The 144,179-nt window shown below is 46.6% G+C and overlaps 3 protein-coding genes across 3 annotated transcripts; 1 reads left to right on the top strand and 2 right to left on the bottom strand.

The window, feature by feature from the left end:
• The first annotated feature begins 20,114 nt into the window (after positions 1-20,114).
• On the top strand, positions 20,115-53,503 carry Dntt (DNA nucleotidylexotransferase). The gene is made up of 11 exons (XM_051199769.1): positions 20,115-20,317; positions 32,022-32,196; positions 33,290-33,418; positions 34,208-34,378; positions 35,262-35,333; positions 37,095-37,218; positions 39,916-40,048; positions 41,198-41,306; positions 46,894-47,139; positions 50,319-50,402; positions 53,063-53,503. Exons 1-11 carry the CDS (start codon positions 20,115-20,117, stop codon positions 53,147-53,149), a joined length of 1,533 nt encoding a protein of 510 aa, XP_051055726.1. The 3' UTR covers positions 53,150-53,503.
• Positions 53,504-56,641: 3,138 nt separating this feature from the next.
• Positions 56,642-67,074, bottom strand: Opalin (oligodendrocytic myelin paranodal and inner loop protein). The gene is made up of 6 exons (XM_051200038.1): positions 67,068-67,074; positions 63,702-63,748; positions 63,021-63,056; positions 60,957-61,076; positions 58,761-58,820; positions 56,642-57,191 (listed from the first exon to the last, which is right to left on the bottom strand). The coding sequence occupies exons 1-6, from the start codon at positions 67,072-67,074 to the stop codon at positions 57,015-57,017; spliced, it is 447 nt and encodes a 148-aa protein (XP_051055995.1). The 3' UTR covers positions 56,642-57,014.
• A 9,771-nt stretch (positions 67,075-76,845) lies between these two features.
• Positions 76,846-142,910, bottom strand: Tll2 (tolloid like 2). The gene is made up of 21 exons (XM_051200037.1): positions 142,894-142,910; positions 141,275-141,415; positions 141,091-141,188; positions 126,278-126,433; positions 123,147-123,264; positions 120,049-120,227; positions 118,552-118,657; positions 111,392-111,516; positions 108,582-108,697; positions 104,381-104,483; positions 97,456-97,572; positions 96,455-96,600; positions 95,094-95,289; positions 89,404-89,529; positions 88,563-88,723; positions 87,011-87,191; positions 84,787-84,912; positions 83,186-83,313; positions 80,740-80,953; positions 78,411-78,661; positions 76,846-77,075 (listed from the first exon to the last, which is right to left on the bottom strand). Exons 1-21 carry the CDS (start codon positions 142,908-142,910, stop codon positions 76,941-76,943), a joined length of 2,940 nt encoding a protein of 979 aa, XP_051055994.1. The 3' UTR covers positions 76,846-76,940.
• Positions 142,911-144,179: the final 1,269 nt, after the last annotated feature.

Below are 144,179 nucleotides of genomic sequence, written 5' to 3'. Positions count from 1 at the left end.
CACTGGAATAGAATTAATGAAAAACTCAAATTGAAAATAAAATAGTATGGACCCCCTCCAACAAAATGTGTAAACACCCTATCATGGTTTTTAATTCACTCCCCGAGGGCTCACTTATTGTTGATAACCGGCGCAGAGAAAATGTCGTTTGTCACAGCACCTGGACCAACTGCCTGCTGGAGCGTTTTGGGCGACCAGTTTTCAAAGTTTTAGAACTTAATAAAATACACTAACATGTGCTAACCATGGAAGAATGTTGATGTCAATGTCTCCTGGGGCCGGAGGGGTTCTGTGCTTTTAGAGCCGTGACCGACATTAGCCATAAAGTAACTCACTGGTGGCTGCATTGATGGGAAAACAGATAAAGCCTGTTCACAGCTGAGGGAAGTCCAAAGAACAGGTTTCTCAGGTTCATCGCTGTGCATTGTTCTTCATCAACTGCCCTCCCTGTATGTTTCTCTTTGTCCTGGTCCTAGTGACCTCTTGCTTAAGCCCTCGTCCAGTGTGCTGTCTGAATTGAGTCCTCCTGGACACTGGGCCTTCCCCTTGAGATAATAGAGGTCTTCTCTGTCTAAGTAGACCAGATCTTAGTAGCATTTTCCTGCTGGTCCCATGGGGCTGGGAAAGAGCAATGTCCCATTCTACCTGCATGTCCCCAGCAGGATGGACTACAGGCACAGGACACTGTGTTCCCTGGGGCAAGCATGAGCTGTCAGGAACCCCCTGTGAAGACTTGCTGAGCACAGGGATGTTATCTTCATAATCCCCGTGGAGAAAGGAGGTTAAGTGAGTGCTGAGGGGTGAGGGAACATGATCCGACCACCACACTGCCTGGCTCTCACCACTGCTCAGCATTGCCAACAAAACTGCTATGAATCAGAGAAGAGAACGTTTTTTATAAAAAAAAGTCCTGGAAGCTGAGTGGTACTAACACACACCTGTAATCCCAGCACTTAGACCGCAGAGACAGATCCCCATGAGTTCGAGGCCAGCCTGATCTACAGAGTGAGTTCCAGAATAGCCAGCACTAACAGAGAACCCCTGTCTCAGAAAACCACAAATAAATAATTCACGATGCCATGGACTTCACTCTAATTCTTACCCCTCTTCTAGGCAGATGACACTGAACTTCCCTGTCATTCCTCCTCTTCTTAGTATCTCCCTGACCTGATACTGTCTAAAAGGATAGAGAAAAAAACAAAAAACAAAAAACAAACAAACAAACAAACAAAAAAAAACACAGACCCAGGATTCTTTCCAGCAAGGTAAAAGAAGCAGACCAGCTCTAAAGAAATCATAAAGATTGAACATTTAAACATTTAAATATTCAGAAATCTAGGTTGTATTACCTACATAAACTAGCAGTGCTAGGCCAGCCTTGCAAATGCTCAAACAACAACCAGCCTCCCCGTTTATCCAGCCCCCCCTCCCCCGTTTATCCAGCCCCCCTGTTTATCCAGCCCCCCTCCCCCTGTTTATCCAGCCCCCCTGTTTATCCAGCCCCCCTCCCCCGTTTATCCAGCCCCCCTGTTTATCCAGCCCCCCTGTTTTTCCAGCCTCCCTCCCCCGTCCCCCGTTTATCCTGTCCCACCCCCCCGGGGGGGGGTTATAAAGCTCTTCCGCAGCCACTGATGCACTCGGACACCAAACACATTATGGCACTGTGGCTAACATTTCTTTGCAGAGGAAAACCCAGGCTCAGGGCAGCTGGGTTGGTGCTCACTATTGGTGAAGAGCGGAAACACGGGGAGGGCTTGTGACTTAGGGGCTGTGTTCTCTCCACTCTCCCACACAGCTACTTATTGAAGGTAGCTTCAGCTCCGTGCACGCTTATTTCTTCTTTTTCCAAATGACGAGAGGCACCTCTGGTGCTGCGAGCCTAGTCTGACATTCTGTACCGTACAGAACTTTCTGGTGCCAGATTTAGAAGTCATTGACCTATGCAGACTCTCTCAGCATCAAAGGAGCTTTCAGACTGGGAAGAAAATACAGATTTTTTTTTGATGAAAGAGTCTAGAACAAGGAAGAAGCTCTTGAGAGGAAGGGGAACTTGGGTCCAATATCATACTTGGTTCGTAAAAATAGATTCCAGGAGGTTGACCATTTAAATATGAAAGTAAAACCATGAAGAAGAAGAAGAAGAAGAAGAAGAAGAAGAAGAAGAAGAAGAAGAAGAAGAAGAAGAAGAAGAAGAAGAAGAAGAAGAAGAAGAAGAAGAAGAAGAAGAAGAAGAAGAAGAAGAAGAAGAAGAAGAAGAAGAAGAAGAAGAAGAAGAAGAAGAAGAAGAAGAAGAAGAAGAAGAAGAAGAAGAAGAAGAAGAAGAGGAAAGCCAAGAAGAGAATATAAGATTCTCCCTCCTGTTTATAAAGTTTACTCGTGATGCGATGCAAAGCTAGGCAGTATAAAATGTTTACAAAGTACCACTGCTAACCAAGTTAAAACTCAAAGAAGGGTGGGAAGGTGGCTCAGGGGTTAAAGTGCTTACCTCGAAAGCCTGAGGACCTTAGTTCAGATCCCCAGAACTCAAAAAAAAAAAAAAAAAAAAAAAAAAAGTCAAGTGTGCACCTGTAACCCCAGCACTGGTCCAGGGAAAGAAACAGGAAAAACTTACATGGAGGTACAGAGGTGTGTGCCCTGTCCCCCCCCCCCCCCCGTGTGTGTGTGTGTGTGTGTGTGTGTGTGTGTGTGTGTGTGTGTGAATTTCTTTGAGGCAGAGAACAATGTTAGCAACCAAACCACAGGAAGAAAGCTAAATTTGTTCCTGTCAGGTGTAAAGGAAACTCAATTCCCCAAACTCCAAAAGGCAGTCCTAATATTCAGAAATGAGCTCACACTGGACTACAGGAGGACTTCTGGTGCTTAGATAAAAGCCAGCATTCCTCAGGAACTTGTGAAACAGGTTCCCATCTACAAAGGGAGTCATTTCCCTTACTCCTGGCAGAAGAGACATATGGCTAACTGCTGCCTAGCCACTACCATATCAAAGCTCAGGCTGGCCTCCAGGCTCCCTCAGCATCCATCACAAGCACCTGTTACACTTTACAAAGTCCAAGCGAGCATCCTAGCCCTTCGGGTCTCCTCCCTACCCTGAACTCCCTCCAGCTCAGGGGCTTCTGTCCCCTCAGCTACTCACTCTCCTTACAGCCCTGCTGTTCTCACTGTGTTCTCTCCCGTCTCTGCTCCTGTTTCTCTACCCATGTTTTCTCTGTTCTCTGTCCCCTGCTGTCCTCTCCTCTCTGCAGACAGCCCTGGCCATGTATCATCTGCTGGCCATGTCTACTTCTTTCTCTACTTTTTTAGACTCTTCCAGATGCCTCTGGCTGTCCTCTCCCTTAACTGCACCAAGGAGTGGTCAATTTGTCAGTTTATACTCTTATCTCTAAATAAGCTCCATAAAACAAGAAAAACATGGCACATCCAACAGAAAAGTATGCTTGACAAACACAAAAAGTGATACAATCCTGCTGCTCACACCTTTAATTCCAGCACTAGGGAGGCAGAGGTAGGGGGATCTCTGTGAGTTCAAGGCCAGCCTGGTCTAGAGAGCCAGTTCAAGGACATCCAGGGCTACACAGAGAAACCCTGTCTCAGAAAAAGAAAAAGAAAAAGAAAAAGAAAAAAGAAGAGATGCAGTCCCTACACATACATATACACATGCGCACATGCATGTGCACACACACACTCATACACACACGTGCACACACACGTGCACACACACATGCACACATTTGTGCACACACACTCATACACACACATGTGAACACACATTGTGCTCGCACACACATACGCACGTGTACACACATGCACGCACACACACATACCACACAAACATACACATGCACTCACCCATGCATGCACACATGCATACATGCACAAAATCTCCACTAAGGTATCTTTTTCTACCTGTCACATATGCAAAAATCCCAATATTTGCTAACCATGGAAGGAAATGGGACCCATTACCTCTCTGGTGTATAATCTGAGTGTCAACTGATATTCTCTTAAAGAGCAATTTGCAGATTGGCAATATTTATAAAAACTAGATGGGCACCCAGAGAAGATTTAAGGAAATTTCCTGTCACCAAAATGTCAGGAAAAATGCCAGAGTCCAGATTTGACTTTAACCAAGTGCTCTTTGTACAACCCAGAGATAGGGATCGGGAATTCAGAGTACTCTCTATCTACGCCTTATACAAGCCTTCAGTTAGGGTTCATGTGCATCATCAACATGTAAACACTTAAAGAGCATTGTGAGGATTTATAGCAAAATCAAGAGAGAGGAAAGGAGACACTGTGCATCTATCAAGACATATAGCCTTGCCCATCACCAGCAGCCCGCATCACAGCCGTGTAATTGCTGAGTGGGTGAACCAGCAGATCTACCCTGCAAATTTCCCTGTTTACTTTAGGGTCACTCAGTAACACATATATGTTGTTCCATAGATTTGAACAAAGGTTTGATGACCATTCTACCTATTTAATCACTCAGCACCTTTCCTTTTCAAAATTAGGTAGAAAGGAAGCATTTGCTATGCATGTTGTAAATAGGAGGATTATCAGCTGTAAGAGAGTTAAAATGTCTTATCCAGGGTTGCCCAGTTGCCAAATGGCAAAATAAGGCTGAATGCTAACATGGGCTTTTTTTCATATGGAATGGGCACACCCAAGCCTTATTTGGCACCCAGAATTCCCAAAGCTCTGTAGGAGGTGACTCCTGTGTCACGTTAGGGCCTTGGGAAACAGCTTAGTTGGTGGTCTTGAAAGCAGGGAGACCTGAATTGGGGTCTTGAAGCCCATATACAATGTGCTCCTGATCCCAGTATTGGATGAAGGTACAGAGGAAGCCAGCCTACTTGACTTGGCAAGCTCTCTGCAAGAGAGATCAAATCTGAAAGCTGTCCTATAGCTTCCACACACAAGCATGCACATGGACACACACACACACACACACACACACACACACACACACACACACACACACTTACTCTCTCACACACAACTTGTTGTCCAGAAGAATGAGTGGATGGTGGATGGAAACAACTAAAATTCATTATACACACATATGAAACTGTCATTTAATATCTCCTAAATGGAATGAATGGTCAAATCTGGTGTCGGCCTTTGCAAGTAAAATGGATGCTTACTGCACACAGGAAAACGCAGACAGACTCAAAGCAGGAAATGAAAACAAAAGAGGATGCTTGTACTCCCTGAAGTCATTTAGCTGCTGTATGATTCATATTTTTTTCTTCAGGGACTTGGCTCACAATCCCGAAACCTTCTAAGATGGAAACACTGACCCCAAGTGGTGACAAAGAGAACTTCCCCGCCAGAGAAAAACTGTCCAGTTCAGGAAGCTAGCTGCTCTGCTACTTTGTAGGTAAAAACATACTGTTGGCATCACTGATGTGTTCATTTTGTAGCATTTCTCGTGGGTCTAAGTCAGAATTTGTTCTCAGGGGATGATATTACTGCTAAATGCAACAATCTGAGACCAGACTGGTGCTGCTAACATTTGTGTTGGTTGCCTTGTATGTGCCCCTATGTCCTTGCCTGAGTATTTCTGTGTGTAGAGGCGTGTGGATGGATGTATAGGAATACTCACACACTTGCCTGTGTATGTGTGCACGCATGTGTATGTACTTCTGTGTGTGTGTCCTTGCCTGTGTGTTTCTGTGTGTGGAGACATGTGGATTGAGGCACATGAGGACTCACAAGCTCATGTGTCAGAGATAGCAAAGTCACTAACCTTACCTGAGGTATACAGAGAAAAAGTGAGCTTCCGTCTTCTGTCCATAGAGGGCGCTGCTTTTCTTTTTTCCTGTGGAGACAGCTAAAGTTCATTCCCACATTGTCATTTCAACCCCTTGCAACCAATCCAGGGACTCCCCTTTGTCGTTTGAATGACTCCAGGAGATGTGACATCCTTCAGATTTCTACCCCAGTGTGGTACCTGGACACAAAAGAAGAGTTACCTGTCCTTGTGACACTGTCTCATACAGGACAGGTGGCCGTGGGCCACCTGGTGAGACCTTGGTGCGAATTTAAGTCACCCAGAGTAGTGGTAAAAATGGCCCAGAAGTTAAGAATGGTTTCTCCGTTAGCAAGTCCAAGTGCAAGGGAGTAGAGGAGGGTCTGGCTTTCCCTCTTTTCAAAATTCTATAAAGGCAGTTTATACAGGAGAGATTTTCATCTTAGCCACGCTCAACAAAGACTCTACACCACTGTCTTCTCATCCTTGGGTCAAGATTGGATAGCCACGAGCTTCTGAGATACACACATCCTCTCTCTCTCTCTCTCTCTCTCTCTGACACACACCACTCATGCTCCACCTTCAGATTTAATTCCTCTAGTCTGCATCTGGGACTGGCCACCGTTAGAAGCTTGGGTACATTTATTATGCAGCCAGGATTATGAACCAAATGTCTGCACAAGAAGCCCATGTTTAATGTGATGATGTATGAATTGAACAAGCAAACAGTGTGTGTGTGTGTGTGTGTGTGTGTGTGTGTGTGTGTGTGTGTGTGTTTCCTATCTGTTGCTATGGGCCGTGTGGTTGAGAGGCCTTGACCAGAGTCGCACACAGTAAAGCTCTAATACACAGTGTGAAGGCCCTTGGGGATGGCACTAGTGTCCTTAATAGAAAAGACAAAGTGGGATTGGTTGACATGGGTCATGTGTTCAATCCCTGGAACCAATGTAGAGGTGAAATGAGAACCCTGGCTCAATGTTCTATGCCTTGCACATGTGCCGTTACATGCACATGTACACACACACACACACACACACACAAAAGAAAGAGAGAGAGACAGAGATAGAGACACAGAGGAAGAGAGAGGTAATCTCTCTCATGAGGAATCTCCAAGGCAGACCTAGTGGGAAGGGGCATCTGAAAACAAAGAGCTGGCCCCGCCCCCAGGGATAATCTACTGGCCCCTAGCTCTGGGACTTGCCAGCCTCTACATAGTTGCCTAAATTTAGGAGATGGCCTGGGCCTGGAGACTGCAGCCAATGCAGTTCACCTCATTGTCCAATCAAAGCTGTGGGGGTTCCCTTCTCCCTCCCCCAGCTTCCCAAGCTAAATGAGGCAAACTTCTTCCCTCAGTGGAAGTTATTGTTCTGGATTCCCTGTCTTTAAAAATACTATGTTGCTAATACTTTGGCATGGTTATTGTGTCCATTGTGTATGTGTGAGTTCTTGTGCCCCTGTGTGCACATGCAGAGGCTGGAGGAGGGGCTCTAGTACGTTGCCCTATCATGCTCTACTTTGCTCACTTGAGGCAGGGTCTCTCACTGAACCTGGATCTCATTTGTCTAGACTGGCTGGCCAGCACACCACAGCAGTCATTGTGTCTGCACACCTCACCCCCCCCACACACACACATGCTGGGGTTACAGGTTTGAATAGCCACACCTGGCTCTTTACAAGGGCACTGGGTACCAGAACTCAGGTCCTCAGGCTCTTAAGCCATATTCTCAGTTCCTCTTCTACCTTTTCTTCAGCTGGCCAGCAGGATGCAGCTCACTTCTGCCATGAAGCAACCCGTTGCCTCAGAATGGGTTTGAAAGGGGCTGAGTCCCTTGCACCACAGCAGCATGGAGTTAGTCTGTGTATATATAAAAAATATCAGTTAATTGTAGACATGAGATTTGGCACATGATGTGAGCTGAACTATTGTCTCCAAAACTTTCTAACATTGAATTTTACTTTTATTTAAATTTTAGAAAGGAAAGGCTTATCGAGAGTCTGTATTTTGAAAATGGCTATTGCATCTAAAATGATTTTCCATGTCACCACCCCACCCCATCCCATGAATTTCTCTTTTTGTGAAACATTTAAACATTTAAAAAAATGTTTAAAATAAAATGTAAGGACCAAGCTTAGTGTCACATATGCAGACCATGTCTACAGGGCGGTTGAACTCCCTTTTCCTCCCAGGTGTTCATAAAAGACTTGCATTTCCTGGAGAGGAATGAGGAGGGGTGTGGCTGCATCACCAGCAAAAACAGCCTTAGAGACCTGGCTTGGCCTTCTGCACCTGTGTCAGGAGCTGATGAAGTTGCTGTGGGTCTCTGTGGACAGAAACAGAAATGGCCTCCTTAGGTGTGTAGTTAAGGACTCATGTATGTGTAGGATGCCCAACCCTCCAAAGCGTATGAAGGCTACTCTCTAATGGAGAGATAAACTACACTGCTCTGTTTATAGAATGGGAGGGAGGGAGGGACAGAGGCAATTCAGACACATATTAAAGGTATGCTCTTCGAGGAAGTCTGTAGCACTTGAGGTGAGGGATGTCTATAGGACCAAGGGCAGTGGGAGAAGATGGGTCAGGAGGAACTACGACAGACACAACACAAGCAACGGACATGTGTTGTATAGCTCGGTGATGGTGATGATTCAGAGCTGTCACCCATGGCAACAACTTTCCCTGACCATTGACCAGTAATTGATGTGCATTTCCCCCAAGGAAAGTCCTGATTTGAGGTATGGAGGCTTTCTCTCAGAGCTACCAGCCTCCTGCCTGAGGAGCTGGGCAGCCTTTGTCAGCATGCTCTAGAGAGGGTGAGTGGTTTGCTTATCACTGCCTGTGCCGGAGAGAGGAAGATCCCTGGCTAAGGGGCTAGGCCTGATCAGGGGATCTGTAGTTTATCAACAGTTTCTGTTTGCTAGCCATTACACGCCTACCTAAGATGGCTTAAGCCTTAAAGCACAATTGCTCCCATAGCCTTAGGTCCACATAAATCCCAGGAAAGAATAACCAAGCTGTTTAATAGATCTCTTTAAACCATGAAGGTCAAGTGCATACCGAGTTTAGTCTAATTCTACACATTGGTTAACAATTCTATTCTGTCTTTCAATTAACTGTCTAGAGATCACAAAAATCATGTTTGAAATTGCACCTTGAAATGCTGACTTCTTGGCCCAGAGGATTGCCCTCTAGGGCCCATTCATTCCTATGATTCTTTGTTTCTCAAACCCTTGCTTAAACAACACCTTCTCAGTAAAGCCTGGGTCCCCCTTACTCCTTCCCATAGTTCTTACACCAGCCAACTCTAGTTGATTTAATACCTTTACATATTATCTGTTTTCATCTAATGGCCTCTAAGCTCCAAGAGGTCAGGGAACGGCCATGTTCTTCAGTCTGCATGTCTAGAGCCTGGAAGAACTCTAGGACCCTGGAAGGCACCCAGTAGTAAGTTGATTGAATTTCTGGCTGGACTCTTAGCTTCCATGGCTCTCTTGTGCCCATTGACAATAGTGTCTAGCTGGAGTCACAGGTCTGGGTCTCCATTCCACGAAGATCCTGCCAGCCAGCATGCACTCCAGGGATATCCGAAGCTCAGGACAAATGCTGAAGTGTTGCGAGAGTGGACCATGCCTACAGGTATCCATAATCCTAGTCCTTCATTGTATCAACAGCTTTTCAGCTAAAGAGTACATGCCCTGGAAGTTGGAACCAGAACTGAGCAGAATTTTCTGGGTAGTGGCATGGGCTGAGTTGTCTCCATGTGTAGGAGCTACCTGAGGACAGCCACCGAGCACCAACAGCTGAGGGTTCAAGAGCTTAGTGAGCCATTGTATTGCTCGCCTGCCATATCTTCTGCCACTCTGACTCTGTGCTCATGTCTTAACTGCTATCCAGAGGGACAGGATGTGTAGATGGTTGCCTCAGGAGTTTACTGAGTAAGGCAGAGGATGGAAAAGATTGGGACAGCATGTGGAGTATTGATGAATAACTCTGTCTTAGGATTTTATAAAGGTTTGTAAGTGGAATGTAATAGTCCTGAAACTCAAGACAAGGAGATCCAAGCCAGGCACTGGGGCTCATGTTTATAATTCTAGCACTCAAGAGGCAGAAGTGGAAAGAGGAGGAATCCAAAGGCATCCCTGGCCACATAGTGAGTTTGGGGCCATGTAGCTTGACTATATGAAACTCTGCCTCAAAAAGAAAAGCAAGCCAGGTGGTGGTGCATGCTTTAATTCCAGCACTCAGGAGGCAGAGACAGGCAGATCTCTGTGAGTTCGAGGCCAGCCTAGTCTACAAAATAAGACTATGCAGAGAAACACTGTCTTGGGGGGTGGGTGGGTGGAGGGACCAACAGGGTGAAAGAAAGAAAAAAAGAAAGGAAAAACAGAGAGGAGAATGGGCTGGAGATACAATGTGAAAGAAACCAGGTACGGCAGGGCTAGAGGCTAGAGGACTCTCCAGGCACCCAGGGGCCATCACTGACCAACAACCTCTCCTTCCAGCCCGAGACTAACAATCAGCTCAGCCTGTAGTCTGGGGCTGTCATTCCACTTGAGACTCTGTTCCCATTTCCTTGGCCCAGTCCTAGTTCACATCTCATGACTGTTATCTCTTAGTTGCCTCCCGCTCTCTTCCCTGGTTCATCCCTGCCTGAACGGTTTTCATGAGGCACCATATTTCTCAGTCAGCCTCTGCTCTGACACATTCAACAGCTCCAAAGTCTTTGCAAACAAAACCCCAACTCGCCTATTTAGACTTCCTCTGTAGGCAAATACCTGTTTCTCCTCACATCCATGGGGGATGCTCAGGCTGTAGCCCGCTCATTTTGTGTTCCTCTGAAGTTCAACAAATGTGGTTAAATGAAAATTAGGAGGGCCCTTGAGTGTTGGCTTAGTGGCTAAGAACACTTGTTGTCCTTTCAAAGGACTTGGATTGGATTCCCAGCACCCACAAAGCTCACCAATTCCATAGGCAATACGCATGCACGAGGTGAACAGACAAACATTTAGGCAAAGCACTGATACACACAAAATAAAAGAAATCTAAAAAAAAATTAATAAAGAAAAAAATTAGAAGCCACCACACTGCTCTGTGGTTGCCAATTCCCTTATTCTGTCATTTCTCACTTAGTGGGTAAGGATGAAATACAAAGCTAAAATGCAGATTTTTTTTGTATTTAGGCACTTAGAAAATATGTATTGGTGCTGATGGCTTCTCAATGACAAGAAGCAAGCTTCCTGAGATTTTTGTCCTTTGAGAAGCTCTACAGCTTTTCCCAGTGGGGCAGCTCTGCTCTCCAGAAGACACCTGCTCTGAGGAGCCAGAAGCAGCTGTTCAGGCCACAGAGGAAGCTGGCACTCGCTCAGCAAAGAACCAAACCAAAACCAGACCTGCCTGCAATTGGATGGCAAAGTTCCCAGATGGGCAGCTTGAAATAAAGAGGAGATGTGAGGCGTTCGATATAAAAGAAAATAAAACTGCCGGAAACAGACGTCTCCTCTCTTAAACTGACTCCTTCGGTGTGTACATAGAGCAACTGGACTCAGAGTAAAAATAGTGTTTGTTGATGAGGGGAGATGTGCTCGTCCGTCCAGAGAAGCTGCAGCTTGCCAAGCTCTTTCCTGCCTCAGTAGAGGGCTCTAAGAACGGTCATGGGGGGTCACCAGGGAGAGGAGGGTAGACTGGAGTTACAGTCGTGGGGGTCAATAGTAAATCTGGAAGAGAAGCAACTGCATGGATGGTGGCCAGTGGGCAGATGCGCCCTTTGTTTCCTCATACCTGGCATGTCATATCCAAGCAGGATCACCAGTTATGCCAGCTAGCACCTTGGAGTGGCAGGGTGGGAAGGCAGGAAGAACAGTAAATGGTATCCACATGGGCCAGGCAGCAGCAGAAGTTTTTATCTTATGAGGCTATTAAGGTCGGCACCCCGATTGTCATTTTCCAAGTTGGAAGCTGAGAATTCCACCAGTGATAGAAACTGCACGGGTACACACACCTGCCCAGGGTCACTGGTACTCCTGGTTATGTCCAATAGATTGTCTAAGTATCCTGCAAGACAGCAAACAGAATAGGAGCCAGTTGGGCATGCTCCAAACTCAACAAACCAACCAGGTTTCTTTACTGCAGGGCTTCATGGGGTGTTTGATGTTCTAATAGACACCACATAGAGCTAGTCCATCTATCCCAACTCAACTCAGTACAGACGTATCATCAGCACCAATCATCAACAGAGTCTCACTGTATAACCCAGGGTGGCCTCAAACTCCTGACCCTGCTGCATCTATTTCCTAGTTGCTGGGATTACATACCCAGTGCAGAAGAGTGTTTTGTTTGGCTTGGGACATCCACTGAATCCCACCCCAGGGTCCTTGCAGACCTCTCCACCCTCACTAAGATCCTGTGTCTACCTTGAGTGACTTCAATTCCACTTTTGGAAAGACCTACTGTACAGAAAGCACCATGAGCACTGGCAGAAATGTAGGTGGTATGTGGGGACACAGGGAACTGAAGAGAGGGACGAAGAGAAGTCACGGCCTTTTAGCTAACAGCACTATTGTGAGCAAGCATTACTTGGCAATACTTTAGTCTTTATTTAGTCTTCATACACACTCATAAAGCAGAAACTACTAGAACTCCATTGTGCAGATCGGGGAAGTGAGGCACAGAAAAGTCTGGTAACACACAAATGAGCATACAGCTCTCATTGTTGGGTGTTGCGTTTGAGTGGCCTGGTTCTTTAAGCCTCTTGATCATAAAAGACACTTAGTTGTGCTTGTAGCAGGTACAGAAGGGCAGCTGTGACAGAAGATTGACAGCTGCTCAGTGTGAAAGCTTCATTACCTCAACTTATGTTCGGAATCGAAGCTGTTCTGTGAACAGCTGGTGGCTCCTGCCTTGCCAACCACTGTGCTAAGTGCTGAGGATTCAGCTAAGAGCACACAGGACTTACAACCCGATGAAAAATGCATGAATAATTAGACCATGGCACCACAAGGTATCAGAAAAGGGCCTGAGGTTCTAATAAACAAACAAACAAACAAACAATGTCCACATACTGCAAAGGTTTTGGGCAAGGCAAAAAGTTTTACTTCTGCAGAAGGGTGACAGCCCCTCTAAATCCAGCAAGCAAACACACTCAGTGGGAGCCCTGCTTCTTAATGCAAAGGGGTCCTGTACCTCATTCTGAGTGCCCAGAGCTTGTCCTCACATCCTTGCACAGCTGGCAGACAGTGGTGCAGCTGACAGGCAAAGGGTCACGATTGTAGATCAGGATGCCACCCCGTGCACATATTTTACCTCAGAAAATGCTGGGGTGGGGTAGTTTTGACAGATGATGTCTTTACTAATTTCTCTTAAGGCGGATCACTCTTTGTCTCATTTTATTCTTTGACAGAAAGGGCAGTCCATCTCGTTTACATTTTGTACATACAGGACTGTTATAATCAAGGAAACAGAGATGATGGGATCAGGAAATGCCCCTGGCCAAGCCCAGTACAGCCCTTTATCACTCTGTTCATGAGGCTCCCTCCAGATCATGTCTGGAAGTTGGTGTGTATGTAGTTCTGGGAGACCAGGCCTTGTTGTTTGTCCATATTAGCAACTTCAGACCCTAGCATGAGAGTGGCTAGATCACAGCAGAGGGTTGCTCCCCTGTGGTGGGAGGAGTATGGGCCCTCCCTATTCTCTACCCTGGCTTGGAGTACATTCACTATCATCCCCTTGACATCAGCCAGGGCATGATCCTGACATGTCAGGATCATGTGTTTCCCCCATCCCACATGCTCTCCTGTATTTTCTGCTCCTGCTGTAGAGAGGTGGAATCATGGGTGATGAGTAACAGCCATGTGCATCACTTCTGAGACAAAGCATTTGAGTGTGGGAACGAGGCAACCCCACCTTTTCCAGCTGCAGCAGTGGCTGAGATGGTCCAGATGTTGCAGGCATGAACATGTCAAACCTCCATTAGCCCAAGTCTAGAGCATGAAGGGAAAACAGACTTTGATTTGTTTGGCCAACACAAAGGATTTGGAAGTTATTAACCAATTGACTGGACCAAGGAGCCACTTACACCTGATGCCATTAGGTGGCATAGACGGAAGAAATTAACTCCTGACATTAAAAGCCTGCCAACAGGGATAGCAAAACAATTGGCTTGTGTGTAGTGTTTTTATTCTCTCTCTCTCTCTCTCTCTCTCTCTCTCTGTATGTGTGTGTGTGTAGATGTGCACATGAGTACATGTATGTATGTATGTATGTATGTAAAGGTTAGGGGACAACCTAGAATGCCATCCACCTTGTTTGTGAGACAGTGTCTCTTTGTGACCTGGGGCTCCCCAATTAGATGAGGCTGGCTGGTTGACAAGCCCAAGTCAACCGCCTGTCTCTGCTTCCCTAACACTGAGATTACAAGACCATGCCATTACATCCAATTTTTATTATGAGTTCCATGGATCAAGCCATGTCTTCAAGCTTGGGTGGCAGCCCTTTACTGACTGAGTTATCTCCCAAGATCCATATTTCACAATTCTCTAGGCACTTCATGATCAGAGTTTAATTAATTCCCAAAATGGCCACCATGTTTCCAGTTCCCCAGGCCCATTTTAGAGTGTTTCTGAGAAGCTCTCCACCTCTCTCCATTAAGCTATGACTGTGTATCCATCTTCAGTTGTTTCAGGAAACTGTCTGAAGCTGGGTAATTTATAAGAAATGGGGTTTGTCTTGGCTAATGGTTCTGAAGACTGGGATGGCAAGGAGCATGGGACTGGGCTTCATTCTTCTTCTCAAGGGGGGAAAACAGAAAAGCCAGTAGGGGCCCGTGGCAAGGTGAATTGTGAAGAGTGGCTTCACTTAAAAAAAAGGGGGGGGTTATTTATTTTGTGTGTCTGGGTGTTTTGTCTGCATTTTTGTCTGTGCATCACACACATACAGTGTCCCATGGTGGCCAGAAAAGGACATTGGATCCCCAGAACCTGGAGTTATAGACTTCTGAGCCTCCATGTGGTGCTGGGACTGGAACCCAGGTCCTTTGCAAGAGAAACAAGTGCTCTTAACCATGAGTCATCTCTCTAGCCCCATGAGTGGCTTCACTTTTTAACAACCCACACCATCATGTTAACCCCATCCAACCAATGACAAGAGCACCAATCCCTCCCGATGCCTCGTCACTCCTTCACAGACCACCTCTCAACAATCCTCCCGACAGTGGCGATCAGGTTTCCATATAAGTCTGAGGGTACAAACCATCTACAGTGTATAATACAAAGGCTTCAGACCACACGATGCCATTGTGAAGGACAGAAAAATGGAGTCAGAGTCCTCATATTTCACCCCCAGAGTTGGTCAGGTGACATTCCTAAACAATTCTAACTCTAACCCCTGCCTTCTTCAGCATAAGAAGCCCGGTGAGTAGAATGTCCCTTGACACTCAGGTAGGACTTCACATGAAATGTAAGTGCCATGTCCTGCCCACCCTCACTTGTAATCATCTCCTTGCCTCCGAGTCTCCGAGCAAACGTGGTGTAAATGTGAATTAATTTTTAAAAAGTATGTGTTGTTGTGGTTAAAACACAATTCCTGTTTATTGGAGGAATCTATCTGTTAAACAACAGCCAGGCAGTCACTCCCAGTTGGGTGGGCTGGGAAGGGCCCTGTGAGCTGCTGAGTTAGACCAGCCTGGTCTATCTCAAAGGCAAAAATAAAGAAGGGAAGGAAGGGGGAGGAGGGGAAAGAAGGGATACAGAGAAATGCACCAAGACAAAGCTAGAACTCCTTCCTAAACTCCATGAGCTGTGGGGTTCACTGTTCCTGTGTGAGGCTTGTCCTGTGCCTTCCCACCCTTCTCTGCTAGAATTGGTCACACACTGTGAGCTGGCTTTATAATTGTTAGATTGTGGACATTCACCGGTGCTGCTTACTAGCAAATGGCATGACCTAGGTGACTGACAGTGCCCTGTCACTCTTTATCCACCAGTCCTCTAATAAACACTCTTGTAGCACAATAAATAAAAGACCCAGAGACAGATATTGGGGTTCAAGCTTCAAGCTGGAGATCAGAGAAGCGAAGCAGCCAGCTGGTAGATCTTACCTCTACCCAGCTGAAATGGCAATCCTGTCTCCCTGAATACTTAGAGGCAAAAGTTCTGAGTTCCTGTCTCCTCCTCCTCTTTTTATTCCTTCTCTGCACAGCCATATACTCCTGTCTCCATCTCCCTAGTGCTGGGATTAAAGGTGTGTTGAGATCACCTTGATGAGAGCTGTTTCTTTTAGGACTGGGTCAATTTCATGTAATCTGTGTAACCTTGGACTAACCGAGATCCATCTACTTAACCCTGAGTCCTAGGATTAAAAATGTGTGCCTAGCTTCCGTGGCTAACTAGTGTGGCTGCTTTGCTCTTTTGATCTCCAGTGGCTTTAGTAAGTCCTGAAGAGTAGATCACCACACAATCTTGCTACTTCTAAGCCTACTTGCTCAGATCAGGCCATGATGAACTGCCTGGTACACATATCCTTCAGAGTGCCTCTTCAGGTGGAGGATGTCTCCCAGTATGGATAATGCCCCTCTGCACTTCTGCTCTCATTGGACATTGTGCTAAAGATTCAGTTAAGTGTTTCATACAGTGCGCATGTCAGAGGAGAGGCGTAGGCATGGAGGATTGGTGTAATGGGCACTGGAGAGCTTGGGGATTGGGAATCAGAAAAAGGACCCTGATATAGCTCAGAGTAACTGCAACACATCCCACTCTGGGGTGGGACAATACTTAATATTGGTCAAGATGATACATTGACAATTTAATGATTTCATAAAATATAGACCTGATTTTAGATTGAGCTGGGATGACTCTGAACAAAGCAGAAGTTACTACTGGCTCTTACGTAAGGTTCTCCTCTGGGTCAGGCCTTTTGTAAGGGGGTGGGATAGGCTATCTCATTCTTAGTTTACAGATGTAGAAATCAGAACTGCTCAAGTTCGCAGCTTCCCAGCCTTGCAGATGGGATCTTATGCATCTCTGGCTGCATTCTTGTGCGATTGCCCATCCCTGCGGCTACTTCTGCGGTACTCTTTTCTTATAGGGATGATACCACCCCATTCCTGGCTAGAGTCCTGATGCGTTTAGAGCCAATAATTCCATCATGTGACAGACGGCCAAAGGGGACATTTGTTTCCACTTATTGCTCTCTATGAAACAAACCTAGCACCAGTCTCGGAGCTGCATGAAAGGCCCCTCCTGATGATATGTCCCTTCTGTGATGTTTCAGTGAACAGTTGCTTAGCACCGGCTTGAATACTGTCATGGTCTCTACTACACCACCACACAAAGACCTCACTCTGTACTTTTGACAAGTTGTAGTTACTCAAAAGCTTTTACTTTCGGGGAGCTGAAATCTGTTACACTATAGCTGTCATTTCCAATTTCACCTTCCTGAGAAAAACAGTTTTGCAGATGCTCAATGTCAATCACGCTCCTTCAGCTGTCCTGAGGTGTTCATGTGTTCATATGCCCCTGTAAGCAGCCAGAGTTCCAAATGTAGCTGGACAGTGTAGTGCACACCTTAATCCCATCACTCAGGGAGGCAGAGGCGGAGGATCTCTGTGAGTGTGAGGCCAACCTGGTCTACAGAGTGAGTTCCAGGACAACCTCCAAAGCAATAGAGAGAAACCCTGTCTCAAAAAACCAAAAAAAAAAAAAAAAAAAAAAAAAAAAAAAAAAAAAAGAATATTTCAGGGGATGGAGAGATGGCAGTTAAGGGCACACACTACTGTGCCGATGTCCAATGCTCCTGTTACCATCGAAAGAGGAGCAGACAACCAAGATCAAGGGCCAAGTTAGTATCTCAGGGCTGTACTGCTGCTGGGGGCAGTGATAGCATCCACACCTAGCTGCTACTGAGGACATGTTGAGGTCCATGGTCCTATGCAGCTGGTGATTTGACCTGAAATCTGGGTTCTGCATTGCCACCAATGGTCACATAGAGACCCAGGGTTGGGGCCACAACCTGAGGCTTTGGTGGTGTCTGGCAGCCACCCAGATCCTTCCACCCAGAGCCAGGATGTTGTCTGGACCTAAGCTGCTGCCCAGGGTTATGTTTGGGTCCATGATCCAGCAGCAGCTGGGGTCTGTGTTGACATCTGGGGCCGGTGTCACTTCAGGAGGCCTTAGGAATCATGCAAGATGAAATCAGAGGGTCATAATGATCCTGTCCCACCATTCACTGCTCTAGGAAAGCTGGCCTTGCCTGCCCCTTGCTGGCCACTATAGCAAGAGAACTGGCCCCTGCACTGGGGAGAGAGGGCTCCCACCCCTCACTACAGGTGAGGATGAACCTACCCTGAGGGCATGCATGTAGGGGATCTGACTGCCTTGACACCAGAGAAGGGGTAGCCCCAGTGGCTCCATCTGGCCTGCCCAGCTAACACCCAGGCCCACAACTGGGCCTTTGGTTGACCACTCTAGCATCTACCACATCTGGTCCTGCTGGAGCTCCTGAAGGCACTGTATCCAAGGTAAGATACCGGAAAGATCTCCAAGACACAGGGTACCCCAAGAGCTCCGGTGAGGATCCAGTGAGAATGGTGTAACAAGAACCAGAGGCCTTGAACCAGACCAATGACTCATTGCAATGGACAGTTGCCAGTCAAGCTGATGGGACAAAGGGGATACTGTATGACACACTGAAGCTTCTAATGCCATCAGAACAACAACAGTTGTTGTTGTTAATTTTGCTTTTGTTTGTTTGCTCCCTTAGATTGTTTTCTTTTGTGGGGGTGTAACAGGGATAGGGGGTACAGGGACCAGGAGGTAAACAGAATTGGGATGCATGATGTGAAACCCCTAAAGAGTCAATAAGAGAGAGAGAGAGAGAGAGAGAGAGAGAGAGAGAGAGAGCACACTATTCTTGTAAAGGACCTGAGTTCAGTTCCCAGGATCCACATAGGGTAACTTACTGCTACTGCTTCTAACTCCAGTTCCAGGAAAAGCAGATGCTTCTGACCTCTGTGGGAACGTGTGTGTGTGTGTGTGTGTGTGTGTGTGTGTGTGTGTGTGTGTTTATCAATGGACAACTTGTGACAGTCAGTTTCACTTTTTATTGAGTTGGTTGCTGAAGGGGAACTTGAGTTTTCAGGAAGGGAGGCAAGTGTTTTTACTCACTGAGCCATCTCACGCCCCAAGAGTATATAGAATTTGACAAACCTGACTTCAAGTCCTGACTCAGCCATTTCTTAGTTGTGGCTGGTTATTGGTTCTGTGGCCAAGGCTCTTCTCTGCTGTATTGTGTGGGTGTCTAGCTGACAGTGGTGTCGTTCAGCAAAGGGTTGGAAGTGCTTGCCTTGCCTAGGTCCCACAGTAGGTATTCAAGAAGTGAGACCTAGGAAATATGTCAGCTAAAGATGCAAATTTCACTTTCCATGGAGAGCTACGAAAATGACTCTGACTTCATGACAGTCACTTTTATCCAAATGTCATCTTATCTTGGAGATCTATATCAGTTATACAATGGATCACTCCCTGGAAAACCTTGGTGCATGAAAAACAAAGCAACAAAACTAAGATGTGTCCCATTTGAAGCCAGAAGAACTGCCTACAGATCTCCTTTGCCCCTTATTCTGTGATAGGCAGTGTCTGGGCCTTGGCTTCCTTTACTCATAAATGTACTCACAACCTGTGGTCCTGTGCCCTCCACAAAGTGACAGTGACAAAAGCAGCAGAGTAGATCAGAGGTCTGGACATCATAGTTACAAGATTAAAAAAAAAAAAAAAAGTGACCACCAAGGGAGAAATGCAGTTGCCATTCGTGTAAAACCAAAACAGTCACTTGCATCATGACACGTGTGCAAAATATAGACATCCAATGTAATGTCCAAGAGGAGCGAACGAAGTGGGGTAAAAGAGGGATCAATAAATACGGTCAGCAGTGGCCACAAGATAGTTCAGTGGGTAGCAGGAATCTTCATCGAGTTTGACCCCTGGACCCACACAATGGAAGGAGAAAAATGACTCTGACTTCCCGCGTGTGCCATGGCTCGCATACACATACCCCCTTGCTGAGTAAGTAAATGTAATAGTTTTCATAGCTTTAAAAATGCAACATAAAGGGCTCGAACACATTTAGAAATAAGAAATAGTACTCGGCCAGGTTATTCTGAGATGCTGCAGAGATCAAGCATGTGAAAACAAAAGTTCGACTTACTCTTTTTTGTCAAGAGCACCGTGTTGGGCAAAGGAACTGGTCAGCAATTCCTTCATCAGGAAGCTGTCACCAGGGTGGCACCCATGAGCTTCTTTCCCCTGGTGAGATGACATCACAGCCCTCACGCAGGAGACACCACTTGATGGCATAGGCAGAGCCAGGCAGTCTGCTTCCATGGATCCACTGCAAGCAGTCCACATGGGCCCTCGGAAGAAGAGGCCCAGGCAGACAGGCACCTCAGAGGCTGCCACGACCCATGACATCAGATTTCGAGACTTGGTCCTCTTCATTTTGGAGAAGAGAATGGGAACGACTCGAAGAGCCTTCCTCATGGAGCTGGCCCGAAGGAAAGGGTTCAGGGTGGAAAGTGAGCTCAGGTAGGATGGCGCTGGCCACTTGGCAGGCATGCAGGGGCCTTGAGGACATCTCCATGGGACCCAAGGAGCCAGTCAGCTAAGGGAGGCAAGATGAGTGGAGGCTTAAATGAGATTAATAGAAACCAATTGGCTCCAAAAGATAAGATTTTTAAAAATCTGGCTTCTCATGACCAACTCTTGAGATCATTAGTCAGAAAACTTCTTGTTGAAACCACTCAGGCCCATTCTTTACCAAACGGAGACCATACCAGCGGGTTCAGGTTTTTAGATTGCTGTGTTGGAGCAGGGAGGATCATTTGATGATTTGGCTCTGACTTACACACACCTGGCTGTGCTAAGGGCTTATGGTGGGCTAGGCTGAGATGGTTTACCACAGGTGCCTAAGTGGCCTTGGTGATGGCTTTCCAAGGAGTGGTCCAAGTAGGCTTCAGGATGAGATGCTGGTTAAAGATGTTTGTCTAGGAATGACAGATGCCACCATAGAGTGCTGTGGTGAGAGGCAGGGAGGTAGTCAAAGCTACAGTTTAGACCAGAGTCACTGCCAGTAAGCAGCGGTTACCATTGTCTTTCTGACCATTCTATACATTCACTGTCTTGAATCAATGAGGAGACTCAAGGTGATTCAGAAGGCCCCGGTAAAGGCCCTGGCACACATGGCAGCTGCAGATGGACCTGGGGTTTCGGTGGGGAGTGTGGGAGATCCACTCAGTTCCCTGTGTGTGATTGTGCAAGGGTGTGTGGAGAAGAATGTCATGTCAGAGAGGATATGACTTTTATGTGGTATTTTGAATTTTAAGTCTTTGAATTTAACAAGAAAATTGCCAAACATGTATTGCTGGTGAAATGCGGGCTTTGAAACACTGCAGAGCATTTCCGAGGTCAGTAACCAGGCATGCCAAACTCCACACACCAAACTGAGGGGACAATTCGTTCTTTTGCTAAAATGTCCCCAGTCAGAGTTCCCTGAGTGTCCGGGGTTCTCTGTTTTCTGAGCTCTTGTCACATGGTCTCCTGTTTTGCTTTGTTTTAAGTCATCACAGCCACTCTCAAGTTTGTTCCCTAACATCCTTTTCAGCAAGCCTAATTTAATCTCATTTTTAACTATAACTAATCTATGAGACTTACAGTGTTAGCACTGAAAGGGGGGGGGAGTAGATAGATCAAGGAGGGGGGCAAAAAACAGAAACAAAAATTAAAGAGCAATTTAAAAACAGAAAGGAACAGCTTCAGCAGATGTGAAGCTGCTTTTCATGGTAAAGAAACTGAGCATGAACCAGCAAGGAGGGCAGGGTGAGAGCGGTCCTTCTGAGTACCACTTACTGAGAAAGCTCTCTGGAAAAGTCCAAGCTTCAGGCGAGGCCCGCTGGCTGAGCAACAAAGTGACCGAGGCAAGTGTTCAGGGTGACGGTCAGGAAGCAGGGCACTTTATCGGCAAAGCGAATCAAGGGGCAGACGGTGCCCCAGCTGCCCGCTGCCAGGACTATGCCAGCTGCTCTGGAGACAGCGTGTCTACTAGAGGAAAATGAACCACAGGAAACAGAAGCCCCGGTGCTAACAGACTTTCTGTGCCAAGATTTCTGTAGGGAGAAACTTCTAGACTTCGCCTCGTGGCTCTGACCCTTTCCAGACCTGCAGTTCTGGACAGTCGCTTTTTTCTCCCTAACCTTGGCATTCAGATCAGTGTTCTGTCTGATGCGATGCTGAGATGAGAGAAAGGACGTCAGTATCCTTTGACAAAGTCCACGGTGGTATAAGTAAAAAGTGCGATTAATTTCTTGTTCATTCATTAGATCCTGTACAGCCATACATAAAGGATAAGATTGTTTCTCCACACTATAAACTAGGTCAGAGTAAAGGCCGGAAGGCAGCCCATGAAAACACTATAAGCAGTCATCTGATGTGGGAAGGTGTATGTTCATATTTCTGTGTCTCCCAATTTTTCCTTTTTATAATAGACATACTTTTTTTTTTTTTTTTTTTTTTTTTTTTTTTTTGGTTTGTTGAGACAGGGTCTCTCCAGATGCTCTGGCTGTCCTGAAATTCACTCACTCTGTAGATCAGGCTGGCCTCAATCTCACAGAGATCCTCCTGCCTCTGTCTCCCAAGTGCTGGGATTGAAGGTGTGTACCTTCACACCTGGCCTTAGACATGCACTTTTAAAAATGGTGATAGAGCACACAAAATTGCTTCGTGGGTAAGTGTGTTTACTGACAACCTGAGTTCAATCCCTGGTAAGCACATGGTAAAGAAAAGAAGCAATTCCTATAAGTCAGCCTCTGACTTCTATACCCACACAATAAATAAATGCTTTAAAACTCTTTTAATTTGTGGCTGCAGAAATGGCCCAGTGATTAAGAGAGCCAATCACTCCTCCAGAGGACCCAGGCTGCTTCCCAGCACCCACAGGGTAGGTCTCCACCATCTTTAACTCCAGTTCCAGGAGATCTGATACCTCTGTGTGCACCAGTCACCCGAATGGTGCACAGACATGCAGGCAAAGTTTATACACGTTAAAAAATAAATTTTAGGGATGGAGAGATGGCTCAGTGGTTAAGAGCACTGGCTTCTCTTCCAGAGGACCCAGGTTCAATTCCTAGCACCCACATAGCAGCTAACAACTGTCTGCAACTCCAAGATCTGACTCTCTCAAACAGACATACATGCAGGCAAAACACCAATTAAAATTAAAAAAAAATAAATTTTAAAAATGTAATAAAAAATTAAAACTAAAAATGAAGATAACAGAAATGTTGTTTTGGTTTTTCTAAGGCAGGCAAAATAGCTCAGCAGATGAAATTACTTGTACAAGCCAGACAACCTAAGTTCAACTCTTAGAACCCAGGCAAAGGAGGAAGGAAAGCAACTCTACAGAGGTGATTTCTGACCTCCATATGTGCACCATGTCACATGTTAACATGTATGCACAGATACAATAATATTAATGATTCATAATACAAGTTAGTTAAAACGAAAAAAGGCAAGGACACTGATTGGCTACACTTCTTTCTTGGTTTGTAAAACTCAAAGCCCAAGGCAAAAAGCATGCTGTGCCCTGGAACAGGCTGCAGTGTCCACAGCCCCTGTGTACTTTCAGAAGCCAAGAGGGCCAGTCTTGCTCCTACCTTATCTGAGATCCTCAATGTATTGAACTCTCTGGAGAGACTCTATTCCCTCCAACATGAACCTTCTATTTTGAGTGGAATGCTCAGCCACTCTATGTGCCACTTAGGTCCCTAAAATGTGAATGAGAAGAGATACCTAGTCCCTTGATGTCGTTTTAAACATCAGAGAAAAGGATGCTGAATTTACCCTGCAACCAGCATCCTAGACTTTAGAACACATTGCTAACTTCAACTCACCTAATGCAGGCTCAAAAAATGGACCCACATCTCCTCCTGTTTTCTATATCCTGACTGCATCCTGAGTTCCCAAATAGGGTGAGCTACTTGGAAGCTTTCATCTGGCATCTACCTTTCTCTATAAATACATTTGTTACATTCCCCTATGTCTTGAAACAAAATCATCGTAGTTGAGGCAGCAGGAGCTGTGACCAAAAAAGGATTGAGTCCCATCTTTCTATTCGTCTAGAAGCTTTATGCTTGCCAATGTTGCTCCAGCTGCTGCAAATGCACCAGGGGACAGCATCATCCAGCCAAGTCCTTCGCATCTTCCTATAATGGAGGACTCTAGCGGAGGATGTTGTCTTTGCTGAAAGCAAGAAGCATCCTCACACCATCACTAAAGACTGCTCTGTACAGTGCCTGCTGTGTATAATATTTGTAGAGCTAAGGTAAAACAAAATAGAAGACATGAATCTAGTCAGCAAAGAGTTTACAATGGGAAAGGGAGTCAGAAATTATATATTGATTGCCATTATCTTAGTTTCTTTTCTAAAAAAGATTTTTAATTTGTATCTTCATGTGTATCAGTCAATGTTTTGCCTACATATATGTGCACCACAGAAGAGGGTGCTGGATGCTCTGGGACTGGGTTTCCAGATAGTTGTAAGTCATGTGACATGTCAGCTCTGGAACCGAACCTGGAACTCTGCAAGAGCAGCAAGAGCTCTAACCACTGAGAAAACCCTCCAACCCCTTGGTTTCTTTCCTGTTGTTGTGACAAAGTACCCTGTCAATAGCAACTTGAGAAAGAAAGGGTTTAGAGACCACACTCCACAAGGAAGTCACAGCAGCAGGAGCTTGAGGAAGCTGGTCTCCTCACACACAACCAGGTACAGAGAGCAGTGAATGTCTTGCGAGCTATCATTGTTCTCTTGTGACTGCAGACACAATGTGACTGAAAACTGGCTTTAGCTCCACAGCTCATTCCTTCAAGACAGCTTGTGCTGGGGGTAGCTTTTCCAACCTGTCTGCCTTTACTCTCCACCTGTTCACCATTTGACCTTTGTAATGATAACCCCCCTCTACACACACACACACACACACACACACACACACACACACACACACACACACACACACGCACAATCTCAGAGCTATTGTCTTCAGAGCCTATGGGGGATCTCATTGTAATAAAACCTCACATCAAATTTCACCAGGCAAGGAAGCACATCTTCTTTAGCCTTCTGTGAGGATTAACAAACATTACCTTCCTTCCCTTGTAGGAACGACCCTGTGTGCTTAACATTCCAGGTTTTCGCAGTGCAATGCTTATCTGTGAACACAAAGACCTCTGTGCCTCCCACAACACACTAGCCACTTTCCCCGGGAGGATCCCCTTTATAATATTTGCCTGAGAAAGCTCATGGCAGCAAGGAGGCTTTACTGCTCTAGCCAAACCCTGTAATTAAATACCTTTTTCCTTCAGTCTATGGTTTCTACTTTTGTCATCAGCAACCTAATAAAAACTTTATTTTTTATAAATTCAAGAGCAAAATTAGAAAATTTATTCTTGTTCTGATCCAAACTACTTTCTGTTTCAAAAATCGTGAGCTTCGGTTTAATGAGAAATTTCTAAATGCCTGGCCAGGGCTGGAAGAGAAGGCTGTCTCTATTGAGTCTCTATTGATGCATCTGGGTGTGGATTAAAACTCAACCTCAGCTGATTTACTTTCAAAGCTTCTAAACACATTGGTTGCCAAGAGAACTGGCTGATCTGTTGTGGGGGTGGGTTAAGCCATCTTCTCTAAGCAGCTCAGTTTAACTATAAATACTGCTAAAGTCCTTGTTTACAAAATACCTTACATGACTTCTCCCAGGCAACAAAGACAATCATGGAAGTGGATGACCATCCATGAGCACTTAGAAAGCCACCCTGGAAGGGGTAGAGGTAACAATGGCTGCCTCCCTTCTTTATGTAAAGCTTCTCTAATAATATGGCACAAGGCTGTGCCAGCTAGGGAGGGGAGACAAGAACCAGCAGATTGTTATGTGAGAAAAGTACTTAGAGCTAAGCTGTGTAAGCTAATTCCATAACAAATAAATAAATAAGAGCAAATTGGAGAGTATCTAAAGCAGACACTTTAAATTGTCCTCTATCTTCAACATATGTATGCACACACACACACACACACGTACACACACACACACACACACACACACATATACACATTCATACAACAAACAAACATAGACACACTTCCTCATACATGCAAAGAAATACAGATGTTGGGGGCTGAAGAGACAGCTCAGTGGGTAAGAGCATTGGCTGCTCTTCCAGAAGACCCAGGTTCAATTCCCAGCACCTACATGGCAACTGTCTGTAACTCCAGTTCTAGGAGATTTCACACTAATGCACATAAATATTTGTTTGTTTTTTAAGAGCCAATAATGACATTTAAAAAAATATTTTTTTTTGGATTTTACATGTCAGGGTTTCTCTGTGTGGCTATATAGATCAGGCTGGCTTTGAACTCACAGCGATCCGGCTGTTTCTGCCTCCCCAGTGCTGGGATTAAAGGTGTGCATCACCACCACCCAATCAGTAACAACATTTTTAATAAGAAAAGAAAAAAGAAATACAGATTGCATAAAATGTGCATAGCTTTTCATGCTCAGGCTTATAGTCCCTAAAATGACCCCAAAAGGAATGAGTAGCAGGTTTGGAAACACACTATCAATGACCTAGTCTAGGCTAGTGTTGCCCTAGTCCACAGCCATGTTTCCCAAAGTGTAGATCTGGGCTATGCAGTGGTTCATAGTATGAATGTTGTGGAATAATCCTTCTCCACACTGTGTGAATACATGTCACTATGACTGGTTTAATAAGCAAGCTGACTGGCCAATAGCTGAACAGGATATAGTTAGGTGGGAAAGCCAAATTGAGAATGGTGAAATGAGGGAGGGCAGGGTCAGAGGAGTCTCCAGCCAGATGGAGAATGAGTTGGACACACAAAATGAGAGAAGTAAAAGTTATAAGCCTTGGGGCGGGACATAGATTAATAGGAATAGGTTAAGTTGTAAGAACTAGTTAGTAATAGGCCTGAGCTATTGGCCAAGCATTTATAATTAATATAAGCCTCAGTGTGTGCATTTGAGAGTGACTGCAGGACAAGAGAACTCCACCTACAATATGGTTGCTTCCATGAAGCAATAGAACCAGCTTTTCCTTTCCTTGAATCCTGGAGGGCTGGTAACTACTTCAACCAAGTAGAAATGGCACTGTGTGACTTTTGAGACTTGATGATGCAAGGCCATGAGGATCCCACCTGGAGCAATCAGTCAGGGACAAGAGAGACTCATGTAAGACGTTGTCTACCCTCTTAGATAATGTGCTTGGGGTCACAATTGCAACTTACTTCAGCCTTGTGGCCATCTTTGTTGTGTTAATCTGTTTTCCATTGCTATAACAAAATGCCTGGTGTTGACTAATTTATAAAGAAAAGAGGTATATTTTTATCTCAAAGTTCTGGAGGTCCAAGAGCATGGTACCAGCTGCTCAGGTCTGGTAGGGCCTCATGACTAGTGCCATCCCAGAGGGAAGATGACTAAGGATGGCTGAGAAGGCCAGAAAGCAGGAAAAAGCCAGCCTTCTTCTTTCCTAACAATCACTCTTGGGAGAACTAACTGTATCCTGTGAGAATGAACCGGATTCCCATGAGAAATAACCGGATCCTGGAAGAACTACATTAATTCCTTCACAGAGCAGTGCCCCAATTACTAATTACTTCCCACTAGGCTTCACTTCTTAGAGGTTTTATACCATCTACATTGTCACACTGGAGACGGAGATTCTGAACATGAACCCTCAGGGGACACACTGAAACCATATTCAAACCAAGCATTTGCCAGTTGAAACAAGATAGACCATGAACACGTCCTGGGCACCACACACATCCAGAGAGCTGAATGCTAGTTCCTTAGTTCCTTTGGTGGAACTTAGGGACAGAGAAGTATTATTTTAGAACTCTTGGTGATTTCATTAATTCAACAAATAACTATTGATGATGACTATGAATCTGGCCTTGAGCTGGACACCAGGCATGGTTGTACCCCAAATGAGACCACTGTCCCTGACTTGTGGGGCAAGGACTAACATGAATGAGGAGTGCATGATGGGTAGTTACCATTGAAGGAGATTGAATATCAAACAAGATAGAAACGGAGCATCAGCACTTGAGGTTGTTTTCTGATACAACTCCCTACTCCTACCCCCCCCCCCCACACACACACACTGCCACTACCATGTGTGCAACCATAGGCTCCAGCCTGCAGCCTCTTCCGTCCTGGGTGGGCCCAGAGTTCTCTGTTCTGCAGAGGAGCAAATGCTGTCACAGAAGAAACACAATCAATGAAAACCTTGTCAACCTTAGTCCAAGATGCTAGTTATTTGACATGTCCAAGAAACTGGGTAAAAGCTGAGCTCTGAAATCTTAGCAACTCCTGGGGGCATTTGAAATAGATTAGAGACAGTTGGCTGAGGACTTCCTGTCACCGCTTACTACAACTGCAAAGCCCAGGCATCCCTGGTAGGTAAGGTAGTGCCTACCTCAGCCTTATTGCTTTTACCTATGGCATCTATATTTCACTCATCAGTAGAAAAAATATGGTAGATAGTTCATGACAGAAATAAGGAAGTGTAGAGAAGTGTCTTGACCAAATAAATGGAACCTCCCTCAGAGAATGGAACCTCCCTCGGAGATCTAACTGCAGAATATTAAGTTACTGGCGTCCAGCACAGCAGGGTTGAATCCTGGCTTCATGTAATCTCACCAAGCCTTAATTTCCTCATCTGAAGTTATGTTGTCCACCTTACATGGCTGTTGTGTAGACTGAGTTACACACACACACACACACCAGATTTGGATTGTGTCATTTTTGCAACTAGTGTAGCGTCTTTACAGCATTTTTTCATGCACCCATTTTTGTTGTTGTTTGTTGTTTCAGAGCAGCTCCTCTGCCCCCCAGAAACTCCCAAAGCCCACTACAGAGGCAGGGCTTCATCCAGAGGCAGACTAGGCAAAGAGAAGCCAGGTGGTGAGAGAGGTCAGTGGCTGTTTACAAGATGGACTCCGGTCTTCTGCACTCAGATGGCTCCCTCGGAGATTTAGGCAAAACCCAGAGATCCCAGAGCAGTCATGGCCCCCTGTAGACACTCCACCTCGGTGTGCAACTACAACAGTTATTTCAGATTTCTTGGGACAGCTCTAACCTCCTGTAGTCTTGTAGTCCAGACACTGGACCTAAGACAAGAAGACGTAAGTTGTATATAAGGGCTTCTTAGGCAGATGTGAGGCAGTCTCCATTCATATCTCTGCCCCCTGAAGGAACTGTTTGCTTTTCAACATGGCACCAATTCAGCCATTCCTTCTCTTTCTTATTGGCATGGCATCCATTCAAACAATCTTCCGTGAAGAGGATGGAAGGAACTGATCATGGAAGTCCTCTGTTCTGGAACAAGCACCAAGTCACAGAGGGCAATCTGGCGGCTACTTAAGTTCAGAGGCTTTGAGTTAAAACAGACCTAGGATCAAATTCCCAACCCTGCAGTTATTAGCAGGGTACAGTTTTTAATGTCTCCCAAGGCCACAACCCAAAGAAACAATGCCAGCTCAGACTAGACTTCAGGGAGCACAAGAGGATGGACAGAAACTCTAAATTCACATTTCTTGAATTATTTGTGGCAAAGGACCAGTTTACAAAAACAAAGCAAAACGAACAAAAAAACAAAGATCATTTACATCAGTGCTTTAATTTAAACATAAATAATAAAGCTGGTTTGGTAATGTCTAAATATTGACTTAGCTTCTGCTTCTTTCCTGGCTCACACCCAGTGGTGCATGCTGAACCCAGCATGTCTCTTCAGGCATCGCTCTAAGAATGCATCCATACTTGATTGTGACCATGATTTTCTTGCTTCTCTTGCTCGCTTTAGTGGAGGGCATGCTCCTAGCTGTTTGATGCAGCCCCTACTCCAGAACACCTCATTTTGAGACTTAATCTCAATTCTTCCAGGAAAAATTCACGGGGTTTGAAATCTGCCAATATCCTTCTAGCTTGAGTTGCCAATCAAGACTTTACCCCACAACTCCACTGTGACTAGAAAGAGTGCATGTTTCTCACATCACAGACTTTATGCACTGTTACCATTTCAATGTGTCACCCATAGGCTCATGTTTGAATATCTGGTCCCCAGCTGGTGGCATTGCCTGTAATGGCATGGAACCTTTAAGAGGTATAATCTTACTGTGGAAGTGAGTCATATGGGTCCTTGAGGAATTGTTGTTGTTTTCATCCCCCACTCCTCTCCCTATCCTGGTGAAACCTCCTTTCGAATACGTCATTCTCTTACTCTCAAGTCTGTTCTTTATGTGGGACTGACTGCTGGCTTCTACTTCCTGTTCATTCTCTGCTTCCGGACTGTGACCATCTCATGTTCTTCATTTGATTTTTTGTTGTTGTTTCTAATGCACAGTGTCAATTTTGTTTTGCTAGTTGTATGAACAGGAACTGGAAGTTTCAATCCCAGCCTTCCATCACCCACAAAGCTGGTTAGAGATCTAAGAGGGGTGTGTGGTTCCCATACACAGTGTGAGCTGGGACCGGCCTGCAGGGTCCCAGGAAAAGAGTACTGGGGATGGTAGGAGGAGGCTTGGAGATTGAGCTTCAGGACTCTCAGCATGCCAGTCTCTCTGAGCGCAAACAGAATTCCATTACTATAAGAAATAAGCATTAGTGTTTATTCAAAAATATTGTAACGAACACTGATATGTAACAGGTATTATAATATTAAATGTAGCTATATTTATATATATACGTATATATTATGAAAAACTGTTTCCCTCTGAAGGGTAGAGATATGGATAGACTAAGGCTTCCTATATGAACTGACTAATCCTTATGTTGTTGCCTTAAAGTTTTGATGCTAAGATTCTTTCAAGGAATGTATTACAAATAATTTTTAGTATTACATGGACCTTAGCTAGGGATGGAGTTACCTGTTTTGCCTTGGCCCCTACAAAATGTCGTCTGACCTCAACTTGCTTCGGTCACCCAAATGGCCTCAGTGCCAACCTCCAGCCTGTCTTGTGATGCCAGCCTGAAGCTAGCCTGTCAATCAGGTATTTTCATTTTGATCTGCATCCACCATCTGCAGCATACCAGAAACAGCTCCAATTCCTTGCCTCCACCTCCCCGCCAAAGAGGCGGGGCTTCTGTTCCACCAGCAGTGAGGTCACTTCACTGAGATTCCTGTGTGGGAATCTCCACCTTTCCCGGGGCGATCTTGCTAGGCGCCCACGGCTTCTCCTTTGCCTCCTCTTCGGGTGTACCAGGAATTCGTTTGCTGTGCCCTACATATTCCCACCCTAACTCTCTCCCTTCCAAAGTGTTATATGGATCGGGTTGGCTTTAAAAATGACACGCTAACACTGCAGGTGTTCTGCTTACACGAGTCTTCATTGGCTTGAAATCCCCAGATAAGAAGAACCAAGCTCCTGAACAGGCACTTAAGATCCTTGCCACTCCTGGCTCCTCCATTTCTCCAGTTAACACACCTTCCCCCTTCTGTCCTCTGCTGTCCCCTGACTGCGGCAGCGGCACCCATTGCCCTCTCTCGGCTCACCCAAGCTCTGCTCCTTCTCTAAACCTCACCCACACCTCACCCAGCCCTCTGTGGGTTAGGAATGCACGTCATTAGCCAAATGTCTCCTGTAGGCTGCTAAGAGGCAGAAATGTCCCCCTTTTTTCTGTGCCTTTTTTTTTTTTTTTTGTCAAGAGTGAGCCCTCCTTGGCTTCGAATTTCTCGCACCCAGGGCCTCACGTAAGGCATTCTGCCCCATCGCCGCCACCTGATGGGGATACACAGGCAAATGCACATTTACACCTATTTCTCTTTGAACTTTGGGTTCTCATAAAAATTTTAACTCAGGTTTCATCAGACAAATTTGAAAACTGCTGGGTTAGAGTCTTCCATGAACAGAAATGAAGAAGTAGAGTGAAAACTCCTGCAGCCTTCCAGGGGCTACATTCAAGGACAGCAGCATCTTCCATCTTCCCTTCATTTCTGTTTTACATGACTGTGCTAATATTGTGTGTGTGTGTGTGTGTGTGTGTGTGCAACCTGGCATGTAGTCCACTGCTGCTTCGCTAATTTAAAGAGAGGTAGGTGAAGATCCCTAGTCAGGGCCAGTGTGTGCCGTGTGCCTTGTCTCTAACCAGCTAGGAGACTCTGAACCCTCAGGGAGGGAGAAGAGTGTCTCGTTTTGGAAGCTTCCTTTGCTGATAACGTTGGCTTCCATTTCTAGTCATTCTGTCACGCACATTGTGGCAGAGAACAACTCAGGATCAGATGTCCTGGAATGGCTCCAGCTACAGAACATCAAAGCCAGCTCCGAGCTCGAACTCCTTGACGTCTCCTGGCTGATTGAATGCATGGGAGCAGGAAAACCAGTGGAGATGACAGGGAAACACCAGCTTGTGGTAAGCGTCTCCTTTGCTGGATGGCCACTGACATGGGCTTCAGAATCCACAGACGTGGGCTTCAGAATCCACAGATGTGGGTTGATTCCAGAGTCCTTTCTCATGAGTCCACGTAGTTCTGTTGGGTTCCGATTGCTCCTCTATCATGTAACAACCACGACCACTTCTTTTGATGGGTGGGAATTGAAGTGACACACACATATCATGCAGTGTTGATATGTTACAATCAAACAGATGGGAACTACTTTTTTGTATAGAGTGTTCTTTCCACACCAGATCTCACTACAGATGGTTGTGAGCCACCATGTGGTTGCTGGGAATTGAACTCAGGACCTCTGGAAGAGCAGCCAGTGCTCTCTAGCCCCATGAGAGAACTTTATTTATTTATTTGTTTGTTTATTTATTTATTTGAGACAGAATTTCTTTGTATAACAGCCCTAGCTGGAACTCTCTCTGTAGACCAGGCTGGACTGGAACTCACAGAGGTCCACCTGCCTCTCTGTCTCCAGAGTGCTGAGATTAAAGCCCTGCGCCACCACCCCCCCAGCTTATGAGAAGTGTTATTATGAGCACATTCAGGAACAGATTTTTTCAAAATAGTTTAGCCCTGATATTCTGGAAGTAAAAAAAAAAAAAGTAAGAAGTTCCTATTTTTCTCACTCTGACAACTCATGAAAACAAATTAAAGAATATGAGTTCTTACATCCAAATCCTTGGCCAATAATGCTAGAGCCTCTGAGAAAGGGGTTTGGACCATCTGGAATAAATTCACACCATAAAGGAAATGATAATTGCTGCTTCTTTCTCATTTTTGTGATTTCAAAAATACATATATTGTACATTTATGAGATGGCAAAATGAAATTCGCTACCTGGTGTAATTACTAAAAAGGACAATCGTACACGGTTATGATAGGCCACTAGAGATGTATGTGACACATTTTTAATCCTCTGTGAATTTACCCTCTTCCAGGGACAATTGCCATAAATTGTCTTCAATTAAGTGTTTTCTTTATATTTGAGTAAATATTTATAGTTATATACACTTATTATTGGCACTGTCATTCAAAATGGATGTTTATGCTTTTGTGTAGGTGAGAGAAAATTCTTCCTCGAGTCATGAGCCAGGCTCCCAGAACATTCCACCATCTACTGTAAAAAACATCTCCCAGTATGCTTGTCAGAGAAAGACCACGCTAAGCAACTGTAACCGGGTGTTCACGGTAACGAGGCCTTCTCAACACCCAGGGCAAAGGGGGAGAAAAGTAGGCCTTGAGGCTTCTTTCCATGAGTCTACAAGTTAAATTATTACTTTTCTGGAAATCATAGAATGCTTCTGCATGCCTCCCTGCCTAGCCTGACCTCTGGTTCTTTGTCAAGTGGGCCTCCTTTTTCATGGCCACGGGAAAACATATTCAGTTTATTCTATAGCTGCTCAGGGGTCAGGGTTTGCCAGGGTAACACATTTAGTAGAGTATCAAGCACAGGGCTTCTCATCTCTAACTTTCAAGCACATCTGTGAGGAAGAACAGGAAATGGGTGGCAGCCACCAGGCCCACTGAGCCACAGCTGCACTCTCTGCTAGTAAAGAAAACACATGTCACCTTAAATAACCCCGGCTCTGGGTCGGTGTGATGAACACACATTTCATTCCACAAGCATTGGCTGTTTTGTACATAAAACAAAGAGAACCAGATGTCTGGGGATCATGACGAACCCTGGCTACCAATTGGTAAGGAAGACGGCAAAGTGTTATACCCGGTCACAACTGCTGGGACACCATGAACACCAGGTCACAGCTTGGTTAAGCTGTTTCTAGATGTCTAATGATGCTGAACTCAGTCGTCTCTTAACTCACCAGACAACGGTCTAGTTAAATGACAGAGTCCCACAGGGGAGGATGCAAAGGTGCAGCAGGCTGACCCTCACTTCAAAGGTACTCCATTAGTAGAAGGGACAGGAGAGACATGGAGTGACTCTAACAGACCAGCTCACCTGGTTTTGGTTTTTAGGATGCCTTTGATATCCTGGCTGAAAATTATGAGTTTAGAGAGAATGAAGGCTCTTGTGTGGCATTCATGAGAGCATCTGCCGTACTGAAATCTCTGCCATTCCCCATTATCAGCATGAAAGACACAGAGGGGATCCCCTGTCTAGGGGACAAGGTGAAATGCATCATAGAGGTAAGGGAGACGTGGCATTTGCTGTACCTCCAAATAGATATGGGAGAGACTAAAGAGATTACATAGTTATGGACTCTCTCTACCTACTTAGTATAGATAGACCAACATGGCACAGAAAGAGAAAGGTATAGATGTGTAGAACCCATAATCCAGCATGATCCCAGTAGGACTATGTGGACCGAGCTAGTATGGACAAGACCCAAGCCTTGGAGCTCAGAGAAGCAGAGTGCTCTGGCTTCCAAGCCTGGCTGGGCAAGAGGCTCAGTATCACTCAGAGCTCTTCCTGCCCAGAACAGTGATGTTCAGTAGGCTGATTCTGCAACTATAGTGTTCTGGTAAGAGACTGGCCAGTAGCTGCATATTTAACAACATTTAAGGATTTCCCAGCAAGACAAGTTTGCCAACCAGTAGTAAGTTTCAGTCCAATCAAAAGCAAGGAACATTATTCTAGGAAAAAATATCCCAGCTCAGACAACATAGGCACTAGGCTAGACCTCATGAGGCCTTGATAATGACTGGCTTTTCGGTGGGCCAACAATTAATCTAATGGATTGAAAAGTCCTCTTACTTCAGTAAGATGAATCCATTGATAAGAAAATTATCAGGACTATTTGAACAATACATGTCTGTGAATATTTTGTCTTAGCTTCTATGGATTCAGACTCTCATCCCTCTGTGTCCATGTCCAAGATTGTAAAGGGTCTTTGCATCAGTGGTCAATTAAGGGTTTTCAGGAATACAGGGAAATCCTTGCTTTCTCCAGATCAGCCAGGGAAACTTCTCAAGTCTCATGAGAAACCAGCAGGGGGGTGGGGTGGGTTTGAGACTGACATGGCGATTATGTAAGGACGTAACTCAAAATCTTTTGTCACTCTCCATGCAGGGAATTATTGAAGATGGAGAAAGTTCTGAAGTGAAAGCCGTGTTAAACGATGAACGATATAAATCCTTCAAAGTAAGAGACTTTACATGTGATGACTGGGGAGTGGTTTTCTATTTACTCGCTGAGGATGGTTATATTAACCCGGGCTGCCATACCAACGTGCTTCAGACTGAGTGGCTTAAATGGAAATGTATTCTCTGCTGTTCTGGAAGCAGAAAGCTGAGGCTTGCAGTGGCCTATCGTGGTAAATAAGGATCAGGATAAACAAATAGGCCGAATAGATGTTTATTTAGGGAGAAATAACTTACAACCTAGACAGATGAACACCAGGAAATTTAACCCGATTTTATCCTGTTCGAGACGCCAGAAAGAGAGCGCCTTTCCTGGCCTCCTCCGACCTCCTTCCACTGGTCACTCTGCCCATGGCTCCACCCCCCAATGGGCGTGGTCAGTGCCACAAAACTATCTCACTACAGTGGCCCACTACTTTCTTGCTGTTACCCTCACATGACAAGACAGAGGTGAACAAATGCCTTGGTCCCAGTTTGATTGCTCTCAGCTAACTTTCTTCACTCCTACACTATTACAGTAAGCATGACTCCATGTTTAGGGAATAGCACCTCCCACATCAATCGACAGCCAAGCCGCCATGCCTGCAGGCCAATGTAGTATAGACAATTCCTCATTAAGATCCCCAGGTGATTCTCAATTGTGTCCAGTTGACAGTTAAAACTAGTTAGCACACCTCCCAAAGACCCCATGTACAAAGAACATCATATTGAGGATTAGGGCTTCAACAAGGGTGCCCAACTTATTCCATAGCAGAGTCCTAAGATGGAGAAATTACCTACCAATAATCTGTCTTTCATGGTTGCAACTGTCAAAGGGACATAAGGATTGGAATAGAGCAAACCTGATCCAGAAACACAAACTCATGTCCTCATTGCATCTTCATTTCTGGGACTCAGGGTTGATCACCTCCCAGTTTTTTTTTTTTTTTTTTTTACCTTAGAGTTTCTGGTACTTTGGCCAGATATTTTAGTTTATAAGTGATACAAGACCTAGTGTACGGCCAAAGCAGGAGCCCAGGCTCTGAGTACAGTTTAAGCCTGTACTCTGCAATTACCCACTTGTAGACCGGGTGAATATGCTGTGCCTCCATGAGCATCCTCCCATCAAAGGTGTGGTACATGACTGTGTGGAAGAGACTGAGCACCCCAGAGGCAGCTGGAGAGACGGCTTCACAGAACAGGCAGTCTGTCACCTAGGTTATACCGGTCTCGAACAGATGTTGGTCTGCCTCTCACCTGTTTTATTTTGTGACACTATGGCTGTGAAAGGATTCTCCAGAAACAAACAAAAAAAAAAAAAAAAAAACAACCAACCAACCAAACAAACAAACAAAAAAAAAACCTTTAAAAGTTACCATCCCTAGGCTCAAGAGAGCTCAGTGAAGTGCTGAGAACCTGAACAACAGCCTCAGAACTGATATACAAAGCCAGGTGTGGTGACATGCACCAAATCTCAGCACCAAGGAGGCAGAGACAGGCTGAGCTGAAGCTCATTGGCCAACTGTCCTGGCCTTAGGTTGACTTCCATTCCCCACATGCACAGTTATATATGCTCACACACATTGTGCAAATGCACACACACACACACACACACACACACACACACACACACACACACCATTCTCTCGCTGTTTTTCAAGAGTAACTGAGATAAAGTTTTGCGTGTATTTCTTGTCCATAGCCTGAGACTTTGGAAAGTGCCACTCCGTTGTCATAGTGATGATTTTTGGGAATTGACAGCCTGCCTTTCCCTCCCTTTCAGCTCTTTACATCTGTGTTTGGAGTGGGGCTGAAGACTGCTGAGAAATGGTTCAGGATGGGTTTCAGAACTCTCAGTAAAATCAAGTCAGACAAAAGCCTGCAATTTACACGAATGCAGAAAGCAGGTAATGGAATCGGGAAAAGCGGTGTTGCTCTGGATTTGTCAGGGTGGAGTAGTATGGAAGCCGCTTTTACTTGGACTCCAGTCTTGGGGAATCAGGTATATCTGGACTCTAGCACTTGTCACTGAGTCATCTGCTTAAAACCTTGAGTCTTCATTACCTCATTGATGGACCTAAGATGACTTGGGAACACATCAGCTCACACACACAAAGCCCTGAGCCTGGCCTAGAACAAGGCCACTTCCTAGGCTGTTGTGGTTACCTTTATCCAGATGTCATACCAGGATGGGCACTGTCCTGCTTCCTATAGCCTCCTCTAGACACTTGGGTCTGGCTGTCTCCCTCCGTAAGAAACACGCAATGAAGACTCGAGGACAGATGGAGAAGCTTACAGGCAGGAAGGAGAGAAAGGAGTACCTGAGCAAACTACACTCGCACCAGTTGGTTCACACTGTGAATGTATGCTAGGGTCTGGAAGACAGAAAAGGAGGCAATCTAGACATAGCCTTGATCTGTTTGACCAGAGCCCCACAGCCTAGGAAGAGATGGTAGTACAGCGTGGAGATCTGAAAGTCCAGCCCCCCAGCTCCTCCCTGGGGGCAGGTCACTTCCTTCCATGGACTATGCTGGTGCCTTTTCCAGAAATGAAGGAATGTATTCATAACCTCCCAAATGTGTAGGATTTGTTTGCTTTTAATGTGCAGTAAAAATAGAGAAATTTGTCTTCAAGAGGGAGTTACAGCCATAATTCCAAGCACTGTGACTTCTGGAGTTATGGAGAATAGTGAAGTTATCACATTTTAAAATATGGAAGCTAATGTAGTCTTCTAGCAGAGGATACTGGGTATGTGGGGGTAGTCAACAGCTAGCTTCTGTTTAAGTGATAACAACAGGCAGACAGGCAGACCAAAGACCATGAAATCACAAGAAGCAATAAAGGAGGTGAATCACATCTTGGGGTTCCACTAGTGGACACTATAGAAGACCCTTACTCATTTGCAACCCTGTTAATTTCTGTTTTCAAAGATTTTTGTTTATTTTTAGCTTATGTTATGGATGTTTTGTCTGTATACATGTCTGTGCACCACATGTGCACAGTGCCCATGGAGGTCAGAAGATACCATCAGATCCCCGGGAACGGAAGTTACAGATGGTTGTGAGCTATCACGTGGGTACCAGGAATCAAACCCTGGTCCTCTGGAGAAGCAGCACTGAGTCATCTCTCAGATTTTCTGATTTCTGAGTGATTGCTAATAAGCTTTATACAATGCCACACAGAAAATAAAAAACTCTCAGAAAAAAAGATCTAGTGTTTCTACTCTGGACCCAGAAAGCACACACTTAGTAAGTATGTTTTACACCACCTCTAGAGATACCTTTAAGAAGAAATGTATGTAATCATCAAACGTAAGTGGCAAGGAGATGGATCAGAGTGATAGCAAGGACTGATACCACACAGGGAGGTAGTGGGGAGCAGCAGCATATTTCACTCAGATAGCCTTGAACTTGTGATCATTCCACTTCAGCAGCTTGACTACTGGGAACACAGGTGTGAGGTGCTAGCTGACACTGACAGCTGCGCATTCTTTAAAAAGTCATAACTTCATGCTCATGTGCATCAATGAGTGAGTGAGCATAGGTAATTCCAGGAACCAACTGAGGCCGGCGATGATGGCGATGTCTCTACTAAAGCCTAGTGGATGGAGTGTTGCTCTTTAGAACAGACTACACTCTCACAACACACACAAAAGCTAGGTCCCAATATACAGGTGACTATTAGCAACAGAGCTTGAAAAGACATCAGTATTCATATGAAGACAGTAGTTCCTAAATCATCTAGCTTGGTATGGTAGGGACAGGTGATGAGGGTATTAGCAGGAACATCTTTTCTTGGTCCTGTCAACACGTTTCTGCAACTGTCCCATTTAGAGATCCCAGATAGCTTTGAACCTGGGAACTTTGTTTACAGTATGCTCAAGCCAAATGGCTTCTTGGTCACCTGTCATCCTGGGGTGAGAAACAAGGAGCAACAGGTTTTCTCTGTCTCCTTTTGCCAATCAGCAGCCTCCAGAGGACTATGTCTCCCGTTTGTCCAGTAGCATTTGGGTGGTCCTTTTAAGTGTGTTATATAGAAGCAAGAGTAACTAACTGTCAGCAGACTGACTGTCCCACATACACCCAGCTGCCCTCCAGGACCCACTCCAAACCTTGGAGTTAAGTGTCTTTCCCTCTCTGCCTGCCTCCACCTAGCAGGGCACAGCTTATTGGTCAAGAAGGCTGGATACCATGCTGCACACATGTAATCTCAGCACTTGGGAGACAGAGGCAGAAGAATTAGGAGTTCAGGGACAGCTGGACCTTGCTTAAAATAGAGGAGGGAAAGGAGAGGAGGAGGAGAAGGAGGAGGAAGAGGACCGGGGAGTGCTGTTTCTTTGTTATGACATCAGATAGGAAGAGTTTAGGTTACAGAAGGATTTGAATACTTTTCCTTTACTAAGGACATTGTAGACCTCTGCATGAGAATTCAAAGTTCTATTGTAACCATGAAGAGCCCACAAGCAAATGGACAAGGTCGCAGATTACTGTGTTCTGTGTAGAGTCTGCCCATGCCTAGGAGCACTGGTTGAGACAGCACTCTCTCACATTAACGCTGGGTCATCTTATGTGTGCCTTTCTCTCCACTGTCAAATGTCCTCTCAGGATTCCTCTACTACGAAGACCTGGTTAGCTGTGTGAACAGGGCGGAAGCAGAGGCCATCAGCGTGCTAGTTAAAGAGGCAGTTGTGACATTTCTTCCAGACGCCTTGGTCACCATGACTGGGGGCTTCCGCAGGTAAATGATGTAATTGCTTTAGCACCCTCTTCTTCCTGCCTCTGAAATGGTGCAAAGGGCCCGCTCTGGTCCGGTGCCAGCCTCTCTCTGATGTTCTGACTCCTGTCCACTGTGGTTCATTTTTGGGAGCTCCAAATGGTGTGGCACAGCTCTTGCCTCTGTGACTTTGGCCAGGGGAAATTTTCTCTACAGTTTTGAAAAACTGGCACCCATCTATCTTCTCATTCCTTAAGACTCAATCTAGATGATGCTTCAGAGAACCCTCCCTGACTCACTTTTGCTCTTTGCTGGGTTAGGGACTTTCTTCCATGTCCTCAGATGCCTTTTACACCATGTGTGCTTTCTCTGTGGAGCTAGTTTAGTTCCCACTGGGACCAGGGTGTGAGCCTGATCACAAAGCAGATCAGTAAGTAACTAAGTGAACAAGTCCTCAGAAATGCATGAAGTTAGTTGGACAGATTTAGCCTCTGTATCATCCCGCCTGCCCCCCCTCCCGCCCCCACCGCATCCTGAGACCTTACCTGGTCACTGGTCACTTGGATCTGAGAGAATTTCCCTGGGCTGGGGCTGTCTGTCAGTTGGTGGAGTGCCTGCTTAGCCTGAAGGAAGTCCTGCTTTGGCTCCCCAGCATCCAGTACAGCAGGTGTGGGGGTGGACACCTCTCACTCACCCCAGCACTGTGAGTGGCACAGGAAAGTAAGAATATAGGGCAATCATTAGCTCCATCGTGAGTTCAAAGCCAGTCTGCACCACAGGAGACCCTGCCTTTAAAAAAGAAGAAAAAAAAAATCCCTTAATCCATACCACAATTCCAAGAAGGCTAACTTCTGGAAGCATACCTGTTGGTTGGCTACTTATTGTCATACACGTTTCTCTGTGTGTGTACTGGGTATAGAAGTCATCTTTGTTACTTTCTTCCCATCCATATACAACAATATACATAGCACACATGGCTTTTTCTGCCATAAGTTTGTTGTGTAAGATGTAGAGTTGTACAAACAAGAATACCTGGTCTGAAAGTATTGTGAGCATTTTGCATAACAAACCTCACACTTGGGACACAGAAACAAGGAGGGTTTTTTGTTTTGTTTTGTTTTAAATGAAGAGCTAAAATTCAAACTGATTTCCATTTTGTGGTTTTTGAATTAGGGGAAAGATGACGGGGCATGACGTAGACTTTCTAATCACCAGTCCAGGAGCCACAGAGGAAGAGGAACAGCAACTCTTGCACAAAGTGACAGACTTGTGGGGACAACAGGTAAGGAGGCCAGGGCAGACGCTTGCCACCCAAGACCCTCTGAGCAGTGCTTTTCATTTGTTTCTGTGTGTGTGTGTGTGTGTGTGTGTGTGTGTGTGGTCTATTTGTGTGTGTCTAGTGTTGTATATGAGTGTGTGTGTGATGTATGTATGCATGTCCAACATGTATGTATGTATATGTGTGTGTGTGTGTGTGTGTGTGTGTGGTATGTGTGCGTGTGTCTGTCTGTCTGTGTATTTGTGTGTGGTATGGATGAATGTGTGTATATATGGTGTGTGTGTGTATGTGTGTGGTGTGTATGTGGTGTATTGGTGTGTGTCTAGTGTTGTATATTAGTGTGTGTGTGATGTATGTATGCATGTCCAACATGTATGTATGTATATATATATATATGTATGTGTGTGTGTGTGTGTGTGTGGTGGTGTGTGTGTGCGTGTGTCTGTCTATCTGTGTATTTGTGTGTGGTGTGGATGAATGTGTGTATATATGGTGTGTGTGTGTATGTGTGTGGTGTGTATGTGGTATATTTGTGTGTGTCTAGTGTTGTATATGAGTGTGTGTGTGATGTCCAATATGTTTGTGTATATATGTGTGTGGTGTGAGAGTGTGTGTGTGTGTGTGTGTGTGTGCATGTAGTGTTGTATATGTGTGTGTATGGTGAGAGGGTGTATGAGATCACATGCCTTTAATCCCACACTAGGGAGGTGGAGACAGGAGTGATATGGGTGGATGCAGAGAGGAATGTAAGGCAGGAGGAGGGAGCTCAAGGCAGTCTGAGGTTTCCTGGAGACGTCATTCAGTCTGAGGATTCGTAGGGACAGGATCGCCCCTTTGGTCTGAGGTCAGTAGAGGTAAGAGGTCTCTCTTATGACTGGCTCCTCTGCTTCTCTGACCATTCAGCATTTATCCTGCCATCTGACTCTGGGTTTTTATTATTAAGATCTATTAGAATTTGTGCTACAGTGTGCGTGTATGGGTGCATGCAGAGCCAGAGGTTGATGATGGGAGTCATCTTCCATCACTCCTCCACTTTATTCACTGAGGCAGGGTCTTTCAGTCAAACCCAGAGCTTGTCGATGTGGGTAGTCGTACTAGCTAGCTTGCTCTGGTGACGCCTTCTGTCCACTTTCCCAGGCTGGACTTTTGTGTCTACCAAGCACTTCTGTGGCTTCTGGGGATGGGAAACTCGGGTCCTCATGCTTACATGCCAGAGCTTTAACCACGGGCATCTCCCTAGTCCCAAGCATTGTTAATTTTATGTGTTCTGTGGTCACTGTGCAGTGACTACGGAGTCAATTCTCAATTGCTTGTAGCACTTCATCGCGACACCACACAGCTGGCACAAGACTGACCAGCTTCGGGTCCTAGGCTGCACGTCCCTTGTTTGAAGAAGGAAGCTAATGAGTGTACGCTGCTCCCTGTAGAGGTCATGACCAATAGCTGCCACTCAGTATGAAATCAGACCTGCCACAGGACCACTGAGTTAAGCTAATCCCACAGCCAAAGCCATCTGACTTCTGGCCCTTTGTCAATTGCCCTTCCTAGAGAGATAAAGGGCTCTCCCATGGGGACCTGAAAGCCTGACTGGAGGAGGCTGGGCCTGAGTTTCCCTAGTGCAGCTTCCCCCTTCCTGGGCCAAACTCACTGATGAGCCAGAGAGAGGACACCAGATAAAGTGAAAACTTGAAATAGCCAGCCCCAGAGCCATGAGTACTGTAAATGAAAACTAGATTTCAGAATCGGCTCTGAGTTCATCTGTGAGACCAGGCTGTGATCCCTGCTCATGTCAGGAGAATGATCTTTCAGGAGGTGACCAGAGCCCCTGAGAGCCAGAAGTCACTACAAAGAAGAGCCAGGACACTTGCCCAGTGCTCTGCTTTGGGGAGCCGGAGGAGATGAAAGGCTCCCACTGGTAGATCAAAGACAACCTCTGCCCCCAGGCCTGTTGCCAAGGTTGGAAACCCACTGATGTTTGTTGTTGTGCCCTTGTCTCATGCTGAGACTATCTGTGACTGCTGGAGTGGAGAGGTGGCCATTTCAAGGTATCCCTGCTGTGGTCCCTAGGCAGAGACAGGCATCATAATCCCAGGCCCTGCAGTGGGGCCAAGGTAAAACATGCGTGATCTGAGACCTCAGAAGTACACTTACCAGTGCTGCAACCCAGGATGGCAGATACCTGACAAATGGTGGCTGTGATGACCACTGGCAGAACTGTCTATTGAACTCTGTGTGAGAGCCAGGCACTGGGCTGCCCCTCCCCTTTCCTCACAGATGAGCTGCCAGGTGAGTTGGTATCCCTGCCCTGGACACACCCCCAGTGCCTCAGCTGTGAAATCAGCAGAGTTCTTCAAACTTGGCTTCTACCTGGACTTCACGCCCCTTCCCTGCCATCCTTGCACTGAGCTCCACTTTACAGATGGCTGAAAGCACAACTTATACAGTGCACACATGTGTACCCACAGAAACATACATGCATGCATACGTGTAGTATACTCACAGCTTACACAGTACACACATGTGTGTTCACAGAACATGCACAGCTTACACAGTGCACACACGTGCTCGCAGAACATATATGCATGCTCACATGTAATATACTCCCAGCTTACACAGTGCACACATGTGTGCTCACAGAACATGCACAGCTTACACAATGAACATGTGTGCTCACAGAACATACATGCATACACACTTATATTCACAGCTTGCACAGTGCACACATGTGCTCACAGAATATGCACAGCATACCCATAAGTGTGTTGAACAGCTCAGGAGCCTCAGTGTACTCTCCCATCAGGTGACCCATTTAGGAGTGTCCTTTGGAGAAAACCCCTGAGTTAGAGGTAGGAGAAAGGGAGTTGAAGAACTTGAAAATACTGATCTCGGGGAGGTCAGAATTCCCGAGACAGTTATTCTGCCTGAATTTCAATTGTGGCTGCTGGCAGTTCACCACAAAAGAAGGGGACTACATGACTCAGGTGTGGGTTCATGTGCAGTGAGTGGGACTTGGATACAAGGACCCTAACTGCTTCATGGAGTTCATGGAACTTCTGGGAAATTCAAAATGTTGAGAACTAGGCATGGTGGCCCACACTTGTCATCTCAGTGATTCAGGGGCCAAGACAGAAGGGTGACCATGAGTTCCCTTCCAGGATACCCAGAGCCAAAAGGAGTTCAAAGTCAGTGCTCTGTGACCATGACCTAGGGTTCTTAACACATAGATTCAACCAATCTCAGATAGGAAAAGGTACTAAAAACAAACACCCATGCTAAGCATAGCCATCCCCAATCTCAAAACAATACAGTATGACAACAATGTGTGCATTTGCATAGTATTAGGCAATTAATCTAGAAGTGAGTAAAAGTCTACAGGGAGACGTGTGGTTCATATACAAACACTCTACTACTGTGCATGAAGGACTGAGCATTTGTGAATTTTGCTACCAGGATGACTGAGGGATGACTGAGGATGACTGAGGGATGGCTGAGGATGACTGAGGGATGACTGAGGATGACTGAGAATGACTGAGGGATGACCGAGGATGGCTGTGGATGACTAATGATGACTGATGCTGACTAAGGATGACTGATGATGACAGAGGATGACTAAGAGATGACTGAGGATGACTGAGAATGGCTGTGGATGACTGAGAATGACTGATGTTGACTAAGGATGACTGATGATGACTGAGGGATGACTGAGTATGACTGATGATAACTGAGGATGATGGAGGGATGACTGAGGATGACTGATGATGAATGAGGATGGCTGTGGATGACTGAGGGATGACTGATGTTGACTAAGGATGACTGAGGGATGACAGAGGATTACTAAGAGATGACTGAGGATGACTGAGAATGGCTGTGGATGACTGATGATGACTGATGTTGACTGAGGATGACTGAGGGATGACTGAGGATGACTGATGTTGACTAAGGATGACTGATGTTGACTAAGGATGACTGATGATGACTGAGGGATGACTGAGGTTGACTGAGGATGACTGAGGGATGACTGAGGTTGACTGAGGATGACTGAGGGATGACTGAGGATGACTGAGGGATGGCTGAGGATGACTGAGAATGACTGAGGGATGACCAAGGATGGCTGTGGATGACTAATGATGACTGATGTTGACTAAGGATGACTGATGATGACAGAGGATGACTAAGAGATGACTGAGGATGACTGAGAATGGCTGTAGATGACTGAGGATGACTGATGTTGACTAAGGATGACTGATGATGACTGAGGGATGACTGATGTTGACTAAGGATGGCTGAGGATGACTGAGGATGACTGATGATGACTGAGGGATGACTGAGGATGACTGCCCTCATTTTGGAAAACTGACTTGAGTTTGAGTAGCAGACATTGGTTCTCTAAGGAGGAGATGGGAAGGACTGAAAGCAAAGGGCAAGAAGGGATGTTGGCTGGAGGACTCTTCATTCAGCCTCTAAGAAACCTTTCTGCTCTTACACCATTGGCTTGGTGTAGCCTGTGGTTAATTGGTCCACTAAGTTGGAGGATGTATAGCTTCCTTCTTGTGAAGCAAAACTAAACTACCCTAAGCCTTAACTCCTCCAAAATCCATATCCTGGGACTAGAGGGAAGGAGCAGTAGGGAAATGCAGTCTTCCTATCTAGGACAGTAACTCAATTTCTACTAGGAAGACAAGCATGGGCACCTATGGCAAAGCCTGAGACCATCCTCAAAGTAGTTTTAGAGGAGAGAAATCTCATTTAGAGAAGTAGGGTCAGGAAAGGGATTTACAAACAGTATAGACACTGGGTAGGACAGCTAGGGACATATCTGAGGAGGTATCAGCCTGTGATGCACAGAGTACCAGCACCAGAAGTAACATCCCAGTCAAAGCTTTGACAAGTTCAGGATCAATTCACAGATGCCCCCATCTGTTACCAGCCAAGTGCTACACTGTGAGGACCAGAGGAGCTTCCAGGGACTGGTACTTGCTTCTTGATATTCTTTAGAATCACAAATTTTCTAAACAGAAATGAGATGAAACAGTCATCATGAGCAGTCTCCCACTATTTCCAAGATGGGCAAATAGTTTTCTCAAAAGTATCATTTCCAGGTCTGGGATATACTCAGTGGTAGATTGCCTAGCTAGCAAGTTCAAGGCCCTGGGTTCAATCCCCAGCACTGCAACAATGATGCAAAACAACAGAAGCAGCAGGTCACTAACTCCACATTGGGCCTGGGCTCCCAGCCACAAGGCTTTGACCCATTCCAAGCCATCCTCACTGTGACACATGGGAGAGTAGATGTGGCTTTCTCTTCACTGTGTTTGCTTTTAAAGGAGCGAGGCTTATCCCTCAGAAGCAGACAAGGAGAGGCAGAGGCTCTGAAGGTTTATCACTGAGGAGTTTGGGCTCAGCTTCTCTCATGGGGAAATCTCTTTTCTGTAGAGAGAACCTGAGAACCACCTACTACATTCTCTCCTAGCTACTGAGATAGCAAGGAGAAAGTCTACCATGTCTGTTCAGCCTTCCTTAAGAGTCACTGTAAGATGGTAAGTCCCCACCCCCACCCCAGGCCCTTTCTGAACTCTCCCTCTCTTTTCAGGGGTTGCTTTTGTACTGTGACCTCATAGAGTCGACATTCGAAAAGTTCAAGCTGCCCAGCAGGAGGGTTGATGCTCTAGATCACTTCCAGAAATGCTTTCTGATTTTGAAACTGTATCACCAGAGAGTGGGCAGTGACAAGAGCAGCCAGCAGGAAGGAAAGGGCTGGAAGGCCATCCGTATCGATTTGGTCATGTGCCCCTATGATCGCCGGGCCTTTGCCTTGCTTGGATGGACCGGCTCCAGGGTAAGTACTGCCTCCTGTTAGCTTTCCTGACCCAGGAGAGAGCTGATGGCAGCAGGCCAGAATGCTGGGAAAGCAAAGGAACCATGACCCCACACCTCTAAACTAGGGTATGATACTGACAGATGGTCACATGAGTTGGATTCATTTAGAACAGTTATCTCCAGTGTGTGGCTCACCCACCAAGTCAGCAGCAGTGGCCTTCCCTGGGGACAGGTTAGATTTATAAACTCTCCACCCCACTGTATTCCTGTATACATCAGAAACTCTAGTCTGCTAAGCCCAGCCACCTATGTTTGCAAAGTATAGGTTAACTAGGAGGTATCTTAGGTAAACCCAGAAAATAACAGGGAAGGGAGAAACCCAGATGGATTCAGGCCTTGGGCCTGCTGAAGGGCTCAGCGCTGCCTCTTCCCAGCTGAGTGATCTTGGACACATTTCCTACATGCTACAAGATTGATGCAAGTGGTCTTCTCTGGGAGCAGCAATGCAGAGTTGCAGCAGCCCAGGCTGCAGCCTCAAATCAGCTGTAAATCATGATGCCGCTGCACCATGGAATGGTAGCTTCTACCTGCTGTCTGCATTTCTTGTCTGAAGCATGAGACCACATATATGCCCTCTGTCTCCCGGTACTGCTGTAAGAAACTGGTGAGGTTTTTTAAAATAAACTTTGAAATTCAAGAGGCCGAGCCCTGCTCTATCCCTGGCTTCCCAGCTTTCAGGTAAAGAACACTGCCTGGACCATCTTTCGGGCTAATAGTGGCAGTAACCCCACAGGGCTCTGCTGAGGACTCGAGGAGACATAGAATTCATCTTAAAACTGGAGTCTTACCAGCATCTTACGATCTGGAGTCTAACTGGGCAGCCCAGCTCCTTCTTTAGGGGTAAGGATAGGCTCTTGTTAAGCATCCGTAGTCATGGAGGGCAGCAAAGAATTCACAGAACGAAGCAGCTCTTGTTAAGCCAGGCACAGGCTTGGGGTTCCCTAAATGCAGAGTGTCACCACCTGCACCATAACGAGGCATTCCTGAGTACCTTATTTGGTCAAGAGATCCTGTTAGGACATGTGGCACTCCTTAGTCATCCCTTTGAACTCAGGGTAGCATCCAAGGTCACTATCAGGAGGCCCTGGTCTGGGCCACACCTGCTCTTTCTTATTGTCTGCCACTGCTGCTGCCTTCACCCCCCACCTCAGGCTCTGGTCAGTGCACTTGGGGGCTTTTCTAAGAAGGAAGAGGGTGGGTGTGACTTAGCTGCCCGAGGAAAAGAAGCAGAAAGGGGCGATGGCAGTGAATGACAGCCGATGTGAATCGGAGTGGCTGCTTGTTGTCTGAGTCTGCAAGATTCAGTTCCCAGCATGATGATGCCTGTGTGGCAGCGACCACATCCCCGCCCCCGGCAAGTCTCTCTGCTCAGCAAAGGGCAAAGATCTGGACTCCTGTCATAGTTAGGGTTACTACTTCTGTGATGAAACGCCAGGACAAAAGAAACTTGGGATGGAAAGGATTTTTTTTTTTTTTTTTTTTTTTAACTTATACGTCCACATCACTGTTCATTATCAAAGGAAGTCAGGACAGGAACTAAGGCAGGGCAAGACCGGGAGGCAGGAACTGATGCAGAGCCCATGGAGGGGAGCTGCTTATTGGCTTGGTCCTTATGGCTTTCTCTGCCTGCTTCCCTATAGAACTCAGGACCATCAGCCCAGGAATGACGCCACCCACAGTGGGCTGGGCCCTCCCCCAGCAATCACTAATTAAGAAATGCCTGACAGCTGGACCCTATGGAGGCATTTTCTCAATTGAGTTTACCTCCTTTCAGATGATTCTAACTGTGTCAAGCTGACACAAAACTATCCTGCACAACTCTCTTGAGCCATTTTGGTTTTTATCATCTTCTTCAAGCCCCTGTTCCCTGATCCCCACCACGGCAGTCCTGTTCAGGAAGTCCCAGCATGGGCTTCTTATTAGCCCATAGTTTGCTTATTTCTTCTGTTGTTATAAATTGTCTGTGTCCCCTGCTAGACTCTCAGCTCCCTGAAGAACTGGCAGAAGCTGGCATTCTGCAGGTATTTGTTGAGTGAACTGTATCTCTCTTTACATGCCCAGAAATGCTCTGAAGCCTTGGTCAAGGAGTTCAGGAATACATTTCTCTCTCCCAAACCACACAGGACTGGGAGCTGGGAGCAGCCCATCATTGACCCCGTTTAGCCAACCACTATTATACTTCCAGCATCTCCAGAACCTGGCAAACCAGTGTAAGCTGTGGCCAGCCACTGCCCAGCCAAGAGCTGGGGTAGGGTGGCGATGGGCTAAGTAGGAGCTTGTTTGTGCTATTGAGTCTGCTCTGGGAAATTATTCCATAAGGCTAGTTGCATCTGCACCTGTTATGAAGGGCTCCTGGGTGGCAATGTCTCGCCCAGTCCCAGAAATCTTCCAAGGAAAGAGGAAATAATTTCTCACCACTAGAGGGCGCAATTGTCCCAGGTGTTCTCACTAGGCCCACTGAAAATGTCAGCATTCTAGACCTGGGTTTCTCTCAGGAAACCAGCAGCAGTGCGTGTGATACACTCTCCTTGTTTTGAAGGTTTACTTGTCACTTGTCTTAGTCTTCAGATTTGCTCCCTGAAGCCTCAGGGTGTACTCCTGATCATGAGAGATGTCACTTCCGGGGCAGGTGACTTCACAGAATCTCAGTATGGGTGGACACCAAAGAGGGAGGGTCCTTAACGTGCACTCCCTCCATTCTGGGACAGGGCGAGGTTCAGAAAGTCTGGGTGGTGTGCCAAAGGACACAAAGATAGGCCCAAAATCTGGGCCCAGATCTCTCCATTCTTCACCCTCTTTTATAATGATGATATTTAAAACTCAAAATTATTTAGGCAGCGATTACTCTGAATCAGAAACAATGCTCACACTGTCCATTTATCCAGGCAACATTATTTCACATGCTATCTGATGCCTGCTGGACCCCAGGTGACAAGGGACCAAGCCAATCAGCTTCTGGTTCACAATGAGCTTCTGTTCTAGTACAGAGACCCTAGAATTCAGCCACCCGGACATTGGCCCTGGGAAAGAAAGTCGCACAAGAACATATGCTAGAAGACGGCAGTTTCAAACACCCGAGGGCACAGGATGGCTCTAAACATCACACATGGACGTAATTTATTTTAATTCTCCTTGTAGCAGTTTGAGAGAGACTTGCGGCGTTATGCTACCCATGAGCGGAAGATGATGCTGGACAACCATGCTCTGTATGACAAGACCAAGGTAATGTCTTCTTCCTGAGATGGGCTACTGACCCCTACCCACGAGCCCTTCGCTTGAAGAGATTTTTAAAATGAGTTTTATTGCATTTGTTTGTGGGAGCACATGTGCCATGGCCTGCATGTGGGGGCCAGGGGTTCTGGGTATCGAACTCAGGTCCTCAGCCTTGGCAGAAAACGCCTTTACCTACCCCATCCTCATTCCAACCCAAGCTGATTTTAGTGTCCAGGTTTGCTTCTCTTTGCTACAAATGTTCTGTTCTCTGTGGAGAGATCAGAAAGAGCTTCTTGGATGACAGTCCCCACCCAGCCCAGGGTGCAACTCTGGGGCACCTGGCTCAGAAAGAGAACGGATGGGGCTCCAGGGCCAGCACAGAGGTGACCAGAATTGAACTGGCTATATTCCTGGTGCTTACAGCCATTTACTCTAATGAAAGTTGAGGCTTACCACGAATCCCAAGTGTTACAGGAATCCCCATCCAATGCAATTTCATTCCGAGTGGGTCATTAACGAGCATCTCCTACAGTAGAGAGGCACAGGTGCCCAGAGATGGATGGGAAGCCATCAAGCCTCAGTCACTGACCATGGGGGACTCGCTTGGCGGTGGCACCTTGTTTAATTCATGTCTCAGAACAGTGACAAGTTACCATGTGACTGATGAAGGATTAACAATTCTACTGTCAAACCCATGAGCAAAAAGGTCTGCTATTCTTATATGGTGGTCAAGGGCACCACATTAGGCTTGGAGGGAGAAGAAGGCATGAGATCACTAGAAGAATCTGATCTCTGGCTGGGTGGTGGTGCACATCTTTAATCCCAGCACTTGGGAGGCAGAGGCAGATGGATCTCTGAGTTCCAGTCCAGCCTGGTCTACAGAGTGAGTTTCAGGACAGCCAGGGCTACACAGAGAAACCCTCTCTTGAAAAAAAGAATCTGATCTCCTTGCCCCCTATAATATGTTTATTATAGTTTAAAAGAAACTGACAACAAAAATAGCTCAAGTAAAAAAGAAAAGGAATGTAAATACTGCTGCCTCTGGGGCAAAATTGGCTTCAGGTACAGCTGTGCCCAGGTGTTCGGTGGTTTCACCAGAGTTGTTTCACTAGCATGCAAGCTTTTCTCATGAGTCCCACCCATTTAATTATTCTAACAGGGAAGATCTTTTTTCTAATAGTTTCTGCATGGATTCTAATGGCTCAGTGACCAGGCTTGGGCCATGTGCTCCTCTATTAATCCATTGACATAGTTCTGATTGGCCAGGCTTTGGTTGTGTACATCTTCATGGATGGAGGGATAAGGGAATCATCATAGAAAATCAAGATACTTCTCACAGAGGAGGAGAGAGTGGGTACTGGCAGAATAGTCTCAGAAGCTGATTGTGGAGGTGGGGGCAGAGCCACAGGGTTCAGTTCAGGAAGGCTTACAAGTGCACATGTAATCAATAATTCAACAAGTGTCAGCTCTGGACCCAGGACTGTGCTATGTATTAGAAGGTACTCAAGGGGAAAAGGTCCTAAAGAGATCATGGGGTGGAAGCTGGAGGCTGGGGCCTATGGACAGGTATGGAAGGCTGTAGAGAAGGCAGCACATACAGGAGCCTGCCATTACTAGCAGCTTGCCCCTCTGCTGCACGTTAGAATAACCTAGAACTTTAAATGGATCGACAACATGACCTCTCTGGAGCCTATGATTTCATTGGACTGGAGTGCCACTCAAGCTTCATTGTATTTTATTGGGGGAAAAAAGAAAAGAAAAGAAAAACCCCATCAGTGGTTCCAGAGAACAGTTATGGTTAAGGATAGGAGTCTAGGCTGGGACAATGGCTCAGTGAGTGACAGCACTTGCTGCTCTTACAGAGGGTCTGGTTTGATTCCCAGCACCCTTTTCTGGCCTTCTCAGGCACCAGGCATCAATATGGCATATAGACATATGCATGGTTAAATTTCCATATACATAGACATTTTTTAAATAGAAGAGACCAGTAGGGCTGGGGGAGATGGTTCTATTGGTAAAGTGCCTGCTGAGCAAGCATGAGGACCTGAGTTCTGATCATTAGCACCACATTAAAGCCAGGAGTAGTGGACATACCCATACCTGTAGCCATTGGCAAGGCCAAGACAAGCAGATCCCTGGAGCTAGGTGGCCAATCTAGTCAACTGCAAGCTCTTGGCTCAGTGAAAAACCAAAACAAAGTGAAATGTTAGAGGTGGACATTATCCAGTGTTGACTGCTGCCCTCCACATATAACACATGAATGCACATGCATTGCCACACATATGTGTACACACACACACACACACACACACACACATTAGAAACTCATAGGGAAACTATCCATGTGTCATTTTATGACTGGGGAGACTGTCACAATTATACCTTAATCCACACCTGTCATTTTCCTGGATGGAAAGGTGTCAAAACTACAGGAAGCAGTAACTAGGGCTTTGCTTGTTTGCTTGTTTGTTTGTTTGAGTTAAGGTCTCACTCTGCGGCCCAGGCTCCTGCCTCTGCATCCCACACCCTGGCTTCCTCTGACATTTTATATTCAGGAGCAGGGCTGGATGCTTCAGCTGTTACTTATTCTAACAAGGCAGCCTGATGTGTCTGGGCTGAGATGCTGAAGGAAAACTCCTGAGTGTGTGTGTTTTTCCTTATGCTTCCAGAGGGTGTTTCTTGAAGCAGACAGTGAGGAAGACATCTTTGCCCATCTGGGATTGGATTACATTGAACCATGGGAAAGAAATGCCTAAGAATGAGTTGTTCACATTGTTCCCTTCAGGTTAGACAAACCGTGCCGTGTGTCAGCAAAAGATGGCTTAGGAAAGTCTAGGCTCCTTTAGGCTTCTGGAATGCAAACAGCAAATGGGTCATATGTATACTGTGCATAGAGAATATTCTAAAGCAACTTTGGATGCTTGGTAAACCGGGACATGGCCATGGGTCACGTTCTCAGGCTGTCTGTCCCACTGCTACATAGAATTCATGGTCTGTTGTTTCAGTAAAAATGGCATTGTAATTAGTACTTCACTTAAGAAGTGCATCAAAGCGCACCTAACCCCCTGTCTGGATCTCTGTATATCACCAATAAAAACAGCAAACAAAAAGCTGAAGTTTGCTTTGCTTCTTTCAGTTATTATGTTTCTAAAAACAAATAGAGCCATGGAAGAGAAAGAACTTGTGATTGATTTTGAAGGGACACATGGGTGAAATTAGTGCATCCTAGGTCCCCAAGGAGACTGTGGGTCCCTTCAGGAGTGCCAGGAGGCAAGGTGCTGGCTCCTGACTCGGAGCAGGTCCCCTCCCTGGCCAGCACTGAGCTATACCAGGAATTAGTTCTCACTGCTCTCTCTTGGCCTCAAAAGCAATTTCCTAATCCACAGCAGGAAAGGCTCCCTTTCCACCGGGGAAGATGAAGATGCCTTCATCTCAGGGCTCCCATGCCAAGGAAGCCAGTGGACCATGCCTCACCCTTCTCCCCCCCCCTGCTTCCTCCAGGAGGGCACAGACCAAACAGAACCAATGCCCACAAGGGACCAAGATAATCCATCTGGGCCTGCCAATCACTTGTCCAAGAAACCAACCCCTTGTAAGGTAGTTTCACTTCAAGCCTTGCTAAGGAGGTAGGAGGAATAATTGTACTTTTAAGACTACGTTTCCTTCTCAGAAGAACCCCTTCTGTGGAGTTGCTTATAGAGCCAGCATCACAGAGCTCTGCTACCTGTGTGCTTTGTGGAATTACTCAGAAGAGCCTAATTTCCTCTGCAACAGGCCAGCTGGTAAAACAGAGAGAGGCCCGACTAATCCCCCAAATCCAGAGCTTTTCAATGTATCAGTAGGTGAAGGAAGAGATGGAGGAAAGAAGGAAGGAAGACCACACTGCTGTTTTTTCCAGCATGGAGGTCCCTCTCTGGCTGCAGCATCCCTCACTGCCTGCTAGAGGAGTCCTGTTACAGGGTAGGGAGGGGGCTTTAGAGAACGTCCAGGAGCCCAAAGTGCGGGAGAAAACACACTAAGGTTCTAGTCAGCATCCGAGGGAAAGAGGCAGAAAAAGGAAAGGGAAAAGTGGTACTCTTAACAGGGAAAAAGGACCACAGATGCTCTGTAGGTTCATCAAATGGCCTTTTATTTTTCAGTTGATTACAAAATGAGTTTTTTGCACCAACAGAAATACAGAATCTTGCAATTTTAATGAAAACAATTTGAAACAAAAATTCTAAGCAATCCATTGCAAGTAGAATTAAAATAAATTATCTAAAACACAGTCATGCCTCATTTTATCAATTATAAGGATTACTGATATATGTATTTCTTTTTTATTTATTTAAAAAATTATTTTTTATTTTACATACCAGCCCCAGTTCCCCCTCTCTCATGTCCCTCCCCTTTCCTGTCTTTTAACCCACCATCCATTCCTCAAAGGGGGTAAGGCCTTCCCTGGGGAGTCAACAAAGTCTGGCATACCAAGTTGAGGCAGGACCTCCCATGTGATACGTATATTTCAATCAGGCTTCACGAGTGCCATCTAGGGTCAATTTTATAAGCACAGAACTGAAGCTGTAGATGACCAACATTCTGGACTGGAGCTGATATCCATATATCGAAGCTACAAGGATACAGTCTGATCAGGTTCTCAGGGAGTCCAAGGTCCCTCCCTACCATGTAAAAGCATCCCTGGGCATGGCTGCTTGAAGATGTCCAAATGAGCTTTTCTAAGGAGCTGGGCCCATGAAACACAATTCTTTTTTTTTTTTTAATTTTAGAGGGGCTTTGAAAGGCAGTAGGTGGTGGTCGTTGGGTTTACAGAACCATTCCCTTTGTTCAAGAAATAGGATCCTTTCTGAACATCCAGAGGCCCTGTGTGGGAAAAGATGGCTCCCTGGGATATCGAAATGGCTCTTGAAGATTGTAGATGTTCCTAGAGATGCCCTGAGCCCTCACCTCTCCCACTGTGAAGCATGGCCTGTCCAAGGCAGTGGCCATGCATCAGAAGGACCTGTGACCAGTCCTCCTGAAAGCCATCTGGAGAAGAAAAAGCAAAGGCCTGGCCCAAGCTGGTGAAGTCTACTGTAGATCTCCCTGGCCTGGCAGGTGTGCCTATACTAACCCTTCCTTTGTTCCCGTGTTCATTGTTGGTCCTCTATCTCTCTCCCTCACAAACATCTTTTCTTTATGATACTAAACAAAACGCCGCATTGCAAAGAAAGCCACTAAAACATGAACATCAGTTTCATATTTGGTACTTCTCATTGTTATGATTAAGTGCCTTATAAAATCAACTTGAGGGTGGTAAGGTTTATTTTGGCTCACAATTTGGGGGTGCAGTCCATCACCACTGAGAAGGCATGACAGCAGGATCATGCAGCAGCTGGTCACATGTGTTATCTGTAGTCAGGAAGCAGAGAGTGATGAACTCCGTGTGCTAATCAGTCCAGAAACCCAGGCCATGGAATGGTGCTTCTCACACTCAGGAAGACCTTCTTGTTCAGTTAAGTCTTCCTGGAAGTGTGTTTCCACGGTGATTCTAAGCCCAATAAGTTGACAGTGAAGACGAACCATCAGAGATGTCAGCATCCTGGAGGTTAATGTGTCATGTGTAATGCAGGTTTCTGTACTTGGAATTTGAAACTTGGTTAGCACACAAGGACACATGATGTTCAGAGTTCAAGTGAGTAGAATACTAGTGACAACTAGAGTTATTTTTTATATGTCAACAATTTGGATTGCAGGCCATGGAGAAAGTTTGGAATCCATACTTCCTTGTTGACTTTGTAACTATGGGTAACAAATGCTGTGGAGCAATCGCTTGGCTTCATTAGATAAGTGGACTGGGAAGAGGTGGGAAGAACAGGTAAGGAGTGTGAATGAGTATGTTTAGTGTCTACTAACACTTGCCTTTGTTCCTTTTGTAATTTTTCCAATGCCCAAATGAAGCAAAACAATCTTGGGTAATGTAGGTGACATCACCAGAATTCTCACGGCTGTTCAGTGGCAGGTCTGACTCAGAAGTCCACCTCCCTTTCTCTGCTGTATGACATGATCTAGCCACATGCTTCCTTGTGTTGGGGCATGTGTGGCTCTATGTGAGCTTTACCCTGTCTGAGACACTCAGAAGGAAGAAATGGCTTCTTTCACATGTCTTCTGTGTCACTCATGTCCTAACTTGTGGCAAGCTGGATTTAGCCAATGCACCCAGAAAATCCAACTCCCATAGTTTGCTTGCTTGCTTACTTGTTTGCTTTATTTATTTATTTATTGTTTTAAGACAAGAGATGGTGTAGGCAGAGGAGAAGGCAGGACGCTCAGAAGCCACACCAATTTCCCCAAAGCTAACGTCTCTGGATTAAGAAACAGGACCAAGGGGGCTCATCTGAATGGGTAGCAACTCACCTGGGTTGTACTGATGATTAAACTGCAAGGTCCAAGGTTGAATTCACCTTAAACTGCCCCATCCCCCTAATGAGGAAATCAACCCAGATACACCTCAGATCTATAAATGAAATGTATGTGGAAAGGGAGGCAACTGGCTTCTTGCCTCTCCAAGCATGGTTCCTAAGCACAGATCCTGGGGTTGTCAGCCCTGTTCCAGTTCCGAGTCAGCTGTCTATCAAAGCTATGTCAGTCTAGGCTCAGTCTTGGTACAAGCCACCACAGCCCTCTCCTTCTCTCTATTTCTTCAGGAGGACGGTAAGTGTCAGGCAGGGGTTCCTCACTTCCAGAGACCGTCTTCACATATATGTGGCCTTGCTGGGTACCTCGTGGGTCCATCTCATGTGTGGGTGACCGCCTAGGATTCTTGAGAACACAGATTAAAAAAAGATAATAATAATATAAGAGAGACTTCAGCTTCTGGCCAAGATGAACTCAACCATATTGACCCTTCCAATGGAAACAGCCAAAACCCAGACCAAACATTTGAAACAATTGTTGTCAAGATAGAGAGAAACAGGAGAATAAAGACATTGGCTCTTGAAGGGCAGGAAATGAGTGATGTCTACAGCTGCCTGAGCTTACTGCCTTCAAGGACTTTTTCATGCCATACAACTCTGACTATTGTTAGCACAATGTCTTCATCATTTAACTTTTAATCTAGTCAAGTCTTTATATTGCTTTTATGGCCAAACTGACTCTCTCTGCCTTGTAATTGGAGCTGTGTGGGTCATTTGCATCGAATATGATCATTGATATAGTAGGGTTCAAGCCTACTGTCTTGTTTTTCCTTTCATTTTTCTACATGTTAATTCTTTTAAAAAATTTATTTATTTACTATGTATAGTTTTCCACCTGCATGTATACCTTTATGCCAGAAGGGGACACAAAATCTGGTTGTAGATGGTTGTGAGCCATCATGTGGAGAATAGGAATTGAACTCAAGATCTCTGGAAGAGCAGCCAGTGCTCTTAACTGCTGAGCCATCTCTCCAGTCCTACACATTCATTTTGAATTAGTTTCCTCATGTTCCCTATAAACTTTAGAATTGTACTAAGCTTACTGAGAAATGTGTTGGAATTTATATCACAATTGTGTTTACTCATTTTAAGTCCGAGACAGTCAGAAGGGTGCAGGTGCCCTAGAATTAGTTATAGATCATTGTGAGCTGCCATATTGGTGAAGGGAATTGAACCCCAGTCTTCTGAAAAAAAAAACAGTAAGTGCTTTGTACTGCTCTCCAGCTCCATAACTACATTGATCATACAGATACTGGAAGTGCCATAACTTTGACATCTTTATGATACTGAGTCTTCTCTTCCAGGACCATAGTATATAACCATCATAGCTTAGCTATTGTTGAGTGTTTTTTTATTAAAGCAGGAAATGATACCTCAAATGTCCTCTGACCTCCACACACATTCCATGGTATACATACTCAAACACACAAACACACACACACACACACACAATAAATAAACAAGAATAAAGAGCTCTTATCATAAGTGGCTTACCTTTTTAAAAACCCTTTTCTCACAAGCTTGTTTCAAATTTAAAGAAAAAAATTATTATCAATGAAAAACTTTTCTCCTATTAATGTGTCCATTGAATAAATTATATTAAATTGATTTTCCTTTTTTGCCGTTGTTTTAATTTTCAGTGCTGGGCATAGAACCCAGTGACTTTGTGTGCTAGGTCAGCATTTTACCACAGAGCTACAGTCCAACCACCCCACCCCCCAGCCCTGATTTTCTAATGTTAAATCAACTTTGAATTCCTGTCTGGTCGGTAAAGGCGAGCTGCTCACCTCCTTTGTGCTTTCACTGTGTTAATCTCCTCCTTCCCAAGGGTCTCACATGGCACCTTTGTGCAGTCTAAAATCCTGAGCTCGCTGCACTTTCAGCCACGTGTGGATTCATAATAAAGAGTTCTTACCTCCGACATTTTGGGATTGTCATCGTAGAGTTCTGAAATTTCACATGGTCTCTCACTTTCCTAGAATGGTTAAAAATAAATAAATACACACATACATAACTAGTGAAGGGCCATAGCTGTAACCATTCAAGCCTTTGTGTTTTAAACCACAGTGCACATTAGAATTGTCACAAGGTTCTAAAGCAAAGCAGACACGCCTACTTTGAGCTAAATGAATAGGCTCAAGAAGCATCACTATTCAAAAATAATCCAGGGCTGGCATCATGAAGTGAGCAGGAGGAGAGATGAAACAGGATTGGCCATGAGTTGATAACTGTGTTCTCTGTACTCTACTGTCCACATTAGTGCATGTCTAACATCATAATAACCCCCCTCCCCCCCGCGTAGCCAACTGGGATCTTAAGATATTCATGGAAATTCCAGAAGCCAAAAGTTTTAAGCTTCCATTTTGAATAGCGTAGCAAAACCTTGAACCACCCAACCTCATCCTATCCCCTTGCTCAGTGTATCCACACTATATAGGATACCAGCCCTGTGACAACTGACAGAGAGGTCAAGAGACTTCACTCATATTTCTTGCTCTATTTTAAGTCAATTTTATTGTGTGTGACTAACTTATTGTTATCATACTTTTGTACATACAAAAGGGTTAGGCACACCTCACAGTATCATGTGACTACTAACTGGTCTTGAAATGTATCCTTTGTGGATGATGTTTGGGGGGACCATATATACAATAAAAACATGGGTTGGGTTGGGAGTGCAGCCCAGTGGTGAGATATTTAACAAATATATGGAAAAGGTCCTGGCCAAGCCCCACCACCATAAATAAGCAAACAAAGCCCCTCCCCCAATATTTTTCAAACAATTACACAATTCTATCACCAGAAAGTCTTTCATTTATTTTGTTGTATGTGTTAGGATGTTGGCCTGACAGTATGTCTATGTACCACATGCATTTGGAGACCAGAAAAGTGTGCAGAATCCCTTGGCACTAAAGTTACAAGTGGTTATGAGCCAAGGTGTGGGTTAAATCCAGGTCCTTTGGAAGAGCAATCAGTGCTCTTAACTACTGAGCTGTCTCTCCAGCCCCAGAAACTCCCGATTTAATTAACTTAGTCATTGATATATTTTAGCCTTCCAGATCATTTTAAAGAGCCCTGAAAGTTTAGAAACTATTGCCTAAATAAATAATTCCACCACTGCCCATAATACTTCTTGAGGTGTGTCCAGTTTCCAGCTTGCTGGTACGCCTCTACACATGCTGTAGTGGTATATATAACCCATTATCTCATGTCATCCTTACAACTGTTGCCACCTCTTAGAATAGGTAGTGTTTATGCTTAGGTTTATGTATAGATTTTATTATTGTTGTTTGTGGTTAGGGTTGGATCCCATAGCCTTGTACGTACTAGGTATGTGTACTGTGTCATGAGTTACACCCCAGCCTAAGAGGAGAGTTTCACGACACCTGTTAAGGAGCTGAACTAATCAAGGCATAGAAATGTTGAGTCACTTGTCCAGGTTCACATAAATCATACAGTTCAGGGGCAGGATTAGAACCAGGCTTTCTGCCTCCCCGTGTTAATATCTACCAGTATGAAAACAACAATGATCCTTCATAAGTAGAGAGTGAACTTAGAACAGAGGCTCTTCCCACAGGTATATCATACTGTAAAACCTTGTTGGATATGGATCTGGGCAACCATGCATGGTCCCCAGAGCAAATGTGACACCGGTATGGGCTGTCAGGGGTCCATGCTCAGACACAGGAATGGACAAGGTCATGATCTTAATGTACCCTTTCCATAGACACTTCTGCATTTCTTCGTCTCTTATTTCCCCTCACATTCTTACTATCTGATGACGAAACTTATGCCTTTTCCTCCCTTGGCGTAAATAACACCCTACTGTACAGACATATGTTTGCATGGCTTCAATTATCTCCCCCCATTCCTATTTTTTTGCCACCCCAAATGACATCTTATTACCAGAGATTTGTTCAAGGACCAGAGAGTTATGTGCAAATCAGCTCTGCCTGAATCTGCGAAGGACAATTCTGTCCAGAAACATCTACCTCCTTGTCCTCAGAAACAACACAGGTCCTGAGTTCTGTCATGCTTATTTCAGACAGAGGCCAATTCACTGAGATACTGATTCAAGCTACACATCCACACCCACAGAAGCAGCTATCACCTCAATGGGCTCATCCATGCTTCTTCTTCGCTGAATCAAAGTAAACAGCAAGGCCACCAGCAGGGCTGTGGCCAGCAGGGATGGGATTCCAGCTGCTAGTCCAATAGAGGGACCACAGTCCTGGCACAGAGAAATAAAACAGAGTCAGGGAAGCCCAGATTCTTCATGAATAGAGGATGCTTTCAGTGGCTAAAAACAAACAACAATAACAACATGCATGGGCCCTGGATGCACTAGAGAAATGAAATATTTCAAAAGATATTTGTAATATGTGTGACTGGTCAATTGTTCTCCTGGAATCTAATTTACATAGTTTAAATCCATTTGGGATGGTGATCATCTCCTACAAAAACAGACAGGTGATTTAAGCAGGAGTCCCAGGAATCAGAAACACAAGCATCCTTTCTGCACCCTTTCAGAAGAAGAACAGCCAAGGCACAGTTCAGTGCCTCGGGTAGATGCCATGTTCACCCTCAGTCTGAAAAAGTCACTTCTGTTTTTTCTCACATAGAGACTCAGATCTGGTGAGAGCGCAGAGAACAATTGTCTGTGCAGTGCTCAGTTGTGAATAGAATTTCCATGTTTTGCCTCCTCCACTAAGGCTCAAGGAGTGTTTCAGAAGAGTAGGGAGGAAAGGAAGTCAAGGAAGACCAGGGCAACAGTGTCTTCTGCTCATGACGGGAGCATCCCATGCATGAACTCACAGCAACTGCAGATGCCTGCACACCATCAAGCCAGTAAACGGTCTAGCATGGTTCAGGGAGGGGCACATGCGCTCCCACAACTAGCAGAGGAGATAGCGACAGTCAGATAGATGGTGTTCAGCAGAGGGACAGCCAGTTTTCTTTAGAGGTTTGGACCTTGCTAGGTTGGCCATGCTCCAGTGGATGGTCCCTAAAACTGTGTGTACAAGGGCAACACAAACTGGATCCAGCAAGTTATTAGAGAGAGAGAGAGAGAGAGAGAGAGAGAGAGAGAGAGAGAAAATAAGACATGAAGTTTCAAGGGTGACTTAGAGGAGAGCTGGAATTAAGAGTGCGGAGTGAATACAATTGAAATACAGTGTCCATGTGCATGAAATTCTAAAAGGATAAATAAAAATATTGTATTAAAAAGAATAACATATATATATGTATATATATATATATATATATAGAGAGAGAGAGAGAGAAAGAATGGTATATCCTACGACATTTGATATAGTTTTGAAAACTATATCAAATAAATTAACCAGTTTTCAAACACCCATCTTGATCTGAATAGTAATAGTCATGTTTTTATCACCACAAGATTTCAGGTTTGCAGATATTTTTCCTGGAAATACTAAAGACAATATGCAAATCCCTATAAATATGCAACAAATTTAACGAAGACTTTCATAGTAGGATGTGATGGTATACAGGGTGGAAATCCATGTCACAAATATACAGACTGAAGGTTATTTTCAGAATGACGTTTCATACATATAACTGGTGTTCACATCAAGACCTAGCATGCTCCCCATCCCCCACATGTGACCATTTTCCTGAAGTCTATCACTGTAGATAGGTTTTGTCTGGTTTTTAACATACAGACATAAACACAGGTATGGACACTTTTACACCTGGCTGCTTTTCTCCAAACTCTGTGAATTTGCCTGTGCACATGTATGTTTATGTGTTTTAATGTTTATTTTAGTGTGTGTGTGTGTGTGTGTGTGTGTGTGTGTGTGTGTGTGTGTGTGCACACCTCAGTCTGGAGAGGTCAGAAGAGGGAGCACGATTCTCAAGACTAGGTTACAGGCAGTTGTGAGCTACTGTGTTGGTGCTGGGAATCGAACAGAGGTCTTATGTAAGTACTCGTAACTGCTGAGCCATCTCTGTGATTCCACAGTCTGTGGTTTTACATTCTCTCTCTTGTTTTGGATAGAGGTGGCTATAAGAATAATTACGGAGTCTAGTTGTGGGCTTGGCGACAGTACACAGGTCAAACTTTAATCATCAAAACAAATGCAAGAGATGGTGAGAGCATTTGTACCCTCACAGATGACAGAACCAAGTCTGGGTCACTGAAGCGGACACTTACATCGGCTTTGGCACTCGTGGCAACTGGAGAGGAAGTCTGTGTGAAAAGAGAATATGGGATGTGAAAAGGAAATCCATAGAGCAAACACCACGCAAAGCATCCTGTCAAAGGCAGAGTCACCTTTCCACTAAAGGGTTAGCAACAGCAACTGCGGAGCCTTGTGTGAGCACTTCCCAGGTAAGGGCTAGAGTGAAACTAGGCTAGGAGGAAACAAATTCCAAAAGTCAAATGACGCCTTCACTAGCTACCTGGTGAATCTGCGGTAACACATTCTACACCTCCTGTCCCGAGCCTTCATGCTGGGGCCAGCACACTTCAGCCCATTTTTCCCCACAGGAGAAAATAGAAGCACTGCAGTAAGGCTTTGTTAGGAAGCTTCTTAAGGAAGCCATGCCTGTTTCCAACCCTACAGTACAGCAATGGCGTCTGTGGAATGTCCACTGGCCTGGGATGAGCCCACACTTTCTGGTCCACGTTTCCACTTGAGGAAGGTGGGGTGCTGCATGTCACCCCTGTCTGAGGTAGTTCAAGTGCGCTTTATACAAGCAACTGTGTATACTATGTTATGTGGCATCATCCTGGGTCCTGGGGGCTCAGTGGTAGGGTACCAGCTCGGCGTGCACGGGATTCCTAGCACCACGAACAGGGCTAAACTGATCACAGGTTGAGGGCTTATACTACCTGCAGTGGGATGCTCCTTCCTCTGCCCAGAAGCCTCAGGGTCTCATCTCATCTCTTCATCTAAAATAAGGCAATCAGTGGCCGTGGGTGGGGGTGGGGTGGCTCAGTGACTAAGTTTTAGGACCAGAATTCAAATCCCCAGAACCCATGTAAGTGCCTGGTGGGAGTCATGATCTTCCTGTAAGCAACAGCAGCCATAGCCGAGCCAGTGGGGTCTGGGCTTAATCTGAGAGATCCTTCGTCACTGAATAAAGTGGAGGAGTCATGAAGGATGATTCCTAACACCAACTGTGGGTACACACATGTGTGCATACATCCACATGTGAAACATGAAGGTATACTGCATATACATGCATGGAAATGGAAGAAGGAAACTAAGTAAAATAGGGACAGTAATAGCTGCCTCTGGAGGTTTTAGTGATCACATAAGCACCACAATTTCGACCTTAGGATAACAGCACTAGTCAGTCTATTTTTATTTAGCCCTCTCGGCTTTCTACAGTTAGCATCTGTGAGAACGGCAGAAAGGGCCTCAGAGAGCTTTCACTACTCAGAACCAAGTCTGCATAGAAGAGCAGACCCTGACCTTGAGCATTTGAGCTTCAGGACAGACCTCTTTCCTAGTGAGCTCATCATCAACAGGCAGAGCTGCCTGTTGCCCTGCAGGAGGCTATTTTCACATAAACACCACCCCACACCCTAGTATCAGTTTCAAGTATTGTCTTTCTGAGGAGGGCAGCAAGAATCAACTATTGTTTTAGGTAAGGTAGTCTGTCTTCAAAGTACATAAATTTGCCAAGACTGGCCAGAGCAAAAAAATAAAAGCATATCAGGTATAGTGAGTACACACCTTGAATCTCAAGCACTTGGAAGACAGAGGCAGAGAGAGTTCTTGAGTTCAAGGCTGTTGGAGCCCAGTGTGTGTGTGTGTGTGTGTGTGTGTGTGTGTGTGTGTGTGTGTGTGTGTGTGTGTGTGTGTGTGTGTTGGAGAGACGGAGAGGCAGGGGGAGAGAGAGAGGGAGAGGGAGAGGCAAACAGGCTGGCTTCTCTAGAGCCTAGAGGTAGGAAGGGGAACTTGGGTGAGGCTTCCCTCTCTCCATTTCTCTCAGGCAGCATGGCTGCCTTCCTGTTTACTTCCTGTTTCTCCTGATGGGATTTCTGCTCTCATGAGCACCTGTTAATTGCACATCTAATGCTTATGAAGCATCCATTGTGTGCCAGGCCGCCCAAACCCCTTTCCCAAATTGACTGACCCACATCTCACAGCACCCCGTGAGCAGGACCATTTTACAGATGGGAAGAACAAGGCACAGGGAAGGGAAGGGACTTGTGTAAGGTAACACAGCCCTAGGTTACAGACGTAGCAAGGCCTCACCCACTGAAAATGCCCATCCCATACTTGGGAAGTAATCTCAAACACAGATGCAGCCAGACATAGTGGCGCATGCAATAAGGAGGTGGGGGTCGGGGCACTCACTGTAGGCTCAAGGCCAATCAGAGCTACACGGAGTCCTTGTCTCAAAAAAGCAAACTACAGACAAGTCTTCTCTGTAATAACGCTCGTCACACTGTTACTCCTGTCTGTAATCGTTACATAAAACAAATCACTTGGAGAAATAACGCGCGACTATCCTCAGTTGTGGTTATAAAGACTGATGGAAAATGTTTAAGGCACAAAAATTGTATGTAGAGTAAGATCGCACATTGGGAAGAATAAGTCAGAGTGCCTGTAAAGTCAGACAGCAGGGGGCGCTGTGCTGGTGTTTTCTACTGATGGGAATTTAGGGGTTTCATTTTCTTTTTCAAAATGTACTGATAGTTTTTAAAGAGAAAAACATTGCTCTCAGGGACGGCGACATGGCTTAGTGGGTGGGGAGCTCGCTGCCAAGCCTCACAACCTGAGTTCAGTCCCTGAACCCACATGATGGAAGGAGAGGACTGGCTCCCTCCAGCAAGTTGTTCTACACAAGATACGGCACATGTATGCTGATACCCCTACACACACACACACACACACACACACACACACACACACACACACCACGGTGGATGATTTAAATTCAAACAAATGTTGCTCTCAGACACTCAGCACAGACTTTATCACAATATTCATGGCATGTGCTAGAGGGTTCCCGAGGCCACTGTAAGTTCTGCTTTGACCTTCTCCCACTTCCCCGGAGATGGGGGTCTGACCACTCCACTTACTGTATTCGCCGGCAGTGTGAAGTTTAGTGAAAAACTCTGCAAGAAAGAAAGAAACATTAAAACTCCCAGCAACGGTTCGCAAACTCCGGAACCTCTGCCTCCAAGCCTGGCAAAGGTGAACTTAAGGCAGAGATGGGCTTCACTGGGCCTTCTCAGTTCCCAGTGTCAGCCTAGGAACAGTCAGTACAGGAGCCTGGGATAGTGGGGAGCTGTCCAATGGCTGTGGGTTCTCCTTCTCCCCTCCAGCTCTGCGGCCAGGGCCAGGCTGGGGGTCTCATCAAAACACAGGAAATAGTTTTTTTTTCCCAGAATGCCTTTCAAGGGGAGAACTGAGAATTGAGAAGCACTTAGGAATATTTCCAGCTTAAAGCAGATCAGCTCCAGCAAAGAGTATGATGTAAACGCTATTAACCACCTTCTCAGGAGAGTTAACCATAGAGAGGAGGCTGCAGCTTTACAAAGTCTGAGCTGAGGCTCTGGCTATGAGCTGAATGGTCAGGGTCTCAGGGTCGCAGGGAGCTGCACTCACCCCGGTCCCCCCAGGGTCTCCCTCTGCACCTGGCTTATCCCTCCCTGCTGAGTGTAATCAACATACAAACTTTCCACTGCACAACATTCCGAATTTCCTGCACACACCTCTTTTCAGGGTAAGCTCCCGCCAAGGCCGCTGGTGGCTCCGTTCTGCTTCCTCAGCCCTGCCCCATCCTTCCAGTTTGGGCTGCTCGCCGCATCTTTCCAGGGTGCTCTATCAATTTCCTTCCCTGCTGCTGGAAGCAATCGGTGAACCCTGCTATGGCTTAGCCAGGGGCCTTCCCTGGCCCCGTCTCTGATCTCTACCTCCTGGACTTTCACCCAGCCTTGCTCCTGGCTCCTGGCTGGGCCCTCCTCTAGTCCCTCCTCCTGACATCCTGGTTCCTCCTGCCCCCCAGCTCTTGATCTCCCCTGCAGCCCCCCAAGACTGGGTCTGTCACTCACTCAGCAACACATTTGCTCAATTTTAACATTAAATGTTTTCTGACGACAGAAATACTGGGTGGAGACAGGGAGACAGCTCAGCAGATAAAAGTACTTGCCCCACAAGCCTGATGGCCTGAGTTCCACCCCTGGACCTACATAAAAAGAGAACCAACTCCACTAAGTTGTTCTCTGACCCACACATACCTTCCATGGCATGAGCACACTAGAAAAAAAAATTAAAGTATCCCAAAGAATGCGAACATATGGACCACAAAGGTCATTTCATTCCCCAGGACTTCGTTGCAAGGGATAGAAGAGTGAGGCCCAGGGACTCATGGGAAGTCATGTCATGAACAGGTCAGGATAGTTGGAGCTCCTTGCGGCTGATCCTGGTCCTGGATCCAGGTCAGACAGCCCAAGGCTGGGTTCAGGTCACACAGCCTACCCGTGCAAAACCAAGAAAACCCAATCGTCTGAAGTCTGGAAGTCACGTGGGCTAAAGAATGGGAAAATCCTCGGAGAACATAAAATGTTTTAAGAACCTGTAACCTCCCCTGTCCCCACCCCAAAGAGTATGTCCTTTTTAAGACAGCCCCTCATACGTCACGGCTCTGCCAAACCTGTGAATGGGTTATCATGCAGCGAAGTCAGCTGTCATCAGAACCCAACCCTCTGGTGACTTTTCCCTACCACACCCCAGGACTTCCCTGCAACCTCCCAGTTTCTACAGGTGAGGCAACACATGTCTCCCTGGACTACTAGAGCCTGGGTGGCATCTGGGACTCTCAGATCAGGGTCTCCTTGCCCAAGGGCTCCAACCACTGCCTTTCAAGCTGATGCTACCCGAGCCTACAGCTGCCCCAAGGGCACTCGCCGATCACTATGGTGTATGCAGCTGTACTGATCTATCTCAGTGATGATGTCAGGGGCCACAGACAAAGCTTCCTTTGGGAGAGGCGGAGGACGAGAACTGCAGACAAGTGGGCCTTTGCATGCACTGTTTACCGGCATTCAGATGACGAGGGTTCTGGCCAATTTCAGAAAGACTTTCATATTTTGTAGAAACACAGTGCCATGCTGTCATGGAGAGGAAAGGATGGCACAGTGCCCTCTAGAGATGCAGCTGGGTGGGGTGAAGTAACCCTAGGCCCTGAGCCACATGATCTAGGTTTGGGTACAGCCTTTGCCACTTTGAGGTTGTATGGACTTGGAGAAGACAAATTTTCTTGTCTCTATACCCTCACAGCCCCTCTATCATGCCAGGCCCAGTTTTTCCATTCTGAAAATGGGATACTGTCCGCTTGCCCTGCCCGTTTCCCAGGAAAATCTCAAGGGATACACCCTCTGTGGCAGCTCCTTCCAACCTGCAAATGTTCTGGATGTGACGGGACTCACACGATGTCATATTCTTTAACATGACATGGGGAAGCCGCTCAGCATGTGCTTGTCAGATGTAACTGTTAGCATCAAGCAGCCATAGCCAAGGGGACCGCATTGTGGGTCACTGTCACATCTATAGAATGTTTCTGAAGACCCTTGGCCTCTTGTGAGGCTGAGTACCCCTCAGGGGTTTGATTCCTGTGAGGGGGAAGAGGGAACAGGACAGTTACTGCCATTGACTCTATTCTGATGACTCCCCTGAAGGACAGAGCTATTCCTGCAATCAAGGTGTGGAAACCTAGACCAAGGTTTCCAGAGGTCAGGGTTAAATATTAACTGGTTTTCCTAACTCCTGTGACTTCTCATCACTTCTGTTTAAATTCTGTGTGAGATCTGCAATAGTTATGTATGACATACCTCCTTCAGCATAATATTCTCCAGCCCCTCAAGGTTGTGGCAAACTTCAGGATCACATCCGTAAGGGCTGGATAATATTCAGCCAAGAACATCATTTGCATACATATGTAAACACACACACATATATTGAATATATATTTAGTATAGGTATTCCACCATTTCTTTAGTAACTCATCCATTGACAGTCACCTGGGTTATTTTCAGAAGAGTTCACAAATTTTAGTGGCATTGAACCAGAGATGTTTCTAGTACACAAACTACTTCAGTATACCCTTCAACAACTTGATCTTGGTTCACAATGACTCTGAAATCATCATATTAATGAAAGAGTTGATCCCTCATCTCGATTCAACCCATCTGAGACACTCTGCTGAAACAAATCTAATTTCCAGAAATGAGGTGATAAATAAGCACAGTTTGGCAAGAGTTTGGCTTCTATTTCTTACTTTGTGGTTTTCTTCCTAGAATAAGTAAAAAAAAAAAAAAAAAAAAAAAAAAAAACTAGCAATTATAAACCAATATTTATAATCAAAGCCATCCTGACTTTTCAATTGTAATAACATTTATTATATGTTATATACTATTACATACTTTTATGTTATATATTGTACAAGTAATTTTCATATAAATATATAATGTACTTTGAGCATGCTCTTCTTGCCCACTATCTTCCCCTTTTATCACTTCTAGATAGTTTCACTTCTACTTTCAAGTCTCTCTCTCTCTCTCTCTCTATATATATATATATATACAGATATATATACATGAATATAATCCACATATATAATCTATATGTATATAATCACTTATATTCATATGTATATATACATTCACATATATATGTACATATATATGTATATGTATATATATATATGTGTGTGTGTGTGTGTGTGTGTATGTGATTTTATGCATCTATGCAGTCTAGTGTTTGCACACAGGAAAAAAGAAACTGCTGAAGATTTCCTTCCTCGTTGAGCAAACTTCCTTCCCCTGTGTGAGTCACACCAAACAGGTATCACATATCAGTATAAAAAAAAAAAGGTGAAGAGCTTCTGGCCCATGCCACTGAGAAAGCAGCAGGCAGAAGGTTGAACAAGCAAAGATGAGATCGCTGATCTGAACCCAAGGCTGCCATCAAGAAACAAAGAGAGCTCAAACACCTCCCCTGCATCCTGGCTGAACAGGAAAAGTTTCACATCAAATAAAAGTTGAGATCAGCACAGATGCAATGAAAATTTTTAAGCAGTATTTTGTACCTAGGGGAAAAAATTAAAAGGTAGAGTTACAGGCATTGAACCAGGAGACTTGAGCCGTAGGGTCTTGGAATTGGCTTACAGTGAGAGAAAGAAAGGTAGGTGGGGAAAAGGCAACTCTTACTCACCATCTCTAACAGGCGCCTTTGCAAGCTTCTCTGTCACTGGTGCTGTTGGCCAGTGTCTCCCATTTGTAGGACACCGGCCGGGAATGCTGGGGAGGCTGGGCTAGAGGTAGTCCCAGGAAAGCCCTTGCCATGCCATGTATGGTCAGGGGAGTAGCCAAGCCCAGCTGATGAGCTTCTGTCCCCTGCATACTGCCTTGGCTCGAGCTGTCCTTCGTTTTGGTTTTATTTTCTGTGCTCTTTACTTTGCAGCAAAGAAGTCACAAGCTAGTGTGAGATGGCAGCTGGCAGCTCATTAGAAACAATGGGTGACAGGGCTGGAGAGACAGCTCAGTAGTTGAGATCACACACTACTCTCGCAGAGGTCTGGAGTTCCGTTCCTAGCATTCCCTTTAGACAGCTCACAACACTGACACTACAGTTCCAGGGGATCCTACATCTTCTTCTGACCTCTGTGGACACTGACACACAACACACACATGTGTGCACTCACACAAACACACACAGACATAGATGAAATGAATTAAATCTTGTTTACAAAGGACAAATTGACTGTGGTTAACTGTTCTACCCCAGCTGAAAGGCATCACACTAAACACGGGCAACAGGACATCAGTATCAGCACAAGGCATATCTTCTACATGAGAGGTGCTGAGAACACTCTGTGTGAGGCAGGGCTATGGCTACTGCAGTGGACAACACACCCACTGGTCCAGGCCAGCCTCCAGCTTTCTGTCCTTGCATCCTGAGCCCTAGTCTCTTAGAGCTGAGGCTGCTTCCAATAGCTTATGATTTCTGTCATGAGTATGCTTCTTAAAATAGTGAGTTGTAGGGCTGGAGAGATAGCTCAGCCCGTAGATGCCTGCCAAGTACTGAAGGGAGGGGGAGGCAGGGAGAGGTGATCCCTACATCCCTGGAACTCACTGACCAGCCTGCCTAGCTGAACTCATGAACCCCAGAGTCAGTTAAGAGACTCCCCCTCAAAAACTAAGGTGCAGAGAGATAGAGGAGGCCAACACCACATCAACCTCTAGCCTCCACACACGCACACACAGGCAAACACACACACAAAGATCATGTGCCACATACATACAAGCACACAAAACTAGTGAGTTACTAACAAAAAAGAATTATAATAAATTAACTGGTCACTTCATCAAAGCCACCAAGAGAGGACACTAGAGTGAAGGAAAGCCGAAATGGTCAGGAGGGCTGGAGCAGGCCTGGAGGGACACAAACCTGTAGGCGTGACATCCACACAGACTTCAGCTTGGTGTGCACTTAGAATCTCAGGCTGGTGTGAGCACATGCACAGACCGCAGGCTGGCTCAGCACACAGAGCAGTGTCATGTGACACTAGGAGGGGCCTGGAGTGCCTTGGACTAGGAGGGCGGTTCATCCCACCTGAGTACTCAATCCCATAGGCGCTCAGAACATTTTTCTAGTGCCAAGACCCCACCTTCAGAGGCTCTGATCCCAATAACCAGTCAGGTCGGGGTGTTTCCAAGATGCTAATGAATAGTTAGGGGCAACAGTCATTGTTGCCATCAGTCACCTGAAATGTGCCAGGCATTGGATCCCTCTACTGGACAAGACCTATGTGGCCTCTGTCTCTGGAGGCTTCCACTTCCCAAGATGACAGTTGTAGACAGACTTATTTTTGGCTGCCCAAATAATGACACAGAAACTTATTATTAATTATGAAATCTTGGCTTTAGCTTAGTCTTGTTCCTGGCTAGCCCTTCTAACTTAAACTAACCAATTTCTATTCATCTCCATTCTGCCATGTGGCTCTTTTCCTCTCCTCCGTTCTGTATGCCCAGTCCCTCCAAGTCTCGATGGCTTAATTCCACACACCTCAGATTCTCCCCAAGTTCATCTCTTTCCCTGGAAGTCCCACCTACTCTGTCCTGCTTAGCTATTGGCCATTCAGCTCTTTATTAAACCAATCAAAAGGTGCCTTAGGCAGAGACACATCTTCGCAGTGTACAAAAGGATTATCCAGCAACACACAGTGACTGTCTAAACTAAATGTAATGGTACTTAAAAGTCACAGAGTCAACACAGTGAGACCTGGACTTAAAGCCACAGCTGCTTCTGTAGGAGCTAAGAGTGCTCAGCCAGTCTCCACCTCTGAATCTGTAGACTGTTCAAGCCAGGCAGCTAGATTTTCTTGCAGGACATAGAGTTGTAGGTGGACAGGAGAACTTTATCAACGACCTTGGCCGGTGTCCTGTAGCCTGGCTGTGGATGCACAAGGCCACTGGGATCTCTCTGATTCTTTCCATAATATACTCACAGGTCCCCAGCAATCCCCCGATGGGCATGCCATCTCTTTGGAAGGTTGGCACCTTCGATTAAGTGTGCTCTGAAATGTCTTCACCCTTTTGCCCACTGATCAAGACTTTCATTCCAGTTTCTCATACTGGTTAATAAATAAAGCACTGTTGGCCAATAGGAAAGCAAGATAGGTGGGACTAGGAGACAAGGAGTCAAGATGGAGAGACTGGGGAGACCAGCCGCAGGCCCCATTCCCCGGTAAGATGAAAGCACGTGGAAATATGTAGATTAACAGAAATGGGTTAATACTTAAGACAGAGCTAGTCGATAAGAAACAAGTAACTGGCCAACAGCATTATATTAAATACAGAATCTCGGTGTATTAATTGGGGCTGGCGCGGCGGTGGGACCAGACCAGTCAGCGGGGGGGGGGGGGCTTACTCTTTACAGGAGGACACGTTTGGTCTGGAGTGAGTCACATGCTAAAGAAGACTGCATCATGCTTTCCCCAGTGCAGGTCCCTTCGATGCCCAGAGGTGGATTTGCAAAATACACTTGAATGTGTTCCACCAAGTAGAGAAGATGACCGAGGCCAGCAGCCCCCCACCCCACCCCCAGGGTACCGAAGCCCCTTGATTTACAAGGCAGTTATGCCCAACAGCCCTACTGTGAGTTGGAAATAGCATGTCAAAAATTCATGGAACACATCAACCCCCACCCCAACCTCACAGCTTAGTCATTCTGGTGCCACTAGTGATCACATGGTGCCACGAGAGATGATCTTACCACATATTGCTTGCCCAGTTAAAAATGAAAATAAAAAAATTGGAAGCATAGTTTCTACTAAATGTATATCATTTTTGCATCATCGTAAAGGTTTTATTTCTAAAACTGTCCAGTTCAGTCCAACCATTTTAAGTTTGGGGCTTGAACATTTATAGTTTCCAGTATTTAAGTTTGGACACACCTACTCACACCAGTGATTTACTAGGCAAGAGTTTGGTCATCTTAAAAAGCTGTCCTTGTCTAAATACTAAGTGGCTACCTAGGTTGAGAGAATTCCATATTCCATATCCTGGGCGTCTCATAAACACTAGGGTGTGTGTGTGTGTGTGTGTGTGTGTGTGTGTGTGTGTGTGCGCGCACGCACACTTCTGGGACCTGTCAAGTCCAAGGTCAAGGTCCCAGCAATGTGGCTGTGTGATAAGGGTCCATGTCTGGGCCATGGATAGCCATGTCCTTGCTTTCTCTCAATAATGACAGGGAAAGGGAGCTGTCATTCCTCAAAGGCTCACCCCTAATATCACCACCAGGGGGCCAGGGTTTCACCTTGACAATGTACAGTCCAAAAATACTATCAAAATGGGCTTGGTCTGATTTTCCCAAATGTTTCCCTAAAATGTCAGTAATGGAGACTGGAGAGGCGGCTCAGCAGTTAAGAGCATTCGTTGCTCTTGAAGAGGACCTGAGTCCAGTTCCCAGCACCCATATTGGCGACTCACAACTGTCTGTAATTCCAGTTCCAGGGACTCGTGTATGCCTTCTTTTGACCTCCGAGGACACTAGGCATATACACAGTACACATACATACATGTAGGCAAACACCTCAAACACAAACATAAAAATAAATACATTTTTTTTAAAGCCCAGTGTTGTCTGAACTGGTAACAGAGACCCAGAACAATCCTGCATCAAATCCACATTCTTTAATGAAACATCATTTTCAGACAAGGACTACAATCTCCCCATGTTCCTGCCACCTGATACTTTACATGAAATGTAGTTACTCAAAATAAAAAAAAATACCCTTATATGTATAGATAACACTTTTCTTTTTTTAAGAACCTTTTTAGATTGGGGGGGTGGTTCTGATCAAACGTTTGATCACAATCTACAAAGCAAACTTTGACAACATCTATGGATGCTAAGGGACCATCTCCTCCCAAACTCCATGAACAATACCAAGAACTCTAAAAAGAAGCAAACGGCCTAACTGATGGCATATTCTTTTGTGAACTTGCTGTGTTTAGAGAATTATGTAAACAGGCTGAGCGATTTATGAATATCATAACGAATAGCATGACTGTGGAGAGGGACACTGAGGGGAGCTTACAGAAAACAGTGGATTGATACACAGCCTCATCTCAGTGGTTTGGAGTTTCCGCCCTGGGGTGCAGGTTCTAGCTTCTGCTAATTCACAGTACACTAGAATTTGAACTTGGAGACCCATATACTTCCCTAGGTCATGTGTCCCAAATGCAGTTCTTGGGTCTTAGAGCTAATGACACCCACAGGCTGGATCCCAGATAAAAGGGAAGGTCAACCGAAGGATTATCCTCTAGCCACTTTGTCCATACACATCCAGGGACAGTTTCAGAAAGACCACGGAGCAATTGGGAGGGCCAAAGTGGGGGCACTGTTCTTGGAAGCCAGCCTGTGGTTTTCTGTGTCATGTGTGAATTCCTGTGGGTGTCAGCTTCCAGAGAAGGGGCCCCCTTGTTGAATCAGGGGCTGTCTTCTGGGAATGTGTCATTCACAGGCCTAAATAGAGGCATCCACAAGAGCCGCATTGTCGTAAGTTGGGTGCTGCTGAAGCTGTGTGCTTCTGAAAAGATTCACACTAAAAGAATTATCAGTGTGTCACCAGGATGACAAACCCTATCTCTCCCCCACCTCCCACTTTCCATGGAATTTGTCAATCTTATTTAGACTTCTAAAGGTTAAAAATACAGAATTTTTATCTCTGTGGAGTGAGGTTGGTGACAGATACCTTATGCATCACGATTCCTGTTCCACCCTTGACAGACAAAATGAGACAAAAATAAAACCTACACACACACACACACACACACACACACACACACACTCCAGAGAAATGGGATTTACCAGAACAATGGGATACGCTGTGTCTTTTGCTGTATAAAGCTCTCCCTGGGTGGGTGTGCCAGCAATCAAGTCACGAGGAGGCTGAGACTCAGTTCAGAGCCAAAAGAAGCTGGAAGAGATCTCGGTTGTAAAGGGAGAAGGGTGAAGTTTGGAGCCAGCACCGGATCTGGTGATAGGCCACAGCCAGAGGGCTGGTACTGTCACACTGCCCTGATTAAGGCTTTGATAGCTGATCCTTACACACAAACATAGATACGTATATACAGACATATATTATTATTAATAATAACACTTGGATTTGTTTGTTTGTTTGTTTAAGAACAAAAGACTCCCATGCATTTCCCTTCCCCTTTCTTTGTACCACTCTGGCTTTTGCTCCCAACAGTCATTTCAGTAGGATGTCATCCTCTGGTTGGTGTACTATGATCCTTTTAAAAAAGAAAAACCATCAGCTCTCACAAACCCTTTGTTTAAGGCGATGGTCCATCACAAAGGAATTCTGGTGCTTGGGAGCTATGCCACCTCTAAGGGAAACACTCTCCTGCACTGCCTGTGTTCACCACCAACCCAACAGGACTTGCGGTTATGTAAACATTCTTTTAAACTTATTTCAACATAAATGCTCGTATAAAGCTAACATACCACATCTTTTAGCTCATAATGCCCAGAGATGCCTTAATGAAATGCCGTTCAAAACTACCTATTTCAATTATGCTTTGAGGTGCTAGAGATATGTAAACATCACCCTCTACACTTCTCTAGAGCAAGTGCCAGAGTGTTGACAATTGTGAGTGCAAGTTGATGGCTGCACCCTGCTTAATGGCAGCATAGTTGCCAATGCACTCTTTAACCTGGCTGGTCACATGAAGTGTGCCACAGACCAACTTGTTCCAGAAGATGACGACTCTCACATAACATGGAATTACTAGTTTCCACCTAGTGAGACCTGAATTGCTCCTGAGATGACATGGCAAGTCTTGCAGATGCTGCTTGAACCGGCTGTCCAGGGGTCAAAGTTCCCTAGAGCAGGTGCCTCCTCTCAGCCTCTAAGAGTCATCCCAGCTGGGGTGCTCACCAGCGAGTGCTCTGCTGGGAGTGACCATGGATTCTCTCTCATGAATGGAGACTAATGATAGGAGCACCCTAGAGAAGGTAAGGATGGCCAGCAACAGGGAAAGGCTCGAGGTCTTCCAACTCCATGAAGCTGGTTCTCTGGGCTAAGCCTCCTCTCTGTGCACTGGCATGACTCTTGTGTCAATAGTCTTGGGCTTCCTGATTGGCTGGACTCTGGAAGAGCTAAGGAAAGCCTTGCAGCCCCACCTGTCACAACTCAGCCACTGCCAAGATTTTATTCTCGATGCCCAGTGCTAACGGAAGGCAGGCAGCCAAGTCATCAGGATAGGCTCATGCTGCCTGTCACCCATGGGAGCCAGTCCAGAGATGAGGAAGGGGTAGCCCAGGCTGTCCTTTTGCCCCATAGGAGCAAGGACTGGAGAACAAGTGTAAAGAAGCCCAGCTTGTTTGTCACTAACTTCAAGTTTTACCGTCCTTTAGAAGCTGCAGTTGATAACACTGCAGCTAGAACCAATGGCCAAAGGCATGTACTTTCATCCAGATACATGGTTTCAAGGATACAGTGTGAGCTTTTGTTGTTGAAAAAAATACTGTACACCGGGGGCTGCTTGTTCACAGGTGTTTAAAGCATCCTTAGTCTCTGTCTTCCCCGCACCTTGGAGCTATTTCCTCATGTGCAAGGCATCCTGGAACTTGGTGCTGGTGTATCGGGCATGAAAGCCTTTCTTGTTGATGGTGTCATCTGTGTGGAATCGGATCATCAGCGAATCCCCTGCAGAGTAGATTTCCTCTAAAGGCTGGGGGAAAGAAAAAGGAAAGCTAGATTTTAGGTCAGTCTGTTATTGTTGGTGTACCGAGATATTGCCCAAGGATGGCCATGGCTGCCATGAGGTCACCAGTGGCTCTGATGGGCACCCATCAAAGAAAGATTCCTTGGGCCCTGCTTTACAAAGCTGAGCCTAGACACATAGTACCTTCAGCATCTGCGTGCTATCAGGGCTCTGGCACTATGCTAACCACACCCAGATCTCGTCTAATGCAAACTTCACAAGTGTGTGATAAGGCAGGTACTGACTCCATTTTACATGTGTGGGACCTAAGACTTAGGTTCACACAGGTCAGCAGGACCCAAGCTCTTTCTGATTGTGAAGTTTGTACTGTGGATCTCCTGCTCTGTGATTTTTAACGTTACGACGTGTCTGCCAGGAAAGTCGACATGAAGACCACTGTTCAGGTCTACATTCTGCCATGGCCAGCAAGTGGGTGGAGCTGCTACATTTGCCAGGGGGCTTCTGCCAGGTGGTCTGGAATAGGGTTAGAGCCAGATGCCAAGGTCACTGCCTGCCAGAGCCTAGGGATGCCAAAGGAGCCTCCCTGCTAATTAAGATCTTTGAGGGGCCCCTCTCCATGGACTCCTTGGTTTCAGAAATTGCATCAAAGGCAGTGTATCAGGTGGTCTCATTGGGTTGTTCTTTCTTTTGGAGAGCATGAACACCAGGCTGAATGTCTGTTTAGCACTGGGAGCAGTGGTGATTCCAACATGATTTGCATAAGCCCAGGCAACAGCAAAGAATTGTGGGCCATCAGCAGAGACAGGGGTTGAAGCCCAGGGCAGATGGTGTATCGTGTGGCGTGGCTGGGCAGTGGCCAGGACGTTGTATTCACTTGTTCCTGTACACCCCCTGAGTACAGACTGTATGTACACCCTAAGTCGGGTGCTGGAGATATAGTGAACCCAGGAAGTGAGTAGTAAAGAGAAAAGTAATGACCTTGAATATAAACACTGTGTTTATACCAAGGATGATCTGTAACCTTCATAGACACTTGGCTTTGTTTATGCTAAAAACCGTAAACATGGTGAATATATACAAACATAATGAATTATTAAAACCCAAAGGCCAGATGAAAATGGGAGAGAGGACTCAAAAACAGAGGCAAAGTGAGAAAGGACAGAGTGTTCTTCCACGGCTGATAATGTCCTTTGTGTCACTGGAAGACCCCTGTCTGCCTCCTGACCTGTCTCAGTGGAATCTCTTTTCCCCTCTGCCACAGCAAGCTGGCTGTGGCTCACGGTGGCAGGATTCTCTCTAGGTGTGACGTCAGGAGGTAGCCTGGACATCCCTCAGACTCACCCCTGAGCCACAGAAGCGGCCGAGCCTGGGTGCCGAGCTGTCGTAGCCATCATAGGCCTCCATGTAATCATAGCCACAGTCTGCCTCTTCCTCGACTTCAAAGGTCTGGAATATTAGCTCCACGCCGTAGCCATCCTCGGCCACTATCACCCAGTCACAGCGGGCCTGGCTTGGGTAGTTGTTGTCCCCAAACTGGGCGTGAGAATAGAGCTCTTTGGTCTGCACTTCAGCCTTCAGCCTGCCCCCACACTCTGCAGCAGAGAGATAGCAGAGACTCACTCTTCCACTCGGTACCCAGAGCCTGGCCATCAGCCCACTGCTTCCCATCAGCTTCTCTCAAGTCCGGAGCATACCTCAGGCATCCTACTGCATGATAGTAAGCAGAGGCCAGTAGTGCTATGGGCAGGGATCCCTGGGGCAGCCAAATGGGCCCGAGAATGGCACTGAGAAAGACTAGCTGTTGCCCTCTCTCCCCACCAAGGCGGGAAAAGAGCCAAAGAGTGGCTACAGGGATGTGACTGATCTGACTACTCCAAGTCTTGGCAGTACTGGAAACAGAAAGGGCTCCTACTGGCTGTAATGTATGATGTCTGACAATAGAGGGCGATAAAAGCATATTGGAACTGCAGCTGAGTACAACACAGAAACCCTGTTTTTTTGTTTTGTTTCTGGAAGGGACTATGAATGCAGGGGTTGGGGGTAGGATGGAGGAGTGGGGGTGGGGATGCAGAGTTACTTCTGGTGTGGATTGCGGACTGCTTAGTTCTTAACATCCCAGCTGGAGTGATTCACCTGGGTTGGCCCCGCCCTGGCTAACTGAGTCCTTATTCCTGTCTTTAGTCTGGTTATAGTCTCTTCATGCCTGACCTGCCTTCCAACCCATGTGACATTTGATGACTGAAGAGAGGGCAGGACGGCTCCTTCCCTACCTGCTGAACCACCCCATCCCACCACCCCAGTGACCTGCCACTCTGTAACTGGGTTCAGCTGTTGGCAATACTTACAGGTCAGTAGGAGGTTAAGCACCCTCTCCTGCCCATTCTCCTATTTGCTTTCTGGGCTGGGGTGACTATATATCCTTGTGGTTCTCAAACCCTGCTCTGTCCCTTGAGGTGTCCCCAAGTCCTGCTGTAAATAGTCCCTTTATTAAATTCTACAAATATTTCCCAAGTATGCTCCAATTTCCCTCTGAGACCCTAACCCACCCAGCACATCTATATTCTATTGTACTTTATTCTATGTGATGGATGTTTTGTCTGCATGTAGGTATGTGCACTGTGTGCTATAGGGTCTGAGCACGCCAGAAGAGGGTATCAGATCCCCCCAAACTGGAGTTACAGACAGTTGTGAGCCACCGTGTGGGTGCTGGGAATTAAACCCAGGTCCCCTGCAAGAGTAGCCGGTGCTCTTAACCACTGAGCCATCTCTCTGACCCAGAGCACCCATATTCTACTCTGTCTGCAGGGACAAGAGGGTGAATCACTCATCTGTGGCCTTAAACTCCTTGAAGGAAGTAGAGGTCCTCAAAAGGCTACAGGGGATCTCAGGAAGTGTGGGGTGTCTGCCTAAGCAGGGGGGACTAGCCTGATTGGGCATGGGGACCGACCACCACTGTTTTCTGCCTCTGGCTTAAGGGGGCTGAGGGAAGGGACAGGGGCTATTAAAAAGAGCCACAGTGGGAAAGGGGCTGTTGAAAAGAACGGCTGTGTCCTATGATCATGGCCTCCTGCTCAGTACTACAGACAAAAGCCTGTGGCAGCTTCTTTGGCAGCCCCTGGCTCAGCCACAATTAAATGCCAGGATCAAAGGGCCACGGCTCCTCTGCAGGGTAAGCCTGAAATGGCAGAGCAGAGTTCACTTCCTTATTGGCTTTCTTATTTAACAGCGTAGGTGAGTTAGAAGCATACACATCCTCTTCCAAAGGACCTGGCGGAGCTACTGACCTTTCGAGTGCCAGGAAAAAATAAAAATGACAGGGAAAAGCAACATTTCCCAGAAGTGGCCCTCGGGTGTACAATGGCTGCTCTCCACCACTCAGTTCTCAGACCTTTGCACATCACAGGCCAGCAAGATGACACACATTTTTTTAAAGGGGGAAATGGAGGGAAGGAGGAAGAAGGGAGGGGGCAGCACCAACAACGTGTTGCCCACATCCAATTTTGTCAGCTAAAGACAGCAACAGAGAACACGATTCAGCCAATCGCAGCTGCTGATGCTTCTTTTAGCGGGGACCTTTGAGGATGCCTCTCCTCACCCTACCCTGGCAGACAGACCCAAGGTCATCCTTCACCAGCTATGAGCCTGTGAGATGTTCAGCAGCGGCCCGCACCTGTGCTATGCATAGCCTGGAAGCCTTTTCTCTGCACCGAGGCATCTGAGTAAAACCTGAGAAACAGACTGTTGCCCGTAGCCACCACGGGATCTGGCTTCTTGCTGCCACAAAAGCGGCCGAGGATGGGGGCCCGGCTGTCCGTCCCATCGAACAGTTCCAGGTGGTCATAGGCACATTCCTGGTGTTGCTCAATCTCAAACTCATTGAATGTCTGAAGATGGGAGAACAGAAAGTGAATTAAGGGTCTGACATTGAGAAGGGGCACACAGGACCTGGGGGGCTCTATCGAGCAGCTTTGCAGGTAATGCCTACCATTGCCATGATGATGCAGCATCCAGTCCCAGAGCCAGGCTACCAACTGCCGGGATTTACCTCTTCCCACCCGCTCCTCTAATGCTAGAGGCCAGACGGGGCTGGGCGCTCACCCTTGCCGGTACTGGTACTATGGGCTTTGCACATGTTCCCTCACCCAACCTTTGCTACCCCGTGCCATGCACAGTCCCTGTAAGAAGATGCCAGATGGCTTGTCCAGGGCCCTCACTGGCAGTGCTGGTATGCAACCTGGGATCTGTGGCTTCAGACATGCTGCTGTTAGCCTGTGCACACTACCATACACTTGGAATTCCAGTGGCTTCCATCAGGGCCACACTGTGATGCTGTTATCTTCACAGCGACTGACATTCATGGTTTTTTGGTTTTTGTTTTTCATGCCAACAAATTATGGGAATTTTCTCACTTAAATTCTAATGACGTTATAGACCCTAACTGGAGTGAGATTCAAACAGGACCCGGAGACAAACTTTCCTAGGCCACGCTATTAACCATAACCAGATTCTTTTGTCTTTTCTTTTTTTTTTTTTTTCCTGTCCCTCCATCAAAGATTGTCCCCAGTTGTTAGCCTGGGGAGCTGGACATTTCAAGCCATAAAGATGACTGACTGGCTATGGTCTGCCTGTGGTGTCAAGGTGAGCTGGGAGCATGAGGTGAAGGCTTGGACCAAAGGACAGAGTGGGAAGGGGGACACTGGTTATACGTATGTGCATCACACTCTAGTGACAAAAGGCAGAGTCAGTCATCATGCCCACCAACCATGATCCAAGGAAGCATCCTTTTCAGACTAATTCTTGCATGCAGACAGCACAGATGCAGACAGCACAGGTTAGCATCCCCTGCAGGTCTGAGGTCCCACCCTCTTCATGATCAGCAGGAAAAGATGTTGCACATTTCCAGCAGGTGGCAGTCTGGGACAAAGGTGGCCTCTCAAAGGCCCAAACTCCTTAACTCACCCTCATCTAGATTCTACACTGCTCGGAGGGACCCAGGACAGAAGAAAGCAGTTTCTACATAGGCAGCACATGTCATGTACAGGAGGTGCCAGAGGAGCATGCCCTATGGTCTGGGGTCCCTTCTGTACCCATGATGCCTTGGGTGCCCACTAACCTATCCTTGTAGCAGGAAACTCCTTAGCACTATCACCTACAAATCACCACATCTATCTCTTCTCTCCTCCTGCATTGTTAGTCTGTCATTCACAAAGTTCACCTTGCTTATCTCAATAGTCTGAGGGATGTGTGTGTATTCCTATGTATGTGTATGCATAGAGTCTGAGTGTGTGTGTGTTCCCATGTATGTGTGTGTGTATGCATGTCTATGAATGTTTGTTCTTATGCATGTGAGTGTGCTTATGTATCTGTGAGTGTGTTCCTATGTATGTGTGTGCATATGAGTCCGTGAGTTCCTATGTATGTGTGTGTATGCATGTCTGGGAGTGTTTGTTCTTATGCATGTGAGTGTGCATATGTGTCTGTGAGTGTGTTCCTATGTATGTGTGTATGTATGTGTCTATGAGTGTGTGTGTCTGTTCCTATGCATGTGTGTCAGATTCTCTAGCTGTCAGTTGCTACACACACCATACATTACAGGTCATAGGTGGGAGAGTTAAGACAAGGGATTTGGAGAATAAACTCTTTTTTGTAAATAATGAAATGTGCTGGGCAAGACTACACAGGTACATGTTTTCCCATGTGTGTGAAACTTCCATAGAGTCACAAAATTCTAGAGAGGGAATAGGGGACCTGAGAACTTGTGATGTTCCTCTGCCAACTGTCTGTGTAAGGTAAGTCTTTCATTTTTGTTTTCCTCTTCCAGAGTGTAATGTTCTGTAAGAGGCCTGCTCTCAAAACAACTGGACCCCACAGCACTGCCGACCTGTGTCACACGGTGCTGCCTCACACGGTGCCACCGCCATCAGTGCTGTGACAGCTCTGAGCATGCTCCCTTCTTCTGCCCAGCAGCCCCACTGCAAGATTCACAGAATCTCCCCATTTCCCAGCAGCAAAAACTGAGAACCAGACATGCTACATGTTGGACACGGAGCAGGGACTTGAACCTATGTCTTCCTAACCAGAGTCTATGCTCTTAGCAAACTAATGAAACAACTCACAACTTTCACCCTGTGGCCTGCGGTTGAGGAAATGTTCCAGGTACATTCCTTCCGGCTGGGATACTTGTCAGGCCAGTTGGGGCTCATCAGGGTCCCCTCTGCACTGCTGATCTTGTACGCACAGCCAGCTGGAAGTCAGAAGGGGACAAACAGAGGGGTCATTTAGCCGGGACAGCATCACAAGGGAGTCCCGAGGTCAATATCCCATATGTGGCCTGGATCTGGTGTGACCTGGTGCCGACTCTGAAACAGGCTCAGGAGGAGAGAGTTCTGTAGCTGTGAGTATTCACCTGGAGCTTGGCACTGTGGACATGGTAAGGTTAACCAGCCAGAGCGCAGGCCCTGGGGTCAGGCACGGTTCAGTGAGAGGGCTGGTTCCACCACTTATGGGACTAAGACGTCTCATGTCCTCATGTGTAAAAGGGATGCCAGGCTCATACGTGTGGGTTAGTGTCACCCATGGTGAATGTGAACAGAGATCCCTGGGTCACTATGCCTTCCTCCCCCCATCAGTCTCTGCTTTGTCCAGGTCACCTATTATTAGCCAAGAGTGGTACCAGGGCTTGCTTGGTGACTAGTATTTTAATTTTGTCGTCCTCTGTGGTTTGCATGTACCCTGTCACTTAATTCTGCCCATCTCTAAATAAGAAAGCAGAAAGAGAGGTGTGGTCCTCACATTTTCCACCATCCTCCAAATCCTTCACTGACCCAAGGCAGAGCAAGATCTGAAGCTACGTTTATCACAGATGTACAAACTACCTTCACTGGGCAAGGCAAATGCTACGGGCAGGATTCTTCCACAATGGCTGGACATGCAGAGCCATCTGGCTCTGAAGGGAGCAAGCAAAACTCCTCACATCCTATCTCATTCTCAGTCCTGGATTTTCTTTCCCGCCAGGTCCCTCTGCTGCTTCAGCACCCAATAAACAGAGATGCTGTATTAATTATTAAACTGTTAGCCGGTGGTTAGGGCACTTAATTATTAACCCATAATTACTAATCTATGTATTTCCACATGGCCTTATCTTACCAGAGAGCTCCTGGAGCATCCTGTCTTCCTGGGCTCTACATGGCAACTGTCACACACCCTCTCTGCCTACCTTTCCCAGCATTCTCTTCATCTCCCCCACCCGCCTATCTTCCTGCTCATTGGCCAAATAGTGTTTTATTCATCAACCAATAAGAGAAACATATATACAGAAGGACATCCTCCGTCAACACGGTATGTACCAGACTGTTTCAAACACTTCCTAGGCAGGCTGGCAGCCTTACAAAATCCTTAGGTTTACCCTGCTTGTCACAGACGCTTCAAGTATTGAAGTAACTAGCTGAAGATTACTTGGCTAGGGAAGGGCAGAGCCCTTCACAATTTAGATCTAGGTATTGATTCTGGAGCCTACTGGCTTAACAGGTCTGTGATAGGCACTCGTCCCAGACCACCTGACCGGCTGTCCCACAGGGGGGCCACCAGAGTGGAGGAGATTCGGGTGGGGATCTCATGGTGTTCTACAGATGGTGGATCCCCAAGCCAACTCCCACCACACCCTCCCTCACCCCGCCACACTCCTAGAGACAGTGCCAGCCCAGCAGGTCCAGCTCACCCTCTTTGCAGTCATGTCCATTCTCGTGTAGTCGGTACCCATTCCCGCACCTGCACAGGTAGCTCCCGAATGTGTTGACACACTCCTGTTGGCAGCCGCCATTGTCCTTGGCACACTCGTCCTTGTCTGTTGAGACCAATGGGCTCTCCTGAGAAGAGCTGCCAGCTTGCCACTGCCCCCCCCACCCCTGCCCCAAAGCAGCCTCCTCCAAGGAGCCTCCCAGACCCTACCCCCTTAAAGTCACAGAGCGGGCATCTTTGTTTGGGATATTTGGGGTATCCATTGCTCTCTTTGGGGTTCTCTGTTCTCCTAAAATACTCTCATGCGTGGAACATCTGTCCTCTGTCCTGCTTTTCACCCAAACCAAGGATCTCCCTAAAGGACAGACTCACAGCAACAGCAACAATGAACAGCAATGGCAGCAATAATGAAAATGAGGAACATATACTGGATATTGACCACAACATGGGTCCTTGTCACTTTCTATATGTTATTGTTATTTAAGTTAATTCCCACTCAATCTAAAAAGGATGTATCTGTACACACACACACACGCACGCACACTCACACACACCCTCAGTTCACATGCAAAGAAACGGGCTGAGGTAACTCATATGCCCAACCATTCCGCATGAAGCTCATGATGACTCAGATGGGTCTGGACACACACTGTTCCCTGTGTGTGGAGAGGTTAAGTGTGTGGGTCAGGAACCACACAGTGGGCATTGCTTGAGGCTGTGCCTCAGTTGTCTTGGGTTTCCTCAGGTTTCTGGAGGGGAAACAGGATGGAAATCAGGAAAGCCTTCGGGAGAATGTTCCGCGCCTAGGTAGTGTTGGTTGTTACAACTACAAGCACATGTGACCCCTAGTGCTGGCTGTTTCCTGTGTTTTCCGAGGCTCTAGCTGGCGTGGACCTTTCCACGGCCACCTTCTTCCTGTGGTAAGTGAGGCTCTGCCCCCACCCGCTCTCTATACTTGCCGCAGGGATTATTGGTGTCAGCCTTCCCTCTGTTCTGTCTTGCTGCCCTAGTGGTGGCGTTTTAGAACAGTTCGCATTGTATCTCATGGGGACAACCAAAACCCTATCCAGAGCTCTCAGAGTGCAGACTGACTGTCACAGCCCAGGATAGCCCCACACACACACATACACCCCTTCCTAAGTCCTCCTGCTAACGGCCCTCATCCCCCTAAGACTTAACTTCTCTCTCTGGTTCTGTGTGTAGACATGGAACTGTACCCCTCATTAGCGACTTGCATAGCCTTCTCTGAGGAGATTCTTGTCCCCCCCCCCCCAGCTCCATACTCCCTGGCCTGGTTTGATCGCATGACATTTGTAGGTCTCCCTGCTCAGAACCTACAGAGATCTCTACATCCGGTCTCACTGGATCCCACTCTTTAGCCAGAATTCATGGCTCCTTATGACCAAGCCTGCCTGACCTGGCCCACCTGTGACTTCCCCAGTTGGCCATGGCTCCTGCCAGTCTAGTCTTGTAGGTCTTTGTGAATACTGAGACCCTTGAATCCAAGCTCACGACAGCTCCTCTTCTGCAGACATTGGTCACTCTCTCTCTCTAGTCATACGATCTCCACCTCGGCCCTTTAAATCTGGCCCAGATCACATGCATCAGGAGAGAGCCTATACCCACTGCTTTAGGCCCCCTCTCCTCCAAGAATCAGCCCTCATCGGCCTGCCCTAAGCTGGGACTCACCGGGATATTGTCTTTCTGGCCTCCCCAGCCAGGGCAAGCTTACGCAATGCTAGATGCCATCCAAGCAACCTCTGAGCTCAGATCTGTGCTGTGCCCAGGACACAAAACAGAACTTGCTCAGTGGGAGACTGCCCACCCTCAAGAGCCAGACAGAACTCTGAGTGCCTATGAAGCCCAAACAACGGGCCTGCTTCCATGCCGAGCACTAACACCCTTGTGAACAGTTCATATTGCAGTGTGATGTGACCAACAGGACCCACTACATACTTTGTGGTGTCCTTGAGTTCCAATTTCCGGCTCATAGAACTTAAGAGAATAAAGTTCTTTGTTTTAAGACACACTTGGCACGTGGCAACTTGTTGGGGTGTCCCCATCCCCAGGAGCTGAACTGAGCCACCGGTATAGAAACCACTGTCACGATGGAGGGTGAGGAGGAAGTCAGAGAAGGCAGAGAGGAGGCTGCAGGAACTCGGGGTCCAGGAGCCTTCGGGCCTCTGCAGGCCCGCCCCACCTGCCTGAGAAGAAGTGGGCCCGGAAGCCTCCTTTGGAGACCGTGTTGTCAGACTTGAACTCCACGCGCATGTTGTTGCTCTGCGATGTGATGACCTCAGGGGTCTCGGAGCCACAGAACCTGCCATGAAGCTTGGCGTCAGGGGACAGGCCACTGCGTACCTCCACAAAGTCATACTTACAGACCTGTGAGGGGACATGATGTTAGCAACCCGACAGTCACAGCCCACGACGGTCCTCCCCTCCCTCCTCCCCAAGTCCTCCTGCTGACACTCATGGGTCCCCACCAGAGCCCTCCACCCCAGAACCCTGTGGGAACACGGGCTCTATGAGTCCTGGAGCTGCAGTCCTCTGGATTGTCACTGTGCTGGTGATAGCCAGAGGGGGACAGAGACTTTCCAGCGAGGGCGCTGTGAGGTGCAGCCACCCGGCAGCAGAATATCAAGTCCTTACTTGCTTCTACTTATTTAGATCGAGGGCTACCATAAGGCATTGGCTTCAGCAAAGGTCCTGGGCAGTGGGGAGATGGCAGAGGAGGAGAGAGGAAGGGAGGAAATGTCTTCAAACCATGGCCACAGTCCAACTGCATCAGAGTCTCATGCAGACAAACTAATGTCCAGAAGGGAAACACCTTTGTCTGACATCACCAGGCTCATCAGTGGCAGAGCTGGGACTAGACAGAATCCACATCACCTCGTGGGGCACAGAATTCTCTTTGAAAATAACTTAAGTGCTGAATGTCTGGTCAGTTACTTTCAAATGGGTGTGTGTGTGTGTGTGTGTGTGTGTGTGCGCATGCGCACACACACACACACATGCGCACATATTTGTGCATGTGAGGGCAGATGGCTATGGAGGTCAGGAGTGTTATAGGTGGTCACGGTGCTGGGAATTGCACTTGGGTCCTGTGTAAGAGCAGTGCTCCCTCTTAAGTTTCTGAATGTGGGATTTGGGGCATGGAAGTCTCTCTTGGTTCCCTAAACGGGTGATGGAGTGGGTAAGAGCTAGGCCGCTGCTGTTGTTAAACTGACAGCCCCAGTTGGGCTTTTGCAGGGGTACGTGGAGAAGCACGTGTAGCCCCAGGTGCTCCTACAATTCCCAGGTGGAGCATGGGATGTTTCTGTCACCACTCTGGCTGTGGGGTACTGCCGAGGCCTCTTCTGACTTGATTATCCCTAGCCACTTCCAAGAGACAGGGACAGGCTGTTTATAGTATCCTTGGCTGCCGCTGGCCCTCGGTGCCTTTTTATTTTTCTCTTCTGGACGCTAGTCCCCAGATCCACACCTTGGAGTTTCAATCTGCCCTGACCACTGTACCCCAACTCCTGTCTCCTTCATTCTTGATCCCATCTCCCTTGAGTTAGTGAAAAGGGCATGCAGCTAAAGTGACTCAATGAAATGCTGCCCCCTTCTCCTCAGCCCCCAATTCTGCTTCGTCTACACCCCAGGTCCCCACCAGTTTCACCCAGGCCACCCTGACACCTGAGGAGCCTGTCCTAGCTCTGAGTCACTTTCCAACACAGCCACCACTCCATCTGCTATGGGGCACAGACATACATCGTTGCCTTCCAGATCAAATGCTTCAAACTGCAGGGAGATGCGGTACTGTGTGGGGGCCACCACCTGCCAGACACAGTTCTTGTTTGTGGGGTACTCCTTCGGCCACCCAGGGCTGGTGATGGTGCCATTTAGCTTGGTAATGAATCCACCACAGGCCACTGCATAGAGGGAAACAGACTTTAGATTCATCTAGTTTTGGTTTGCGATTTCCCTCAAGCACCGGGAAGACCTGCTGACCTTGAATAATCATGAAAAAGTTAAGCAACCTGAACTGACTCAGATTCTTTTTTCGAGGTGACCGGTTTCCACTGACACTTCGGAGGAACAAGCTGGGGACAATTGACTGCTGTTAAAGTAATGATGGAGCGTTTGAGCTGTCATACAGTAACTAGCACAGTTGGGGGCTCCACAGGCCTTGGACCAAAGGAGAGTTAGAGATGTCTGTACCAAGCTACTCACTGTGCCTGGCTTGTGTGAGCAAGCGGATTCCTGTAGGTGGGTAGGTGGGCTAAGCCCTGGCCACATGGGAAAGAGGCAATTGAGGGGTTATCAACCAAGTCCCGCCAGAGCACTCACAGCTCCTTGTGGTTTTGCCATGACGACCACATGAATTTTATGCACTCACAGTAGGCACCAGCTTCTGTCTCATGGTTTGAAGGATGACTGGAACCTGTTATATTTGTGACTGTCCCCACTTGTTTCTGTCTTGGAAAAGTATGCGGCTCTCCTGAACATCGTTAGTTCATAGTCAGCCACCTGTCAATCTCTGTCTCAACTTCTTCTAAAACTTGTCTCACATCCCTTGTAATTTCAACTTACAACTTGGTCCGACACCAACCTTCACATGTCTTCTTGTCGGCAGCCAGCTCGTAGCCCGGGTCACAGGCGCATGTGTAACTGCCGAGTGTGTTGACACAGCGTTGCTCACACCCACCATGGTCTGGCCAGGAACACTCATCCACCTCTGTAGGGAGGGAAAGTGATAGGGCTAAATGTCATCAAGATGCACGGTTCATATCCTCCCTTCCATACCCTAGGGCTCCAGGTACATGTCTCTATGACAGAAGCTACTCTCAGTGGCCACCCCCTAAAACTCCTGTGTCTGCACTTGACAGTCAAATGCAGCAGCTTCGGTCAAAGGTGGACTCCTGGTCACATAAACAGGGGCATCTAGTTATCCAGACTAGAAAGGGCCATGCCTGGAGAACAGAATTATGCAAGGGGCCCATTCACTGTACACGAGTGGTTTTATGAATCTCATCAGGTTCCACACCAGGGGCCACATCATTTAATACCACAGAATTGGGGTTCTCCACCTAAGTACAGAACTCCTTAGAGACATTCAGCAAAAGATGCAGATGGAGGGGTGCACCTCCATATGAAGATGTACGAGTATCCTAGACAGAGCTATATGTTACAAGTAGTTTTTCCTGCTGACCTGGGCCCAGAGCCGCGCCAGCCATTTTGTTATGAGTAGTTTCCTGCCAGCCTGGTCCCCCAGCCGTGCCAGGCCAAATAACACACAGAGACTCTGTATTTGATATAATTCTGTTGGCCAGTTACTACTTTCTTATCGGCTAGCTCTGTCTTAATTATCAACCCATTTCTATTAATCTAAGTACTTCCACGTGGTCTTATCTTACTGGAGAGAGGGACTGACGTTCCTCTCTCTCCAGTCTCTCCATGTTGACTCCTCCCTCCTACTTCCTCTCTCCTCTTTCTCTACTAGTCCCGCCTATCTTGCTTTCCTATTGGCCAATAGTGCTTTATTCATTAACCAATAAGAGAAACATATTTACAGAATGACATCTCCCATCAGCTAGAAGTCTGCCAGGCAGCATTTTTATAGAAATTCTTAGGAACATGCAGAAAACACTGGGTTTTCAGATTAGCCACTGTTCCTGGGAGAAACTGTTAGGTAAACAGGAAGCAGGCTTGGGGTGGGGAGCCTGAGGGATTCAGCACAAACAGATGTCCAGTGTGTTCCCAGAGCATTGAACAACAGTAAGTAGGATGTCATGAGCTCTGAGCATAGACAAACACAGGAGTCACTGGAGAATCCCCCCAGGAGATGTTAGTTCACAAGCCACTGATACAAAGAAATCCTTAGCATTGGCCATCTCCAGGAAGAGTATTAGAAGTAAAAGGTAAACCATTCTGTTGGCAGGCTATGATATACCTATCCATGAGAGATAGCATACAGGGTGTGCCCTGACTGTGCCAGAAGAGTCTAATGAAGGGACCACTCAGCATCATTTGAAATGCAAAGTGGGTGGGACAGGAAAACAGTGCAGATCGGTGGCACCAAGGAATAGGTACAGATTAAGCATGGAGTTGTTGGTGAGACCCTGAAAGCATGAACTGCACAAGGAAATGAAAGAAACCAGAATATCTAAGAGTTGGGAATCCTCTCTCTGTCTCTCCCTCTCTACTGCCCTTTTCCAACTCAAATGAACCTACTCTTGGCCCATCTTTCTTGTCTGTGATGCATGAATCCCTTATCAGCCTGATTAACCTTCTCCAGGAGAAGACCGCTTGTCAGGATGCCAGAACTTCACCCACTGGATGTTATACAGAGTAACTCTGAATATCAGGTGGTGTTCTTGGACCCAACAAAAACTGAACTGGGTTAGTCATTGGCACCTAGAGATGCCACAGGCAGGGAAGAGAAGTTGTCCATGGCCATTAATAAATGTAGTATTAAACATGTTGAAACAGTGTTCAAGAAACTAATTGCTCATTGTGTCAAAATATACGGCATCTGCTAAAAATTCTGCAAAGATGAAAATATATGGGACAATATATAGCAGTAGAAAGAATCTGTGTCAGGTTGGATCAACTGACGGGATCCATCACATGGACTTGGATGCCGCTTGTTTAGCTTCTCTGAGCTTTCCTCTAATTGATAAAACGACAAGAATGGCCTTGGCTTTTGCGGTGGTTGAAAATTAGGTCTGCAAAGGACTGGTGCACAGTCAGTGGGCAGGGTGGTCATGTCACAAACAGCTCTGACACAGCAGTGGCAATTTCAGCAGATGGGAAGATAGTGACAGGGACAGTGGAAGGAGGAAGCAACATGGACCCATCCTTGTCAGGAAGACGTGCAGAGGGCAGGAAGCGAGAAGGACAGAGCAGATGAAGGGAAGTGTTGTGGAATATTAGTTGAAGATGTGTTACATTTGTTTATGTTGTGGAACACTGCATCTGCTTAACTCTGTGAAGCTGTGTTATTTTGCCTGTGTAAAACACCTGGTGGTCTAATAAAGAGCTGAACGGCCAATAGCTAGGCAGGAGACGGGATTGACGGTGCTGGCAGGTGCAGAGAATAAATAGAAGAAAAAGAGAAGAGGGAGGAGCAAGAATGCGAAAAGGAAAAGGAAGAGCTACCCAGCTACACGTCAAGCCACGGAGTAAGAAATAAAGAAAGGTGTGGAGAATAGAGAAAGATAAAAGCCCAGAGGTAAAAAGTAGATGGGATAATTTTAGTTAAGAAAAGCTGAATAGAAACAAGCCAAGCTAAAGTGGCAGGTCCCCAAAGGAGCAAAGAGTAAAACAAAACAAAACAAAAGCAGGGCAGGGCTTGAAAGCTAAGCCAGTGAAGGAGGAGTGTATGGACAGGAGCTGTGCAGCAGGTTTAAGAAACTGACCAGAGGGCAGAGAAAACGTAGAAAAGATCCCATGAGAGAAAACGTAGAAAAGATCCCATGAGAGAAAACATAGACAAGATCCCATGAGAAAAGACAAAGATAAATGAAGACCCGAGGGGAGGGGATGGGGAGGGGAGGGGAGACTGATGCCAGGAGATACGGTGATTGTGGGCAGGGCACAGGGGCAAGAAAGAGGGGATCGCCATTTCTTAGCAGTTGTTGCTAGGTGGAGGAGGGAGACCGGTGGAACGGACTTAAAGCCAAGAAAACACCATTCATGCAGAGACAAAAGGGAGAAATAAAAGCTGCAGGAGCGGTGCGCTGTGTTGCTGTCTGCAGCACTGTGCCAGCACGGGTAAGTGGCGGGCAAGGGCACATTCTTGCCAGGGTCTGGCTGGTTACATGGCCTCCACGGTGCCACTAGGCATCACCCGCACCACACCCACTGGCTCATGCTCACTCCACACAGCGCACACCCTCCGAGGAGACCTGAGCATGCAGATAGAATCGGCTGGAACGAGAGCTTAGCCGATTGTGGCTGGAGCCCTAGCTTCTTACCATCCCCTAGGTGCACAGGAAAAGAAGGAGCCGTTCTGTGGCTCAATAATGAAACTCAGACAAGATCTTCAAATCATTTCAGAGAGAGGCAAGGAAAGGGAAGTTCAAGCACATCCGGGACTTTGAAGAAAGACCTCAAAGCAAGTCCCCACTACCACCTCACCCCGTGTGCCCCCCACCCACTGCAACGGCAGTGTGGAGGGATTTCACACTCCTTGTGTAGGGCTGTGGGACCAGCCAAGCCTCGAATGCCACCATCCTCTCTTAAAGTAAGCAGACGTGCCCGCTGCCTAGCCAATTGGCTCTGAGGGGCTGCCATCTGGCACCAAGAGATCAGTGCTGAGGCCAGCTGGCACCCTGGCCAGTGTTACGGGCCAGCTGGGCCCCAGGCACCGGTTGTTGCCAACTGGCATCAAGGCACAAGGTTCTCTGGCTCAACCCGGCTGTGCCACAGGCCCCGTGGTGATGCTTTCAGCTCCCGATCCCATTCCCCCACTCCCCCCCCCGTGCCCCGCCCAGCAAAGACACTTGAGCCAGACACCGTCCTCTGGAACATGCCACTGTGGCCTTACTGGTCAAGGGAATTAATAACTAGATATTAAGGTTTTCATTCTGTCTCCTGATTTCCCCTGGATGTCCTGAAGGGAAGAACAGTAACCCCACATCTCACTTGGGTCTCAACAACTTGCAAAGTGTCTCCAAGCCATCATTTCCTTGTAGTTTCGCACCTTAACAGACTTTCTTCTTTCTGTTCTACAAGGGGAAATTGAGGCTCCGGTAAGGAAATGAGGCTGCCTAGCAGGTTGGTAAGTCTTGAAGTCAGTTCTTCTGACAGTCACCTTTTAGGGAGAACCTAGGAAAGGTATCAAAGAAGAGGCAGGGCCAGGTATAGTGGCTCACATCTGTGATCTGAGCACAGGAAACTGAGACGGGAGAATGGCCATGAATCTGAGTGAGTTACAGGCCAGCCGGGGTTATAGTGTAATACCCTCTCTCAAAAGACTAAAATAACAAAATAAAAAGGAGGAACAAGGAAGATGGGGGATGGAGGGAAGGGATGGGATTTCCCTGTCACAGCCAGGAGACACAGAAGAGGAAGGAAGGCAGTACATAGTCCCCCTGAAGTGGGTATGGATGGCTGGACACCAAGTGGTACCATAATGAGGGAGCCATGAAGAAGGAGCTGCAGGGACCCTCTGTCTCTACCGTCATGACAGTTGGCATGCTCCTGGCACCCAGCCACAATAACAGTAAACCAGACCCGGGAAATACTGTGTCCTTCCTAAGGATGGTGTGCATCCTTTGGGGTTGCTGCTTGTCCATTCAGAGGAAACATGGAAGCCCTTTCTTATGCTGGGTATGCCTTTGTGGCCTGGGTCTGAGTCTATCAAGAAAAATTGTTCCCTTACTGCCTCCCCACCCTCTTCCTTGGGGACAAGCATGGAGGATGGGAGCCAATGCCTCTGGAATTGCCTTTCCAGCCCACATAAGGAGTGCCCAGCACTTGTAGAGGGTCTGGGGTCTGAAGTCAGGCAGGTTTAGATCTTTAGTCTGCCACCCATCTCTGAGTAACCCTCAGCAACCCTTCTCAACTTAGACCAATACAATTAAGCCTAAAAGACAGGAACAAAATAATACCAGGTAAAGAAAGCACCTTGCACAGGCCCTGGGACACAGTGAGTTCTCAGTTAATGAAGTTGCCAGGCATGAGTTGTTGTTAATTCAGGGTTCCACTAAGTATAAGCTTGACCTGGTGAAATCACTAGGTCTTGAAGCCTGCGTTTAGTAGGTAAAGTGTTTGCTCTGCAAGTGTGAAGACCTGAGTTCAGATCCCTAGCATGCACATAAATGTTAGGTGTGCATGGAAGCATGCTTGCAATTCCAACATCAGAAGGCAGAAGGGCCCTTGGAGAGAGCTGGCTAGCTAGGCGAGCCAAAGTGAGAGGCCCTGCTTCAAAGAATAAGGTAGAAATCTCTTAGAAAGACCCCTAATGTCTCAGGCCTCATATGCACATGCACTCCTGCACATGTACATGTACCCAAATTCACATGAACATTCTATCACACATCAACACATATTTACCCTTCAAAAACAAACCGCTAACTCTCATTTTCCTGAATAGAAATCTCCTTACAGAAGCCAAGGAGAGCCTGTTCCTATGTATGAATGCCACCGGGCCCCACCAGCAGCTCTGAATGAGCAGCCTCCTCCCTGCAGAGCCTTGCTTACTGCTAAGGCCTCATATAGATGGGGGAGTCTCACACAGGGGAAAGCAGCATTTCTTCCCATGAATGAACACAGGAACAAACCGCTAAGCCATACCCTTGAAGAAATTGGCTGCGAAGCCTGCTTTATTGATGGAACCATCGGACACAAACTTCACCCACAGTCTGTTGGCACTGGATTTGACAGCCTCTGGCTTCTCATAGCCACAGAAGTGGCCAATCAGGGCGCTCTCCTCCGTGGATCCATCGCGGATTTCCAGATAGTCATATGCACAGCTGTCATGCCTTTCGATCTAAAGAGAGAGACAGAGGCCACGTGGATGACACTGGATGACTGGCTTAGAGCTTTTTAATGCAAACTCAAAACCTAACTCACTCAAACCTAATGAAGCAGCCGTCACTGTTGCAACAGTCGGGGTGGACAAGCTAGAGAGGGCCTAAGAGAAGCGAGGGAGACCGGCTTGAAATGGGCCTTTAGCTTCCTACTTTTAACAAAAGTGGACACTTGTCTCCTTTTAGATGTGTGTGTGTGTGTGTGTGTGACAGAGTGTGAGTGTGAGTGTGTGTGAGTGTGTGAGACAGTGTGTGAGTGACTGCATGTGTGTGTGTGACAGTGTGTGAGTGTGTGTGCGTGTGAGTGTGTGATTATGTGTGTGAGACAGAGTGTGTGAGTGTGTGTGTATGTGTGTGTGAGGCAGAGAGTGTGAATGTGTGTGTGAATGTGTGACAGTGTGTGAGTGTTGTGAATTTGTGAGTGTGTGTGTGACAGTGTGTGACTGTGTGAATGTGTGAGTGTGTGTGACAGTGTGTGAGTGTGTGTGAATGTGTGTGTGACAGTGTATGAGTGTGTGTGAGACAGAGTATGTGAGTGACTGTGTGTGTGAGTGTGTGAATGTGTGAGTATGTGTGTGTGAGAGTGTGTGAGTGTCTGTGTGTGTGAATGTGTGAGTGTGTGAGTGTGTGTGTGTGTGTGTGTGTGTAGGCCACAGGTAAACAAACCTTAGGTATTGTTCCTCAGAATCCTCCTACTTTGTTTGAGACAGGGTTTCTCAGTAGCCTGCAGCACATCAGTTAGGCAAGCCCCAGGGATCTGCCTGCATTGCCTTCCCAACCCTGGAATGACAAGGTACACCATGCTTGGCTTTTTAAAATGGGTACTTAGGACCAAACTCAGGGCCCCACACCTGCAAGACAAGGAAACACTTCACTGACTGAGCCAGACCCCACCCCCAACCTTTTCTGGTTTTTTGGTTGGTTTGTTGGTTGGTTTGGGTTTTTTTTTTTTTTGGTTGAGATAAAGTCTCACTGTGGTCCAGTCATCCCTAAAACTCACTTTCCTCCTGCCTCAGCCTCCCGAGTGCTGCGACTTCAGTATCTTTGTGAGCTATGAGAACCCATCTTTTTAGAGGAGGGTGTAGAGGAGGCACTCTCTCAGGGAAACAACCCAGCAGAGCTCACCTCAAAGGACTGGAAGGTAAGTCCCACATGGGACCCATCCGCCACTGTGATCCTCCACACACATTCCTTGGAAGGTCTGTAGTCATCGGGGTAATTGGGAGATTGGATCTGACCGGCATCTTTTGTGATGTCTCCCCCACACATGGCTTTAGAAAGAAGAGAAGAAAAGGAGGGGTCAGACTGTGGTCACATCTTACAAATGCAGGTAAGTGGCTACTTATTGCCACTAGATGGCTCCAAGAGCCAGCGTTTTCATCTGGGTCTATCAAAGCAGGTATTTAAGGCAGGAGGGTGGCACCCTCTGTGCATACAACAGAACTATGTCGGGAATCGTTCCAACTGTGGGAGCCTGGCCTCATCCTCGGAGTCTTACTCAGGTGGGCCTGGAGATGGTGGTGCTGCGGAGAACACGTGTGCTTGCACACACGTGCACAAACACATGCATGTGCAGATATGTTCATTTTTCCTTTTATGAAATAAAGTTTTGGAGTCTCCAATTTCTCAATGATTCAAGGCAAAGGGGCCTTTGATACTTTTTAGTTCCATTCCATTGTGAGACAGTAGAGTTAAAACACACAGACGCATCCCTGGGGTGACCTTACAGCCCTCCTCATACATGGAAAGGGACCTCCAGGTAGTGCCAGGTTGACTTTTCGCTGGTGAAACAAGAGCCCAGAGAGGTCAGGTCCCCTCTGCTTGAGCTCTAATGAGTGGTTAGAGGCCACCGCCATCTCTACAGGACTGTACACCCTGACACCTCCCACACCCCAGCTGGGCTCAGAAGAGAGCTCAGTGGGCCTGTGACAGTGGCTGAGCTCAACACAGCTGACCTCAGTCGGCCCAATGTGACAGAGGCAGTGTGCAGTCCTCAGCTTGGACTCTGTGTTAAGAGCTTGACCCTAGAGCAAGTGGCCTCATACACCTGGGAAGGAACCAGGCTGCAACAGAAGGACAGGTACTTGTCAGTGGCCATCTGCCTGACGGCTCCATCAAGAACACACCTTCATATACTGCAAAGAAGCCCTTGCCGAGGATGCTGCTGCTGCTACGGAATTCCACCCACAGACGGCTGTCAGAGGAGATGAGGGGTTCAGGCACCTTATCGCCACAAAACCTCCCTGGAGAGGGAAAGGACAGTCAGGACACTGTGGACATTGAGCGCACCTCGACGCGGCCTGAAGGAAAGGCAGGAACGTGACAGCTGACCCTGCAGTACACACAGAGCTGAAGATGGGTCTAAGGATGGCATGTCTGTATACCTATGAGGGACAAGTACGGATTCCAGGTAATCGAAGTACCCCTGTGGCAAGGGCCCTGTGGTGGTTCTCAGGTCGGGAGGGAGGATAGTCCTGAGCTATTGCTGATGTGTCTTTCTCCAAAGCTTCTGAAGACACCACACCCTCCCCTTTGGGGCACTGGGTATTCTGATGTCCTTGCTTCGGAAGTGGGGCCAGAGACCAAGAAACCAAAGCCTCTTGACATTGAATTGCTCAGGACCAGATGCAGTACCTAAGGCATGGGTTGAAGAAGAGTGGGTTCCCCAGACTGCTGGCTTGGAGACACCCAGAGAGGGAGACTTGGTTGAAAAACTTTGGAGGGACACCATGGAACCCCATAAGGACTGACTCCTTGTCCCCTTCCCCCAAGCTAAGATGATGGCTAGAACAAACAAACAAACAAACAAACAAACAAAAAACCCACAAGGAGATTCTGGAAAAACAGAAAATGGTGTCCCCAGGACCTGCACAGAGCTCAGCAGGGCAACATGACCCAAGAGCCCTTGATCTTTCTGGGTCCAGTAAGGAATTGTCTATGTGGCTTGTCCAGACCTTTGCCCATGATACAGCCATGCAAAGCTCCCCGTGTCAGCCCTGATGTGACATAGCATCGTGCCTATAGGCTCCTGAGAAGGTATAGAGGGCACTTTCCCACAGTTCACAGACCCTGGGAGCCATAGAGTATCTCCCAAACTTGGAGGAGGATGTGGACTTGGGTATCACCTGAGCTACCTAAACTTGAGGGAAATAGAGAACTATAGCTCAAGCCCTAAGTCTCACTATGTAGCCCAGTCTGGCATTAAAGGCACTAAGTAGCTCAGGCTGGCCTCAAACTTGCTGGATTCTCCTGCCTCAGCCTCTCAAATGCTGGAGTTATAAACATGTGTAGTTGTGACCAGCTCTCATTAAAAAAAAAAAAAAAAAAAAAAAAAAAAAAAGTGGGTAGTTTAACCATTAGCACCACATAAAGCCCTGGACAAGGCACCAGATGTTATAATTACGCTTTATTCTTCTGAAAAAAGTGGAAAAGCATAAGGCTGAGGAAGAATTGGTACCACAGTGGGATTTTCCAGATGGTCAGCTCTGTTTCTTCTTTGAGGACAAACAGAGCAGAGGGCGGCCAGTAGACTCTGCTCCCTCCTGGCTCTGGCTGACTCCGGCTATCGGAATTGGTGCAATAATAATGTTGCCAATACTCTGGCAACAAAAAACACATTAGAAGGGCTGGGGAAATGACTCAGTGGGTGAAGTGCTTGCTGTGCAAGAATGGGGATTTGAATTTGAGCCCCAGAAACCATATAAAAAGTCAGGCGTGGTGGTTCGTGCTTATCATTCTAACACAGGGGAGGGGGTCTCACTGGCTAGCCAGCCTAGAGGTGGGTAGCATCTGAAGAATGGCACCCATTGTACTCCTACCTACATAGGCATACATGCTGATGAGCACATGTTCACCCATGCACATACAAGCATGCACACGCACACATACAGACAGAGAAACACCTACTAGAGAGCTATCAGCTTTGTGGTGTGACCTCTAGTACGGCCAATTACTGTGAGGAGTTTTGGGGAAACAACAGGTAAACATGAGGGGAGCACCACTTGTCAGCAGGGAGAGCACTGAGCGTCAGACCATGTCACCCTAAGTATTTCCAGTTAAGTTTCTCTTTCTAAAACCCCAGCTGCCACAGCCACTGAGGACCAATGACAAATGGGAGTGAGCAGGGAGGCCCACATTATCACGGCCTATGGGTCTAACTCAATGAGAAGAGCCATCTGCTGCCCCTGCCACAGGATGCCCCGCCCCTGCCCAGCCCTCTGGTCCAGGCGTGTATTATTCTGCCTTGGCAGATCTTCCGGACCCCTTTGCAATTCTCAGCTGACATCTCAGTATTTTCCTTGTCACGGCAGGGGATGCAATGGAAGCTCCCTTTCGTCGTCACTGACCATGTCTGTGTGAGACCCAGTCTGAAGCACTTGACATGGGCTCTCTCATCTCAGCCCATGTGCAGTGCTTTGAACTTGAAATGTGACCCAAAAGCTCCTGGGTTGAAGGTTTGGGCCCAAGTGATCGGATCCATTGATGGAGTCACAGATTAAGGGCTATTTAGAAGTGGGAGGAGCTAGGTCAATGGCGGTGGACCCTCAGTGAGTGTCCTCTCCTTGTCCCCGTCCCCCACCTCCACGCTGTCACCATGAAGTGAGCATCAGTGTTTTCTGCCAGCTGCTTCTGGCCTTGACACCAAATGAAAAGCACTCAAGTCCGGTGACTATGAACTGAAACCATCAGCCCAATAAACCTTATCTCTTTCCAGTTGATTTCCCTCAGGTATTTTGTCACAGCAAGGGAAATCTGATACACTGCTTTCCCCTGAATCAGGTACTGCTATTCTCCCCATTTCACAGATGAGAAAAGTGAGGATGGGAGCATCTGCCTCAAAGCTGGAGGTGGAAGCAAGATTTGAAGACTGGCAGCTTGAGATCCAGATCCTCATCACCATCATCCTTCTAAAGGAACTTGGATGTAACTCTGAACATTGTGCAAATTTGGATAAGACACCAAATGTGTTTTCTGGGAGTGGGAGAGCCATGTTCATGTCCCAGCTCAGAAGAAGACAAGCACAAATGAAGATCAAGGCCTCAGACACAGAGCACACCTGTCCCTGTGCCAGGTTTGGCTGTTGGCCTCACACTATCCATTCTGTTCATTTGGGAAGCAGCCCTTGCCCAGGAAGCCTCAGTGGTGGGGCCACGAGACTCCGACGGACCAGCCTGGCCTTTCTGAACTCCTCTCCATGTTCCAAGGAAATGGGATAAGGGGCTTTTATGTGCCTTGTGGTGACACTGAATGCTGAGGAAGCTCTTCAGAAAAAAAGTAGAGTGCTTGAAGTGATTTTCCTAATGGCAACAGGATAGGGTAATCCACGTTGTGGGACAGCGTTTAATATTACCAACTGGCTCCTCTGCAGGCATGGCCCTAAACCCCACCCCCACCCCGTTAAAGGTAAGTGGCCTCTGGAAGGACCAAAAGCCCATTTGTGGTCTTTAAGCAGCTGTAAAACATTCTCATCTACTTAATTTTCTTTTGAAACCAGTAAGTGAAAACCTGGGTCGCAAACAGCCTCCCTCGGGGAAGAGGCTGGGCAGACTGTCGAAAAACTGGCACAGAGAGGAGTCATTTCCTAGACTGAAATCTGGTTCCTGGGTTTAGAGGCGTTTAATAAGGATATCAAGGAGAGGAAATGCAGATGAGGACACTCCAAGTGGGCTCTGTGGGGAGTCATAAAGGGCCCATTCATAAAAAGTTATGCACGCATTATGCCTGGATTTTCACACACTGCCCTGGGAAAGAATGTGATGCGGAGCAAGATGTCTACTTTACAATCTGCCCTAATCCGTTCTCCCTCCTGCCAAAGGGGCATTGACCTGCCTCCTCCCAGCAGATTTCATGGCACTGACCCCTCCCAGGGACCAGCTTAGGCAACACAATGCACTTGTTCCAAACACAAAAATTCACTAACGATTGCATTTGGAAACATCAGAGCAGACCAAATAGTTGGCAAAGAAGGGTGCCTGCAAATGAAGAATGATGGTTCCAGGCATCAGGCCATGCCTTAACTACAATACTGTGCAATACTGTGTGTATGAGAGCGTGTGTGCGCACACAGAGAGAGAGAGAGAGAGAGAGAGAGAGAGAGAGAGAGAGAGAGAGAGAGAGAGAGATGGGGGGAGAGGGAGGGAGAGAGACAGAGCAATTCAGGTAAAATATGTGTGTCCTAACCCCACTCCTCCCAAGAAAAATCAACCCAAGCCATCACCAGGAAACTGGCAAACTGCATAAGTCCTGTTCTAATACTAAGAGACACCAAGGTCCCCACTGAGAAAATTCCCACTTGCCATTCAAGCGAAGGGGATGCCTGAAAACAGGCCTGTGTCCACTTTCTGGACCGTGCCTTGGCCCTTTTGGGAGAACTTTGGTTCCTTCCTCCCATGGCTTTAGTCTAACCCATTCCTGGTGGTATAGGGCTGCCAACATTGGCAAGCAAAACTCCAGGAAGCCTGGTTACCTTTGGCTCCCAGATAAACAACACATGGTCTATTTTGTCTGGCAACTGGGGATGCGAGGACTGCAAATATTTAGCAGTCACCTGTCCCCAGAGCAGGCCATTGGGATTCTGGTCTAAGTACAGTTACTAGCCAGCCGGGAGGCCTTAGGCTCTCCGTGTATGTGGGAGCTGCATTTCCCATGCCATGTGGGATTCGGTGACTTGAAGGTATCTGTCGGTGAGGGCAAGCCTCTCACACATAGCTTTTGTAAAACCATTATTGCAAAAGATCCAAACAGTAGAGAAGTGCACAAAACACAGCCTAACGCTGCCCACCACCCCCGCGCTTCCTTTCTCAGAGTAACCACTCCATCCCTTAATGAACACCCTTTCTGTGTGTTTGCTACTAGATGGAGGCACATGCAAGGCCAACAGGATCATTCTCTGACCCAGTTTGTGTGGGTTCTGGTTGTTTTCCAGGAGTCTCATCCAGGAACATGGTGGTGGTCAGACAAGTCTACAAACCGCTGCTCCCAGGAATCCAGCCTCACTGGGAGGTGGGGCTCGGGTGAGTACACAGTTATGTGTTCTGGTGCACTTGCACATGTGTGGACATGGATGCAATTGCATGTGTATTCAGGGGCATGGGGGCCAGAGGTCAACATCAGGCATCTCCCTCACTCTCTGTTCTTTGAGACAGGGTCTCTTGCTGAATCCAGACCTCACTGATTGAACTAAACTGGCTGGGTAGTGAGTTCCAGGGATCCACCTATTTCCACTGCTGCTCTTAGTTCTGGAGTCACAGGCACACACTACAGTGCCAGGATTTTTATGTGAGAGCTGGGGATCCAAACTCAGGTCCTTATGCTTGTGCAAGAAAGTACTTCACTCACTGAGTCACTCCCCTGCCCTGTGTCATTTTGGCACACCTGACAAATGCTGCTTGTGACCTGTATCTCTGACTGCTTCTCCCATGTCTGCTTATTTTAGGCAGGAAACAGAACCCAGTGCAGGCAGGCACTACCCTGTCTTGGGCAGTATTGTCACTTGCCCATGCCCACATTCCTATGCGTACTTCCAGGGGGCACTTGGTTTGTGTGTCTGGACTATTAGCTACATGGTAGATTTCTCCTAATGATGGCATATAGACCCTGCCCTGGCTCCTCAATGGTACCTTGGAGTTTCTGAGGGCACAAGTCCCCCCTGTTTGTACCCTTGAGAATTTAAACTCACTCTTCCGCTAGATACATGTGCCTGTGTGTTACATGAGCTATTCCCAATGATAGCTGACGTTACTCATGCAGAAGGCTACAGGTTCCCTAGAGACTACCCCTGTCTAGTGTGACTGCCTCATCCTGGTGCCCCAGGATCTAACACAACATCAGGACCTTCTCTCTCATCACCACCTGCAGCCAACCACTCTGGCAACAGCTCTTTCCCAGGTACATCACTTGCAGAGCAGCAAGTGTGGCTTTTCCACTCATATGAAGGAATGCCGGGGACCAGTCATCATCAAAACATTAGCCTTGACCAGCCAGGAGGCCACTGTACAGACCATTCCAGCAGAGAGGATACCCTGCTCTCATCCGCAACTCTTTCATCTGGCTCTTTGTTGGTCTCTCTCCACTATATCAGCTCCACTATATCTGGCCTTCTCAGGCCAATGAGCCCCAGCTTCGGGTCCCAAGACCCAAGACCACTGATCCCCCACGCAACATTAATCTTCCCTTATTAAGAGATCTATTTTGGGAAAACTTTCTCTTTATCCTGTGACCTTTCACTCAAAGGTCCAAGCTGCCTTTGGTGGATGAATCTAAATCTTGGCTTGTCCACAGAAATAATACCTGCCCATCAGAAAACCTGGGAGAGATAAGTAAGCTAAGAACAGAACAGAAACATGAAAACATCCTTCTCCATTCTGAAATAACCACTGTGTGTCATTTACATCTCCGGCTTTATTTGAGATTTATATTAGAAATCATGAAATGGTTTCTTGCAGTTGGACTCAGCCCATACAATGGTTTAAAGATTTAGTTTTGGACAGCGCAGACTCTTTATTTTATCATATCAGTCCCATTCTGCTCACCCCTGCCTGTTACAGCAGCTAACACAGCAATTCCTGCACTATACACATCTGCATATTCACATATGTATTTGAAATAAGTCTATTTACTCCATTCTGGAACATACTTATTGCAGGTTTCAGGGCACCAGAAAATCTCCCTGTATTGATACACACTCACCTCCAACTTTATGTTTAATGGATGGGAATTTTCTGTTGAAAAGATGTGTCACAATTTACTCAGCTGACCCCTACTGCTGAACATTTAAATTGCCCTTGATTCTCCCTGCTTCAGTGAACCTCCCTGCTGCTAGAGCTTTACACGCTTCCTTAATTAGTTCCCTAGGAGAAATTCCAACAAGTGGAATTGTTGGGTCACAGGGTGCTGACAGTTTTTAAAAGCCTTTAACATGTGTGGCCAAATGGAGTGCTCAGAGTTTTACAATGACAAGAGCACTTGAGAGCTTCCTGTGCCGGCTGCCACAATGGAGCCTTCCCGATAGTGTGAGCATCCCCGAGAACAGCCCATCTCTTTTCCACTCACCCAACAGGGGGGCTTTTCTCCAGTAACCATCCCGGACTTCCACGTAATCGTACCAGCACAGCCGGCTCTTAAACAAATCCATGGATGTGAAATTTAGGATGACCTGTAAAGAATTACCATAAAGTAGGTTTGAACAACAAAGCCTGAAGAGTTCTGAAGGATGCATCTTACATACCAGTGATCTAATATTACCCCTTAGCATAGAAAGCCCTCAGACCGCAGTAGGAGCGTCTTCTCCAAACACACACACAGGAAACCTCCTGACATCAAATAATAAACCTTAGGCGGGATGGGGAGTAAACAGAAGGAGATATGTCTTTCAGTTCCGTCTGGGGAGTCACTTGAGCTTTTTGAAGTTGCTAGGTGGTTTAAAGAAAGCAAGATGCATTAAAAGATGGGCCAGGGCAAGTTGAGACTAGGGATTTGGAAGGAGGTAAGGGGTCAATGAGGTTCAGAGATACGAACAGATCTTGTAACATCATCAATCATTCGGAGGGTCTGGGGTTAGCTCAAGTGCACACGAACACGGCTGTGATCACTGTCCCCTCAGCCATGACCTCCCACTTCTGAAGTTTTGTTGTCTCCCAAAGCCTTCCTGAAGTCAGTCCATCCTTCCATCCACCCAACCATCCTTCCATCCATCCATCCTTCCACCCATTCATCCATCATTCATTCATTCATTCATCCCATTATTCTTACTGGTTGACCACTTACAGTGTGTTTCTGTGTTGTTCTTCAGTGTCCCTTCCTAAGGTCGCCTTTGGGATGATTCCCACACTGCCCACAGCTACAGCTTCTAGGTCAGTTTTCCATGCCTTATGTCTCAGGTTTACCAAGCTGCCCCAACCCATCTTAGGGAATCCCTGAAGAAATCCCTGTGTCCCTATCTCATAAGTCAGGCTCTGCTAGATTCTAGATTCTCCAAGACAAGCCCAGTCCCTTTCTCAATACTCTAGAAGTTACATAACCTGGGCCCAGGTAAGTGTTCACTCCTAACTCCTTGCTCAGATGGAACCATCTGACATTTGATCTTTAGGAGTTCACCCACCCCCCATCCTCTCTCCCTCTCGGAGGTGTCTCAGTCAGTCACCTCAGCTCCACCCCTCACTGGCTCTAGAATCCTGAGGAAGTAATTGACTCCTGGATCTTTTTCCCAGCAGGTTGTGGAGGAGTCTGTGTACAGAGGGGCTAATGCTGTGTCTGGCATACAGCAAGTACTCCATAAACACAAGCCAGACGACACTGAGTGTGCCCTTAGCCAATCACAGCTGGCACCCCACCACCCCCACAGGCTTACTTTCCATCCTGATCATCGCTGAGAGTGCCCACCCCTTCCCTAGGGCCAATTCCCACCCAGGCAGATTCTTCCACAGAGCCAGAGGCCCCCCAGGAAATGAAGAGTGAGTGAGAACCAGAAAATAACAGATACGGTGCATGAGTATCATGGACATGTCTATCAGACTCCTAAGGACTGAGGAACCCAAGCATCTTAAGTTTGAGGTACCCCTGGGTTTCTCTCAAATCTGCATCATGCTGGTAACAAGGTAGTGGGGTGCAGGAATGCTTATAAGCTGGTCCTGCAGAGTTCTTTATTTTTATTTATTTACTTATTTATTTTTGTTTTTGTTTTTCGAGACAGGTTTTCTCTGTGTAGCTCCTGGCCTTGAACTCACAAAGATCCTCCTGCCTCTGCCTCCCGAGTCCTGGGATTAAAGCGTGCACCACCAACGCCCTGGTTAGTTTTTGCTCTCTTAAGATTATAGTGAAGAAATGTTAGTAACACTTCCTTGGAAATACATTCATGCTCTAACTGAGAGGGATAATTATTCAGGCTAATTATTTTAAGTATGTTAGGGAACCATAAACACCATTGGGGAGGAAGTGATGAGCGAGAGGCAATACGGGAATCAATCAAGTTTGCTAATTACTAGCAGCTCTGGGGAAGGCCGGGTGAGGCAGAAATGGGAATAATTGCAGGAATTTCAATGATGTATATTCTCTGAGCCCCCAGTGAGCAGTAATAATTGAGACTTAGTGAAGCTTACACGACTCAAACATATCATACAGGCCTGCTGTGCAGCAAGCCAACAATGTGGGCGGGGGATGACCAGGCCTCCTCCTCCTCTTCCTGCCTGTTAGCACCTCTAGCAGGCATGGTCATATCCACACAAAAGGCAAACGGTCAGATTCAAGATGACAACCACACTGTGTGTGTGTGTGTGTGTGTGTGTGTGTGTGTGCGCGCGCGCGCGCACATGCGCTCACATATGTGGTGGTGCATGCCTCCAAGTGTGTGAGTGCATATATCTGTGCGCACTCATGCAGATGGTTGGGGTGCTAGAGACTTGCACTCAGGTCCTCATGCTTGCACAGAAAACTATCTTAGCCACCGTGCAGTCTTCCAAGTCCTGGCATTGTCCTGTGAGAGTGCACACGTGTGCAGATGTGTATGTGTGTGAGCTCTGTCTCCTTTGTGTAACATGATGATGGCCCACTGTTCAGGTTTTTAGTCTCTCAGTGGTATGTGTTCACTTCCCAACCCTCCACCAAATGTAGTCACCTTGAGTAGGTCCAATTTTCTATTGATAAATGGGTGTCAACATCTAGCATGTGGGGTTGATGTGACTAAGGGAACTATAAGGCTATTGTGGGAAGAATCCAGTCTGTAAAAAAAATGCTTTCAAATTGACCCTAGCCATTACTCTCTGGTTCTCACATTGTACTTGAAGCTATAAATTATGAGTGTCTGTAGTCTGGCTGTGAACACCTGAAAAATATCCACTGTGGCGCACTGCCTGTATTTACCCTGGTGACACCCCACCCTAATGTAGCCACACATCCATTCCACAAGCACTCACGTGCCACAGCTGTACCATGAAAGTGGGATGCTGGGACTGCTGGGGACAATCTCTGTCCTCAGTGTGCTTAAAGGCTACAGATGGGACAATACCTCAGTAGTTATGACACTGAGGCATGCTGTGACGTGTGTGATTCTAGAAGGATCGGGGAACACACGGACATCCCCTCACCTAGACCTAAGAAAAGAGGGCTGACCTGGTCTGAAACAACTTCAAGAATATCTGGATGTGTAGAACACACAATAAATAAAAATTGGAGAGATGGCTCAGTGGTTAAGAGTGTGTACTGCTCTAGCACAGTACCCAAGTTCAGTTCCCACCACTCGTATTGGGCGGCTGATATCTGCCAGGGGATCTGGACTCAGGAGATCTGGATCAGCTCCAGCACACACACACACACACACACACACACACACACACACACACACACACACACACACACACTCACCCTTCAACACACATATACACATACTTAAAAAATAAAATAAAGAAAGCTAAACTTTAAAGTTCCAGTTCTGTATTCAATATGTGATTGGGCAATTTCTCTCCAGATACCTTGTCCACAGAATAAACATAAAGGTACTCTGTGGTGAGTGGAGCAGAACATATCCACCTTGGACCAAGGAGAAGAGGGCCTGGCCATGAGCTCAGCTGCAGAGGGCCATGGGATCTTCAGGGCCAAAGGAATTTGTAAATATAGGGCTTGCTAAGCCCCCAGCATCTTCTTCCAGGGACACAAGGCCTTGGCATTCCCTGAGCTCACTTATAGGACATGTCATGGCTTCCTTCCTGGATCTGAGAGCAGACACATGTCCGGACAGCCCACAGAGGGCTGCTTGCAAGGCTGGAGTGAATGATTGACACTCAAGGGTGTGGGTGGGTTATCAACATGGGGAAGAAGAGGGCTAGAGAAGAGAAGCCAGCTATGCTGGCTACATTGTCACCTACCAAAGACCACTCCAGGGTGTCAGGAATCTTATGTTGGATACTTGCCCTGTAGAGTATTAGTGCATTAGTCTAGGTAAAGGGCAGATTGTGGTTTGTCTGACAGGTAGCTTGATTCATAACTCATGTGGGCATCTAGGGCATGCCAGGCCTCCACTTGTGTGGGTAAGACTGACTGAGAAGTCAGAAAACACCGGATTCAGTGCAATCAGTGGTGCTCCTGGCATTCGGTGGGTCCTCAGAACAGCTGCTGTCATCACCGGCTCAAAGGCTGAGTCCTCCTATCCCTGCCTTTTAAAAATGGTGTTCACTGTTCATGTGTATAGGGTGCAGTGTCCTAGCCAGGGGTGTGCTCAGCATGCAACGATCCAATCAGGGGAGTTAATGTTCTCACCTACCTTTTCCCCAGGGGTGACAGAGATCCTCCAGACACAGTGGGAATAGGAGGGGTAGCCATTTGGAAAACCAGGTGCAGAAAAGTTTCCGGTTGTGTCCTGTAGTGTCTCCCCACATGCTGCATAAACAAAGCAACAACTCTGATACAGGCACACACAAGACTCCCCGCCTCACCCCCGAGCTACCCCTGCCCTAGGCCTGTGGAGTAAAAGCCCTTTCCCAAGCCAAAGCCCTGTCAATGATGGATGAAGAGTGAGCCAAGTAGACTGTCATTTTTCTGAGCAGGACAAGCAAAAGTAAGTAGATCTTGATGCCAAGGAGTAGCGCCCAGGGCTTCTGCCAAAGGCTCTTAGTATGACTTGATCTGGGTTCAGATCTCAGTTCTCCAGCCATGAGCTGGACCAACTCAGGGGCCAGTGAGGTCACCTGTATCACACAGACTGGGTCCACTCAAGCCTTGATCCCCCAGAATGTTACCGAGATTGTGCAACTAATTTACTGATTGATCGATGAGAGAGGTTGAGCCAGAGCCTCAGGCATGCTAGATAAGTGCCCTAACACTGAGCTACATATCTCCCAGCCACATTGGAGCCTTCATAATTGCTAATAATAGCATCTGTAGTAGGGGAAATACAAAAGTATAAGTCAGTAAAGCCAAAAGAAAACACGCTCTGAAACTCATATATGCCCCCATTTAAATTCTTTTCTTTTTGCGCTCCACCTCTGAGAGAGCTACCAAACAAACAAGAAAGCAGAAAAAATGCAAGGGTACAGACAGCTATATGAGCATAGTCTACAGTGTGCTCTTCGGCCTGTTTGTCTTTGAAGGGTGCCCAGTAATGGACATGTCTAGAATATAGAACCTGCATAAGAAAAAAAATTACTTCCTCTAATTTTTCCTTAAAGGAGGGGCATTCCTGTAGCTTGGGAGCAAAAGACATTTGCATTTCTTGAACCCTGGGGATTGACACCCCCAAAATGCAAAGGCAGTGGCTTGCTGAGTGACCTCCCCACCGTGGAGCTACCCACAAAGTGCAGGGAATGAGCGTCTTTAAGCATTTTCCCCCACCTCTGCTTGGGCACTGCCCTAGCTTGCAATGACCCCTTGAAGCAACCTCAGCTGCTCCTGGAGCTACAGGAGAGGGCATGTGGAGGGCTACCCATCATTTGCTTCAGGAAATCCTGGCTATCAGGGCCTCAGAGTCACATTACAGAACAGCTGCCAAGCATCGTGAGGCTCACTCCCAGCAGCCAACACCCCCGAGGGTTCCATGAACATTATTTTAGAATAATCATCAGCATTCTGCAAGAATAGATACCTTACTGTGTGCTCCAGGATATTTACCAGCTGCTGGGAAGCCTTTGGGGAAATAAGCAGCATATACAGTGTAACTAAATAAATACTGTGGCATTTCCCAGGGAATGCCTTAAGGTTTTCTTTTACATTCAGAAGGTTATATGATACGTGTGTCCTGTATTTCAGCCCTCGCATGCCCCTAGATGACTGAGGGCTGGATGAAAACATTTCCTCATCCCACAAGGATGCAGCCTACACAGCATTTTTCAGTCCCCATGATCCTGTGTTGTAGGGCAATGTCACAGCCCACATTTTCTCCAATAGCCCCAGTTTCAAATATTCCATCACAAATCAAAACACATCTGGTTTGAAGGATGTGAAGAAGGCTACTGAAGCTGTCAGTGATGGAATTTCCTTCTGTCCTCCCGAAGCCCCTAAACTTCATTCTGCCCCATAGTGCCGCAAACTTGGCTGCTACAATCAATACTTTGCATGGATTTAGAAGCACCTTAGGGCACTGACCCCAGAGTGACATGGAATGAAAAAATGCCAAAGCTGGTTAGTTTTAACTGTCCACTAGATACAAAACAGAGAGTCCTGACGAGGAATTACCTAGATCAGGTTGTCCTGTGTGCTTGTTTGTGTGCTTGTCATGAATGTTATCTGATGTAGGAAGACCCAGCCCAGTGTAGGTGGTAGCGTTCCTTAGGTAGGGCATAGGTCCCAAGCTATACAAGTCAGGAGAAAGCTACACGAGACAGCATATAGGATCCATATATTTTTCTTCTCTGCACTTGACTGTGACAAGTTAAGTTTCAGCCTTGACCTTCCCACAATAATGGATTGGAACTTGAAACTCTAAGCCAAATAAACTCTTCTCCGATGTGGCTTTTTGTCAACATATTTTATCACAGCAACAGAAATGAAACCAGGATAGAGATGAAGTCTGAGGAGAAGGGACCGCAACCCTAGCTCATGACAAGCCTTTGCTTCACCCCAAGATGCTCTCTGGTCTTTAACAGCATATGGTTGGTAGCCAACCCTGAGACCACAGCACCGAGACTTGCTGTGACTGTAGCATTTGGGAACTGGACCCCTACCATCCCCAAACCATTCCTCTCACTCTTTGCCTTCTGGCCAGAAGCTCTTGGTTCTTCCTTTGCTGTATCCGCATTCCCCAGTTCCCTAGAAAGAAGAGGAGCTCTCGGAGCAACGGGTCACGCTGTACTGCATTCCACTTCCCCTCTTCCCTCTGCACTCAGGGCTTTGCCAAAGAACTTCAAAAGCCTCCCATAGACAGGCGGCCATGGGCTCTGAGCCTGCTATGTGTCTCTCCAATTCAGCATTCTGCACCGTACTGCACACTCCCCAACAAAGACACAAGAAACCACAGCTACTAAGATGCGGCCCCTTCAGTTCCCACATCCAGCAAGGGACGGGGTTGCTTGCACACAGCATGCATTGTGTAGCATGGGGTGCTAGGAGTTGCTGGGAATCCCCATGGCTCACAGTTACCTGGGCATTTGTACAGCTTCCTGGCTTGAGCTATATCTCCCTGACTGAGCCGCACTCGTTGGCCAATGGTTGGCCTGACGCCATTGTCGTCTCGACGGGGTAGGATGGTGTCTAAGAAAACTCCTCTACAGGAAATAAAAGAGAGAGAGAAAGAAAAGTCAAGGTTGCCAGGCTTTGTGCGAGGAGATTCCCAGTCTTCATTTCTTTCCTCCATCAACATTCCTGAACCTATCACTTGCCACCATCTCTCCCTGCTAGCATGACTGAGTGGCTTCTTTCACTCACGCTGACTTGCAGCCTTCCATCCCATGCACGGCCTACTCATTTCCCAATGGGAAGGCAGCTGCCAAGTTGAAAAATATACTCTAGTCTAGTGGTCTGAAGCCTGCCTTACTTATGTGGACTGAGTACTTCCATGAAGCTCTTGACAGGCCCTCATACCGGGGCTGTCATATTGCACAAACCAGGGACCACCATTCAGAGACTGTGTTGCAAGTGGCACCCCCTGGAGTTGTGCATTAGGCAGTACATTGTGTAGATAAGTCTTGGAGCTAGCTGCTTCAGGAAGAGCCTGAGAACTGGTCCAGCAGATATCTCAAGAACACTAGAGGTCATCAAAAGATGCCAGGCTGCATATTCCCATGCCAGGCCTGCCTCTGCCATGTAGGTTAATTTGAGATGCCCCTTCCCTTCTTTGAACTTTGCTGAGCCTCAGTTTACTTCACTGCACAATAGAAGATTGGCTGGTTGGTTGTGATGGCCCCTCCTAGTCCTAGCACCTTATTCTTTACTTGTGTGACTAAGATCTAAAATGTCAGGGGCATTTCTAAAACACAAGAGGACCCCCAGATGTCTGATTGAGCCCTGGTCTATTCACACCTGGATGCCAAATCCAAGTCCCCTCCTCTGCCTGTAGACTCTCTATTTGGGCCTGTCCTACGCGTTGTTCTTCTTCATGCATTGTCTATTCCTTTCTTAGCCAACTTCCCAAAGTATTGCCTCTGTTCCTTTTTGACATTCAGCTTCCATTCACTCTGTACTCCTATGGTGATTTAACTGGCCTGGCAAGATCATGTGTACTCCAGTGGGATCATCTTAGTCTTCATCTGTCTCTCTATATCTCTGGAAGCTGTCAGCACCTCTTTCCTCTCCCAGGTCCCAGGCCTTGCTGCACAAACTAGGAGAGAACTGCCTCTTCCACTTCCTCCTTAATGATGCCCCTGCCTCTGCTCTGTCCATGCTACACCAACAGAGAGCTTGAATTACCCCAGAGAATTGTGTCCAGATCAGAGTCATCCAATAGACCCCAATATCTGGTACCACCTCCCTAAGCTGTACCATGGGCCAAGATCCTACCCTAAATTGGGCCCACAACTGGATTTACCCCACCCTTTTGCTTGTCCCCTGACCTTTGACCCTGGAGATTGTCTCTGGAAGGGCTCCCAGCTCCTCCCTGCTCCTCACTCTTCTTACTGAACCAGTGACCAAGTTCTGTCCAGTGTACCCTTGTCAGCCACCCTTGAACCCAGGCCCTCCTCCCGGCTCCCAGGCCACTGTTGGAGATCACATGATAGGCATCTCTTCCTGAATTTTCTCTGGAAGCTTCCTGACTATGTCATTCTCTATGGGTTCAACCTCCTTTGCCCCAGTCCTAAAATGCTGCAACGTGGCCACCCCAGAAAGCAAGGACAGGTGTGTGCTTAGCAATTTCCTGCCACTTGGCTGTCGGGGCCCTTCGCTCATGATTTCTGACTTCCTCTCCAGCCATACGTCTTGTATCGCCTTCTAGGCCCTCTCCCTAGGATGCCCACACCCCATTGTTTTGCCTGCTCACAAGACTCCTGCTCATTCTCCAGATCCTGCGTCAGTTGTCCCTCCCCTTAAAGCCTTTCAGGACATTTCTACCCTCCCATCTGGTGTTGCCCTATTCTCTTGACTAGTTTCTATCATATTCTTTCTTTCTTTTTTTTTTTTTCCAATGTGTTGGTGACATTTTCTACTCTGCCAAAAGTAAGTTTCTCAAGACTGGATTTTTCCTTTCTGTCCTTACAGACTCGGGTGGGGGCAGGGGAGGAAGGGCACAAGCCCCACCTATTTTTTTTTAATTAAATTATACAACCACAATGAGGAACTCTTATTCAAAGAACTTCACAAAATAGTTATTTACATCCAAAAGAATCAGCTAAAACATACACAGCTTAGCTACTGGCTTCTCCCCCCACCCAGCTCTGAGTTCTCCTAAATTCCCTGCCACGCTAGATGATACACATCTCAGTTTTTTTCTGCTTACATCACAGTGTTATCTTTTTGGCTGTGAAGTGCTTGTTTTTCTCAGACTCTCAGCACACTTTCTCTCCATTGAGCACAAGAGAATCCAGATCATCGCAGCAGAGGGCCTTGTGGCCTTCTTTGCTCAACCGTTAACCTCCACCCTGACTTTTGCTGAGGCTCAGTCCTTCTCTCCCAGAGTCCCCCAAGGTTCTTCATGTACACCTGTTCTCCCCTCCTCGCCAGGCTTGAAATCCTAAATAATGACTTCTAAGACAACTAAAATTCTGAATTCAGTTACTTGCTCAACAGAGAGACACTTCTGCCCTAACAAAGGACATGGCTCCCTGGGACAACTTCTCTGAAGGAGGAATTTTGCAACAAAAAACAAATAGAAGCATCTTGATTAAGGAGTGGCCTGGGCTTAGGTGATGTCAGCAAGGCCACCAGCAGGCCTGGCATGTTTATGCTATGTTCCCTCCTCCGATATTCTTAGGGCTTTCCCTATTGTCCCTATTGTCACGAGGCTCCCTGAATGACTTGGTGTGCAGACAGAGCTGGAAGTGAAGACCCATCCCAGCACCTCGGCAGGCCTGAACCTTCTGCCAGCCTTCTTCATCTTTCTGGCATGTGTCCCACCGCTCAGGGAGCATAGGCTTCCATGTATATAAGTGGTGACATAAGTACACGGGAGGTTTGGGACAAAAGTAGCAGGCTCAACAGTGGCTCTCACCCAGTCTTTGGAGCTAAGACATCAATGCAATTCCCCGAGTTACTGATAGGCCACTGAGTTCTGGAGAATGTCCACTCTCGGAGTCTCTCTGAACTGTAGCAATGCACCTTTACCCTTTCTGGATGGACAGTGCCCAACATTGACTTCAGGCTAAACTGGGAAGGCTTGACAGATGTCTTAGGGAATAAAATTGTCAGCTCTGAGTTTTCCAAACAAAGACATCCCTGTAACAGAGGACTGTCTCCTCAACTTCTGGACCTGTGCCCAGCAAAACTTCTAAGGACACCACTCCCCCCAAGGGGGAAAGGAGAAGAAAGGCAATAAAACCAGAGGGGACAGGGCTGGAAGAAGACAGCTCAGGTCGTAAAGAGACTCAGAGACTGCATTTCCCATCAGCAGGAAGGGCTTTATCCCACAGGTCTGTGTCCTGCAGGGATTGGCTCCTCTTTCGAGCTAAAAGGTGAGGTACAGTGCAGTCCTAGGGGAGGAATGACCAAGGGAAACGAGTTGCAGTTAGAAGTAGAGAAGCCTGTGATAATGCTGCAAAAAAAAAAAAAAAAAAAAAAAAAAAAGCCAAAAAGCCACCAATAAGAGCCCATGGTATAAAACAGCCTTCTAAAAACTTCATACCAAAAAAAAAAAAAAAAAAAAAAAATCACAAATGCAATGCAGGCATCCAAAACGTATTTGTGTGTGTGTGTGTGTGTGTGTGTGTGTGTGTGTGTGTGTGTGTAGGCAATGGATTCCAAGCTCAGGGGCAAGAGCTGATAAGAGGCCTGGGGTAGATGATTAAATAATGTACTTCATCTCTTAATAGCGACATCCCTTTGAAAGGCAAAGGTGCTGTTTGTTCCACTAAGAGGCAGAGTGTATTTCTTCACTTCACCTAATTCTGGCCTTTTGGATAGGGTGTGAGAAAAGCCTTTTTAGAGGCTTGCAGGTACCCAGGCTGCCCTCCAACAGCCGTGAGTCCTCAAGCAGAGAAGAGCCTGGTTAAATCTACTGAAGGGTGAGAGTTTACGGGAAGGAGGAGCATGGGCTATGTGTGACTGGCCAGCTTAGATCCCCGGCCCAATTAAGCTGCCAAATGACTGGCAAGACCAGAGAAGAGTGAGCTGGGCTGACCCAGAGTAAAACAACAACAGCAAAACCCCAGTAAGTTGTGATTTTAAGACCCTACGTTTGGCAGGGAAGTTATACAGCAATAGGGATTGTAGCAGTAACTGAACTCTGCCTCAGGGAAGCCACTCTGCATCAGCTGCCCACCACGTCCTAGAGCTGTTCCTTGCCAATCTCCCTCCTAGGCCCTTTGGATGAGGTGTGATTATTTCATGGGTTTGGCTCAAAGATTTCCTCTGGTCTGTGCTGATAAGATAGCTCATGCTGACTTTGGAGTTAGAAAAGTTTCCCTCCAGAGGTACAGAAGCAAGGGATTATGGAGCTAGAGATCACAGGAGGGAAAAAGATAGGAAAACAGCAAGAGAGTTAGGAAGAATAGGATGAGCTTCTGCTTGGCCTCTGGTTCCAGAACGTACTACAGTGGGTGGTGCCTTCGTTCCTACAGCCCTACGTGCCCTCATAGGAGAGACTTGAGTCTCCCTTCTGAAGAGGGGCATCTGCCACATTTGTGAGTATGTACAAAGGCCTACAAAGAATAATGGACAGGATTTTCCTCACCCATTCCCCTGCAGTGCAGCTCTCTAAGCCTCTTTGGCCCTCATACATTCACTTAAAACTTAACACGAGTTAAGTGTATGTGGCAGGCACCTAGCCGGATGCTACACACTAGATGAGAATGAGACAGGGCTATGTCTAAGGCTCACAGCCTACTGGGGGAGGGAGGAATGTGGCAGATAAGCAGAGAGGTGGCTCAGCTATTAAAGGCTAGGGGGGTGGTTTGGAAGAAAATGGCCCCCAAGGGGAATGGCGCTATTAGGAGGTGTGGCTTTGTTGGGGGTGGGTGTGGTCGTGTTGGAAGAAGTGCTCACTGCGGAGGTGGGCTTTGAGGTCTCATCTATGCTCAAGTCACACCCGGAGAGACAGACCACTTTCTGTTGCTTATGAGGCAAGATGTGCAACTCGCACCATGATGACAAGGGACTAAATCTCTGGAAATGTAAGGCACCCCAATTAAATGTTTTCCTTCATAAGAGTTGCCATGGTCATGGTGTCTCTTCACAGCAATAGAAGCCCTAAACTATGACAGCTAGGCTTACAAACAAAAATTGTAAAATGATATGAATAATTACAGAAGTTACCAAAAATAAGACCCAAGGCACAAGTTTCTCGGTTGGGCCAATGTGACATTGTGTCCTTGACATTGTTGATACTGTTGATACCAGCCCATAAGCCCCTGGTTAATGGTGGCACTAAGTTGTTCCCTGTATGTTTTCTGAGCTAGGTCTCAGCCAACCCCAACACCTGTCTTCCCACCCACCCCCCTCGTCCATTGTTAGGACAGAAAGCAGGATAGATCTACGGTTTCTTCTTCAGGTTCCTGCTCTGACTTCCCTCAACGATGCACTATGACCTGGAGGTATAAGATGAAATAAACCCATTCCTCCTAATTTGCTTTTGGTCAGAGTATTTTTATCACAACAATATAAAGGAAACCAGACCACCCTCTAGCCCCAAAATGGACCCCTCAAGTCTACTTTAGCAGTCTAGAAGAGGAAGCCCCTTCACTTCAGATTTCCTGTGTGGCAATGCACAGGGTCACCTGCCGTCTCCTGCCTTATCTGCCCTAGACTGAGAGATTGCTGCACAAAGGCTGGGGCTGGAGGGGACTCGGGGGCAGCTGAGTCGCCCATCTTCTAAGGAGACAGTCCGAAACTGAATTGAGTAACACTCTCTGGTCAGGGGGCTGGGAACCCTGTTTGGGTGCAGCAGGCAGGTCAGGACTGAAGCAGATATGTGGCCAGGGGAGCAGTAACCCTAAGGAACTTGGGATTTACCAGTCTGCCAACCTCATGGAGGAGATTTGTAGGCCAAGAACCAAACAGCCCTCAATGATCAGTTTCCTATCCAGAGCCAACGCTCCCAAGCCAACGACTCCCTTTAGCCCTGACACACATGGGGACTTGGAAATGGCCTGTTTTCCTCTCTGCCTTGCCTACTAGGAAGCATGAGCTGACAAAGCCTTCGTGTCCCACTGGCATGTATTCTGAGCACTGAATTTATTCCAGACTTCAACATAGCTCTCTGTCTTTCCACCTAACCCTTGCTGGTGTGTGTGTGTGTGTGTGTGTGTGTGTGTGTGTGTGTGTGTGTGTGTGTGTGTGTGTTGGAAACTACCCACATAGGACCTTTCTGGGAGGAAGGATTAGATAAATGAACAGACATTTGTAAGAGGATACTTAACAGCCAAGAAGATAAAAATATTTGCAATGTCTCTTTTACTTTTAAGTGTTTCCATAAGGGCTGAGAAGGCCTACCAGCTGGGACTAGTGGGGATGCTCTTCTCTGCACACAACAGTTACATGGCCCAGCCACAGGAGCAGTATGGAGAAAACACCTCCATGCACAGCCCCACACAGGGGAAGGACCCCAAGGGTGCCTGAGGTAAATAGCAGCTCCACCCTTCTCTCTTGAGTAGCACCTATTCCCTGAGAACTGAAAGTATGGAACCGTCCTCCTTGTTCTCACTTTGATCTGGGTACCTGTGCTCTCTCAAGATGTTGGAGCTTAGTTTTCTTTGTCTCTAAAAAGAACCCGTGATTTGCAGCCTTTCCTTCTCTGATACAGCCTAGCTTCCTTAATAAACAGAGCCTGTTCTAGGACAATGGCAAGCACTTTCCAATTTGTTTAGGATGTGTGTTAGAGATGCCCCCACCCAACAGGAATTTTATAAAAAAAGCCTCTAGGTTATTCTCCCAGATGACCTTTCCATAATTTCTCTTTTCCATTTTGTTCCTTGTGACATGAGGGCATGATGGAACACACCAGCTTCACAACGGGACTCAATCTTATTAGCAAGAACATGATTAGATTGTATTTCACTGCAGCCCAGAGGCCACTGTATTTCAAGGATGGACAGGCCAGCCATGGAAGGAGCATGCCGAGACCTGTTCACTCTCCACAGACCTCAGGACTCCTCAGACCCTAGCCTGAGGCAAGTGTAATAAAAACAGACTGGGGGGGGGTCAACAAAGGTTCTGACCTTGAGAAGGTGTTCCGGGCATAGTGCATGATGCTGTCGAAGTCATAGGTCTCTCCCAAAGAGCTCACCTCGCCGGCTTCCATTTTTAAGAAATTATACTCCTGACCTGTGACACAACACTCTGTTAAGAAATATGGGAATAAGGCAGTACCCAAAAGGAAGCTGTGGGGAGGAGAAGGGCCCAGGCAACTTCTGGGAGCTCTTGTTGTCTGAGTGGCCAGATGACAGGACTTTTGGTGACTGTATGTAATAGACCAGAAATTTGAAGCATTGGACAAGCCCTGTATTCTCTCTGTCCCACTATCCAACACCCCTCCCCAAATGCTGCTTGAAACTTCCAAGTCTGCTTGTAGATAGATAGCACTGAATCTGCTTGCCTAAAATATTTGGTTTAAAAGAAAAAAAATCTCCAAAATTCTCATCTTTCAATTTGAAGAAAATAAATCACAAGGTTCAAGTCCTCTAAAGCAAGCTTAAAGCGATCTGGGGAGCTTGGTTGGGGAAGCATGCTTGCTTCATAAGCATGGCTTGAGTTCAGTTCCCCGAATACATGTATTAATATGGCTTGGTGGCACCTGATTATAACTCCAGCCTTGAGAGCAGAAATGGGTGCATACCTAAGGCTTACTGGCCATTCTAGCCTTCTTGGCAAGCTCAAGGTTAATGAGAAGTGTTGTCTCAAAAAATAATGTGGAAAGGCCCTGAGAAACAGCATCCAAGGTTGTTCTCTGATCTCCATGTGCCATAAGCATGTGAACTTACATGTATACCTACCTACACAAAGCAGATTAAGGCAGCTATATAATTCAGCTAGCTACTTTCTTGTTCAATATCAACTTTTTTTGTTTGGTTTCTTTGTTTTTGAGACAAGATCTTATTGGCTGACTGAGATGCTGAGATGGATTTGAACTCACCCATAGTCCATGCTGGCCTCCAACTTGTGATCCTTCTGCCTCAACTTCCTTAGTACATGACTTATAAGCAAAAGCAAGTACTACCTCACCAGGCTCGAATACAGACTTTTAGGCCAACTTATTTGACATGAAAATATGCATACATTTTTGATCTGTTCATGCTGTCTGCCTTGGGGGTAGAATGCTTCCACACAGGGTACCATTTTCACATGCATTTTACCTTAATTTGCTTTGCAATTTCAAAAGGCAGCATTGCGTGGCAAAAGTAACTCATGAAAACTGCAGGGAGAACTCTTTTGCCTAATCAGCCTTGACTCTGCTTAGGAACTTGGGTTAGATTTCATTTTCCTTTATAACATGAAGACTCATGCTTTCTACTTTGTTGTAAGCCACGCGCTTCAGCAGATGTGTTCTCAGGAATGCCATAGGTGGCCGGTGGTAGGGCCATAACAAGTGCCTACAAAGTTAGGTCACTGCCTCCAGTTAGCTATGAGCCTTGAACGCTCCCAGCAGGCCCTCCTCTGTCCTAAGTGTGGGGATGTTCAGCTTTGCTGGCTCCTAGACTCCACTCAAGATCCCTTACCTGGCTGGATGTTTTCTCTGATGATGGTGACATGCTGGTCTCGGTCCGGCCGAGTGTGTTCATGCCAGAAACCAACCACATGGCCCAGCTCATGAGCCACAATGCCAAACTTGTCACAGTTTTTCCCAATGGATATGGCCTGTGGACCTCCTCCTCGGCGCCCCACATAGGAGCAACAGCTGCGAGATGAAATACAGAGATTAGCAGGCCTGAGGGTATCAAATAGAGAGGCAACCTCCTTCCTACTTCATCTTGCCACTCATGGTATAAAGCTGTATAAAAGAAAGAAAAAGAGGAAGGAAGGAAGGAAAGGAGGGAGGGAGGGAGGAAGGAAGGAAGGGAGGAAAGAAGGAAGAAAGGGTTTCAGAGGTAGAAGTATTTTCATTGTTCAACTTCCCCTAACAAGATCATCATTCCCCCAAAATGTATCTTGGCCTTTTGGTGATCACAGATCCCATTTAGAACCTGAAGAAAGAAATGGCCTTCCTACCAAGAACGAAGCATGCCCACACTCATCTCTCATCTATGTTGCATGTCCACAGAGCCTTCTTTGAGGACAAGAAGAGACAAGAAGTAGGTGGCTGAGTTCTGGAAAGGGTGCTCCTGGATGTCATTGTTAATGATCTTAGTAAGTGTCTATATTCAACCCAGGTATATTTTTCAAAAAATATTTATTCATTATTCCTAAGCACTGGTTTTATGAGACTTTTATTATTGTTTTGTTGTTGAATGGTGTGGTGGGGGAGGAAGGATGGTGTGTGTGTGTGCACATGCATGCATGTGTGTGTGATAGCATATTAATGTGAGAGTATACACACCCTTGCATGTGCATGAGTTTGCCAAAGAATGGAGTCGGTGCTGGGAATTCAAGCCCAGATGCTCAAGCTTCCAGGGCAAGAATTCTTACACACCGAGGTAGCTCTCCAGCCCTTTAGTATTATTGCTCAACTAAGGTAGCCTAGAACTCATTATGTAGCCCAGGCTGACCTTAATATCACAGTCTCAACTTCTGGAATGCTGGGATTACAGGTGTATGCCACTGTACCAGGTTTATCAGACTATAATAAAGGCATAAAAAGGAAATCAAAAAGCACTGGATAGCTGGCTCAGTGCTCAAGAGCCCTTGCTGCTCTTGCAGAGGACCTGGGTTTAGTTTCCAGCACACAGGTGGCACCTCACAACTGACTGTGATGTCAGCTTCCAGGAATCTGATGCCCTCTTCTGGCCTCTGAAGGTACCAAGTCTTCATGAGGGGCACATTATACATGCAGGCAAAACACTCATACACCTACGATAAATCTTTTTTAAAAAAGGAATTAAAACTTTTGATTACACCATCACCCACATATTATTTACTGAGCATGTAAACACACATGTCCACGTTGCAAAAGACTGACTCTCTCACTCCTATATCCAAAGATAACAGAAGTGTTATATTTTCCTATTATGGAATTCTATCAGGCGAAGCATGACTAAAGAACATACTTAACTTTGTATTCACTCTGTGACCAGTCGCTTTACTTAAAACTCTTAGGCTTTAAATTTCTTAGTTGACTTTCTGGGTTTCCAGGCACATGGTCACATTAACTCCCAATAATGCAAACTTGATTTTGTTCCTGCCAATCTTCAAAGCATTGATTTCACTCTCTAGTCTAGCCATATTAGCAGTTCCAGAGCAGAGGTAATTTATTGTGAAGATCAGAAATCTCTTCGAATTGTCCCCAATTCTAACGGAAATACTTTTAGGATCAATATGTACTTATGCATACATAAACTATACACATAGGAACACAAAGCTATCTGCATACATGAAAACACACACTTTAATAAATGGCATCTATTCCTGTGAGGTCTTTTTTGAAGCAGAAAGTGCATGTTGGTCATCCAGATGCTGTAAGCATCTGCTGAGATATGTACAGATCTTCTCTCTGATCTCTCAGTCACATGAGTAGATTTTCTGGATGTAGATGGGTCTTATGTTCTACACAAACTGATGGGTAGCCTTTCTTCTACTCTTCACTGGGAATTCTAGCATCTTAAATGTAATTTTCCATAGCTATTCATGTGAGGTACATCTGTACCTTGTTAATTTCTTCTTCCATAATGGGTGCTTTCAGGACAGCAAGCAATTCACGATAGCTCTCTAAAACATTTGGAAATGTTCTTTCTCTTTGGAAAGTTTCAGTGTTGAAATAACATTGAAGGATCTAAAATAATTTCTCTTGAGATTCTGGGTTTGGTGCTTGGAGGGGAAGAATTTCCTCCTCTGTTCATCAGCTTCTTCAAAAGTTACTGTTCTGTCCAGCTGCGCCTCTCCTGGACATGCACCTGTACCCTACCACAGAGACACTAAAATCTGCATTTATTGCTGTGTGTGTACTCATGCCAGCAAGGAAACAGTACCAGCCTAGGGGCTCACCCACAGATCAACGGATAATGAAAAAGTACATCTATACAACAAATGCCATTCGGCTACAAAGAAAAATAAAATCAGGAACATGAATGGATCTAGAAAGTATAATATTAATCAAGGTGACCCAAACTCAGAAGGACAAAAACTGCATGCTCTGTCTCGCATGCAGATCCTATTCTACAATGTACATAGTCTATAATGTATATAGTCTATAATGTGTGAGTGTAAGCAAGGGTAAATGTGAGTATAGGAACGTGACTAAGAGAGGATATTAGGTGACGAGAAAGGATGGAAAGTGGACCCAAGGGACATGAAAGAGAAAGAGAAAAACAGGCCTCTAAAATGGCAGACGTTCATACACTCGGACATGCACTTGTGAGCTGGGAGAGTCTGCCACTTCATCAGCTATTATTAGCTCTTCAGTGGAGTCACTGGCCCGAGTCTTTCTCCACATGAATCATCATCGGCCTTGCTGTCCTGGTGACAGGACCCATCAGCAATGAGTCTCCCTGGAGCCACACTCTGAACTCATCTCCTTTCACTGAGGACAAAGAGCGTCCAACGAAACCTGGCCTCCCACAAATCATAGCTCAGTGGAAATGCAGCATGACAGAAAGTTCCAGACCCATGCATCCTTGCATCTGTCCCCTGGTACTCCACTGAGGCAGTCTTCCTTCCTGCTTACCCACAGGTCCTGTAACTGAACACAATGAAGCTCTCCTCGTCTGTCCTTTCCACGAAGGTCACACAGGTGTGCTTTTCCCAGTGTCTCATGGCCTGTTTGAAAATGGCCCTCTGGCTGCCTGAAACAACAGAGCAATGCTGATCACTTCACTCCTGGACACACCATGCCCTCTTTAGTCACGAAGGCACAGTCTTAAGACAAAGCTTGCTCTGGTTTTCAAAATTCCTGCTGGTAATACTGCATTTTTTTTTTTGAGGCTTAAAAGAGATTTGAAGTGTCATCACACACACACACACACACACACACACACACACACACACACACACAAATGTGACTAGGGGTGGTAGTGATGGATGTGTTCATTAATTGGGTTGTGGGGTCATTATACAATGTCTCATTATACATTGTATATATATTAGGTCAACTACCTTGTATATAAAGGTTGGTCAAATATTTTTAGTTGCTTCTAAAAGCTTTTTTGGTGACCCAGAATAGAAGTCTATTGGGGTTCACAGTTCCCTTTCCCAAGGATGCTGACACATGTCTGTAATCCAAGCACTCAGGAGCAGAGACAAGAGCACTGCCATAAGTTCAAGGCAAGTCTCATCTACATAGAGAGTTTCATCCAGCCAGGGTGACTTTACAAGATCCTGTCAAGGGGAGAGGGAGCTGGAAAGATGGCTCAGTGGTTAAAAGCACCAGCTGCCCTTCCAGAGGACCTAGGTTCAATTCCCAGCACCAACAAGACAGCTCACAGTTGTCTGTAAATCCAGTCCAAGGACAATTGATACCCTCTTTTGGCCTCTGCATGAATGTGGTGCACAGAAAAACACACAGGTAAAACACTCATAATAAGTAAGTAAGTAAGTAAATAAATAAATAAATAAATAAATAAATAGCTGTTCTGAACAGCCAAATCCTAGAGACTTAGGGATCTGGGATTGGAAGGGTTACTAACAGTAGATGCTGTCCTGGGATCCCCAGCTTGGTGGTGGTAGGTTTCTAGATCAGAGGAAGCCCTCTCCCCAACATGGCATTCTGCCCTCATTTTTCTGTCACACCTGCAGTAGAGTGTTCTAGTGCATTCTATAAGCCTGTTCATACACACACACACACACACACACACACACATCTATGCACTTTGAATGGTGTTTCAGTGGTTGCTGGGGTATTCAGTCTTGATTTTCTGTAAGGACTTTGAAAAAATGAATGAATTTCATACTTTTTCTGACACTGTCTTCAGAGTTCCTTGATTGGAAAGTTATTGAATGATTAAAAACCCCCAGCTGAGAGTCATGCACAGTTAATAAATATTTTCCAATATCTATCAAGGTAATACAATTAACAATATTTTAACTTTTCTAGGGGCAATGAGAAGTTTCTAGAAACAAATATTTTAGAATTACAAAGGGTGATGGAGCAGAGTCCCGAGTTTATAATAATGCTAAATAAATAAATCGAGAGAAACTCCCACCATAGTCTAGAATACAATGTGGGTATAGTGTTATATTGCCTCTCAAAAATAGTGCACATAAGATTAACTTTGGCTGTCTATTTATTTATTATTTATTTATTTATTTATTTGACATCTTGACATACTAAGGTTCACGTTATTTGTAGCCCAAGCACTTACCAAAATAGCAATCCTACTAATTATAAACATAAAGCCATGTCCAAGATATTCTAAAATAATAAGTTAGCTCTTGTTGATGAAGGTAATATAAATTGTTGGTCATAAGAACCCGGAGCACTTTGGACCAGAAAGAGCACAGTGAATGTGTGTAACAAAGAGCAGGGGCAGCTGCTCACAGGGATACATTTTAATCTCTGGATGTGTGACTTTTCCCATCAGGCAGCCTGGATGACAGGGAGAAGGCCTCTCCCTTTTCTTATGGTGGCCCCTGATTAAGCACTTGGAAGCTGGAGTCATGCCACCAAGCGGAGCAGACGTGTAGCCCAGGAAGGTTCCCCACCGCTTCGGGGCTCTGCTCATTCAGGTCTGCCAATCTGCTGCTAACTTGCTCATTCAGTGGCTGTGGCAAGTCACTGGGCCATCAGCCTCCATCAGCCACCTCTTATAGAAGCCACAGTACCCCAGCTAACGAAGGCACTCTGAGAGCTGTGGCCCTGACTCAACGGGGCTTTTAGTTCAGGCGTTCAGCCAGTGATGTGCTGTGGGCAGATTTGGGCAGCCTCCCCTCTGTACCAGGCACTGTCCTAGGTGCTGGACATGAAAAGGGAGGATTAATCCCTGCTCCAGCAGAGCTTGGGCCAAGACCAGCAAACACAAATAGAAGTGAAGAAACTTTGGGTCATGATGAGTGCTGCTAAGAGACAGAGGGAGCTGGGACAGGGGGTAGCTGGTAGGGGTGATAAGGAGTTAGTGGGATTGTCTGTGGATATATCACTTGACCAGAAGCCAACCAGGCAGAGGTCTGGGGTTGTGTCTCAGGGACAGAAAGACAGTGTGCTGGGGAGCTGGGGATGGACAGGTCCTGCAACAGAACGGTGGCTGATGAGGCTCGGGGCAAGCAGAAAGGAGGAAGAAAGAGGAGGCAGGACTCTGCAGGGAGGGCCTGAGGCCAGGGCCAGTAGCCTCAGTCTAGGTGATTCACATATCCCAAAGATAATACCATTATGCATTGGGCACAAATTTTAAGTTCTTATTGGTATTAACTCGCCATCCCACTTATAGAAGAGGAAACTGCAGACAGAGAGATGTTAAGTTATTTTTGAGGTGGAGCCAGGCTACAGACCAGGAAGTTGTGTCACATCATGCGATACCATGATATGTATGTGCCCTCTGGTTACCACCTAGAGCACTGCTCAGGTGCCTAGGGACTACCAAGTCCATGCTGCTAATGCAGGCTGAGCTGGGAGCCACCATGGACAGCTCCATGCCTCTTTTCCTCTTGCTATGACTGCCTAGGCCCTGCAGCCATTTAAGGCTAAACTGTAGCGCCCTTGCATGCAAGCTTGCATGCACGCGCGCGTACACACACACACACACACACACACACACACACACACACACACACACCAAGTTCATTGAGTGAACTCTGCAGACACATCCCCAACAGATCTGGTGGGCCAGGCTATACAGGCACAAGGTCTCTTCCGTGGTTACTGACCAGTAAAGTTCCCTCCAATGACATAAGGAATGACCCCTCCAGGCCAAATCCGCTCTGTCCTTGAGGTTGTAGCTCTCCGGACCCGGGCAGGGAAGGTCTTAGCTGTGGTGTCTGAGTTCTCAGGGCCAGGCAGAAATGTGGCATCATCCTTGCCATCTGCAAGACAGTCGATGGATCAATTTCTTTGTCCACAAAGTTATTCTTAAGCTTAAGGTTTTATTGGTGGTGGATTGACACAGGGCAGGGAAACCTGTGTTCTAAGGGAGCATTTCACCCACCAACATTTTTGAGAACCTGGGAGATAATGTTCCAGACCCAGGGAAGAACGAGTGTTGAGCTCTGGGCCTCTGACCTCGAGGGTCTGGCTTGTTTGGGGTCCTGAAAAAGCCTCTGCCCTGGGAAGGCGTAGAATCAAGAGGGCCCAGATAACTCTGAATCCACTATGAGACCAAAGTTACACAGTAGGAGAGCAAGCAAAGCCAATCCTTTGCCTTGACCTAAGAATGTCAGTGTCACACACTTTGAAACAATCTAGGAAAGGCCAACCATTTGTGATAGTGGCAGGGGCAGAGATGGAGTCTTTGTGAAATGGTTACTGGAAGGACAGAGCCTCTTAAATCTCCCCAGTCTCCCTGATGTCTGTGCCAGTAAGAGAAGAAACACAGGGGAAACAAATAGAGTTTGTTTCTGAGTTCGGGGGCTGGGAGGTGGCTCGGTGGTTAAGAGCACGTTCTGTTCTTGTACCAAGTCAAGTGGTTCCAAGAGTCAACATCTTCAGTCCTCTGTGGACACTGCAGTCATATGCAGCCTCCCAACCACCCCACCCAACCAAACAAACACCCCACCCCACCCTACCTCACCCCACCCCACCTCACCTCACCCTCCCAAACACCCCACCTCACCCCACCCTACCTCACCCCACCCCACCTCACCCCACCCACCTAAACACCCCACCTCACCCCACCCTACCTCACCCCACCCCACCTCACCCCACCCCACCTCACCCCACGCACCTAAACAAACACCCCCCAAACACCCACCCCACTTTCAAAGTGTACACTTCCACAGGTGTTAGTATGTTTACTAAGTGTGCAGCCATGACATCTGTCTAATTGTATGAGTTTGTCATCCCTGCAAAAGGAAACCCTGTTCCCATTAACAGTCACTTCCGGCTTCTCCCTCGCTTTGCCATCCCATGATCTGCTGGGTTTCTGTGGCTGTGGCTGTTCTGATCTCTCTGTATGAGCAGGACCAGGCCACAGCAGCCTCCTGACTCCGCCGCTTGTATTTGGCTTATGTTCATCCACAGTTGCAGCCTGAATCAGTTCCTCATCCTGTTTTGTGGCTCAGCGATACTCCACTGTAGGGTAGAGCACATTTAGCTTATCTGTCTCTGGCTACACACCTGAGCCGTCCACTCTGGGTTATTATAAACCATACTGCCACGAACACCCATGTACACATTTGCTTTGGTGGGCATTGATTTCCACTCTGCCGAGCATGCGCTGTGTGTGGAATGCCGGACCGCATGGTGCTGTTTAACCTTTTTTAGGTAGTACCAGGCTGCCTCCCACAGCAACTCTGCCACACCATGTCCTCACCAGAAAGAAAAAGACAATCAGGTAAGATTTGTTTCAGGTTGCAAAGTAGTTTAACACTTGACCTCATATGTATATCAGTATATCAGCAAGCAAAAACAGAAAATCTTTCATGTTATTAAGTTTTCTCCTGTTACATTTCATTTGTTTATTCTGTGGGTGTGCACGTGAGTATGTGTGAAGGGATGCATGCCAGGACATGTGGGTGAAGGTCAGAGAACAACTTTGGGGAGCTGGTGGTTTCTTCCCACTGTGTGGGTCCCAGGAATGAAATTCAGATTTTCAGATCAAGTGGCAGATCCTTCGCCCACAGGGTCATATCTCTCAGGCCCCTATTCATATTTTTGAGGTTTATTTTTATTTATGTATCTATGTGCAGGAGAGTGATGCCGCATGTACATGTAGGTGCCAAGAGAAACCAGAGAGGACACTGGCTCTCCTGAAGCTGGGTTTACGAGCCATTATGAGCCACCTGACATGGGCTCTCGGAAATGGAACTGGGAAGTTCTCTGGGAGAACAGGAAGCACTCTTGACCACAGAGACATCTCTCCAGCCCAGAGCTATTCCTGTTTCTTTGATGGCTATTGCACATGGCTTTAATTAGGTTTTATGTGCATCTCTTCTTGATAGCAAGTGTCTAGCTCTTTTTGGTGTAATTAATATATATATACCCAGGCTTATTTCCTCTTCTCACTAGCTTTCTTTTTTTGTTTTTCTTTCGGCCTTTCTCTTGCTTTTAATTAGATTAAGAAAACTCTATATACTTACTATTTTATTTCCCATAATTCTTTTTTCTGTTCATTAACATTGGTTTTCAGTTTTATTATACACAACTGGACCCCCCCCCAAAAAAAAGAATTGGTGTCCTAGAAGATTCATCTGAAGAAACCAGAGTCCCAAGCTCCATTCTGAGAAATGGGACTCTTAAAGCCACTCCAGACTCCATGTTTTCTTGTTGCTGTTTGCATGCTTTAAAAATCCCAGCTAGTCTCTATGAGCAGTGCTTTGTACGTTTATGAAACAGACGCCTCCCATTTGCCCGTTTCCTGTTCATTGGCCCCTACACCTTCTCCTGCCTGGAGTCACACTCTTTAATGAGTCTCATTGTTCTTTCATGAGGCTAACAATATTTCTCAGGTTTTATCTGTAAATAGTCTACCCCCCTCTTCATGTAGCTGGAATGTTGTAAGAATCTAAGTTGACAGTGTTCTTTGCTTCTTTCTAACCCATTGTTATTTTGGTCCCTTCCCAGTCTCTGAATGGGAGTTCTCTGCCGTTCTAGAATTCCTACTGATTACCCAATAGATATTTATCATTCAAACCTCCATCCGTCTACAACTTTGTTAGTTTCGTTTTTTGTTTTTGTTGTCTTCACACTTTGTGTCTTTCTCTGAGTGTTTAAACTTTCACGGTTCCCTGGGATCTATCTTCCACTTTACTAATTGTCTCTGCAGTTATATTTCCCACACCATGTATCTTCTGTCTGCTTCAATGTTTGCAGGATCATCTACTACTAAAGACCTAGGCTGTGCATTTTCAAACATATCTTCTTTTTGACAATATCCTTATTTTTGAAATCCTCTGTTTTAAATTCCTCCTTTGGCTTATTACTCATTTTAGTCATACTTATTAAAATTCCTTCTGATTGTCATATTCTTGGAATGAATTCTCCAATTTGTTGTCTTCTGACTTCCCCTTCATTGATTAACTTCCTGTGACTCTAATGTTTCAGGATTGTTTCTAGGCTAGCCATTTTTTAAAATTTAAAAATCTGAGAATTTAATATATGAGTACTATGTTTACACAGTTTCTGCTCTACCCTCTTTCCCTCCAACTCCTCCCATGAATCCCAAACCCCCTCCCAAATTCATGACTGCTTTTCCTAGAATTACTTACTATTGTTTTACACACATGCACATTAAAAACCCTATGAGTCCACTTAGCGTTGGCCGTATGTATGCAAGTTTTGGGGTCTCCTTCCAGGGGTGCTGCATGTTGTGAATCCTGGCTGTGGACTTGCTTTGTGTTTTTCTTTTCAGGACTCTTGAAATTCTATGGGTCTTGGGTGAACTGTTTACATCAGTTTCTCAGTCTCGGGGTTCAATTACAGGAAGACTAAAAACCACACTTGCATGAGGAGCAAACTTCATGACTGAGACTCTTCCAGAAGAGATTTCTGTTCCTGTTCAAGCCTGGGACAGACAGCATGTCATTCCAATCTTCTGAGCTCTTTGAGGACCTCTGCTTTATGTGGGGTTCGCTCACCACTACCTGCCTCATAGGATGGGCACACCTCCAGAGTCTATGCTGGTGTCCTGCTGGTGTTAGTACAGCAGCCCTGTAAGTCTTAGTCCACTCTCTCTGGCCTGAACAGCCTCGGCAGCATCTGATCCATTTACATTCCCTGGTCTCTTCTCTTCTCATCTGCCCATTCACCTTCCCTTTGAACCTGGTACCACACTTCTTCTGGAGTGGATAGAACACTGCACACACTGGCTGTCGACGACTTCCTAGAAGTTCCCTGACCCTATTTCCACACTTAGAAACTGCTATAGAATACATTTTAAACCCGAAACTGTTTTACTGCTCAAATTTCTAGAACAGAAGTCATACACTTGCAGTCTTGGGATCAGCCCAACCCACAGATGTGTTTTGTTTGGCCTGGACACTTTTGGCTCACACTGTTTAAAAAAAAAAAAAAATCTCACTTTGTAAGCCAACTCTTGAAAAATCCAGATAATTCACATAACTTTTTCTTTTTCTTTCTTTCTTTCTTTCTTTCTTTCTTTCTTTCTTTCTTTCTTTCTTTTTTTTTAGATAGGGTCTTTTTCTATAGCCTAAGCTGGTCTTGAACTTATGGCAACCCTCCTGCCTGTGCACCCTGAGTGGTGGATTGTAGGCATGTGTTGCTATACCTAGAATCTGTTTGTTTGTTTGTTTGTTTTAAAATGGAAAGACCCAGATGTGGCAGCAAGTGGGCGGTCTATTACGGGGCTACAACCCACTGGAGCAGGGAGCATCTCACCCCACAGGCAGGCTGCAGGTTCCCCTCCCCCGCCAGTGTCCACCCACACTGTTTACACAGCCCCTACGCATATTCTGTTTGGCTACCCAGCCTTAGAACTAATTGTTTCAAGGTTTCCAATGGTCTAGCCCACCGGAAGCCCTGTGAGGGCAAGAACTGTGGCGGGCTTCTTCATTGCTCTGAGTTAGATGCCTGCCTGCACAGTGCCTAGAGGGTGGCAGCACGCAATATTTTTGTATTCTGAATGAATGAACTAACAAATAGACAAGCTGTTCTAAAAATAAACAGCCCAAGAGTCCAAACGGTTCTGCGGCGGAAACCTCTCTAAAAGGTTGGCAGCTGTGGAGCCCTTAATGTTCACATCCTGAGACTCATCCTGTCTTAAGTAATCACAGGCAGAAATGTAGCAAGTGGAAGTTTGTTATTCATTTCCCATATGGTTTTCAACAAGTCCCTTAATTTTCCTCCGCTGCCAAGTCTCCTTTGGAGAATGGGCAAAAATACTTCTCCATTCGAGAGACGAGCACTGAGACATCCCATGTTGCCTGGACAAGCTGTGTGATGTGGACACGTGACCTAGCATTATAAGGGCCGGTTTTATGTGGCCAAGTCAGCATGGGAAAATCTTAAGTGCACCTGGAAACAGACTGGGGTGTAATTTCCAGAGATGGCTTATTGAATGACAGCTTCCCCTTTGGTCCAGTGAGAAATTTAATTTGCCGAGGACTCAACACAGGAAGCATTTGCCGATTAAAAATATGTCTAAACAGATGTTCTGCTTAGCCTGGAAGAGGAATCTTAATGCAACTGTCATTATTGGATTTTCTTGGATTACTACTATCTGGAACCAGAGTCCAAATAGAAGGATGTAATTATTTATTATGGCCAAGAGCTCTGCATTTCAAGAGGAGTTCAGGGGCATCTGAAAGGACTTAGCACACTGCGGATGGAGTTGGCTATTGGGGGCAGTGGGAGTTACAGGCCATTTAAATCCCCTGGCTCTGGGAGCAACATGTCCTCTTTGAAAGAATGAAGCAGACATTGCCAATCACATTTCATTTCCAGCTGAAGGCACAGCCATGCCATAAACAGCCATGACTGACCAAACTTCTCAAGCAAAGAGTTGTTATTTTTGCATTAGGCAAATAATAATCCATATGCTAGAAGTAAACACCCTGAATATACAAATATTTGAAATACTCCCACCCCACAGGCAATGGCTGGAGTCACATCTTGCTGACAGTTCAAAAGACTCTAGAGCAGTTCCTTGCTGGAAAGGGAGCTGTAAATTACCCTATGCTGTGGCTCTCAAACATGGGTGCACTTAAGAAACACTGAGAAAGTTGTTTAAAATAAAATACAGCTAGCTGCCCTTGCCCTGAAACTGACCCACCAGGCCTAGAGGCCAGGCACTTGCAGTTTTGAAAGCTCCTATTGGGGACAAAACTCAGTGGTGTTTGGGTGCCATTGATAAAGCTCAAAGGCGGAGATTAAAAGTTTTAGGGGCAGTGAACTTTAGATAAATGTTCAAGAATTAAACTCGGCTGTTTACTCCCCATGTGGCTCTGCACACATTTCCCCCTGAGCCTGAGTGCTTCCTGAAATGTGGCTGGGGGAGAAAGACAGAACCAGATGGAGATTGCACAGAGCTTTGGGGATAGCCTGTGTTCATACTCAGGCATCCGCACCGGTCTGTCCTTGGGGTTCTGACAGGATACATCCTCAGCTGCAGCCACTAAGAGCACCACCTGTGCACATTCACTGTGTTCTCTTTTAAAAGGGCCCTGCCCACCTCCCATCCTTCTCTCTCTTTCTCTGTTTCCCTCTCTTTCCTTTCTTTCCTCCCTTTCCTCGATCCTGCCACTCTCATCCTCAGAGGCCAGTCTCCCCCCTTCTTTCCCTTTTTTTATGATACTTTTCCCTAATTAAATACCCCTCTGTTTGAACCCTGTTGCATGGCATCTTTCTTTCTCTCGATGCTTCTCTTAAATTACAACAGCCTGCAGTTGGAACAAGTTAAAATGGGGCCTGACATTAGTCTGGCTCTGTGGTTATACCTGGACCCACAGACTTGACACTTGGGGATTCGGGTATGGAATGGCATTTTGAGATGCTGATGTCTGTGGGATCCTTGTTTTGGGGTACAACCAGTTCCCACTTTTCTTCACATTGGAACAAAGGCTTTGCTTTACAGTTTGGTCTTAAAAGGGAGAAGATCATGTTCTCTTATGAATTGGGTTTAAGATATCAGACTACTCAGCTAGCCAAAGGTGTATGCATCCTTGCAGGAGTTACACACAGCTCCTTACTAATAGCATTACAGACCAGAGGATATGCTAAGTTCTCTGCTTCCAAGAAGGGACTGCTCTGATCAAGGCTTTATGGGAATGCTGAGTGAGTGGCCTAGAAATCCATCGCTAAGCTGCAGGCACAAATTCCCACCTTCAGGACTGAAGGGAGCTACATAGTGCCAGGAAACCATCCTCTGTTAGAACTAACCAGAACTCCCCCCAGATTCCCTTCTCTGCTCACATAGTCTCATCTGGATTTGTGGGAAACAGGTGGGCTGCAATTAAAGCAAACTCTAGGGTTGCTATTTCTTATCTTCAATTCAAATAAAAACAAGATGTGCCCCAGGCAGGCATCCAGCAGTGTCCTAGAGAGATGGCATGGGAAGGAGAGGGGCAGGCTTAAACAACCTGCCTTCATTTCAATTTGGGGTCTCACTCCCCGCACTCCTGATTAAAGACCTACTGTCTGCAGCTGTGATGTAGGATAGAGAGACTGACCGAGCCTGGACATTCACTGACTTCTTCAGACAAGTCAGGGTCATTCTAGGGACAGCACTGTAGACCTAGCAGGCTTCGGAGGGGTGTGGGAGAGAAAGGGAAAGTGTTATCCTCATCCTGCTTAAAAAGCTCCAGCATCTGCTGCAGTGCTGGTCTTGTGTGCAGCCCAAGTAGATGCAGAATTTTAATGGGCTGCAGGAGGCTTATTCCTTCCTGTCCTCAGTGCAGCTGTGGAACAGCTGTGGAATCTCAGTCCAGGGGTAGATGATGCACTCAGTGCTGGTAATGTTGTTCCTATGGGGGGGGGGAGGTGGGGTAAAACTGGACCGGGTAGTGTACACCTGTGATCCCAGCATTTGGGGAGGCTGAGGCCGAGGCAGAAATATCTTGAGGTCAAGGCTTATCTAGACTATACATTGAGACCATATCCAAAACAAAACAAAAATGGAAAGCTGAGCTTCACTTAACCTTTGGGAGTCTTGGTTATGTACTTTATGTGAATGAATATTTCTAATTCTCTTCAAGCTTCAAATGAAGAGTTAAAGTGTCCAATGTCATAGCCACTGAGCTGGGATTCAAACCCAGGTGTTTGTGACTCACCTTGCTTTATTTGATTGGGTGATTTCCATGCCCCACCCCCAACTAGTAAACACAAACACCTTGATGCTATCTACTGATGATGAAAACATGATGTAATGACAGTGTCCTACTTGGACCAGCAAGTCCCCTGGTCTTTTGAGCTCATGCCAATGTTCAGTCAGTGGAATCCACTCCCCTCTCTTTAAACTTGGACATTTAGTGGAGTTAAATGTGAAGAAATGGTATTATTTAAGGTTCTGGTCCAGGCCTCAAATGTAGAGTTCTCTTGGTGCTTTGCCCATTTTGATAAGCCAGCCACCTTGCTGTAGACTTGGATAATTGAAGAGGAGAGGGACAACTGAGCTGTCTAGACCATCCAACCCTGTCTGAATCCATGTTCAAAGACAGTTTTTTTTAGGCAAGAGTAAATCACAGAAATAGGGAGGAGAAAATCCAACATTGTACCTGTGCTACTTTGGTGCCGGGAGAACTCTCTGCAGAGAGAACTTCTCTACTCTCTCTGCTCCATCTTTACCACTGAGTGCTGCTTGTCCGCAGCCAAATGAAGTTCTCCTGAGTCTGTCTGAAGCCTCAGAAGCTGAAGGCACCATATCCTGGCATCATGAAACATGGATAAATCAAATAGGAGGTGGCCTGAAAGCTACATCCTTAGGGGCAAAGTGCTTCCAGGGAAGAACAGCAATCTACTGTCTTTCTTACTCAAAAAGAACCTTGTCAGCTACAATAATTATTGTCCTGTCCAGACATGCCGGCTGGTGCAACAGTGGCATGAATGCTATGGGGGTAACCAACATTTTCTGGCTGGATGCAAGGCCAGCTCCACGAATTGGAAACCATACTTGGCACTATTATTGGGACCAAGAACCTGTTGTTACATAGAAAAGCATTCCTAGGGAAGACTCTACTAATGTTATTCTGCTCATACGATTAAAATAACTCCTAATGAGTTGCTGCTACATCCATAGATAAGTGCATCTCTCAAGCTGAAGCAGAGAAACTTCTTGCAGTGGAAGGCAGTTAACACAAAGACTCACAGTGCTCAACCCTAAATGGGACATTTATATCACACTCCTCCCCACCCCCACCCCAAGGCTCAGGGATCATTTGAAAGAGAGATAAGAAGGATGTTAAGGACAAGCAGATGTGTGACTATAAGGAAACCATGTCTTCTGGGGCAGAGGCACATATGAACTCACAGTGTTTGTGACGGCATGCATAAGACCTGCATGATCTCAGGCCAGAAAACCCTCAGAGTGTGGGGTGAGGCACGAAGTCCCACTCCTAGCCGAGAAGCTATTGGCTGGAAGTTGCTGGGAGGAAGTTAGTTTTCTTTAAGGGTATGACCATGACTCAGGGCAGGCCCCACACCCAAGAGTAATTGGGCAACGTACTGAACTCAATAGGAGAGAGAGAGAGAGAGAGAGAGAGAGAGAGAGAGAGAGAGAATGAGATTGGGTGAGATAGGGAGAGGTATGGACTTGGGAGGAGTTGGGGTAGAGGAAAAAAGATTAAAATACATTGTATGAAATTTTCAAAAAAATTAATAAAGATGATTTTAAATGTCAAATAAGCAAAGCAGAAAATACATGTTTTGATTTTTTTTGTTGTTGTTGTTGTTTTGTTTTGAGACGGGGTTTTATGTAGCTGAAGATGACCTTGAACTCCTGATCCTCTTGCCTCTGCCTCCCAAGTGCTGGAATTACAGGCCTGCACCATGACACCTAGTTTATGTGGTGCAGGGAACCAAACCCAGCCCTTCATGCTTGCTATGCAAACACTCTGCCAACTAACTAAACACTACCACCACCACCCCGCAAAGATTCTAAAGGGGCCTGTCCGTGGTCCCAGCCACAGGCTGCACAGCTGAAAACAAACACAGGCTCTCTGAGCAGCACGGCGAAGAACCTGCTTCTCTATAAAAGAAGGCAACTTGAAGAAGGGGATCAACAACCCAACAGGAAAATAAGCAAAGGATACACAGCGGTGGACTACCAATGTGCACACCCAGATCACTAGCAAACCCAGGAAAAAAATGCTCAAAATCTCCAGCAGTCAGAGAGAAACACAAACTAGGTAATAATAAGCTATTGCTTATTGATTTAAAATACCTGGTACTAGTGAGGCTCTGGGGAAAGAAATAACCCTTAAAGTTACTATGGAAACATGGATTGTTATTCCTGGAGACACTCAATATTGCAACATCTATTTAAAAACATGCTAAGTGGGGCTGGAGAAATGGTTCGGTGGTTAAGAAAACTGTTCCTAGCATCCAGGTCAGATCCAGTGCTCACAACTAACTGTCCACAACTCTAGCCTACATGGCCTCTCACCATACCCCAGACCTGCTGTCTTTCTTTGCCTTCTCTGAGACACAGAGTTCCCCAAGTCTTGTCATCTCTCTTCTCTGCTCCAGAGGATCCAACACTCTCTTTTGGTCCCCCATGGGACCCATAGATCCATACTCTCACAGAAACACACATTAATACATATAGTTAAAAATTTTAAAAAAAATCTTTTAAAGTCATACTAAGTAATATGCTCAAGTGTGTTTGTTGCAGACGAAATTCACAGCAAGAGCTGAATGGTAACAACAGAGGAACATTTGAATAAATGTCTATCCATTCTAGGAATACTTTGTAACTATTCAAAGGAATAAAGTCATCATTGATCACAAGTACTTTGGAGTTTTCCACGAGGTATCAGTGACAAAGTATATTGCATTGAAATGTGTATAAAATGCAATCCCATATTTATAAAAATAATGACAAAACCTGTACATGCATACATGCTGATGTGCATGCTTATATATTTGCATACCCTCATGTGTTCATATGCCAACACCAATGTGTTACAGAATATTTAACAGTACAAGGATGTGCTACATTTGTTTCTGCTGCATTTGTTTAATTATGTAAAGATGGGTTGCTGTTTCACCTTGCCTGCCTAAGGCACCTGATTGGTCTAAAAAAAAATAACCAGCTGAACAGCCAGTATCTAGGCAGAGGAGGGATAGGTGGGGCTGGCAGGCAGAGAGAATAAGTAGGAGGAGAAGAAGGAGAGAATGAGGGAGAAAGAGGGGAGAAATGCTTGGGGCCAGAAGCCAGACAACTGCCAGACAGACAGACATAAGAAGCAGTGAAAGTAGGACAGACAGGAAGAAAGGAAAAGGGGGGAGGGAAGCCTGAGGCAAAATGCAGATAAAGAGAAACAGATTAACGTAAGAGTTAAACTAAGGCTGAGCATTCAAAACTAGTAGTCTCTGTGTCATGATTCGGGAGCTGGTTGGTGGCCCAAAACAAAAAGCCTGCTACACAAATGCATGCAGAAACACATGTCGGTAACTGAAGACAACGGCATTATCTGGGAAGAGGAGAGAGAGAGCTGACTGTGGGGGAGGTAGCCAACATAAGGGGGGAAGGGCAACACTAAAGAGCAGTACATGATTGAATCAAGCCATTTGTTGACTTGTGTATGAAGTTCTAAATATCTACAGGTACATGAGGAAATAATAATATTGAAGCAAAATCATAAACTATAGCAAATGATTTCTATTTCATCCCTACAGAGACATTCTTAAAACACAGGATTCTAATGGAGAAAATGTGGTACATTTACACAATGGAGTACTACTCAGCGGGGGGGGGGGGCACGGATGACGACAATGGAATCTTGAAATTCACAGGCAAATAGATGGAACTAGAAGAAACCATCCTGTGTCAGGTAACCCCGTCACAAGAAGACAAACACAAAATTCATATATGGTTTTTAGACATATAGCAAAGGATCACCAGCCTATAATCCACACTGCCAGAAAAGCTAGATAACATGGAGGACCCTAAGAGAGACATACATGGTCCCCTGGAGAAGGGGAAAGGAACAAGATCTCCCAAGCAAATTGGGAGCATGGGGGGGAGGGGAGAGGGAGTTAGGAGGAAGAAGAGGGAAGAATGGGGGGGGGGGAGAGATAGGCATGAGAGAGCAGGAAGATTGAGTCAGGGAAAGAATAGAGGAGAGCAAGAAAAGAGATACCATAATAGAGGGAGCCATCATAGGTTTAAAGAGAAATCTGGCACTAGGAAATGTCCAGAGATCTATAAGGATGACCCCAACTAACAATCTAAGCAATAGTGGAAAGTCTACCTTAAATGCCCTTCTTCTATAATGAGATTGATGACGACCTCATATGCCATCCTAGAGCCTTCATCCAGTAGCTGATGGAAGAAGAAGCAGACACCCACAGCAAAACACTGAACTGAACTCCTGGAATCCAGTTACAGAGAGGGAGGAGTGATGAGCAAAGAGGTCAAGACCAAGCTGACAAAACCTACAGAGACAGCTGACCTGAACAAGGGGGAGCTCATGGACCCCGGTCTAATAGCTGGGAAACCAGCATAGGACCAACCCAGATTCCCTGAATGTGGGTGTTAGTTAGGAGGACTGGGCAGTCTATGGAGCCTCTGGTAGTGGGTCAGTATTTATCCCTAATATAGGAATGGACTTTGGGAGCCCATTCCACATAGAGGGATACTTTCTCAGCCTAGACACATGGGGGAGCGCCTGGGCCCTGCTCCAAATGATATGACAGACTTTGAAGATCCCCCATGGAAGGCCTCATCCTCCTGGGGAGCAGAAAGAGGATGGAATGGGGGTTGGTAGGGGAACAGGAGAGGACAGGAGGGTTCGGAAACTTGTTTCAAATTTAAATTTAAAAAATTATCCCCCCAAAAAATAAAAAACCCCACAGGATTCTAGTGTTTAAATATTATTCCTTTGCTCTGCAGTTAATTCCAGCGCTGCTCTGAACACAAAACACTTTTCCATAATGGAGATATGCCCGACACCACCAGAAGTTCTTAGGGCTGCTGGTCCTTGGGGCTCTGACCCTTGGCATGTAGAGGGCCATGGGAGAACTGCCAGGAAGGCTTTAGACTGGGCACTAGCAGTTGCCTGTCTTCCTGGGCAGCCAGGGACTCTAGACCACATGACCTCCCATCCTTACACCAGATCTACTGTCCTTTTTTGCCTCATGGACCCCCCCCCCACACACACACACACACTTCTCTGAAACACATAGTTTTCCCCCAAGTCTTGTTCTTCTCAGGCCTTCAACTCATAAGCCAGGTAACACACACACACACACACACACACACACACACACACACACAAAGCCAAACTTAAAAGGCAGAGTTTTCCCGCAATCCCCAAACAATAACCCTGCCTTTCCATATCCCCCACAGTAAAGCATCTTTCCATACCCAAACCCCCCCATAGCAAGGAAGATTTCCATATCCAACCCAATCCATACCCCCAGGCACAGCAAGTCAGACCCATTCCAGCAAACAAAAACTTTCTCAAGAATGCCCACTGCTGGCTGTGAGTGTGCCGGATCCAGCCACTAACACAGTAAGTTCCAGGCTTCAGAAGAGACACCGAAAGCCAGAGTCTGGAGGTATGGCGGTGGCCAGCTGATGGGTAAAGAGTCTCCTCTGGGAGTAATGATAAGGGTCTGAACAAGATAAAGAAGGTCCCACCACATTGTCAATGTACTGAATACCAACAGGCAGTACACTTTGAAATGGTTAAAGTGCTAGATTTAGGTTAAAGAAAGAAAGAAAAATAAACAGCCCTCAGATGCCTGGTGGGGCCTCACATACATTACCATTTCTTTTCGCCTGGATGCTGGTATTGGAAGCTGTAACATTTGGCCACCTTGCAGATGGCTCTTCAAGCCCACCTGGAGGAGGACAAGAAAAGAGAGATAAGGACTCATGGAGGGAGCAATCCTGTCTCCTGGGGGGACAATCAATCAGAGCAGCAATGCTTTGGTCAACTAAGTAAGGTTTATTGGGTCAATAAATGTCCCTTTTATATAAACACTCACAAATTAAGTAAGACTACCATCTTCCTCCTTGGTCAGTCAAAGATGATCTAAGTAGAGCATGTGGAGCCCAGGTCAGCTCCTTAGCCAGCTAGAGAAGATGGATTGGATGCAGGGGGAAGCTGGGGAGTCAGGCCACACTGTACCCATGATGGGACTCATCACTGTGGCTCTGCTGTCCTGGGCTTTCTCTTTGTGTTCTAGTTTCCCCACAGGGAGAAACTTCTCTAGAAAACGGCTGGGTTTCCTTTATAAACTGGACCTGATGACACCATACAGCAAGGGCAGTAAGGATCAAATGTGTTTGTGGGCAGCCATATGTAGACACCCTGTCAGCATTCACCTCCCCCGGAAGATGTCAATCTCCAAGTACTAATAGGTCCTGCTGTGTGTTGGGTACAAGCCCTGAAACAAAGATTCAGCCACGAGCAAGGAAGACAGGGTTTCTGCCTCAACACTAGCACTCTCTAAATAGGAGCTGCATATAACAGCAGAGAAGCCAGCAGCAAGTTCTGAAGACCAAATTGAGCATGTGCAGACGAGAGGAGCTGGGGGCTTCCACGGGCTACTGGCTTGGGGCCCCAGGAAGCAGGGAGCATGCGCGGGAGACATAATGACCATGAAACCATGTCAAAGCCTCCAAAGAAGAATCTGTTGACAAACAAGAAGGTATTTTTTGCATTGGTTGAGAAACCCAAAACTTATGAAGCAACCTTCCCCCCCCCCTTTACCCCCCATTAGAACATTCTGGGATAGGTGGGGCATTTTAAAGAAGCCAGGGCTGAGGTGCATGGTAACGAGCCCAGGATGGCTTGGCTCAGACTTGGTCTCCGGGGCAAACAGCCAAGACGTATCCTGTACCACCACTGCATGGTAGTTTGGCACCACACTGTCCAATGGGTTTGCTGTGTCAGGTCCACACCAGTGGAGGCAGCTTGTGGCCCTGGCACTAGCTCCTCAGAGGCAGACTGTCTCATCCACCTCTGTGACTCAGGCAGGGCCTGCAGCTGCCTTGGCCTCCTGTAGAGAAAGGACCCCAACACCAGGCGGGGACAGAAGGAGACTCCCTGCATCCTGCCTGGCTGGCCAGTTTGGAATGTGCTCACCCAGCCCCTGCAGCTGCCGGGGTCTGCGCTGCCAGCTCCTGGCCCTCGGGTATTCCAGTTGCGATATCATTTCCTCCCAGGCTAAAGGTCAGGGGAAATCCTGACGGTACGAAGTCGTTCTGCAGCACAGGAATGTGCCATCTGCAGAAAGAGGCTGGCTGCCACCAGGCTCCAGGTCCAGCTCAGCCTCCGCCCCACAGGCTGCGCAACTGCTGCCGAGAACCTGGGCGTTAGCGTCTTTGGTGTGTCAAATGGGATGCTGCTGTGGAGACCAAATGAGGTAATGGGTTTGTTTAGGTATGTGTTCATTCAGAAAATATGCATCTGACACCTGCTCTGTGCCAGATTTTGTTACTACTGCTGTGGGGGTGATCTCAGGAAATTATATTCTGGTGGACGGGAGGGGAAAAAGAGGAACACATTGATGGGAAGTATTTAAGAGTTGGCTGTTGGAAAGTGCAATGAATAAAAAAAGGGGGGGGGGATTCCAGTGTGCCAGGTCATGGAAGAAAGAAGTCTGAAGAGACAAAAATCTATAGATATCTGGCAAAGAGGATTCCAAACTGAGGAGACAGCAGGTGCAAAGGCCCTGGGGTAGAAATGTGTTCAGCAGCAGGGAGCTGGGTATGCCTGGAATGGAATGAAAAGAGAGAACTAACTGTAGTAGTGAGGCCCTTGGCCATCAGCATCCAGTGTAAGGCCTTGCCGGCTCTCTCTGGACTTCAGCTTTTATTTTGAGTGTTCTAGATAGGATGCAGAAGACATATATCTGCATCCACTTTTTGTATAACAGGAGTTGTTACCAGTGGACAGAGGGAAGACGGGAAGCTGGGGGTCTGTACAGCAGTGGAAGCCCAGCATGGGTACCAATTTCACCCTATTCGGTTTCCCAGAAATGAAGGGACAGGAAGATCTGTAAGTTGAGTCTGGGTGTAGGCCTGGTTCAAGATGAACCAGAGACTGCGATGGAGGCAGTGTGGCAGAGGAGCCAGGCCAGGAGGGATGGCACTCGGTTCTATAGCAGGCAGATGATTCAGGGCGGTTCTCATGCTGGGGCTTTCTGATGCTGGGGCTGAGTAGATGTAAAGCGTTGGGTTGGAGGCGCACAGCAGTGGCTGCGTCTGAAAGTATCTGTGTTAACTAAAGTGTCAACCATGGTGTTAGCCACAAGCTAAACTCTCCTCTCACGTGGGTTGATACTTCCAGCATCATAAAGACCCAAGGACCAGGAAACACATGCCAAGAGGCAAGGCACCTAGACTGCCTGGAGGGGTAGAGGTGTCCGTCGTAGACGATGCTTGTTCTCCTCAGACAACACCCCCCCCCATCAGAGCAAGAACAAGTGAGGTGCCTGGGAGAAACAGACAACTCCAAAAGGCCCAGAGCTTTGTCCAGGCATCTGTGAGAGGGCACTTGACATTAGAGCTGTGGTAGTCAAAATACAGATCAGAGCTAGGAATGGAAGCACATGTCTATCATCCCAGCACTTGGGAGATGGGGCCAGAGGATCGGGAGTCCAAGGCCAGTCTTAGCTATATAGAAAATTTAAGGTCAGCCTGAGCTCCTGTATCAAACTACAAAACAAAACACCACTACCAAAGTCCCGCATCTGATCTTACCCTCTGGAGGGGGACATGCTGTCTTTCCTCAGAGACACCAGGCCCAGGCTTCCGGTTCTGACCTAAAGTCAGTGAGCTGAAAGCCTTGCCTCCTCCCTGATGAAAACCCTCCCACTGCCTCTGGGATGAATTCCTACTTTGTGAGTGGCCGATGATGCCTTTAGTTACATGGCCCTCTGCCTCACCTCCTGCCTCCACTCCCACAAGCTGAGCCACACTAAGCTGTAAGGACTGGGTTCAATTTGTCATCCTCCCCCCCCCCCCTTATTTTTGTTGAAAGACGTCCTTATTATGCAGTCTGGACTGGTCTTGAACTCAAAATCCTCTGCCGCTGCCTGCCTAAGTTCTGGAATTACAGACATGTACCACCTCACTGTTTTCATCTTAAGCATCTTCTGCAAGCGCACCCTCCTCTTGGGCCTAGCTACAGCTTGCTGGTTCCTCAAGTCTCTAGCTGGATGCCACTTCCTCTGGGACACAGCAGCCCAGCGCCCCTATTCTTCCGGGGCTTTAACCCCACCTCCTCTGAGTTTCCTCTGCCCTTCCTTTACCATGCCTAAAGATCTCACTACACATCCCTGGAATCTCTTTAGTGCTCGGTAGACCCCCATCCCCTTGTTAACGTCTTAGATTTAGAACACAAAAGAAGGGGCATTTCCCTCCAGAACCTGGCATGAAGCAGGTACCCAGTTACATAGGTGATGGATGAGTCTGGAAGCAAAAGATTGGGGTAGCTTAATGGTGTTTCAAAAGATGATGCAATCATTCCCAGTTCCGCTTAAGGCTGGGGGCAAATGCATGCTTCTTAGCCTTACTAGAGAGGTGAAGACAGCTACCGAGTAATGGCCCTCAACATTGGTCACAATTTTAATGACTTGGGAAACCTTTGTAAAAAAGTACTGAGGGTAGGCCAACTCCTACCCTCAGAAGTTCTGTTTTATTTGACCTGTAGCATGGTCTGGACATAGGGACTTTGAAAAGCTACCAAAGTGATCTGATGGTATAGTTAAGGTTGATCACCGCAACCAGCAAAAGAGGCATATGCTTAATCAGGCAGTGGTGGCTCATACCTTTAATCCCGGCACTCAGGAGGCAGACGCAGGTGGATCTCTGTGAGTTTAAGGCCAGCAGGGTCTACTGAGCAAGTGCCAGGACAGCCAGGGCTACACAGAGAAACCCTGTCTTAGAAAAAAACAAACAAAAAAGAAAACAAACAAACAAAAAATCCTATGTGTACATATTTGTAGCCAGCAGAAAGCATTGGATGCCCTGGAATGAGTTACAGA

The sequence above is a fragment of the Phodopus roborovskii genome, unplaced genomic scaffold (assembly GCF_943737965.1).
Source record: "Phodopus roborovskii unplaced genomic scaffold, PHOROB, whole genome shotgun sequence".
Classification (NCBI taxonomy): domain Eukaryota; kingdom Metazoa; phylum Chordata; class Mammalia; order Rodentia; family Cricetidae; genus Phodopus; species Phodopus roborovskii.
Note: the sequence above shows the minus strand (reverse complement) of the source record. Positions and strands in the feature narration are given on the sequence as shown.

What these genes read in the sequence shown, in the direction of transcription:
- Dntt (XM_051199769.1), top strand. Translation starts at nt 20,115, where the DNA reads ATGGATCCACTGCAAGCAGTCCACATGGGCCCTCGGAAGAAGAGGCCC. An exon ending in ATGACTGGGGGCTTCCGCAG is followed by an intron (nt 40,049 to 41,197) that starts GTAAATGATGTA and finishes TTTTTGAATTAG; the next exon opens with GGGAAAGATGACGGGGCATG. An exon ending in CAGACTTGTGGGGACAACAG is followed by an intron (nt 41,307 to 46,893) that starts GTAAGGAGGCCA and finishes CTCTCTTTTCAG; the next exon opens with GGGTTGCTTTTGTACTGTGA.
- Opalin (XM_051200038.1), bottom strand. An exon ending in GAAGGAGCATCCCACTGCAG is followed by an intron (nt 63,057 to 63,701) that starts GTAGTATAAGCC and finishes CTTTTCACACAG; the next exon opens with ACTTCCTCTCCAGTTGCCAC. An exon ending in ACAATCCCAAAATGTCGGAG is followed by an intron (nt 57,192 to 58,760) that starts GTAAGAACTCTT and finishes TGTGTTCTCAAG; the next exon opens with AATCCTAGGCGGTCACCCAC.
- Tll2 (XM_051200037.1), bottom strand. An exon ending in TTCAGTTACAGGACCTGTGG is followed by an intron (nt 120,228 to 123,146) that starts GTAAGCAGGAAG and finishes TTCATCTCGCAG; the next exon opens with CTGTTGCTCCTATGTGGGGC. An exon ending in TGGACATGACTGCAAAGAGG is followed by an intron (nt 83,314 to 84,786) that starts GTGAGCTGGACC and finishes TCTGACTTCCAG; the next exon opens with CTGGCTGTGCGTACAAGATC.